Source organism: Gobius niger (genome assembly GCF_951799975.1).
Source record: "Gobius niger genome assembly, chromosome: 13".
NCBI lineage: Eukaryota > Metazoa > Chordata > Actinopteri > Gobiiformes > Gobiidae > Gobius > Gobius niger.
The window spans coordinates 29,944,218-30,088,090 of NC_136864.1; the positions used below are offsets into that span (position 1 = coordinate 29,944,218).

At 42.1% G+C, this 143,873-nt stretch overlaps 7 protein-coding genes across 7 annotated transcripts; 2 read left to right on the forward strand and 5 right to left on the reverse strand.

Moving 5' to 3' along the window:
- The first annotated feature begins 11,546 nt into the window (after positions 1-11,546).
- agla (amylo-alpha-1, 6-glucosidase, 4-alpha-glucanotransferase a) lies at positions 11,547-45,222 on the forward strand. Its single transcript, XM_079570073.1, has 35 exons — positions 11,547-11,652; positions 16,236-16,365; positions 19,431-19,641; positions 22,436-22,605; positions 22,675-22,878; positions 25,200-25,381; positions 25,854-25,965; positions 26,091-26,217; positions 26,605-26,707; positions 29,162-29,259; positions 30,190-30,329; positions 30,482-30,669; positions 32,663-32,786; positions 32,879-33,042; positions 34,074-34,175; positions 34,235-34,390; positions 34,475-34,625; positions 35,485-35,609; positions 35,699-35,811; positions 35,897-36,031; positions 36,105-36,235; positions 37,337-37,473; positions 37,551-37,684; positions 37,755-37,930; positions 39,081-39,183; positions 39,255-39,378; positions 40,505-40,606; positions 40,765-40,876; positions 40,951-41,086; positions 42,265-42,377; positions 42,566-42,777; positions 42,904-43,001; positions 43,070-43,157; positions 43,443-43,576; positions 44,191-45,222. Exons 2-35 carry the CDS (start codon positions 16,278-16,280, stop codon positions 44,306-44,308), a joined length of 4,611 nt encoding a protein of 1,536 aa, XP_079426199.1. The 5' UTR covers positions 11,547-11,652; positions 16,236-16,277; the 3' UTR covers positions 44,309-45,222.
- Positions 45,223-45,515: 293 nt separating this feature from the next.
- LOC306972131 (putative ferric-chelate reductase 1) lies at positions 45,516-50,865 on the reverse strand. The gene is made up of 6 exons (XM_079568616.1): positions 50,695-50,865; positions 49,561-49,638; positions 46,557-46,633; positions 46,149-46,246; positions 45,958-46,063; positions 45,516-45,632 (listed from the first exon to the last, which is right to left on the reverse strand). The coding sequence occupies exons 1-6, from the start codon at positions 50,792-50,794 to the stop codon at positions 45,576-45,578; spliced, it is 516 nt and encodes a 171-aa protein (XP_079424742.1). The 5' UTR covers positions 50,795-50,865; the 3' UTR covers positions 45,516-45,575.
- A 4,097-nt stretch (positions 50,866-54,962) lies between these two features.
- On the reverse strand, positions 54,963-82,047 carry LOC306973223 (ADAMTS-like protein 2). Its single transcript, XM_079570115.1, has 20 exons — positions 81,887-82,047; positions 79,046-79,132; positions 76,536-76,639; positions 71,213-71,288; positions 71,045-71,147; positions 69,356-69,501; positions 65,431-65,554; positions 64,881-64,961; positions 64,527-64,702; positions 62,490-62,817; positions 62,344-62,412; positions 60,650-60,794; positions 60,133-60,236; positions 59,918-60,044; positions 59,620-59,833; positions 59,361-59,516; positions 59,117-59,287; positions 58,709-58,885; positions 57,568-57,721; positions 54,963-55,521 (listed from the first exon to the last, which is right to left on the reverse strand). The coding sequence occupies exons 1-20, from the start codon at positions 81,968-81,970 to the stop codon at positions 55,373-55,375; spliced, it is 2,775 nt and encodes a 924-aa protein (XP_079426241.1). The 5' UTR covers positions 81,971-82,047; the 3' UTR covers positions 54,963-55,372.
- Positions 82,048-83,482: 1,435 nt separating this feature from the next.
- rnf2 (ring finger protein 2) lies at positions 83,483-93,875 on the forward strand. The gene is made up of 9 exons (XM_079569243.1): positions 83,483-83,548; positions 85,738-85,832; positions 88,269-88,429; positions 88,511-88,593; positions 88,665-88,797; positions 89,116-89,215; positions 90,333-90,505; positions 91,139-91,328; positions 92,800-93,875. The coding sequence occupies exons 2-9, from the start codon at positions 85,746-85,748 to the stop codon at positions 92,899-92,901; spliced, it is 1,029 nt and encodes a 342-aa protein (XP_079425369.1). The 5' UTR covers positions 83,483-83,548; positions 85,738-85,745; the 3' UTR covers positions 92,902-93,875.
- Positions 93,876-98,805: 4,930 nt separating this feature from the next.
- On the reverse strand, positions 98,806-104,049 carry LOC306973271 (actin-related protein 2/3 complex subunit 5-A-like). The gene is made up of 4 exons (XM_079570181.1): positions 103,796-104,049; positions 101,197-101,269; positions 100,697-100,873; positions 98,806-99,832 (listed from the first exon to the last, which is right to left on the reverse strand). The coding sequence occupies exons 1-4, from the start codon at positions 103,933-103,935 to the stop codon at positions 99,770-99,772; spliced, it is 453 nt and encodes a 150-aa protein (XP_079426307.1). The 5' UTR covers positions 103,936-104,049; the 3' UTR covers positions 98,806-99,769.
- A 2,111-nt stretch (positions 104,050-106,160) lies between these two features.
- On the reverse strand, positions 106,161-117,197 carry LOC306973339 (uncharacterized protein). The gene is made up of 7 exons (XM_079570244.1): positions 117,027-117,197; positions 113,929-114,073; positions 112,390-112,485; positions 111,215-111,359; positions 110,300-110,445; positions 108,330-108,469; positions 106,161-107,014 (listed from the first exon to the last, which is right to left on the reverse strand). The coding sequence occupies exons 1-7, from the start codon at positions 117,124-117,126 to the stop codon at positions 106,863-106,865; spliced, it is 924 nt and encodes a 307-aa protein (XP_079426370.1). The 5' UTR covers positions 117,127-117,197; the 3' UTR covers positions 106,161-106,862.
- A 3,166-nt stretch (positions 117,198-120,363) lies between these two features.
- On the reverse strand, positions 120,364-128,900 carry cUnh5orf22 (chromosome Un C5orf22 homolog). Its single transcript, XM_079570160.1, has 10 exons — positions 128,704-128,900; positions 126,546-126,691; positions 126,163-126,312; positions 125,829-125,962; positions 125,486-125,754; positions 125,351-125,413; positions 125,028-125,149; positions 124,891-124,957; positions 124,574-124,713; positions 120,364-120,838 (listed from the first exon to the last, which is right to left on the reverse strand). The coding sequence occupies exons 1-10, from the start codon at positions 128,770-128,772 to the stop codon at positions 120,697-120,699; spliced, it is 1,302 nt and encodes a 433-aa protein (XP_079426286.1). The 5' UTR covers positions 128,773-128,900; the 3' UTR covers positions 120,364-120,696.
- Between the last annotated feature and the right edge of the window lie 14,973 nt (positions 128,901-143,873).

Genomic DNA, 143,873 nt, shown 5'->3' on the forward strand with positions numbered 1-143,873 from the left:
CTGTGTCCGCAGGATATGCATGGTTTTATTAAAGGGGAGTCCACCAAAGCCTGTTTTCGATTCCAGTGTCTGTTTCCCACTTTTCCTTTCTGTTTGTGCGTGTAACTCAAAGGGGAGTAGAGCAGCAGCAATGTTTATAAAGGTTTATTTTACATATACTTAATTGTTGATTTCAGAGATGTTGTGGTGTCACAGTTTGGTTTGGGGATATATCGCTGATGTGGTGCAAACTAGAATAATGTGGACAAATGCATGCTCAAAAAGAAAAAAAAAATGTTAAACGTGTGGATTTATACAAAAGAAGTCACAACATCAAATCTAGAACCTTTGTCTGTATAAGTATTTTGAGGAGTGGTTATGTGGGTTCATAATGCAGGATAAAGGAGTGTATCACTGATGTAAATGATCACACTGATAACTCATTCATGTCACCCCAAATCTGTACTTTTACATATCTGTGAAGAACCAGAGTACTTCTTCCACCGCCGTGTGCTAGTACTGGAGTATATTGAGTATATTGAGCCACAAGAGGCAGATTTAATCAGTGGAGGGCGATAAGTGCGTCTCAGACGAAGGGCCAGAGTCCATCCAGAGTTTGAGAGCAAAGAGAGGGAGCAGGACTGGGGGGGAGGGAGAGAGAGGGAGAGAGAGAGAGAAGGGGTGAGCAAGAGGAGGAGAGAGAAGGGAAGATGAGACAGAGGGGGGGGAGAGAGAGAGGATCAGAAGGCAGGAAGAGAGGGGGTGAAAAAGAGGGTGAGAGAGAGAAGGGATGAGACAGAGGGGAGGGAGAGAGGGGATGATAAACAGGGGGAGAGAGAGAGGGGGGATGAGAAAGAGGGGTGAGAGAGAGGGGGATGATGAAGAGGGCAAGAGAGAGAGAGGGGATGAAAAAGAGGGGGAGAGAGAGGGGATGAGACAGAGGGGAGGGAGAGAGGGGATGATAAACAGGGGGAGAGAGAGGGGGGATGATGAAGAGGGGGAGAGAGAGAGAGGGGATGAAAAAGAGGGGGAGAGAGAGGGGGATGAGAAAGAGGGGAAGAGAGAGAGGGGGATGATGAAGAGGGCAAGAGAGAGAGAGGGGATGAAAAAGAGGGAGAGAGAGAGGGGGATGAGAAAGAGGGGTGAGAGAGAGGGGGTGATGAAGAGGGCAAGAGAGAGAGAGGGGATGAAAAAGAGGGGGAGAGAGGGGTGAAAAAGAGGGAGAGAGAGAGAGGGGATGAGAAAGAGGGGGATGATCAATCAATCAAAGTTTATTGATAAAGAACTTATAACAACACAAGGAAGACCAAAGTGCTTCACAGAAAGATTATTGATGTTACATCAGGAAACTTGCTCCATAAAGATTAGGTTCACAAATACCATAAATTAAACAATATATAAGCCTATTCATAGCCAATTATTAGTCATGTGTTAATTTGAGGAAATTATATCATGCACGTTTAATAACCCAACCTGAACAGAGCATATTTTGTCCAGTTTGGCTTTACTCAAATCTAAAAAGCGACAAACCCATGCCGGAAAAGCAACAATAACAAAATCAATGTGTGCTTCATGTACAGACCCCGCCCCTCAACTGCTTTTTTTCTGGATTTGTAATTACTGCTTAAAGGGACTATAAGGAGTTTAAAAATGTTAAAATTAAGTATTTTCCTCCACCTACATGTTCCAGCCATGTCCTAATGTGTAGAATGAGCTCAGACCTGTTCACCACAACTGCCTCTAAAATCCTGTACGGTCACTCAAAAATGTGTCACTTCGGCCCGAATTGCCGTCATGCACGAGCTTAATATAGAAGGTGCAGTTACATATATGGCCAGAGGTGGCAGTAGTGAGTATAAAATGGCGAACTTGCTTCCAGCCCCTTTAACCTCTTCAGCTCTACGGTTCCACCTGTGGGGCCAAAATAGATACACATTTGGTCCGGGCAGTTGGATGCACTTGGACACAAGGGGGCGCCCTTCCAACCTTCTCAGTGTGCATGTGAATTGACTTTCTTCAGAGTTAGACTTTAGGTCAGACACCGTAACATGACGCTGAATACAATGATGTAGTTTCTGATTATGTGGCTTTAAATCATCTGGGACAAAAGATTGTTTCATATGTATATTTCATATATTTCTATTTTCCTCCCAGACTGTTGCTCAAGCGGCTGAAACACATTTTTTTGTGTATTCGGAATGTTTGCAATCATTCTATTAACGATCCATTGTCATTTCTGTGTGGAATTATTTGATGTTAAATAACGGACACATTTTTTAAAGAATGCATGAAGTGACACTAAATTTAAAACAGTTAAACTTTGAAAATGGTGCCCTCTGGTGGCATAAAAGTTGTACGCACCCACATTAGGGAGCAAACGAAGAGATTAAGGAGAGCGAACAAAATAAAATATTGAATACAATAAAAAACAGGTGGTGCTACTCGGGGTCATCTCATAATCTGCAACTTTAGAAAGTAATAACGTAGTCTAACCTCTAACCCCCACTTTAACCTTCAGTTTGGCATTACCCAAATCTAAAAGCTTCTCCACTGGAGCTTACAGCCTTACAGCCAGGGCAACGGCTCATTTGAAAGCGAGTTTGAGTGATTTTTGTCACTCTTTTACTGCTCTTTCGTCACTTTTTCACCCCCTTTTTAATTGTGTTTTTGTCGCTTTATTGTGTTTATTGTGTTATTGCCTAATGGTTGCTCACTCCAAAATGCGTCAGCGCCATTTTATTGTATATGTATATATATATATACACATATTTGGTTTATTCCTTAATAGAAAGTCACCCAATCAAATGACACAATCTCAAATCCAAGGCTCTCGCAGCGTTTATGAGTTCACAAATCACCAAGAATCCATCTTGGGCTGCTCCTGCCGATCTGTTTGAATGCTGACCCACCAGTGGGTTGAGCCAAATGGGCCAATCATGTCGTGTTATTGCTGTGAGAAGAACAAAATGCACTTTTATTGATAAAAATAAACAGCATGGCAACAACAGGAAAAACTTGAGGTGCTACTATAGAATTCCAAACTAAACATTGAATGGATTTGAGGTTTGTGGTTTCAGGACATCGCTGTGATTGGTTAAAACGAAGTGCCCTTCCTCTCCGTGAATGATTCAAGTCGGAGCGATCCCAGATTGATATTCAGTGCAGATGTTATTGTCTCTGTAAAACGCCAGGTTGTCTCAGAGCTGAATCTTCAGTGAGAGAGGAGCAGCACAATGGCTCTAAAATACATATAATTAAAATATCATGAAACAGTGCATTTACTTACTTACTGTTATTCAGCATCATCTCTATATACTAGCTTATATAGAGATGATGACTAAGAATGTGACATCATCACATTCAGAACAGCTGTAAACATTCTCTGACACATTTTGTCGTATCTTAACGCATTTTTCAGCTTTTTTCACAAGTGCAAGTGCCTTCTTCAGATGCTGCACTCATACAGGAGCTCAGGCTTGCGCTCTGTTCAGCGGAGAGGGTAAATCTCTCTTTGCAAAAGCAGGTGCAGAGTGAGCATCAGGATAAAGCCTCGCCAAGAAAACCCTTCGTTTACAGGAGGTGCTGTTCGTAGAAAGCGAAGCCCTAAGGGAGAATAGAGCAGATGTCCAAGCTCTAAAAGCCCAAAACAAGGGCCTGAACGAGGAGAACAACAGGCTTCGAGCCTCTGTGTCAGAGCGAGATGCCAAAATTGTCCTCCTTCAACAGGAAAACAATAATCTGAAAGACAGTACGAAGCTGGTTATCGAATCCCTAAAGATGAACCACGGTCAGCTCAGAGTAGCAGACGCGAGTCTTCGTAAGAAGATTATAGACCTGGAACACCAGGTCGGACAGAAAACTGTCTGAAGTTAGAACAGTTGACGCTGCTTGACATGAACCACGCTGCCCTGACAGAAGAAGTCCACCAGATGAAGGGGGAAATGAAGACTCTTCAGGAGCATCTGTCCATGAAGGAGGCCAATGAAACCGCCGCAGAAGAAGCTCAGGAGACCATTTCTGCATTGAGGAAAGATATTAAAGTCCTTCATAATGAACTGGACTCACAGCAGAGCGCAAACCAGTCTTTGCAGCTGGCTCTTGACAAAAACATGGTTTCCTGCAAGAAGCTACAAGATCAGGTCCATCAGACGACACAAAAGCTGACGGAGGAGCAACAGCAGAACCTCATGCTCCAAGAGGAATTTACCGAACATTAGGACAGCCTGCAGGAGAGCATGAGAGACAAACCCGATGCTCTCCAAGAGTCTAATCGCATGTTTAAGAGGTTTCAAGAAGAGAAACACATATTGAAAGTTGTTTGACAGGACTGCAGAGGATCTAGAACAACTGCAGCTATATCTCCAGGACAAAGCCAACATAATCAGTGACTTTGAGGAGATAAAGAACTCCCTTGAGTCTCACAGAGGAAGTCATCAAATCTAAAGCACAAACATCAGTGACCACATTACACCTGGTAACACAACTCCAGGAGGCCAAGACGGAGCTGGAAAAATCAAAGAACCTCGAGCAGAAAGAGAAAACCGACCCGATCCTTAAGAGACTCGAAGAGAATTTAGCAATACAATGAAGGCGGACCATGACAAGGCAATGGAAGAGGCCGACAAGTGGAGGGAAGAAGCAAGTGCTCTCCAGGGAAAGGTTAAGGTGCTGTATGCGAATCTAGAACACAGTGCCGATGTCTTTGTGGATATGAAGTTGGACAATGACGCACCTCTGAAAGGAAAAATGATCCTTTTACACAAACTCATGGCGTATGAGAAGGCAGAGAAGGCATTACTCTCATTACCCAAATCTCATGACCATAGGGGAGGGTGAGAACATAGATCGATCGGTAAATCGAGAGCTTTGCCCCGACTCAGCTCCTTCTTCATCACGACAGTCCGATACAGCGACCGCATGCAAAAGCAAAAAAAATGCGCGTAGAAAACCCTCACACCCGATAGTCGTGCGTTTTTGTCACTTTCTTTAATGTGCTGTTGTTGCTTTTCCGGTCCGTTGTCTTTTCATGTGGGGGTTAGGAGGTTAAGACCACATGGAGACATACAGTAAGTGTGAACTAAATAATGCTAGTATAATAATAGTTGCTTGACATATTGTTTTCCCTATTAGGTCAAACTAACTTGTAATATTGTGTTGGTTTTAGACCCGGAGCCTCGTGTCCTGGACAGTAGCAGCCCTCTGAACCAACTGCCTGGTCCCAGTTCGAAGAAGAGGAAGGCTAGTGATACTGAACCAGGGTTGGAGAATCCGGCCAAACTCTCCACCAAAATCCAGAGAGGAGCCGAGCACCGAGGATCCTGCAGACATGAAGTACGATGAGCAGGAGGTGTTGGGAGAAGGTGGATACGGCTGTGGAGGGCGGATCTTCTGCCTGTAAGTCTTTGTTACATTTCTAAACTATTTACATTCCACAATTGTTTGTTCTGGAGTATTAAGTTGTCTGTGTTCTCATTTCCAGGTGGCTATCAAACATATCCACAGAGCTAACATGGAGTTCGTCCCTGTGGTAAGTATCTTGAACACTTAATCATATAATCATTGTAACATCTGACTGATATCTCATCTTTTCTCACAGAGTACCAGGACTTCTTGGAGGCGTATCTTAGAGTGAACCCAAGCGAGCACTGCCCCTGTGGGCCAACATGACCAGCATGTTCTTGGAGGTCGGGGAAATCCTCCACAAAAACTCAAAGAGGAGCAGGGCACAGAGAGACAGAGCGGAGGGAGTGGAGACAGAGGCTGCTGACTGCAAGAGGTGTATATTGGTTAAATGTCATATAAGTTTGTATATTTTTCTATTTTTCTTGTCTTTTCCAAACCGCCTTTTCCAACTCTGAGCACCTGGAGGAAACCTGGCTGACAGGCTTCAGTCTCCTCTGATCCTCTGAAACGGTGCAGTGCCTCCTGGGTTTGTCTCGGTTTCAGAGCGTGGTGTCCTGCACTGGTCAGCTCCACCTCCTCCTTCCTCCACCGAACCTCCGCAAAAACACGGCAAAGGTGTATCCACTAAAACAACGTGGAACACAGAACCCACAAATGCAGCTCGCAGAAAAGGGTAAAAATGCAGCCGCACCGAGAGAGAGGGAGGCCGTCGCTTATTCACACGTCAGCAGTAATATTTGTTCTTTTACTAAACACTTATTGTTTTGAACTTCTTTTTGTGTGGACCTCATTCAGTCTGAGCCCAGAGCTAGATCAGCCAATATGAGACCAGGGTTGCCAGGTCTGGGCAGCCCAACATATGGCACGGCTGGATTTTTCAATATTGTTTACTAGTTAATAGAGCCCATGTGCTCTTACTATGATGAGAAACCGCCCCCACCTCCCTCCCTTATTGAAAAGGCAGCTTACAGAGCCTTGGATTTGCCTTCGAAATAGTGATTTTGATCAAAAATAAGATAGAAATAGACATTTGACACATTGATTACAGCAAGGCAAAAAACCACGGACAGTTTTTGTTCACCCGCGGAATGGCTTTAAAAACCGCCCAATTACGCGGTTTAATTGCGGACCTGGCAACTCTGTATGAGACAATCATTAATGTAAATGAAATGTCATCAAATAATATTCTTATTGATTTATTTGCCAGCATTGCATGTTAATAAGCCGAATGCCCATCTCGGGTCGCCCGTTGCATTATGGGTAATGGAATTTTTTTCGGCTACAAAACAGTATTGATAGTTAGCATGAAGCAACGAAGAAAGCTCTGATTTGGACAGTTTTAACCACTGGAAAGTTGATGATATAAAGTGCTTTTGTCGTCACCATGGAGCTTGTTACAATATTAGCATAAAGTCTATTTTTACAACCTCGGCTGCAACGGAGATAGACAGAAACTCAAACTGAACGGCTGTTCATATGTACAGCTGCTGTCAAAGTGACGACCAGTCCTTGTTCACATAGTTGTGACCCTTGAAAGCGACTGTTGAACAATGTGCAGGGTCTGAAACTGTGGCCTCATGTCGCCGATATTTAGAACATTTAAATTGGAGTGAGAAATAAACACGTAGTTCTTTTTTTGTCAATAAGGAGGTGGACAGTAAACAAAATCTTTTTTTTATTATTATTGTGACCAGAGAGATCCACGTACACATACAGGCTAGGCCATCTGAATTGACTTTATTTGTATTTTTTACGAGTGATCTGACAGTGAACAACATGGCTAATCGATCACTAATGTGACAGACGGAAATGTACCACTATATTTAACATCAACACCGTTTTGAAACTTTTCCCTGCAATTTCAAGACAAAATTAAATGATTTAAAAAGTGGCGTTGTCTGTGTCAGGCTGATCCCAGGTCCTGTCGTCCCCCTGTCCGCTATGGTCCGCTATGGTCCACTATGGTCCACTATGGTCCACTATGGTCCGCTATGGTCCACTATGGTCCGCTATGGTCCACTATGGTCCGCTATGGTCCACTATGGTCTGCTCTGGTCCGCTATGGTCAGCTTTGGTCCACTATGGTCCACTATGGTCCACTATGGTCCGCTATGGTCCACTATGGTCCGCTATGGTCCACTATGGTCTGCTCTGGTCCGCTATGGTCAGCTTTGGTCCACTATGGTCCACTATGGTCCGCTATGGTCCACTATGGTCCACTATGGTCCGCTCCTGCTTACTTACAGTCTTTAAACAAATGCCCGTAAGCCTTATGGGTCACGGTTATGGCTCAATACACTTCAGTGTTCAGGCTTTGCTGCCTGAACTCACTCACACATTTCAATGGCCGAGTGGTTTGTTTGGTAGTCGGAATTAGGAGCCTGATTGACCCACACATGCGCAGTCGAGATGGACATTCAGTTTATTAAAGCACTATATCATTCAAAAAGGGGATAGATGGAGGTTCGCGCTGGATCTTTAGCATATAGGTACCAGGTGCTCTTCGGGAGATGCAGGCAGGAACAGACAAATGTAGGAAAAAAGTTTGTGAAAGCTCTGGATTTTGTGTTATTTATTCAAACGCCGACGTGTTTCGACCCCAGCTGTACCTGATTTTGTTTAATACCTGGTCAGGTCATGTGATGGTTGTCACGTGACAAAAAAAAATATTATACAAATACCTAATACCATCTGAAACTTTTTTTTTTCAACATAAATCTACAATTACTTGGACCACAACTTGCCACAAGTTCTATAGGCTACGCATTGCCATAAAAATACATAGGAGCAATCAAAGAGCAGAAGAAGAAAGAAAGAATAATATTTTTTACATTACAGAAACAATACCGTGGATATACTATACCAGAGGTGTGGGAATCCGTGTACCCTTCGATCATTAGTTATTCCGTTTCAAAATAAAATCAGAAAAACTAATTATGTGGTTGTTTTATTGTATTTCCATTTTCTAAATTAAATTGGAAAGGGAAAAAATTCGAAATAAAATATTGACCCATTTCTTTGCTATGCAGTGGAAACAAACACTGCTAAAACAACTTCCGTTATTTTGTTCACTACTGCTTCGGTTTGATTTGCTACTGGGAATGATGAGTAACTTTTTCTCTGCCTCTCTCTTCCTCGCGCAAGAGGGAAACCAAAACAAACTTAAGCATAAGAGGTCGAGCTTCAACGCGATCTCCTCTGTAACCGTTGTTTATTATGCCATTAGGACTTTTATTTCTCAAACTCGTTGCTGCTCATTTTGAGCTCCTCGTGGAGCTGCAGCAGCAGCAGCCGAGGTGACCGGGGCGGAGGAGGAGGAGGCAGTGGGCGGTGATGTCGCTTCGGAGGCGGCCAAGAGCGGAGCTGAGTGAACAGGTGGAAGATGTGAGTGTCGGGGCTCCTGTAGCCACCTCGTCACTCACGGACTCCACACGCCTTTTTCTCTCCCGGCCCGGGAGAGCTGGTGCTGGGAGCGTCTGAAACCCTTTCCCGTTGTGCATTCCCAAACTGTCCCTCTGCCACTCCTCTCTCCGTCCACCCCACTTCAGCAGTGACTTTAGTTTTGCAAAGTAATCATGCACAACTAAAGTGACGAAGAGGAATAAAAAAATATATAATAACGCGTGTGTCCTCTCCTCCTGGCGCCTGCAGCTGCATTTCCCCATGTTCGTGCTGCTTTCCGTCGGCTTCAGTGTCGCTGCCACAGGGCCAGGACCGCACGACTCGCAAAAAATATCAAACATGTTTGAAAACCTTGCGACCGTGCGATTTTCACTCGTACGTTCGGCGTGAGCAGCTATTCGTGGCTCGTAGCCCCCTGTACACTGCATGACAGAGACGCACAGTGTCTGCCCAGCTTTTTAAGGTTGTTTTCCAAGCAGAATCTCCTCACGGATATTTCTGAGCAACCATTCCCTCTGTGGTAATATAAAGCATCTCTGATCTCTGCATGTGTTGCCCAATTTTTAAAAAAGTATCTGCATAAAACTTTCCAAACAAGTGTAGGAGCGGCTCAGAGTTGAGGTCTCTCCTCACTTCTGGTGTCACAAACAATAATAAAACGAAATAATAGTAACGTCATAATTTTGGGGGGAATTTAAAACAACTGGAGCCAAAACAAACTCATTGACATTGACGTTTACAAGCTTTCTTTTTTTAATTCAAGTTTAGAAAGGGAAAAAAACAAAAAACAAATGGAAATGTTGCTTTTCTGATTTTTACGGAATAACTAATGATCGAAGGGTACACGGATTTGTGGGCTGTCACTGTTTTACACAGTGAGTTTACATTTGACATGGGGACAGCGCTTCGTGCTGTTTTCGTGCGCTCCGCACACCTAGGCACAGTGGCTTCGCGCAGGGCGTTTCAATTACAATAGGCCCTTGCGACAGCAGGCCGCTTGGGCCTAAAATAGCAGAACAAGAAAACTCAAGATTGTGTGGTGAAACCCCCGAAGATTTCTGGGATTCCTGGCACATTTGGACACTTCAGTGTGTCGGATTGATTGTATCATATATTTCAATTCTTTATTAAATTCCTTTATTTGTTTATTTGGTCAGGACAGTGCATGTTAAGTCAACCATCCATGTATCACTATCTCTGCTGAATTTGTCACCAAAAAGAGCTGAAAATCCCACCACTGTTGAATGTCCCGCAGTGTGCCTTTAAAGCCACACCGCGTAGAATTTTACCCAATAAATAAAATTGAAATACAAGCATTAATTTTATGACAGACATTTTCATCATTGAAAAATACCTCATGAATATACAAACAAACATCTATGAGGCTCACCCCTCCTAAAATATGGCTGTAAACTTTACTGGGAGTGGGTACGTCTCCAGCTCGCCTCCATGGAGATGTGACAAAAGGCAGAGGAATTTCGAGATTTAAACGAGTTTGTTTCTCATCCAAATCCATTCTTTGATTACACACTACAGTAATAGCATTTTCTGTGTTGAGCTGGTCATTAGGAGCATGTTTTGTTTTGCCGGCAACAGTATAGAGCTCCACAGTCCCGCCTCCTCTCCGGTCCAGTAGTAAAATTCCCCTTGCTTTGAGACTGTATTGATTTCGAATAAAGTCTTTAACTGAATCCAGCTCTGTAATTATAAAGCGACCTCAAAGTCAGATGCAGGTGAAAAAAGCACATATGAGATCGATCTAGTTTACGAAAAAATACAGTTTAACTGCGAGCCTTCGTCCTAGAACTACATTACCCAGGATGCTCGGAAGTCCCATGATCTACTACGAGGCTTTTGATTGGTGGAGCTTCACGTTCCCCCACGTATTTATTTATTGTAATGTAGAAAACATATCATATACAATTTATTAAAACATAATGCAGGCAGATAGTTGACGTTTTATCCATGTCTAACACTGATAGTAAGAAAAACGTCAGATGGCAATCACTTTTTTTCCCCAACGATCCAATTAAACGAACCACCGATCATTTTTATTCCAATTAGCATGATTCAGATTGTTTAATAGTGAAATAATATAGAACTTTTGTCTGCAAATGAAAAGAAACTCGCCGTGTTTGCTGAAAACCTTGTTGGCTTGACCAGCGGGCGTGACGTCGCAATGGTTCTTGGGATACAAAGTTTCTATAGTCAGGAAGTGAATTATGTACACAGCCTTGTACCTTTGCCTTTTATTCAACATTATGTCTTCTTTTTGGATTGAAATGAACCCTTTTATGGTCACGAATTGCTACATAGCTGATTAGCTTTTGCGGTGACGTTGAACTCTTAATATTAGAATTTTTGGAAAATCGACGGTCGTGTAGACAGGGAGAAGAGTTCGGGAATGTCCACAGTTACCATGGAGATCCGCCATCTTTGCAGCTGTTAGCATACATTTCCATAGGCTAACATTAGCTAAAAACAGTATAAAAAGTGGAGACAAAACCAGTGGAACGACTCCGTTAGCTGCTGAGTTACTGCTGGTAAATACATCTAACACACTGTGGTCTCCAAGTGTTTTAATGTGAACAATAACTCCAGTATTATAACTTTTAAAATCTCCATTAGTTTACAATGGCTGCTAATCCCATAATGCTTAGCGATATGACGTCACATTCCCGAACTCTATAGTCCAAAATGTTACGCAGTGTGCCTTTAAGTGAACAGTGAACACGATAGTCCAGCCCACCCGCGCGCCACTCCCCCTGCTGCTGCTGCACGCACTCACCGTGGAAAAACAGAGCCGTCAGCCTCTCCTCCTGTCAAACTGTTCTCCTGCGGCTGTGACTGAGCGAGCGCGACTGTCAGGTACCGCACCAAACTCACACACGTTTGGGCTTCCAGTGTGCACGCAGTTATCCAGCCTTTAGCGCGTTAGCGAGCATGCTAGCTTCTCTGTTTTGATGGAGTGTTAGCTAATCTGATGCGTTTGAGTCAGCTGCAGTGCATCTGTTTATGCCGCTAAAATACACACATGAAGCTAGCTACCAGGTGTAGACCGCAATAGCATGAGTTTGCAAATTAATGTTTTATATGTTCCGAGTTTAGCAAGTGACAAACCTTATTCTTCCTGCAACTTTTATCGTAACTCTGTTCTAATTTCCGAGTGATGTGCACTGCCCCGCGGTACCGCCCACTTGTATGCAACATTTTTGAACGCAGTATTTCTCACCTTTAATGTTATGCCTTTTACATCCTGCACATGCCGAAGTACGTGCTTAGTCATGTTATTAACCTCGTACATGCTTTTATTTAATGTCTTCAACGTTTTACTGAAATATAGCGAGTTTACTTTAACATGTGTAACATTTGACCGGGATCCGTGACGGGAGGCTGAACATGCCTGCGCTGTAATGGAGGTCTATATGTCCGCGCGCGCGCTACGTGCCGATGTGCAAACGGGCCGAACAGTGAGCAGGAGTTTTATAAATAGAGAGAGTGACATTAAAGGCAGAATTCCTGACCTTGTGCTTCTGCGCAGACTCAGTAGGGAGCGCAGAGGGGTTAGTGACACCGGGGATGCGTTCACCTTCTGCTTCCAAATATTGTTCGACCCAACTCTGCTATTCATTGACTTGGAGACCCATGTCAAAGTTTCATATAGGGGGAATTCAAATAGTGTGCCATTGATGGTGTGATGCTGTTCTCTGAGAGGGAGAGAGACATCTTCAGTGGTGCATCCATAGGGGAAGAGATGGTGTTATTATTTATTAGTATGAGTTTTTATCTTTGCATGTCATAATGCATTACTAAACACAAACTCCTCCATGGTTTCAGTCATTACAGTATCCATTAGGGCTGCATGATATTGAAGTGACTTGCGATATGCGATACTGCTGTGCAATATCGGGATAACGGTATTATTGCGATATTTCACTAAACACGATATGTTCCATTTTTCCAGCAAATTGTGTCAAAAGAAGATTTAAAAAACACCCCGTCAGGACCAAAACAAGGGTAAAATTTAACAAGGCTAGTAAATGTTACACTAAAACTGAACTTTTACACATGACTTGCAAAAAAAATGGGTCGATCTCAGTCAGATGAAGGCTATGGTGATGTTGCGATATATTGTGGCTTCTGGCGATACGGATATTGCATCAGCTAATATCGCGATACGATATTTTTTGCGATATAATGTGCAGCCCTAGTATATTTACTAAATTCTGTTTATTATTCTCAAATACTTCACAGTATGGTTTTTTCACAATTAATCGATTAGTCGCTTGGCTGTGAGTGATGTATGAACATTCTATTTTTTCATTTTCTTATCACATAACGCTATAGTGGCATCGCTTGAGGACATGTTGATGGAATAAACTTAAAGTAAATGTTTGCTGGAGGCTCTTAGCGCTAATTCTGCTTCTGATTGGATGACACACAGAGAGATATTTAATGCAATTTTTCAATGTACAACACACTACAGACCCTAACTTTAAATAAACTTTTAATAAAATGCACAATTTTAATTCATTTTTGCTCTATTTGAGTCTGTGTTGACTAGAATACGATTAATCGATTACTAAAATAGTTGTCGACTATATCATTCTATACTCTCTTTCCCTCTCTTACCCCCCCACCTTAACCGAGTGCATTTTCTCTAGTTCGGCTTTACCCTAATCTAAAAGCTTCTTGTCGTTAGGGTTTACAGCCTATACTGTAGACCAGTGTAGCGCCTCATTTGAAAGCTAAGCTCTTTCCTTGTTTTTCTTCAGTTTTTGTTGGTGTTTTCATCACATTTTTTGTTGTATTTTGTTGCGTTGTTTTTGCGTTTCCGTGGCTTTATTACAGTTACATTACACTAAAAGATAAAATGTGGCCAAAATGCTACAAAAAAAAGCAAAGAGAATGTGACAAATATGCAACAAAAATGTGACGAAAAAACGCAACAAAATAGTTTAAAACAAAACAAAAAGAAGCTTAGGTGAGTTTTGTAGGCCTTAGCTTTCAAATGAGGCGAGACACTGGCCTATAGGCCAGGGGTAGGCATACGTCAGTATTTTTAGCATTATTAGAGTTAAATGGGAGAAAGGTCATACATTATGTACAACACTGGCATGTGAAAGAAGTGCACTGGAAAAAGAATAATCGTTTTAAGGAAGAAATGACATAAGCCATTTGAATTAACAGATTAAATCTAAGGTTTGAGTAGATTTGGTCCGGTCTTAGACAAGATAAAACCTCTAGTAGTAGTTCATTTCTTTTTTATTCTTGTTCCACTGGCGCTAGCATTTGTATCTTGGATTAGTTCAAACAGACTCAAATTTAACATAGAAGAACTTTAATTGAAGCAATTTTAAGTCATTTATCTAATTTTTCCAGTGTTGTGCTTCACTTCGGGCTAATAATCAGTGGCTTCGGCCCTCGGTCTATTTACAATAAAGAAAATCAGCCCTACCCCTGCTATAGGCTGTAAGCTACAGTCGAGAGGCTTTCAGTTTTGCATTGAATATGAATTATATGATATAATCTACTACAGCCTTTAAATGCACTATGCCTAGTAATGGGTAGGTTATTGTAAACTCAACATGATGTGGGGGAAAACGCTGTGCATCTAATAATAAGAATCAGTTTTAATTAATATTTTAATTTTGTGGCTTTGTCTTTCATTGTTTGTAATAAATAAAAAGAAATCAGGTAGAGCCTTTAAATAAAAAAATACAGATGAGGACCACTCAAATTAAACACATTTTTTTGCCAGGACGTACAGTATTGAAGGTGAAGAGCATGAAGAGATGTTCAGCAAATTGTTGGAGGAGGGAATCTCACAACACAGTGCCCAGACTTACCATACAGGCCACCAGAGTGCGTGCGTGCGTGCGTGCGTGCGTGCGTGCGTGCGTGCGTGCGTGCGTGCGTGCGTGTGTGTATGTGTGTATGTGTGTATGTGTGTATGTATGTGTGTGCGTGCTTCATTGTACCGTTGTGGCGGTGTTGCCTCACTTCTCCTCTGTTGCCTCAGCGTGTTCTCGGTCACTCTGATATCGATTGGCACAGTCTGTGTAATGTTCATATCTGTTGAAATATGGACTCTTTACGTTTTGTACTGTTCTATGTGTCCTCTGGAGTCTATAACCTGATCAGCACATTAGTGATTAACGGTTATACCGAGGCACTGACTTCAGTTTCAATCAAATGGCTTTGACTATGGTCCCAATGTTTCAATTGATACAAATGCTTTATAATAAGGTGCACAGTGTTTTCCCCACAATGCACTACATGAGGACTTATCATTTTTGTTCCATTGTAACTAAATCAGGTGTAGAGCCTTTAAGGTTAGGCATAATACGGTGCAAGCTAGGGCTGGACAAAAAATGTATTTGATTTAAAAATGGAGTTGGTTTATTTTATATATATATATTTTTTTTTCCATCTTTTTTTATTATATATTTTTCTTTAAAAAAAAATTTAAATCATTTTTTTTTTAACTCTGCCCTCTGCTCAGAGGAAGAATGTCCTGCTGTACAAATGTGCCAAGAAGAACAGAGCCCACCTCAGGATTTTTGTTGTTTTATTGCTCAATCCAAATACAGTATAAATAATTTGGATGTTTAACAATCTTTGTTGCACACTGCAACAGTGACTTATAATGCACTTTCTTACCTTCATTAGGCCCTAAGTGCTTTACAGAAAGACACTGGAGGCAAGGCCCAAGGACACACGTGTGCACTGACAATACTTCATTCTTTGACTTGAGTCGTATTATTTTGAGTTAATCTGTGTGACGAACGCTTCATTTTGACATGTGAAAGGGTTTGTACCATGTCATGATTATTTTATTGTGTTATTTGTGTGTGTTTAAAAAGAAGAAAATTACATAATTTTTTTGTCAGGTTACGTTCATTACCAAAGTGTAAAAATTAGGGCTGTCAACATTAATCGCGATTAATTTAATTATCCTATTTCAACAAAACATATTTAAATTTTGTCCTTATATTCTACTTCCTGAACCTAAAAGTTTGCAGTTTCTGTCCCAAAGGTTTTAGCACAAAAGAAAATGTCTCTAAAAAGTGAGTTATCAATCAGCTGTTGGGCTTTTCACATAAATATGAAAGTGTGGATTTGGTCAGTGAAATGTGCAATCAGTAGTCACGTGCTTTATATGCAAGTGTTTTATGTGGGATAAGTATTAAAAATGAATATAATTATTTGAAAAAAATTTCACAAGTGCGATTAATCGCGATTAAAAAAATAAATCTATTGACAGACTTAGTAAAAACGTTTGCACTCAGTAATTTAGTGCTGAAGTAGTCTTGTCCCCAAGTACTTAATTGAGTAATTAATTGAAATAAATACGTTGAACTTGTGTTTAATGACATATTATCTTCTGATTCAGACTTTAGGTCCGTGTTCTCTGCCTGTGAGTGAGTGAATGTGTGTGGTCTGTGCAGGAGGCCAGGGAGCAGATCTTTTGCGGCGTGGATCTTCTGACTATGTTACCTCAGCATCTTAAGCAGATCCGAGTCCTCATGCTCAACGAAAAGGAAAACCTGGAGAGGACCCTGTTCAGACTGGAACAAGGTACGGCCCAAGGGCACTGCGTGTTCACATCAACAAAACAAAATCCATCTTCACACTCCGGTTAGGACATGCCTGCAGGCTGCCGCCAAACGTTCATGTGTCAGAACCAGTTATTTACATGTGATCTCTCTTTTCATTGTTATATAATCATTATAATCATTTCAAACACGGCTTGATCACTATCTTGCATCTTGTTGGTTAGAATATTGATTCGGGCCGTTGAGAAATTAATAATCGATACCCAGCCCTAGTAATGTAATGTTACTTCATGTTTTTATTATGAAAGTAACCCTGTAGAGTACTCCTGCGATACCAATAACAAACTTCTATACACAGCCTTTATTTGACGATTGCTGAAAGCTCTGTTGCACAAATCAAGCTAAACAACGTAAACAACAGCTTGATACCAGTTAACGCAGAGATAATGCACCGTTTCCTGCCTTTTTGCTTTTGATACTGGGGTTTTGATTATCTATTATATCAGTTATTCTTTACCACCATTTCATAAACTAAATTACTAACGCTAAGACCTTCCACTGGGGGCAATAAATCCACTTCTCTGTTTTTTATTTATACTGACAACTACAGCAACAGTCTGCAATAAGAGGCTCAGCATGTAGCGTCCTTAATGAAACCGCTGATAGTTTGCTGAAATGAAAAGAAAATGTGGTGTTGAAAAAGAAAAAACATGAACTAGACTACAGATTACCGGCAAAATGGGGTGAGTTTTTACGATATAAACGCATTCACCGAAAGCTCAAGATAAGTACATCAGCATAAATAGAGGCGTGCTAACCCTTTTTAAAGTGAATAAATGCGGATTGGCCTGTGATTGTGTGAGTTTCTTTGCAGGAAGGATGTTTCATACACGCTGCACTTCTGCTTCTGATCCTTGCACAGAGTGTACGACCAAATAAGGCTTTGGTGAACATGTCTTCAGTCTCAGTTGTGTACAGACTGTTGCTGACACAAATCCTTGGACCGTTCATAGTGTGGTCCTTCAGGTACTGTCTGGAATGGAGTTGCAATTACCAAATGACCAAGGCTGCAGATATTTGATCTTTGCACTTTACAGAGGACATTACGATTCCCAAAGTCTCTTATGTATAAGAGCTGTTAGGGGCAGTGCCATTATTGTATGTTAAAGCTCTATTTGGTGTCAAAGGATTCGTATTTATCCACCTGCACAATCTTGACTTTATTGCCCTGCGCTGGTTGCTTTGGCCATATCCTGTGTCCTCATCTGCCCTTTGAGACTAGTCAGCGTACTTCTATGGGGACTTCGTTGAAAACTAACTCCGAGGTCATGTTATCTTCGTGCCCTCGTGAACTACTCGGCTCACATCCTCATCACAAACGCTCTTTGCTCACCGGCGACTTGTGATTCTAATTTGTCATTAAATGTGTCCCACCATTTACGTCTACAGACCTAATGGTGGATTCATGTATTTTCTAATCTGCAGATATATTGTCATATAAAGTAAAAATATGGTGCTCAATTCATCAGGAGAAATGGTCTAATAATTATCGTGATGACATCGTTGATCGCCAACGTTTCGCCTCTCAAAGCCTTTTGGATGAGAGATGAAATGTTCTACACTCCAACTACAGAGTACACAAGATGACTCAAGAACCTTCACTGAAGATGGGAAACTCCTTGATGGCTCAGAGCTTGCACAGACATTGTTGATCGCAGTTACTTTGTCCAAGATAATGGTGAGACAACATGTCCCGTCCTTACTTTGCTAATACCATGTGAAAAAAATGTGTTACCGAGCAAAGCAGAAACAATTTTCGTTGTTGTGTAGCACTGTGTCCTTCATGACCAATTATTCTGTGATCGAGATATTGATCACTGCCTTCATCCCGGATCTCCAGGTGTTCCTTGTTCTCAGAAATTTGAGCTGAACTGTTTTTCATGGACGTACGTGATTATAAGACATGCAGAAAAGCGTTGAGAAAAGCTTGAACAAATGGAGTAGGTGTGTTCAGAGGATAACTGGAGGGGCCCTGATGGTCTGAAAGTGTGCAGTTTGACATTTGCAGCTCCGTGAACATGAGAAGGATTGTGTGGAGTGTGTGAGAGCGTGCTAAAGATAGTTCGCCTGCCCCCGGGGAAACAGTGACCGGGCATACGCAGGACTCCCATGTGGAGGAATGTCTTTGTCTAATCCACATCACATGAGGACACTATCTGTTACTACCTGCAAAGGTTACCCCCGCTCTAAATCCAAGCGGGCGGTAACCAACTTTCTGGATACACGCTGGGTGGCAGCAGGGTTGCCAGATATCAGAAACTAAACCTGCCCAAAAGTGTCAGCCAATTTCTGCAGACATATGCCGCCCCTCTCAGTGAGAGAGAAGGCCTTAATGCTTCGGGTTGAGGTTAAGTCAATAAAAGCAGTACGCAGATATTCACTGCTTAAAAAGGCGCCGAATTTCATGGTTCGAATCCAGTTCCGGCCGGTTCTTATTGTCGTTGTGACACTTTCCTTACCTGGGTTATAAGAAGGCAGCAAGTCTTTTATCGGTGACTGTTAAGAGAATTTTACAGCTCCTACACAGCCTACCAAGGACACCAGTCGTGCTGCCCATTGTTGGAATTCCTAATTAATATCTCCATCTCTGCCCGAGGTCATCTTAGGGTGCTATCTGCTCCTGACAGACACTCATCTGTTTCCCTTGGCATAGCACAGCCTTACAGAAACTTTCTGCTGTGCAGTAATCAAAGTGCCATTCCATCAGTGGCAGCCTTGTAGCAGTCAATGTTTTTAATATTGAAATAGTTTACCCGGAAGAAATTGCTGGTGAACCAAATGATCATCTGACATTAGGTTTAATGTTTAGAAAATGCAAAGTGAATGTACCTGTAATGGCTGTGGTAAAATCTGTGTTTTTGTGTTGGAACAACTCTAATAAATGAGATGCAAGAACAGCCGTGTATTGCTCAAAGAGAGAAGCGTAGAAAGTTCCTCAGAGCGCAGAATGATGACTTTTGTAGAGCCCCCTGTATCCCACATCTCCATTCAAGCCCAGTATAACACACCTGTTTGCCTTGTGTCCAGGGTTTGAGCTGCAGTTCCGCCTGGGTCCCAGTTTGCAAGGCCGGAGGGTGCTGCTCCACACCAACTACCCCCTGGATGGGCAGCCGTTCAGACGCCACGTGTTCCGGGTCTTGGCCTGGAACTACCCCTCAGGCCGGGAGGACGACTCCGACAAGTACTGCTCTCTGGAGCTCAAGACCGCAGGATCCTATCAGTACTACTTTGGATATGGGTGAGGACCCAACACGGCAATGCACACGGGATTAAAGTATAGTCAAGAATATTACATCATTCATTCAGGACATCTGATATGTGGCAGCAGTGGTTTCACTCAGGATAATTTCTCTCCTTCATTTTGACACAGGGTTGTCAAAAATCTGTCATCTGCTATTTTTATCCGTCATGATTTGATCACTCATTATAAGAAATTTATATACCCTATATAAATTATATGCAGCATATTGTTTATGTTCGGAAAAATGTGAGATTGCAGGATAAATGGAGCTAAAACTAAACATGAGAGTCATCATGAATTTTGCAACAGAAATGTGTTTACATTTTTGCATAGAAGTCTCAAAGGAGGACGACTTATTCAGAGCGTCATCAGCTTGTCAATATTAAGCCTCATATATTATACTAATACTAGGGGTGTAACGGTACGCTAAAATTGTATTCGGTTCGGTTCACGGTTTTGGAGGGCTCGGTTCGGTTAATTTTCGGTACAAATAAATAAGAACTAACACAATTTTTCTTTTGAAAAGCTGCCAATACACAATAGAATTCTTGCATAAAATAAATAAAAGCGACCCCCTGTGTGAGGACCACTAACCACTAAACCACTGTGAGACTGGTATTTAGGACGACTACTAGTCTATTTCCCTTTTTAAAATAGTAAATGGCAAATGGTCCCATTCTCTCACCTCTGGTCCCTGACCCACAGATTGGGAACCGCTGATTTAAAACTAACTGAAACCTGCTTCTGGCGGTTGTTTCTGTCTTACCACTGAGAATTAGTCTGTGAGTCGCCCAACCCGTTTTAAACTGTGCACATTCAGAGAACCAGAGTTACTGTAAGTAACTGTGCTCATGAGAACCATGTGGATTCAACTCAACAAAAAGGCCACGGAGAACGGCTTTACTCTCGTCTACTCGCCAAACTACTGTCCAGATACTCTAGACTCACCAGACACAATAAGAAGAGAGTTTAAATGAGAGTGAGGCCCAGTTGCAGCCCGGAGTCCGCGCAGAGAAAACATGAGAGCAGCGCCCGGGATACGGGTGACATGATGCAGCCGCGGAGGAGCCGCGCATGAGGCGAAGCGAGCACCGGGAGACAGACGGCCGAGTGGGACACGAGCGGACAAGCACTCGTGCTTTGGAAGAGACAGGGGGAAGGCGGTCGGTCTCTCCTGCTCATTCACTTCACCAGACTACTCCGTTTTGGTGTTATATGTGGCGAAGTAGGCGGAGAGTGAGTGCGCGCTGGAAGAGCCTGTCCCGTAACAACGCGTTGGTTAATCAGTGAAACAACACTACGCACCTTGCGTAGTTTGCGTATAGGAAGAACCGAGTGCTGGTATAACTTTTTGGCTGAAGTGCGGACGTGATGGGATATTGTAGCGAGGCTCAAGACTTTTAATCAAATACTTAAAGCCAGCGCCTTCAACAACTGCCGTTTCTCTCAGCTACTCATGCAGCTTCAATAGCGTCCGTGCGGAAACTCGCACTCGCACTTTGTTCCGCGGCACTTAATATGACGCTAATAATAAATTTACATTATTTAATGAAAATAATACACCGAAACGGTACGCAAGTGGACCGAACCGAACAGGCCGAACCGAAACGGTTCAATACATCCCCGTGAACCGTTACACCCCTAACTAATACAAATGTAAATAAAAACTTATTTTGTGCATTTTCTTAATTTCAACGTAATGTTTAAGAAACGGTGGCTGATCAGGACAATAAATTATTTATTCTCTGTCCAAACTAAAAATATTCTGTAAATAACGGAGAATTTTCAGTAACATGACCTATGTGTGGCAGTATTTTCTAAAGTCATGACAAAGTTCTTCATCTGTTTTGCCATAACCTACCGCCTCATGATTCAGTCTATTATAATACTATTTTTGATGTATTTTCTTTTGGTTCTGAGCATGTTGGACACCAGACTGGAAACATTTGTATGAATATTGTAATGTATAAAGAGGACACTGTTTTCTTTAATTGTGAAGAAATATCATCTTGGGTCTAACTCCCCACGGAGAACTCTTATTAGTTATGTAAGTGTCATCGAAGCATACCTTCTGCCATATTTGTCTCATAAAAGTAGTTCACCCCGTTCTAAGCCACAACATTTATACAGTTTTATTGGTAATACATGCATGAATCAAATAATCATGGAATGAAATAGTCCCTGGACGTCCCCTGTTCATAAACCAAGACAGACTCAAAAGCCTGAAAAGAAATCAAATACTGTAAGCCCCATATATTAATTTGAACCATTAAAAAAACATTATCCATTTTGCAGAAAGCCCCTGAAGTCTTCCATCTGTCTGTAATTTACTATTTTTTTTGTAAACGTTGTCATAGAAACTTAAGATTCTCCAAAATCTGCAACAAAAAGTCAGAAAAGTGACGAAAAGCAACAGAAAAGTGACAAAAAAGCGCTGAAAATGTGGCGAAAATGTGGCGAAAATGTGGCAAAAATGTGACAAAAACGCAGGGCTCGAAATTGCGACCTTTTTAGTCGCATGTGCTCCCAAATTTCTGCCTTTGTGATCTAAAAATAGAATTACTTAAAAAAAACTTGTCATTGTTTTCACATACGCTGCCTGTCAGCAACAGCAAAGTTTCTGTTCAATAATATTCCACGGCAAAAAAAATGATATTGGGGGTTGTTTCACTTTAGTAGTTTTCATTTAAAATAAGATTGTGTGTAAACTTCAGTGTAATCTTTACTATACGTTATTTTTAGCTTTCTGAAATATACAGAGTGTCATTCTTCCTGGCTCCCACTCTTTCAGAGGGATTGAACACTCTGGCGGGGGCTACATCGTGGTGGACCCCGTGCTGCGTGTGGGGGGAGATAACCATGTTCTCCCCCTGGACTGTGTGACCATCCAGACTTACCTGTCCAAGTGTTTGGGGCACCTGGACGACTGGCCCGACAGGCTCCGGGTGGCCAAGGAGTCAGGTACAGCACGAGACGGCACGTAACAAACGGAGTCCATATCTGTGTATGTAAACTGTGTGTACATTCTAGGCTACAACATGGTCCACTTCACTCCACTGCAGACCCTGGGAGAGTCTCGCTCCTGCTACTCTCTGGCTGACCAGCTCGCCTTTAACCCCGAGTTCAGTCCAGAGGGGCAGAGCTACAGCTGGGAGGAGGTGGGCGCGCTGGTGGAGAAGTTCAGGACTGACTGGAACATGCTCTGTATCACTGATGTGGTCTACAATCACACCGGTGAGTGTCATCCATGCTGCTGCTGGGAGCACTGTTCAACGCTGGGATTTTCACACACGTCCCACCGCTTTACCCTCATACTTTGGCCTTTAGCTGCTTGTTTAATCTCATCTCAAATTTAATTGGAGCTGGTCCGACAAGAAGCAAAAATGAAATTGGCGTACAAATTGGATTTAATTTGAGATGACACAATTGTGAATGACTTGTCGCTTGGGGAACAGTCATGCTCGTCTTCTAGCAGTGGGTGTTGGTACGTGTTCGACTTTACAGGACGACACCTTTGATTTGTTGTCTGAATTAATGCTGCAAGAGCAGTTTCAAAACTGTTGTTGCAACATATATGACTGAGCAGAAGCCCTGACAGTGCTTAAAGCGCAGAGCTCACTGACGACTTTGTCTTGACGCACAAAGTTGCCGTTGGTGACATTTTTCTTTGGCTGTTTAAATCTATAGGAAATGAAAATGATCATTACAATTTGCGAGCAGGCCCAGTACACGGCAAGATGTTTTCTGTCACCTGCAGACTTCCCTGGCTTTATTCATCCATCCATCATTTTCCTCTGCTTTGTCCGGGGCTGGGTCGCGTAGGCACCATCTCTAAGAGTGCACCCTGTCAAGGAAACTCATTTTTATATGATATAACTTACGGGCAAGCTTGTTCTTGTTATTGATTCCTGTTTTAGATTGCAGTCCCCTTTTACATATGAATAAAGTGGAGTTGTACTCTAATAAACAAGGAAGACACGCATGATTTTCTTCATGAAAATGTCACAGCAACTGTGATGGTCAAAATTTCCAACACTATGTGAAGTGATTTGGGTGCTATAAAAGTAAACATTCCATTTCCAAAAAAAGTGATTTTTAATAAACTCTTGAGTATTGCAATAATGATTAATAATAATTGATAGAGATGTTCATGATCAGTTCATCACCATCATAGGCAGATTAAAAAGAATGTTGCTGTGTTTTAGGAGCTAATAGAGTGTCATGCCTGGCTACTGCTAACATGTTTTCTGTCACCTACATCTAAATGCAGCTTGTGTCACTTGAGCAGAGCTCCTCGTCCAGTCTAATGTATACAGTGAGTCTCCTCCCATCTGTACCAGCTGTACTCTCCATGTGCCACCGCAAAGGTCACAGTAAAATGAACCTCAAAGGCCCATTAGGGTACACCAGGCTGACATAACATCTACATTTATGATTGATATCCTGTTTAGATGTGACGTCACTCAAGCTAAAACCTGCCGTAATGGCAGTAAATAGCAGTGCGGCCTTGTGATGACGTACTGGAGACAGACCCCGGTCTGAGGTCAAGTTTAGTCACAATCAAAGCAACATTTGAATGTGTACATAATTAGAAAATTGCACAAGCTGCAGTTTTTTAGGTAATATGATGATATGAAGGATGACTGTCTCTATGAAGCATATTACTTTATGTTTACTCACCCTGTACTTTCGACCCCATTATAAAATGTCTTTCTTCGTCTCTTCAGTGTGAGAGTGTGAAGCGCAGAGAGCCATATTCAGCCAAAAACAGTTGGGAATCACTGTCTGGATGTTCAGGCTGGAACAGCGTCCATCATACATTTGCAGTAACCTAAACATCAGACCTCGTCCTACCACACGTGATCCTCATGATTAGTTTCACAGTTCATATGTCATGTTGATGCTCCCGGACGAGTTTTTAAACACTGCACTGACTTGCTTTAACTCACAAATGGAAACTCATGGACTTGGTTTTGAATAAAAAAACCTACAAAAAACTACACATTCTCCAGTCGAGAAGCTTTTTGAGCTGGAAAAAAGAGGTTAAAAGTGTTGCTTTTTTCAGTTGCAAACTGAATTTTCCTAAACCTACATTCTGCTCTTTCTAACGAGAGGTTGGAAATGTTTAATTTGTTTGATCACACTGTGATTGGTTAAATTCACCTGTCTCCAACTCAGATCATTACAAACAGTGACCAATACTGGACAGGACCTGTGTGTGACACAGGGCAGCATTAAACAGTATAATTATGTAGTATTGCACACAGTTGGTGAATATACACGAGATGAAATGAGTTTAGTTTCAAAAGCCCCGTTTGTGTTGGCCACAACCTAAATCACACTCTTCAAACCCTGGTGTCAGACATTGCCGTGATGATTTCTTTGAGACTTTTAGAAATGGGTATTTCAGTAGAACTATCAAATCAAATGTTTTTGCTTCATGTGAGGGCTGGGCCATATCATATCGTGCACGGTGATTCACTTGGGATCAGTTGTGCAGCCCTACTCTAAATCCTTTCCTCTGCACAGTTTTGACAGTTGTGCTTTCATTGCAGCGGCCAACAGTGTGTGGATCAGGGAGCACCCGGAGTGTGGCTACAACCTGGTGAACTCTCCTCACCTGAGACCGGCCTGGGTGCTGGACCGAGCCCTGTGGCACCTGACCACCAGGATCATGGAGGGACGCTACGAGAAGAAAGGACTACCCGCAAACATCACGGAGGACAAGCACCTGCAGGTCAGAGATAGTTTGATCTATTAGTCAGATCAGTTTGATTTCACATGGATTTGACATGAATGAAGAAACTGCATGGAATATTGCCTTTTTGCCTGAGAGAGGAAGCTCTCTCAGCTCAAGCTAAAGCTTAGCAGCTAACATTTTCACCGTCACCGTTTATATTCAAGTAGTTTATTCATGAAAAATCCACAACACATGAATAAAACAGCTGTTTTCATTCATCCTGTTGTGTTTAATTCAAACAACTTTCCCAGTGCATTGTGGTCTATATTAACCCGTCTAATGAGTATTGCTGCTCACTACTTTTCAGAATGCACTGTGGGAAATGTTGAGTGCACACATTTTTTTCTTCCTGGACATTAGGACACCCGGACAAAATGGCGTGATCACGATACAGTGCACTATTGTTTTGCAAGATTGAATGAAGCAGCTGGATGACTGAGAGTTGGTTCTGTTGTGTATGTCTTTCCAGGCGGTCCGCACTGTGATGTGGGAGGACCTCTTCCCTCAGGTCAAACTGTGGGAGTTTTTCGAGGTGGACGTGGACGGGGCTGTGCTGCAGTTCAAGGCTGTTCTGCAAAACGGTACTACAGCGTTCTGTCCGGTGTCATTTATATCATCAATTAAAATCATTATTGTGATATTTGTCTACTGTGATGCCAATTTGAATCCATCGTCCATTTTATTTGTTCCTGTTCTGTGCGTGCAGGTTCAAAGGCAGACCACAGTGAAACGGAGGGCGTCAAAGGCCTAAAGATCATCCAGGACCCGAGTTACCGGCGCTATGGCAACACCGTGGACATGGACTCTGCCCTGAAGACATTCATACCTCACAGGTGTGGCCCACCATCTCATTCACCTGATAAATAGGTTCTCTAAAAATATCCTCCACTGAAGTATGTAGTGAGTTAAGCTCGCTCTCCCTAAGTACTTACAAAATAAACAATTAATAAATGGGACCGGAAACTTTGTACCTGCCAAATTTAGTAAGATAAGATTGGTACCATGTATCAAGGGTACTGTAAAATAAATGTCTCCAAACTTGCTTTACTTACTACAAATAACTCCAATCCATGCCTCTTTCGCAGTTTATGCAAGTTTATATATTATTAGTACAAAAAATAAAAACGTGCATAAAGTGAGAACGGTCCACAACTCTCTTCATTTGTAGTTTAATGTAAAGTTTGTAAAAGTACTTTCTAAACAGTTATTTCCTCCTTCAGCTCATCTGCAGAGCACATAGAGGAGTGCTGCGGCTGGTTCAGACAGAAGCTCACGCAGCTCAATGAAGAACAACGTAACTCTGTGCATCAGCACCAGGAGCGGGTGAGTGTTTTCTATACAGTTGGGGACGAAAACATTGAACATCTATTTTTTATTGGCAAAAATCTGCACAGACTTACTCACAAGTACCTTAGTTACTACTGATTAGAGTAGCTATATCATGCAGTACTTTTTTACTTCTATTGTATGAGTGCGTTTACATGCGCTTGAGTATTCCGGTTATTAGCCATAATCCTGTTATGGCAGTTAAGGAATAAGGAATCCCGGCTTCTCATATTGGGGCCACATCTGCGCAGGCGCACAAATGGAAATATAAAAAGCATGAATATGTGACGACTGTGGCTCATCGCGGGGCTTGTTCTTTTGAATGTCCACTTGGGCCAAATGTAACGTACATAATATATATCCACATTATGATACTTCTTTCCACCTGGAATATTCACTACTTTTAGTTCTTTCATGGTAAAAATAAAAAACTCAGTCTCCTCTTGACTCCAGAAATAGAAGCTCTTCGGACTCACTGCCGCCATGTTTCTGTAAAACCACATGCACAAGAAATGGGGAGTTGCGTAAACCTTGAAATAGCATATACATGCCGTTATATCCAGGTGACTGTTGGAGGATCCAGGTTTCTCATTATCAGGAAACTTAGTTTATATGATCAAAGACAGAACCGAAATATTAAAAACTCCCAATAATAACAGGGAACACACTCAATGAAGTATCTTTGCTGTAAGAGTAAAAAAGAATACATTTTAAAAGCTTCATATCGACCTAGAATAGATGTAGCTTGTGTTTCTTGCCTCTTTTTCTTGTAGGATATATTTAATACATTTTAATGAAATCTTAATGTATGTCACATACACTCAGGTACTCAGGACTCATAGTACTCAAGTAACATTTTCTCCAAGTACTTTTTTACTTTTGAGTATTTATTTGGGTCACTGCTTTTGACTTGTACAGTACTTGAGCAAAATGATTTCAAAGTAATGTTACTCATCCTTGAGGCTACTCTACCCACCTCTGCATTAGAAATATAATCATCTAACATGGATGTACGTTCTTAAGCCGTCATCTGTACTTGGTGGTTAAATATCCTATATCCTGAGTGTAGACCTTTTAGGAGCAAACACAAATTGATAATTAAATATCCCACTTTAAGATGATAACACAAGAGTAAATGGAAACATTCAAACACAGTTTCCCCTCGCTCTGTGACTAGTGTCCTCTGCAGGTGGAGTATTGACTAACACCGTCTTATCTGAGCATTGCCCCACAAATCACACAGAGCTTCCCCATGTTTGTTCACTTTTAAACATTATCAGTAAACTTCAGACTCTTGCCTTTCAGGTCTATAGAAATATTTCATCATTTTAACATGACATGATGACTCAAGGCGTGTATGAACAAATATAGACCTGAGGTAGAATGATCAAATGATATTGAAAGTGTGGGGAAATAATCATGGCAGATGTCATTAGATTGTGTAATGAAGCCTGTAAAATCTGAGAACGTGTTCATACAAGCCGAGCCACATAATGACCAACTGTGTGAACTCTACACCACTAAAGCAAACCAGACGACCGAACATCCTCAACACGGAAACAGATGACCACTGAAGTAGGGATGCTCGAGACCGATAATGGATTGGACTGATGAAGCATATTCAGTACAACTATTACAGCCAACATTTCACCCAGTAAATAGGATCAAATACAGGCATTCATTTTCAGATATTTGTACTGGGAGCAGCCGCCCTGCTCTCCAGCTCGTCTCCATGGAGATGTAGACTAAAGGCAGCCAAGTACGAGATTCAAATATCCTAATCTGTGTCGAAATATTATGCATTATGTCTTTAAGGTGAGACGCTGCAGGTGAATACTTTGATTTGTCACGCAGTGGTCAATGTTGAGATTTTTAGCTAGCCCTTAACATCTTAGTTTTCATGAATATAAAAAAGACCAAATTTACCCTGTACGAGGCTTATTTTATAACCTTTTCAAAGTAGCTTCTAACTTTATATTTCCTCTCTGGGAGAACCCAATGGGAAAAATCAGAAATGAGAAATCAGAAACAGAAATGAGCACATGTTACAAAATCTTCTGGCCGGTTTACTCAAAATGAAGTTTTTATTCTACTCATGCAACGACCAGCACTTTAGTAGCGTCCACAGACTCAACACTTTACAGTCTTGGACTTAATATGAATGAATATTTTTTTAGAGGGATTTTTTAAATAACTAATTCCTAGCCTGATGTATTGAGCTTTGAGCAGAAAAAGACAAGGTGGAATTAGATGTATTTTTTTTCTCCACTCCTCAGTAGATATTGGTTCCATCTGAGCTGCTGGTGCACAGTATGTGCAGCCAAACCTGACACCTCTGCCGCGCTCGCACCGCTCTTAATTTATAGACTGCGTGTTAAAATAGAACCTTCTGTATGATGTAAGCCATTAAACAGTCACCTCTTCTTACACCCACTGACCCGTCTCCCACAGGCCATCAACTGCATCATGGGAAGTATAGTGTACGAGCGTCTGGCTGAACATGGGCCCAAGCTGGGACTGGTCACCAGGAAGGACCCTCTGGTCACAAGGTAAATATTGTTTCAGCAGCTTGTTTTAATGACGGAAAAACTCCGGAAGGGGGCGGTATCGACCAAATCATTTTCTTTTTGCACTCTGTTTTCTCCCATTGTCAATTATCCGTGCGTCTAAAAAGCAACATGAACACACGAGCATCTGAAATGATGTAAAAAATAAACAAGCGGTTGTAATTATATAGTTATAGATTATTAGCCGCTTCAGCACAAATGCTTATCTTGCCAACAGCTGAATTCTCGCAGTATGTGTGAGTTTCAAGCACACGAGAATCCATCTTGAACCACTCCCTCCTTCACCGTTCGGAACCAACCCAAAAATGGTCTGGGCCAAAACTATTTAACAACACGGCGATGATAAAAACCACAAGGTGCTGCAACACAGAACACAAACACATAACGTTTGTCAAAACCAAACATTGAATGGATTCAATGAACGATTCAAGCCGGTGCACTCCCGGAGTGATGTCGGGGCAAATGTTGTTGCCACTGGAATATCAATCTGGCTCTTGTATATAACATACAAATGCTGGTTGTTTTCTTAAAAACAAACTTAGAACCCTTTGTATTTATTGTGCAAAGATAAGAGCACAGCACAGGATTGATAACAAGAAGGACCTTGAATATACCTAAATGTATAGTGGAAACATTGTGGAAAAGTGAGTAGTGGTTTCCTTTTTTGTTTTTTTGTATTCTAATAGGATAGCAAATAAAAAGAAATGCTATTAGAGCATCCAATAGGTCTTCTTTCTCCATCAGAAGCATGGAGTTGCTCTACAGCCCTCCCTGGGACAGATTATGACATGGGGAAATCCACTCTCAATGGAGCAGTGCTGGTTTATTCTGTATTGAAGGCCAGGGACGTTGTTTTGGCATCTCTCTGCATGAAAATGTCAGCGCCTGATTCAAAGTGGATTGTCCCGTTAGATATTTCACCTTCCCTTATGGAGACATGACTCTGGAGGAGGAGATGCTTTTCCTGGACCAGCCGGAGAAGACCAGTCACTTCCTGGCTCACAACGGCTGGGTGATGGGAGACGACCCTCTGCGCAACTTTGCAGAACCAGGTACTCGAGGGTTAAGCCTCGGATGTGTGGACAGTTTATCATAATCTATTGTACATTCAAGAAGCACAGGATTTTAAACGATTCCCTTAGGATGTGAATATTAGCCATTGAATAGCTCCAGCAGAGTCCAGGACAGTGTGGTGTGTCCGCAGGCTCAAACGTGTACCTGCGGCGCGAGCTCGTCTGCTGGGGGGACAGTGTGAAGCTGCGCTATGGTAACGGCCCCGAGGACTGCCCCTACCTCTGGGAACACATGAAGACTTACACCGAGATCACAGCCACGCACTTCCACGGAGTCCGACTGGACAACTGCCACTCCACCCCTCTGCACGTCGCTGAGGTACGGGACGTGACTTCTTAATGCCATAATCTAACACTAACAGCAATAACATTTAGGCTCTACCTGATATTTTTATTACAAACAATGAAAGAGGAAGCCGCTAATGTAAAATGTTGGTTGTGGCCTGAATTCATTCATATTTGTAGAGTCCCAGTTCTTCAGAGACGAGTTCATCGGCACATTTCACAACTGGCAGGGTCACTCTTTCACAGGAATGCTAGAAAACCACTAATTGATATTGGTGGTAGGGCTGCATGATTTTGGCAAAAAAAACAACTAAATGCTATTTTTCTGACACATATAGCGATTCGATTTGCGACTTTAATAATTTATAGCCTGTTTATTTTTCATGCAATTGATCATCGAGCTGCATATAAACTGCTGTTATACATCATGGTGCTCAGTTATTTTGTTTCAGCTTCATCAGCAACAAGTTTCAAATCTGCAAGTATTTTTTGGAGTTTCTCAGAAAAACATGCTTAATTGTGAATCATTCTTTAATAAATGTGGCGCTTTCTGCTTGTTTTATGACAATGCGGCTCATATTACTTTAAAAATCAGTTTACGCAGTGATTTTCAATCCAATCCAATCCACTTTATTTGTATAGCACATTCAACCAACAAAAATGTTTCCAAAGTGCTGCACATGAGATCCTAAAAACAGATACAATACTTTTTTTTAGCTCTACCACAAAAAACAAAAAAAATGAAAAAAAAAAATTAAAAAATTAAAAAAAGATTAAAAATAAAATAAAAAAAGAATATACTAAAACCTGCATAAAACAATAAATAGTTTTTGACCCCCAAAGGCTCCCAACAAAATCACAAGAAAACCATAGAAATGTAGAAACCCTTACATTAACTGACTAACCTGTAGCCAAACTTGGATTTGACCGTCACTCTGTGTTGCTCCTGTGCGGTCCAGTTCATGTTAGACGCGGGCCGAGCCGTCAGACCCAACCTGTACGTGATCGCCGAGCTGTTCACGGGCAGCGAGCTCATTGACAATGTCTTTGTGAACAGACTGGGGATAAGCAGCCTGGTCCGAGGTATTTGGTTTATGTTCTGCTCCTGCACTAAAGCCGGACTGCTGCTGGATTTGATGTCTTCCTCTGGTGCTCCGAGCATGGTGGAGACCTGTCCAACTAACGCTTTGATGCTCTTTTGTCTCACAGACCTTGCTATTTTACATTACCGATATTATCACAATATGATCGATAAAGTGAACATGATTACCCACAATCACATCGAAGAAACATTTCCATAGTCTAATGATGTTTTGGATTTGTTATTGTCACTGCACTGAAGCACACGGTGCATCACAGCTTAAATATATGATGTCTAGCTGGAGAATCATGACTGTTATGTTTCCTCGCTGAGCCACGGCTGCGGGGGAGACAAAGCCACTGCAGCCTCCCTCTGCTCCACAGCAGGAGCTGGACAGATTTGAATCAATACTGGACTAACATACAGAGAGAGCTAACCAAGGGCAAGACTAGTCAACAAGACGGTGCCGGTTGCATTTAAGGTAGCTGTAGTGTCCATTTCGTTTCATATTTTAAGTATAATTTATAATCCTCCACCTCAAATTGCAACCCATTTCGCCTCAATTTGGATGATATCATGCTGGTATTGCACCAAAAAAAGCTAGCAAACATTGGCTAGGGGGGCGGGGCTTTTGCGAAAGGTCAATTATAAATAGTGTGTTAAATTGCTCACAAAGAAACCATGTTCAGTCTTTATGATTGAATTACCAAAGTATGGACATTTTGGGGATCATTCAGTAATGATGCTGCATTATCACTCCAGACCCAAAATCCAAGGGTCCAAAGAGATTCAGTGAGGTGCCTTTTGAGTTTTGGTCAGCACTAAATGCACATAACATCATAATACGTGACTAAATCCATGCTTTGTTTTGGGCTGGTATGACGAGCTCCGTCTGTGCCTGACGCTCTCTGCTCTCCTCTACTGCCTGGCTTTGCTGTGACTGTAGTACATGCTGGACGTGGCCCGCTCTGTGTGCCCTAACCTGTATGTGGTGGCTGAACTCTTCACCGGCAGTGAGGAGCTGGATAACGTCTTTGTCACCAGGCTGGGCATTTCGTCCCTGATCAGAGGTAATGGCTGTGCTGATTTGGCCTGGTAAAGTAGTAGTCTTGTTTCCAATGGGGTGAAGAGGAGGACATACCTGTGCTTTGTTCTCTGGCAGAGGCCATGTCTGCCGGGGACAGCCACGAGGAGGGCAGGCTGGTGTACCGTTACGGAGGAGAGCCCGTGGGCGCGTTTGTGCAGCCCAGTCTGCGCCCGCTCATGCCCACCATCGCACACGCCATGTTCCTGGACGTCACGCACGACAACGAGTGCCCCATTCAGGTAACAAAGCAAATACACTCCCCGTGTAAGAAAGCCTTCTACTGGATAATTACTGTGCTCATCAGTGATATCTGCTTCAAGAAGGAGGTCTAACTGCCTGATTATACTGGAGGACCAGGTCATCATATTCCAAGATCACAATGCCAGTTCATCAGGCTCACATTGTAATAGAGTGGTTAAAGGACCTATATCATACTATTTCAGCCATTTGAAAGTGAAGTGTAGGCATTTATATGACATATATTATACATATCACTATGGAGTACTCATTTTTGTGAGAAATATGTATTTTCTGGAGGTATTTTTCCAACGCTTGGATTCAGTTAACTGCCCCTCTCTCTGAGTTGATGCCGCCCGTGCAACATTAGCAGTATAGAAATATAATTATCGCAGCAATAAGTGAAGTTACTTCACAATGCAGTTATAAGGAGTTGACATCTGCAACACAGCGTCATAAATGACTAACACACATCATCATTATCATTTAGCACTCGGTTTGATTTACTGCTCAGGCCTCCATTGGGTGTTTTTTTTTTTGTGGGAATTGCGCTGGTTATAAGAGTTAATCCTTGATTTTGGTCGAGGTTTGCCAAGCTGCCATCAGTGACGTGAAAAGCATATTCTGTCTGGTTAGTCGGAGAGAAATTCCAACTTCTGGCCAGTGGACTCTTCTTTAGCAATAAAGTCCTGCACCACCAAACGTGCCGGTGTCCAGAGTAGAAAGGTTAGAAAGGAGCCTCTTCTTTATTTGTTTTATTCATTCGTACAACAGAAATAATGAAAAAGCTGTATTACAAATTAAAATCAGGCTGTAAGGCACACATGCTCACATTCTGCATTACATTACAGACGTCAGGCACTTCCTGGATGGGGCTGGTTTTACAATCTTGCATAACATAATTGTAGCTCTGGATGGTGGTATTGACGACACAGACCCGAGCTGTAGTTAATCAGAGAATGGAATCATTCAAACCTAATGCCAGGCTTGCTCATTGCCTTTCAGCTATGACTTTTCCTTTTCTGTGTTGCAGTTGCGCTCCGCTCTGGACTCTCTGCCCAGCTCTGCCATCGTGTCCATGGCCTGCTGCGCCACCGGCTCCACCCGAGGCTACGACGAGCTCGTGCCACACCAGGTAAACACACAAACACAGAGTCAAGAACCAGATCAACTCTGACCTGTGTGTTTGTACAGATCTCTGTGGTGAAAGAGGAGCGTTACTACTCCAAGTGGAACCCATCGGCCCCTCCGTCCTCTGCAGGGGAGGTGGGCCCTCATTCTGGGATCATAGCAGGGAAACTGGCCCTCAACAAACTGCACCAGGAGCTGGCCGCCCAGGGCTTCATGCAGGTAACTGTCCTACCTGTTTCAAGCACACAGCTGACCGTATGACCATATGAACAGTCCTTTAAACGCGTGTGTTTGATGTCCCAGGTGTTCGTGGACCAGGTGGACGCCGACGTCGTGGCAATCACTCGTCACTGCCCCAGCACGCACCAGTCTGTGGTGGCCGTGTGCAGGACGGCCTTCCACGACCCCAAAACACACAGCTACGGGGACAATGTCCCGCCCATGTGCATCCCAGGTCAGTGCGGCTCCTCAGGATTGTCAACATTCATATTCTACACTAATAGAACATATATATTTGATCTTTATTTTGTCAATGATGTTTGCTGATTAAAGCCCAGTAAAAAGATATTTTATTTTTTAAATTCTGGTCTTTTCATACGAACTTCTCATAATTTTAAAAGAATCAAAAATAAACCAAGCAATTGAATTAAAGCTCATCTCAGGAACACACATACATTATTTAATAGGCAATATTGACCTAAATTAACATAAAAATGGACAATAAATGGTAAATGGTCACATTTCTATAGCTCCTTTCTACCTGCTTTAGGCCCAAAGCGCTTTACATCAAGGAACCAGTTACCCATTCACTCTCTCATTCACACACCAGTGTACGCAGACACTTTTGTGCCCAAGGACACAACAACCGTGTGCGCCTGCGGGATTCAAACCGCCGATCCTCCAATCACAAGGCGACCCGCTCTACTCTCTGCACCACTGCTGCCCCAAAACGAGCGGTTTATTTCTGGTCCAAAGCCCGTGGAATTAACTGAACATCACTATAGTCATCACCAAAACACCGTGTCAGGGCTGAAATGTCCCAAACCAACAAAAAACGATCTCACAAACAGACGCCATGAATGTAGAAAACACGGACTGCCCTGTTTCTACGTTAGATAGGTGCAAAATGAAATTTCCAGTGACAAAACAAACACATTGGTAGCGCAGGATTCCTCAGACACTCCAAGTCCTAACTACAGGAAAACCACCAGGCCATTTTGCAGAATATGTGACTGTCCCCTTCAAGTGTAAAGCACTCTCTGTATCGCTGTAGTTGACTTGATTTTCTCTCTGACTGCTGCTTTGTTGATCAGGAAAGATTGAGGAGGTGGTGCTGGAGGCTCGGACAGTGGAGAGGAAGGCTGAGAGCTACGCAAAAGACGACAAGTACATTAACGGGATGCCGGAGTACACTGTGGAGATCAAAGAGCACATATCGGTAAAGCCGGCCTCAGATGACCCTCCCGCTCCACATGAAGCGTAGCCTTTGCACAGACTGTAGCTGGGTTGTGTGTGGTGTGTTTGCAGCTGGAGCAGAGCACGGTGGTGAAGAAGGCTGCAGTCACCTCTAAAGACCGCTCGGAGTTTGTGCAGGAGATCACCTTTCAGAAGCTCACCCCCGGCAGCGTCATCGCGTTCAGGTGCAGCACACAAACACTGCTTTATGTCAAAGAAACGCTCTTTTATGGGAACATTAATATTATTGTTTTGTTTTTCTCTTTCCAGGGTGAGTCTGGACCCCAAGGCCCAGCAGGTGGTGGGGGTCCTGAGGTATTACCTGTCCCAGTTCAGTCCTAAATACCGCAGGGGCAGTGCGGCTGATGACGCCCCCCCGGAGGTGCTGCTGAAGCCACTGGCACAGTCAGTATAGAACATGAGGCTAACAGCTCCTCAGAGGGCTCCAGGGTGAGCAGTGTTCCTCCTGTGTGTCCAGGATCATGTCTAAGCTGAGCCTGGCCGACATGAACGTGCTGCTGTTCCGCTGTGACGCTGAGGAGCAGGAGGACGGAGGAGGCTGTTACAGCGTCCCGGGCTGGGAGAGCCTGAAGTACGCCGGGCTGCAAGGTGACGCTGCAGCCTTAACTGTGCCTTCTACATTACACACTACATACTACACATTACACACTACACACTACATTACACATTACACATTACACACTACATACTACATACTACATTACACACTGAGGCTGAGGCTGTTACAGCGTCCCGGGCTGGGAGAGCCTGAAGTACGCCGGGCTGCAAGGTGACGCTGCAGGCCTCTGCGTTTAACTGTGCCTTCTACATTACACATTACGTACTACACACTACACACTACACACCACACATTATTACACACTACATTACACACTACATTACACACTACACATTACACACTACACACTACACACTACACACTACACTATTACACTATTACACATTACACACTATACATCACACACTACACACTACACTATTACACATTACGCATTACACATTACACACTACATACTACACATTACACACTACATTACACACTACACATTACACACTACACACTACATCACACACTACACACTATTACACACTACACATTACACAGTACATTACACATTACACATTGCACATCACACACTACACACTACATTCAGGAAAGATCAAGGAGCATTAGAAGCCATTCAAAGAATTGGGCCAAAATGAAGGCCTTAAAAGTCCTTACAATTCGCTATTATAAGTTCATTGAAATTGTATGTATTGGTTTTTCTTTTATTTCAAGACGATATTCCCATTGTACATTCTTACTGAAGGAGTTCATTTATGAATTTATAAATGGAATTATGATCTAATAGATTCTTCCAAATCACCGCATTTTGCTTTGATTACTGCTTTGCACTTTGGACATTTTCTCACTCTTTACGATGTCGTCACAGACACACAGACTGTGGCAATTAGAAAGTATTTATAATGGAAAACATATTTGGAGTTATTTCACCTTTTTTCGTTCCTATATAATCCCACGTGTTCATTCAGTTTAATGTCTTCAAAGAGAGTCACACAATGGAAATAGAAACATAAGTCTTTCCAAACATTTGACTGGTTCTGTATGCACATATTTTTGGCGATTGTGGCATTAAATTTGCCATGCCTGTAGAAACCCTGATTTAACGGTGCCTTCTCCACGTGTAGGTTTGATATCAGTGATGGCCAACATCCGCCCCAACAATGACCTGGGCCATCCTGTGTGTGACAACCTGCGACAGGGAGACTGGCTCCTGGACTTTATCTGCAGCCGCCTGATCCGCCGAGAGGGGCCGCTGGCTCAGGTCCGCTCTGTTCTGAGAGGCACCGCACAGGAAAGCCTTCGGAATGTTAAATGCACATTTGTATTTGCTGGGTGCAGGTCGGCGAGTGGTTGGCGGCCATGTTCAAATACCTGAAGCACATCCCCCGGTACCTCATCCCCTGTTACTTTGACGCCATCTTGGTCTCCGCCTACACCACGGCCCTGGATGCCACCAACAAGCTCATGTCGAGGTGAGGACCTCCCTCTGGTCCCTTCTCTGCTCTCTGCAGTCTGAGTCTTACACTGTTGCTGTGGGCTCAGCTTTGTGCAGAACGGTTCCAGCTTTGTGCGTCACCTGGCCCTGGGCTCAGTGCAGATGTGCAGCGTGGCCAGGCTCCCGGCCCTGCCCGCTCTGTCAAACCAGCTGGAGGGAGTGCCCTACCGCGTCAGTCCTATCAGCGGGGAAAAGGAGCAGTGCTGCGTGTCCCTGGCTGCAGGTAAACTGCACCTCACAAAACCCACATCACCATACATCCGGGCTAGATCCTGACATCGGACTCTAAAACGTCTCACACAGTTGACCAGTTGGACAGAGAAAGACTGAGAGACTGGACACCAAAGAATGGAATGTTGCATGAACAAACTCCAGTTAAAGGGTGATGAAGATCCATATGAAATAGATGCCAGTTTGTGCAATCTTGTTCATCCATTTTGTCATCGTTATTTGATGCCATGCTCTCACATAAAATTGACATTAGTTGTTATATTTCAAGTTATCTACAATTGGACCGTCCCCCAGTTTTACTGTTTGATATAGACGATACCTGTACCTGTATCGGGTTAAGGTTAGGGCCAGGAATATATGAAATGAACATAAAAAAGATGATCTGACCAGTGACCATGGGTTCACACCAAAGGAGATCTAGATATGAAATCTATGTTGTGATGTGAGTATCGCTCCGACTTCTGCTTAGGCGACGTCTCAGGAAAACACCCTTTACACCAGGGGTGTCAAACTCATTTTGGATCGCGGGCCGAAATTCAGCTCCCATGGCGGGTCGCGGGCCACATATAATAGAAAAGTTTCCCAATAAATGAATAATGATAAGCTGTGATTTGGTCAAAGCCCCAACTTGACTTTACAAGCCTGTGTCACAAGTTCCTCAAAGTGCTACATAGTAGTCATTATTCATTCACTCCACACTCGGTGGTGGTAAGCTGTTATTGAAGCCACAGCCGTCCTGGGGCAGACTGTCCATCTACCACGTGGCGATGTAATGTGTTGTTCTTATCCTGAGCTCTTATTATGTCAGTGCCCTCTGCTGGACACCTGTGTAACTCTTTCCTTTTTTAAATCTAATGCCCCCTAGTGGCTAGAGTGAGCATTCTGGTTATTCTGGTTATTCTGGTTATTCACAGGAATGGGCATACTCTGGATGATTTAATCCGGCCCGCGGCCCGTATGTTTGACACCCCTTGCTTTACACTATTGAAGCCTGATGTGTGAGTTTCCCTACACTGAAGCGTACACTGGCCCGGCGTAGACTGGCCCGGCGTAGACTGGCCCGGTGTAGACTGGCCCGGCGTAAACTGGCCCGGCGTAGACTGGCCCGGCCTACAGTAGTGAAGTCTGTGCTTTGTGCTTAGGCCTGCCTCACTTCTCTGCGGGGATTTTCCGCTGCTGGGGCCGGGACACGTTCATCGCTCTCAGAGGCCTGCTGCTGCTCACTGGGAGGCACGCCGAGGCTCGGTACGTCCTACACTCGTGTGCACTCTGGTGCCACCCACACTCTGGTCTAAACCGTACTGCTGTTCCATCAGAAACATCATCCTGGCGTTCGCTGGGACCCTGCGCCACGGCCTGATCCCAAACCTGCTGGGGGAGGGCCGCAGCGCCCGCTTCAACTGCAGGGACGCCGTGTGGTGGTGGCTGCAGTGCATCCAGGTGACGCAGACTTATATTGTCTTGTTAGGAAGTGACCCTCAAATCTGCAGACAGCATTTATTATCGTGTTGACAAGCTTCTCAAAGTGCGACAGCTATTATCCAGGCACTGCTGTACTACCTTTGCACTGTTACATCTTTTCTCTTTTGTTTTGGGTAGCGCTTCTTTAGACAGTTAAATGTTGATGTTTTGTCTCTCATCTCAGACACATCAGCTCTTAAGGACATCAAACCACAGCCAGATGCTGACAGTGGGAAAATAAGGATTTGATCCCCCAAATGAGAAAATAGAACTGAATATTTTGTACAGAAGGAGAACCACACTTGGGCCCATCCATCCTCTCCTCAGTATGGGGGGGTGAAGCCTGGGGGTGGAAACATTAGGCTTTGGGGAAGCTTTTCTGCAGAGGGGGCAGAAAAGCCTCATTTGACCTCATGAGGATGATCCAGAGGAGGCATGGGAGAAGGTCATGGGGTAAAATATTTAATTCTATTTCTCCATTGTAGAAATGATAAATATCATACAATGTGATTTCCTGGATATATGTATATATTTATTTTCTGGTGCACCTTTTCATCATAGGTGCACTCCAACTAACTTTCTAAGTGGAAGATCTTGAAATCATGAGATGACAATTGAAAGACCAGACTCGGGTAAAAGAACATATAACATTTAATCTAAGCGCCCAGGACGGCTTATTTCTGCAAAGGGAGAGTCTGCAGTCCCGAGCAAAAGGAGTCATGAGTATATAACCTCATGCAAATACAATAAAAAGAGGCGTACATCACAAATGCAAATACATGGAGGACATTGTTGTCTTACAATAGGTCTCAAAACAACACACGTCATATGAGACCTCAGGCCATACAACAACAACATATCTATTAGTCTGAGGCCAAAGTGTCAATGCAAACATAGTTTTAACAACAAACAATACGCCATGAAGCGTATTCAACATGGATGACTCTTTGACACTTTGCTTGGGAGGAAAACATACTAGATAGTTGAACATTTGAAGTTATGAAAGGAAAAGAAGTGATTACAGGTGGATTAAATACTTATTTGCCCCACTGCTTCAACAAGCATGTTTCGGTCACTCCTGTAACACGTCTGTTGTGTTTTGTAGGACTATGTGAACCATGTCCCTCAGGGCCACGAGATCCTCCGCTGTCCTGTGGCCCGCATGTATCCCACCGATGACAGCGAACCCCTCCCACCAGGACAAGTGGTATGTTCCAACAGCTCACATATAGACTTCCTGTATATTGGTACGTCTCCAAACGTCCTAGAAAAACAGCTATCAGAACATTTCCCAATATTGCGTTTCCCTAGTTTGGCCACATTTATTGGCCTTCCATATGAGAAATGTTTTTCTTCTACTTGCAGGAACAGCCTCTGCATGATGTGATCCAGGAGGCTCTGCAGCGCCACCTGGAGGGCATCTCCTACAGAGAGAGAAACGCTGGGCCCAAGATCGACATGCACATGAAAGACGAGGGTGCGCACGGCGCACGGCTACCATTTCCACGTGTGAGCACTTGATCACGTCTTAATCCGGCCTTTTGTCCTCAGGCTTCAGTGTGGAGGCCAAAGTGAACCCCAAGACTGGCTTTGTTTTCGGAGGAAACCGTTTTAACTGCGGCACCTGGATGGACAAGATGGGAGAGAGTGAGAAGGCCAGGAACAAGGGCATGCCTGCTACTCCCAGGTATGATCTACTGCATGTAAGACCTGGAGCTCTCCAGTTTGACATTACCCAAATCTAAAAGCAAAAAAAGAGGCAAAGGAGCCACAAAAATGTGCCGCAGAAGCAACAATAACACAAAAAAAACAGTGACAAAAACACATGAGTAAAGAGTGATGAAGAAGCAACAAAGAAGTGACAAAACTAAACTATGGCTGAATTCCTGTACATTTACCAACAATTGGGAAAGTGGTGTTATTGATAAGAGCAGTTTCTATGGCTATGTTCACACTGCATGTCTTTCTAGTAATGTAACACAATGTGTTGTTCGGTAAATTGTAAAAGCAGTTGAAGAAGCGAGCGAAGGTTTGGGTGATGGCAGGAGTGGGAGAGCCAGCGACATCAACCAGATATTTAGTAAAACTCTAGATCGGACATGGTGCTCATGGCAGCCATCTTGCAAGGCTAACCCCTATGCCACCAACGCAAAACCAGGGGCAACATTTTCATTGATTCAACAGCAGAATGAGAAACACATTGAGTGCCGCGCTGTTTTTGGGACTTGGCTGTAGAGTGCCAACTATCCTGACCGTTTCTCATGATAATTGTAGCACCACAGAGTATTCTAGAGCTGTGGACACATAGTTTCTGGGAAAACCTGAGCTAAACAGAGGCTTGTTTTGATTGAAAGCATTGGGGATTTTTTTCTCGAAATTGCGTGTTTTATGAAGCATGCGCCATTTGAGCCTTTTAGATTTGGGTAAATCCAAACTGGAGAAAATGTGCCGGGTTTAGGTGGGGGTTAGTATGAACCAAACAGAAAAATAAATCGGATACATTAAATTTACACATTTGCTTCTATTTTACAGCAGTAGAGGATTTGGGGAATATGAAAAGTTTTTGTTGTTGTTGTATCATCGGTTAAACAGATCTGTGTCGCTGTAGTGTCTCTGAGTCCACACAAGTTTGATAAAACACTGGAGGACAGCAGCTCTTCTCCATTGTGAGATCAATATTGCTTATCTTATCTTATTTGATCACATTGCACTGTAACCCAGTGCACAAGATGGCCGCCAGAACTGCCATTCGTTCCAACGTATTATTATGGCCATGTCCTTTCTAGAGTTTTAGTAAAGATCTTTGGCATCAAATATTCCGCACCACTTGAACCTCATGCTTTCCTCTGGCCTGACTGTGTGCAGGGACGGGTCGGCAGTAGAGATCGTGGGTCTGAGTAAGTCCGCCGTCCGCTGGGTGGTGGAGCTGCACTCAAAAGGACTGTTCCCCTATGACGGAGCTAAAATCCACAACAATGGTATGTACACACCTGAGTTTATTAAGGATTACATGTAGTGGAGTTAACTACAGGGTCAGGAGGTCCTATCTATAAAAAACCCCAAAGAAAACATATGATTCAGCATATATTATGAATACGCAGCTCTAATGTAGTGAAATGTCAGATTTGTTGAAGCATGACCAGTCCGACGTTATTCTCACGCTCAGGTACGGAGTCGTTTGTGTCTTACTCCCAGTGGAACCAGCAGATCCAGGGGTCCTTCCAGACCCACTTCTGGGTGTCCAAAGACCCCCATGACCCCAATGAGAAGCACCCCGAGCTGGTGCACAAGAGGGGCATCTACAAGGACAGCCACGGAGCCTCCAGCCCGTGGTGTGACTACCAGCTGCGGCCCAACTTCACCATCGCCATGGTCGTGGTGAGCACACAAGCAAAAGCAGTAGTTCAGCCGATTATTTGGACTTTTATAGTGGTTCAATTCCCGCGGAAAGAACTACAGCCCCGTGTGTGTGTGTGTGTGTGTGTGTGTGTGTTTGTGTGTCAGGCCCCGGAGCTGTTCCCAGTGGATCAGGCCTGGAGCGCTCTGGAGATGGCGGAGAAGAAGCTGCTGGGACCCCTGGGCATGAAGACCCTTGACCCTGAGTACGTCCCGCAGGTGTGTTTCATGTTTCCATTACAAACAGACACTAACATGGCCGCTGCTCTTACAGTGACATGGTCTACTGCGGCGTCTATGACAACTCTCTGGACAACGACAACTACAACCTGGCCAAAGGCTTCAACTACCACCAGGGACCGGTGAGTGCACCCCCTGCTGACCATGAATAATGACAGTAAACGATGTAGGGATCCGTGTCATTCAGAAGCAGGGCTGGGCACCGTTATGGTATTGAAAAAAAGGATAAAAATGAGGTATATATGCAGTTTTGATGTTGGGTCCATGTACAGCATTATGGCCAATGTACTGTGTGATATACGACGTACAATCAATCGACAGCCAAGTATCGTTTAAGTATGGATATCAAAAACAATGTAACAGTATCCAGCTCTATTCAGGAGTAAAAAAGTCTTGTTTGTTTGCAGGAGTGGCTGTGGCCTGTGGGCTACTTCCTTCGGGCCAAACTCTACTTTGCCAAGAAAAAGGATGAAAGCACCTTCAGTAAGACCATGACCCTGGTGAAGAACGTGCTGTCACGGCACTACACCCACCTGGAGAAGTACGCTGTCTGCACACACTCACTGTAGATCAGAGGGTCTCGACGTCTCAGCGAACCCCACAGGGCACATTATTCTTATGGACAGACAAAATCTGTTCAAATTCACTCTTCCCCAAGCAATTTTGATTGATTACTATTTGATTAAGGCTGCTAGATGCATACAGATAGTAGATCCATGCACACACTGGGAGAGCGGACTAGGAGCTGGGGACTGGACAACTCCCATAATGCAGTTCTCTGCATACGTTTCTCTCAGAACAGAAGGCATGAGGTTCTTTAGGTCATGATGGGTGTTACAAAAACAGGTTTCTCTTACAATAGCAAAGACCACTTTTTAGCCTACACCCTCAGAATCGAGTATTCACCCAGACCATGGGTGGTCAATTTATCAATACTGGTACACAATCCTAGAGCGACCGCTAGCGGCTGACAGTGGGAAAATAACAAACATGTGAAATTATATATTCTGATATAATATATCAGAATATATCATTTAACATGTTATGAGTCACAAACCCAGCCAAACTATGAAAAAAAGTGTGACTTTTCTTCTGGAAAACACGGTACTCTCCCTCCAAATCCGAGGTATTGATGGCGTCTTGTTTGTCCCGTAGGTCTCCATGGAAAGGCCTCCCCGAGCTGACCAATGAGAACGGTCAGCACTGCCCATTCAGCTGTGAGACCCAGGCCTGGTCCCTGGCTACAGTCCTGGAGGTCCTCTACGACCTTTAGACCCTGCCCGAGTCCTTTTTTAGGAACTGTTAAGCCGGTCATTAACATAGTGACGACTAGAGCTGCACCGTTTGGGAAAATTACATTTTAGATACGACTGAAAAACAAACTGCTAGTATTACAAGAATCCCACGCCTTTCAGAACATGTTTGTAACTGTGCAGCCCTAGTGTTGACCTTTAAAGCTACTCACTGCTGTATCGAGGCCAGACTGTCCACTTTCAGTTGCTCAATTGTGGACTAAAAGGGAATTTTGAGTTAATTCCAAACATGTTTTTATTAGTTTTCGAGTTCATAGCTAGCTAAAGGTCTTTTTAATGTGAAATCAAATGATATTTTAAATGACCAAAAACCCAGTCATCATCAATATGGATTAACATTTGATCGAATCTATAAAAAGGAAAATATATCGCCATCAGTGATAAGTGTCCAGTGCCTATTCCCTCTGAGGAAACAAAATAATCATATACGTTACATGGTACTATAAGTATCAGCCCAACACTGGTCGATTCCAAAGTAAAATAGGCTGTTTCACTTATGAAGCATTAATGTCCCATAAGTCAAGTGTTATTGGACATGCCTGAGCTTCTACCCATAAACTGCTGTTTTCACGTATCTGAAAAATGGAATTGGACTAGAGCAGGGGTCTCCAAAGCTCCTGAGCCACTGTTTGGAGACCCCTGGACTAGAGAAAATGCACTTTATACAAATCAAGGAACTATACTGTATAAACTGTAGCAGATTAATCATGCATTAGTGTAAAACATCAGAATACTACTAAATACTCATTTTTGATCCTAATGTGATGTTTGGTGCCTAGAATGTCTTCCTCTCACGCCTTTAGCTCAGACTCGTGTCACTCGAGCACCTTCAGACCGAGATGAGGTAATGATGCATTTCAGTGCTGCTGTTGTTCATCTGAAAAAACACACAAGTGTCACGACTTCATTGTTTAGTGTGAACTGTTGTAATTGTACGTGTCGCAGGATTAAAGTACTAAAACTCACAGGTTTTTTCTTTCTCAAAGGGTACGTGCTTATTCATGTTCGTAAATTCAATCTCAACGACGTCATGCGACAGTCTGATTTCAGTGAATGTGGAAATAAAACGAGATCGAGTTACAGTTGTAAGTGAATCGTTCAGTCACAACTTTTAATGTTCTCCAAACAGAAAAAAAGTAATGAGTTAAAAGACTCATGATTTAAAGAAGTCCCGTGAAGGTGAGCCAGGGGACCTCTCTCCAGGGGACCATGGCCGTGGCGTCTTTGTCAGGAGTGAATGATGAGAGCGAGCGGACAGAAGAGAAGCCCCGCCCACCACGCCACCTGAGGACACGGCAAATATGGTCAGTGCTTTTAGCTCAGTCCAAGAATAAGTAAAATGTGGGGGGAAAATGGGGCAAAACCTAAACTTTTTTTCCCGATACCAGACTGGTATAGTTTAATGGTACCCAGCCCGACTGACCATTAGTATTTCATTTTTGTGCCAAATACACATTCGGCCAAAGTGAACGCACACAGATGGATGTTTCCGTTTGACAAAGTGGCAGCAGTGACAGCCCGACACAAAATTTGAGTGAATAAATAAGAGTCAAGGCCAAATATAAAGCGTAGGCAGAAGGAGCAGCAGGCCAGGGAAGTGTGTCCTCACAGCAGTCGTTGCTCTTGCAGTTGGAGTAGTGGAAGTGCTCTCCAGTTTCACAGAGTCGCTGGTCACGTTCAGCCAGAATGTTGTGTAGCTCTTTAACACTGTGGCCCTGGTCAGAAAAAGGCAATGGCATCATTGTCGCTCTTGTGGGGGTGATCAAAGAAAGTGGAAGCATTGTCTGGACGTGTTGTTACCTGAAGTGCACATCTCCGTGGTTGGAGTTGGCCGGTGCCTCCCAGGTCAGCTGAACGGTCTTCTTTTGGCCGTTGTTAGCCTGACTGACTGCTGAGCTCTGCGGGGCAGGAATATACATGAAATATTTCTAAATGTGCTATTGACCAATTCCACGGGTGTTGTGGTTGTCTATGCCCATTTGCGTCTCATTTTCCTCATGTAGCCTAGGCCTATCATCATTTTTTTTTCCGTAGGTCATATCACACCATTACACATAAAATAATTTATAGACATCAATGGTTTAATGTCCTTGAATTTGGGACGTTACTATCATCTGGTATAAAAAAAAGAATCAGGTCAATAAGACTTATCCGTATACTGAGAAATAGCTCTTTCAAAACGTGTGTATAATCTGAAGAGTTTCTTACCCCTCTGTTGTTGCACGTGAGCGCAGTGACGTTGAGACTGGCGTTGAGATCTGTGAACTTTCCCACAGGCCATAGATCTGATACAGGATGCAACATGATTAATATAAAATGTTTTTTCTAACAGTGTTTTTCAACCTTTTTGTTGATACATGGCAAGGTTTTTAATGTTTAAGTCTCTCCAGGTTGAAAGTCTATTCACTGAGTTTGGACTTCTTTCTCCAAAGCTCTGGGACCTCCATTGACCTTTTGCAAAACCCCGCCCCAAAACAGTCATTGTCCAATCATACCACATAGCAACCTATTATTTGTCTTTCTGTGGATCTCCTGACATAGAAATTAGTGGAACGCTGCGTGTTTTTCCCTTTTCTAAGCTGAAAAAAAAGCAGTGCAGACGCAGTGTCTGCTAACTAGTAAACCACGGTAAGACTTGTTTAGCGTCCGTCTTGTTGTTTGCTAAGAGTTTCATGAGCTGTCGTTGCTGGAAATTGTCACCATAAATTTGATTTCTTTCGCTGGAATATCTCGAGCAAGCAAATGTCCGGCGGTAAATATTATTTCCATCGGTCTAAATGTTAAAAAAGGTAAAATATTTCTATCAAAATAAGTTTTGATCTATGGCCATAGCCTCTTTCATAAAGCGCTGTTGGAGCGCCATCATCATGCTGGAAACTGAAGGCTTTTTCTATGTCACATTTGAACAGCGAATTACTGGTCCATTTACTTTGATACAAGTGCGATAAGAACTCAAGATGTCATAAACTCAATGAGATGATTCTTTTAACGCATGTGCTCAGTCTGACTGACCGGCTCCTCACTGGGGTGTGGCCGGGTTTAGAGGCGACAGAGCCGGGTGCAGCTCTAGTAAATTTCCCTGGGGACCAAAATATATCGGGAGTGTACTGCTGGGGTCCATCAACACAAGCGCCAGTAAAATGTATTTTGATTGGGAAAATACTATTAAAGAGGAGGTATTATGCTTTTTTCATTCACGTAGTACCAGTCTACAGCACACTACAATGATGATGCAACCTTATATTGGTCTGTAAATGCAGTAAATTTAAATAACTGCCTTGCAAAAAATTGCTCTTGCAAAATGGTGGCACTGAACGTCTTGATATAGGCCCCTGTCTCTTTAAGAAGCTAAGACACACCCCCTTCTGCACGCTGTCTCTGGCGTCATCACACCACTGTTGATCGATTTTCGGTGGCTTGTAATTTTACTGTTGTGGGCAGAACATGAATTTAAATAAAGTGCGTCGGGTGAGGCGGCTAAAGCTAGCTTAATGATAGCTACGGCTCCACAAGTGTTAGCATTCAATAAATAAGATAAGATAAGATAAGATGGTACTTTATTGATCTCACAGATGGAGAAATTGCATTCGATGAGAGAGCATCCGGCAGCAGCACCCATTCAGTGCGCACCACTCTTTTTTTATCTTTGGTGAAAGATCGTTGTGTCGCGGCCGCGATCTTCACTGTTTTGGTCACAGGAGGAGGTTCTTGGCCACACAGGTGTAGTTGGCCGTGTCGGACAGACGCGCCTCCTTGATGATCAGGTTGTGTCCACGGTGATGTAGAAGTTCCTGTCCTCGGCCGGGTCGATGATCTCGTTGTCCTTCAGCCACTCCACCCGCATGACCTTGGAGGATGGAGAAACTGTAGCTGCCCTCTGTCTCCTCTGATCATCTGAAACGGTGCACCGCCTCCTGGGCTTGTCCCCGTCTCAGAGCGTGGTGTCCTGCACTGGTCAGCTCCACCTCGTCCTTCCTCTTCCTCCTGCACAGCTCCCTCCACAGTCTATCACCATCTCCTCGCATCTCAATACGCGAGCTCTACGTAGTGGAGCTATTTTGACCCGTTTTCCAATGTGTAAAACAAGTGACAGTGTTTTCAGCTGCTAAAAAGTTCTTGCTCCTATTAAATAACACGGTGACCGGAAGTGGTTTACTCACTTATGGAATGCGGAAGTCGTTAGCGCATAACCCCTATTACTGTCGTTTTGTTGACGCTGGGCTGCCGCTGTCGCTTCTACACGCAAGGGTGGGAGCCCTTTTTTTTTGTGTGTGTGGAGACAGCTCTGCTGAGGAGCAGTGGGCTGCACGTAGGGCTGGTGACGAAAGGATCGGGGCGTCTCCGGGCGGTCGAGGCGTTCCCAGAAGGAATCAGGCGTTTTTACAGACTACTCGAAAATACGTGAATGTGCCAAGGCAACACTTCAGGCATGTTTTTAATGAGGGAATGACATCATAACATGATGTCAAGCTTGAAAAAGTCAATTTTGCATAATACCCCCCTTTAAGGAAACTTTCAATAAATGAATAATAATGACCGTGAAAGGACTATAACCTTGGCTTACACTTAACAAGCCTGTGTCACAAGTCTCTGCTACACTGTAGTCACAGCTGCCCTGGGGCAGACTGACCATTTACCACGTGGCTTTAATTTTTATCCTGATCTCGTTTACTGTTCGCTCCGTCCCTCTATAATATTTCAGTAGAGATTTAATCGCTAATTTTGATCCCAAAGTCACGTTACAGGCACAGAAGGGCATCCTACAGCCCAACCCTCGCTGTGCAGCTGATGGGACCGAGCTGGAGAAGACAGCCATAAGGTTGACCTTCTGTCTGAGTTATTGTGCAGATGAGTGGGGTAGGTCGAGGAGAACTCACCTGGTAGTACAAGAGCATGACTAATGGACAATGCTAATTTCACATAAAAACTGGTGCTTACAGCTTGATAACTGAAGTGTCCCCTTTGTTGCATGTTTTAAATATACTCCTCTACTGCACATTGCAACCCATTTTGTCTGGAACTGGAGCATATCGCACAAGTATTGCCCCATAAAGAGTCACTGGCATGCACTTCCCCCTTATGTCTTCACTTCATGATGGGGCTAGCCAACAGTCTCTGGGACTTTTGCAAAATGTCAAAAAGGGGTCACAGGAGTGGCAGTGAATAGATTTTGATTGGGCTCAGTGATGCACAAAGATACAGTGTAGTTTACCTGGGCGGCTGCTGCTCCGGGCCTGAAGAAGAAAGCCTACAAAATATCCTGCGCTGATGTTCTTGACCTTCAGGGTCACTGCAACACAATTCAGCAGCTTTTCATTGTAACATCCTGAACTCCTCCTGAAATCTATGGCTACACTCGGACATGGTGATAGGACGGAAAGAAGGTGGATTCTTTGTAAGGCTTTTTCTATCGAATAATCTATAGATTATTTCTTAGATTAATCGATTAATCTATAGATTATTTTTCATTTTACCGATTATTTTTTCCTTTAAAATGAAGAAAAAAACATTGACGTTTCCAAATGGCATGGCTTTTATTTATTTATTTACTACTAGTCTATTCCCCACTTTTTAGAATGGATAATGGCAAATGGGCCCATTCTCTCACTTCTGGCCCTGACCCACAGTTTGGGAACCGCTGATTTAAAACTAACTGAAACCTGCACCTGACCGTTATTTCTGTCTGACCACTGAGAATTAGCCTGTGAGTTGCCCAATTCGTTATAGACTGTGCACATTCAGAGAACCAGAGTTACTGTAAGTTACTGTGCTCGTGTGGATTCAACTCCTCTTTGAGACAAAAAGGCCACGGACACGGCTTTACTCTCGTCTATCCATCAAACTACTGTCCTGATTCTCCGCTAGACACAACAAGTAGAGAGTTTAAAGGAATAGGCCACTGTTTTTACATACTGAGGTATGTAATAATACCAGGAGTAGTTTGGCATCCGCACAGTAAAGTGAAGATTACTGCATGGATTTCAAACTACTCCTGGTATTATTACGCCTTACATTATAGTTCCCCCTTTTATCCGCTTAGAAAATCCACATTGTTTAATTTTGTGTAATTATACTTCGTAGTGTAACACTTCACGTAACCATATTTAAATAGGGAACACGTGGAAGAGCTTGGTAGCTTCTATCTTGACCTGTTTTGGAGCTATAGAGGAGAGAGGGAGAGGCTAAATGCTAACGCCGTCTGCGCTGTGTTTACGTGACTGAAGGCACGGGTGAAGATCAGACAGGTCCTAAAGAACTCGTCAAAGCTAAGGTAAGAACATATCTTAGTATGTAAAAACGGTGGCCTATTCCTTTAATTCTTTGGGATGACAGTGATGTTACTGACCTGTAATGCGTGCGCCCGGCCTGTAGGTGGCAGCAGAGGCAGACAGGGTGTAGGGCGGGCTGCTGTTGTTGGAGGTGAAGTCACTGTGCACTGGCAGCATGTTTCCACAGGACAAGGCCACGGAGCCATTGGGAAAACAGTCGGCACCAGCGAACCAGAGCGCGGAGAGGAGCGCGCACACACCCCAGACTGAGAGGCGCATCTGAAGTGAAAAACACAGTACGCAATGTATGGTTACAATAGAACAGAACAGTAACATAAACATGCTTTTCTTTGGGCTAAAGAACACAGCAATTGTCAGGGTGAAGAGTCGGGAGAGACATTCAGCAAACAGTTTTATCCTCTCAACTACCTGTGTCAAGAATATATATTACTTTAATTATTTCTCTCTCAAAAAATCTACAATATTTTTAATACGTATGAAACGCTCGCACTCATTCCAATCAAAATATTTCATCTCATGTTATACGACTAAAACACAGAATGCTGATTTATCTGCATTAGAAAGTGAAAACTTCTGAAAAGTATTTTTGCTTTTTTTGTGGCTGTTTTTGCGTTTTCAGGCTTGTTTTTGTCGTTTAGACACTTTTAAAAAAAACGTTTTTAGTTTTTTTTTTTAGTTTTTAGTTTTTAAATTTGGGTTATAGCAAACTGTAGAAAATGTGCTTGTTTCAGGTGGAGGTCAAGGCATTAATAGTTAAGGCAGATTTTCTCATGAATAAACAAAACCATCTGTTTTTTTTCAAAGAAAAAACAAAAGGTGTCATTTGACCCAGGATCGGGGTAAAGAGCTGCATTGGTCCATAAGAAGCAATGAATTGCAAACTACTGAAAATTGTACAATTCTATAGTTTTTGACTTGTTTATTGGTACTTCTGGGTTTGGTCGAGACGAGCAAATTCAAATTGAATATTACTTTTTGTATTTTTTTAGGGGCAATTTTATTTTATTTTTTTTCATAACATTTCTTATGTGCATTTAACCTTTAAATGTGGGAGTTCATGTCACCACAAGACCTGGTTCAACTGCCCCTTCTTCTAGGATAAAATGACCCACAAGAAAAATATTTTTTAAAGATGCAAACAAAAAGTCCCAAAATGTAAAGTAGTAAACATTTCTATTCATATTTATATATAAATATATATATATACTTTTTTTGTTTTTACAATAACCACTCTATATTATTTTTATCTAACAAGAAATGTCCTACTGCAAGAATCTCTTTATATGGAGTCCTGGTCCATATTTTTTTTATTGTTTCATTGTTTTAGTTTAAATCAAATCAAACTTTATGAAGCGCTTTTCATACAAAATGTAACCCAAAGTGCTTAAACTCCACAGCGGAATCAGGATCTGGTCACGCACAAACCGCGTGTTCAATTTGCTCACGGACACAATGTCCACCTTTTGCTTTGATAGTGCACTGGCCCGCCTGCCCCGGGTCAGCTGCTGCATACAGGGGCAGCTCTGCGCTCTGACCGCACAATTACCGCTCACACGCACAGAGCGAGCGCCCTGATCAGAAGGGCAGAGACAGGTACCACAGGTACCACGCATTCATCGCTCTGTTGGTTTGAGTTCTTCACAACATGGACCAAATGAGAGAGCGAGTCAGCCCCTCCCCTCAGCGTTACCAGAGACCTGTTCCCACCAAATGCATTGGCTATATTATGATCACATACTGTTAAAGCTTAAAGTTACAGTCGATCAAACATTAGTTGATAAAATGTAAATTCTTATTTATGCTAATGATATTCTCTATACATAATGCAACAACATTGATGCTGTGTACATCCTGATTGGATGTAACATTATTTAAAATAATATCTGTAGGTTTCACATGTGTCCTCACTTTTGACCTCAAGAGTCCTGCTTTTCAGTGTGATAGAACTGGTGACCCTCGCTGAGGACCAGCACAGCAAGGGCAGGCTCACAGACTTAAGAGAAATGTTTTGGCCTTTTTCAAAGCCAAAGTAAATTCTAGTCAGGAGATTTTAGGCAGTTCATGAAGGCATTTATAATTAGATTTGCAATTAATTTGTAAACATTTGGTAAAAATCGATTCCCGGCCCTAATAATATTTCATAATTTATTTGACACATAAAAAAATACAAACATAAGAATCCCTGCAACACCCCACGAACGTACTATTTTGTAAATATGTTTTGTGTCATCAGCGTGAATATGGCAATTAAAGTTTTAGCGTATTGTTTGCAAACTGCAATTGATTCATTCATTAAAAACAAAGTAGTTGATATGCTGTGTTGTTTTTATGGTTTAGTAGCAGTAATATGCAGTTATTAGCCGTGTCCACTAGCCTATATTTTTGTTGGTTTTCATGAGACCCCCCTTGAAATGACCAGGACCCCCCATTGCCCCCCCAATCAAAATTGTCTGGAGCCGCCGCTGCAGCCAAGCAGTTACAAGTCTTAGCAAAAACTGACATGAAGCTGGGTACACAAGGCTGAGTACAGATGGATCGAAAGAGGAAACACCAGTTTAGCAATTGTAATTTGAATTCCATTAGGTTGTACAGCCCTGTATGTTAAACATTAGCCTCAACTTACCAGTCATTAACTTACCCCCATTTCTTGATCTCCAGATTCCAAGTATGTGTCCCTTTAAAGATGGAGAGAATATAGCAATTAAAAAATGTTCACAACCAAAATGTGCTGAATTGAGAATGAACATGACCATGACGAACATGCTGTTTCTCACCTTGTTTGGGTTCAAATAGATCCAGTGAGTTGTTTGGCAGTAGCCTAAGCGAAATGATCCAATCGAGTTGCCAATTTGACTCTCCCGGCTCGCGGCGGTGCGAACAGTTCAAGAAGTAACAGAAAATGACTCATAACTGTGTTTGAACGACTGGGTTTCACTCAGGTGCTTGACGAGATTTCTCTGTTGTGTTTGTAAGAATAGAGATTTTTCTTTTCTTCCGTCTGGATTCACTAATCAGCGGTTGTTACGAGCTCTCACATTACGGTAAACAGGCCGCATGAGGGGAATGCTGCTTCTCACGTTCAGCTGTGTTTAAGAGATTAGTCAAAATGAATCACTGAAGGAAAACTTAAGGCTGTTGTAAATGGCCAAGAAATATAATCGGTTGTCCAATGGTTTTGCACAATTTTGAGTGTCAGAACATCAGTCAGGGAAATTGTAATTTGATATATACATGAACTAATGGGATTTACTGAAGTGATTAAACACGGCTTCATTAAAACCTCTTTTATTGAGGGTGAATCAGTACAAAACATGAGCAGCAACGTGACCGACAGTGGACACATGAAACAGTTCTTTGGTTCGTGCCAGTGCAAAGCTCTCCAGCTGCTTCTCTGTGTGAATGGTTCAGTCCACGCGACATTGTGTAAGCATGACCTAGGATTTGGGGGAGTTTTTCCTTTCCTCCACAGGGTCCGGACGTCTTGAACATACATTTGTTTTTTTGTTTTGAGGACTAGGTGGAACCGTGTCTGAGAATGATTACACAAACATTGTTATATGTTTTATGATCATGTTAACGCTGCATTATGGAACCTTTTATGCAATGGCTGCATGGGTTATTATTATGGCGCCTTTACTTCCCATCATCATCCAGGGACCAGGATCAATTGGTTTGTAGGTTTTCTAGTGAGAGGGTCCGTCAGCAGTGAAAACCTACCAGAAACCCTTAAAACAATCGATCCTTGAGCATCATAGAGGCCACTGTGATGGAGAATAAATGAGAAATAAAGTCTGCTGGGTCACTTTTTTTCCACATAAAAACTTGCATAATGCACCTTTAAATAGTATTATTTCTGTGAGCGAGAGAGGAGGGCGGCTTTGCGCCACAGTAGAAGCACAGAAGCTAAAATAATTGGAGAAGTTTTGGAGAAGTTGAAAGTTGAAAAAATAAATTTTTAAAGAAATGTACATTTCTTTGCTAAATTATACTATTTTAAACCAGTATTTAACCTACACTTATTGCTAAATGTTACTTATATTTAGCTGTAAAGCAATTCCTTAAGTTAATTTGTAAATGTATTATTATTATTGGAGGGCCCCTTTTGGAATCGATGAGGCCGCGATGTCCTGGACTGTGAATGGCTGGCTTACTAAATTGAAGCGCGGGTTTTACACAGTATTTAAGAGGCAGTCATGAGGGAATAACATTATAACATGATATGTTGCAAACATCTCTGTTAAAGATCAAGGGGCACAAAGACTTAGCTGGAGTGATTTAAATTCATGCATAAATCAATAAGAAACAAACAAAAAACGACCTTCGAGCAAACAGTTCTATTGTTCCTATTATGCAGAAATACAAAGACATCCTCATGGTTTTATTTATTTAAAAAAGGTGAAGCAGTCATTGGAGTATCTGTTTTCATAATTAATGTATTGGGAAATAATCTGCAGAGAATTGTTTATTATGTTTATTATTCTATTTTGACATGAGAGTGTTAAGGTAGGTGTGTGTTTCCCGAGATAAAAAGCTTTACAGCTCTGTTATAAGACACGACTGAACGGAAGCTGAAACCAGGTGTAAACATATGCTGTACGCCTTGGAATGCTCAGGTTTCTTCACATTGTTTGGACTGGCACTGGGTGATGTGGATAAAATTGGTTGGTAGCAGCAGGCTTTGTGTAGCATCAGTGTGGTTTGCAGACATGGTGTGAGTCCTGATGGCGTGTCCTCTCAGGGTCTGGGGGCCCGACACGACTGGCAGCAGGCCTTTCTGTAGTACCAGTGCGAGCACAGCTTTACTTTCAGTACCAAGGCACAGTTTGCAGTGGGTTTGTCCTGACATGAATCGTCTACAGGTCCTGGAACACCAGGGGGCGCCACTGGAGGAGAATAAAAGGGCTGATTAGTGCACTGGTTTGTGTTGGATTTGAACAGATATTTGATCACTTTGATCAATTGCTCTCTCAAAATGGCTGTAGTGAATGTCTTGAAATAGGCCTCTGTCTCTTTAAGAACCTCTGACCCTTTCCGACACGCCCCCTCCACACACTGTCTGTGGCATCAGTGGGGAGGGGGTTCTGCTGAGGAGCAGTGGTTGGTTACTCGGCTGGTGACGAAAGCTCGGAGGCGTCTCCAGGAGGTGGGGCCGTTCCTAGGAGGACTCAGGCAAACCTATCCCTAAAATGGCCGCCATCAGAGTTTTTACAGATTACTCAAAAATACGTGAATGTGCCAAGGCAACACTTCAGGCATGTTTTTAATCAGGGAATGACATAATAACATGATGTAAAGCTTGAAAAAGTCGATTTTGCATAATACCCCCCTTTAAATTGACGTACCCCGCTCATCTGCGCAATAACACCGATAGGTGATACACTTTATCTCTGCTTTTCTCTAGCTCTATCTGCGGTGTTTGTTACACACAGGGTTGTGAAAACATGGCTTTGAGTGCAAAATAAATGCGATTCATTCTCTCATCGCTGAAGTATTATGGAGGGACAAAGCGAAGCACGGGCTAAATTGATCAGAAGTCAGCCTAGAGCAATTCACCAGGCACCCAGCTCTGCCACGCTCAGGCGCAGTTACACGGAAATAGTTTCCAGAAAAACACAGCAGTCTCGTCAACAAAACTGCAGTGCACGCTTTTGTCCAGCAAACGGCGCTGTGTTCCTAACTCGCGTTTTATACGCACCTCGTGTTCACAGAGGAGAGCAGCCTCCCGCTAAGACAGTTGTATAGTCGTACCTGGTGGTTGTACTGTAGTACATGACAGTTGTATAGTAGTACATGGTGGTTGTACAGTCGTACATGGTGGTTGTACAGTCGTACCTGGTGGTTGTACAGTCGTACCTGGTGGTTGTACAGTCGTACATGGTGGTTGTACTGTAGTACATGATGGTTGTACTGTAGTACCTGGTGGTTGTACAGTCGTACCTGGTGGTTGTACAGTCGTACATGGTGGTTGTACAGTCGTACCTGGTGGTTGTACAGTCGTACATAGTGGTTGTACAGTCGTACATGGTGGTTGTACAGTCGTACATGGTGGTTGTACAGTCGTACATGGTGGTTGTACAGTCGTACCTGGTGGTGGTACAGTCGTACATGGTGGTTGTACAGTCGTACCTGGTGGTGGTACAGTCGTACATGGTGGTTGTACAGTCGTACCTGGTGGTGGTACAGTCGTACATGGTGGTTGTACTGTAGTACATGATGGTTGTACTGTAGTACCTGGTGGTTGTACAGTCGTACATGGTGGTGGTACTGTCGTACCTGGTGGTTGTACAGTCGTACCTGGTGGTTGTACAGTCGTACATGGTGGTTGTACAGTCGTACATGGTGGTTGTACAGTCGTACATAGTGGTTGTACAGTCGTACATGGTGGTTGTACAGTCGTACATGGTGGTGGTACTGTCGTACCTGGTGGTTGTACAGTCGTACATGGTGGTTGTACAGTCGTACATGGTGGTTGTACAGTCGTACATGGTGGTTGTACAGTCGTACATAGTGGTTGTACAGTCGTACATAGTGGTTGTACAGTCGTACATAGTGGTTGTACAGTCGTACATGGTGGTTGTACAGTCGTACATGGTGATTGTACAGTCGTACATGGTGGTTGTACAGTCGTACATAGTGGTTGTACAGTCGTACATGGTGGTTGTACAGTCGTACATAGTGGTTGTACAGTCGTACATGGTGGTTGTACAGTCGTACATAGTGGTTGTACAGTCGTACATGGTGGTTGTACAGTCGTACATGGTGGTGGTACTGTCGTACCTGGTGGTTGTACAGTCGTACATAGTGGTTGTACAGTCGTACATGGTGGTTGTACAGTCGTACATGGTGGTGGTACTGTCGTACCTGGTGGTTGTACAGTCGTACATGGTGGTTGTACAGTCGTACATGGTGGTTGTACAGTCTTGCAGTACCTGGTGGGGGAGTGGGGCAGCTCTGTAGCTCACAGCTCTGTCGGGCCTCAGGCTTCAGGGCAGAGACACAACTGCTGCCCCGGGTCACCAGCTCGTCCCCTTGGTAACACTTCACCTCCCGCACCTGCACCCCGCTGCCACACGTCTTACTGCACTGAGGACAAGCACACACATCTGTTCATTTAAGTCCATATTTCATTATTCATGTTTTCATGATGTCTCGGTTATGATTGTGTTGCCAGTCTTACTGCTTTTAGACTTTGTTTTGTACATTACATAACTAAAGAACAGAAGAAAGTCGTCAGCAAACAAGCATTTGATTGACACTTGTTATTGTTAATAACAAGTGTCAGGTCTGCTGCTGCATATTCACATAACTCAGTATAGGTACAGACGGCACCTCGTCATAGAAGGGGGCGTGGCTTCGCTGAGGAGGAAAATAGAATCTTTAGAGAAACCCAATTTTTCACTCCTTTTAGCCATTTTCTGGTGGAATATGAACTTATTTATCACACATAAATAAAGTCAAGAGTAAATCGGGCCCATATGGATATTTTCTCACAGCAGATTGTTCAGTAGTAGTGAAAAAACAGCAGTTGTAGCTAGCGCTAGCTAACGCTAGCATTAGCCCGATACTAACATGAAGCATCAAGTTAGCATTCTCCGTTATTTAACAAAAGGGGCAGATATTATAAGACTTGTTCTTCTCCTCTGCTCCGTTTCATTCATACTGTGTTGGCTTGGCGGTTTTATTGTGATTGTGTGAAATCACTTTTGAATGAAATAAATAAATAAAATGAAAAAAAGAAATAAAAAAATGTATGTATTTACGAGCTGTTGAACTACTTTGCTCCTCTCCACGTCTTTGTATCTTTATTTAGTAGAAAACTATATTCATAATTCAGCGTTTGTTTAAGTAGTTTTTGAATAAGTAGAGAAAGTTTAGATTTTTCTCTAAATTGTTTTCCCCCTTAACCGTTTTCAAACATGACCATATAGGGTCCATTCCAGAGATGCCGTCTGTATCATTACTATTTTTTTTTTTAAACAGGGGATTCAAAAACATAAACCCAGGCCTCCAAAGGAAATAAAACACAACAATGACTATAATAATGCAGTCGGGGTCTGAAGTGGTGGTTACCTGGGACCAGGCGGTGGTGAACCACTTGGAGCAGGGTCTTTGGAAACAGGGTGAGAGGATCTCTGGTCTGTGCTCCTGTTCACAGCTGCTGTTAGGCCACTCTTTAAATATTCCTCCCTCCAGACCAGCACACACCACCTGCCGCAGGCGCACGCCCCGCCCACACGACGCATTGCACTGGCAACACACACATTTATGAGGTCAGTGGTTCAACAGAACACCTCAGTCTACACTCAGCTATTGCTCTTTGCTGTTGTTCAGTTTGCAATGCATATTACACAAGCAGGATCCCTCCTGGACAGAAAGTGTCCACTGATTCATGCAGGACACGCAGCCAATGAATGAGTTCACACTCTACTTTAATGTGAGAGTTTAACCCTGCAGAACAGAAGGTAAGACTGTCTTCACCTGTTGCCATTCCTGTTGTACCCAGTGGGGGGCGCAGTCTCTGTCTCCACAGGGATAAACAGCCAGTGGTCTAATGGAGGGGTCACACTGTTCCTCTGCCACAGGCAGCCCAGCAGGAGAGCGGCACATGACCGCTCGCACCATGCGGCCCTCTCCACACGCTCCGGAGCACTGACATGTATATATGTAGAATATCAGTGAGTGAGCTCCAGATCTCACAGACTCAACAATGACAGAAACTCACGGGGCCCCAGTCCGACACAGTCCATCTCCGGTCACAGGGGCCGCCCTCACACGGCTGTCTGTCTGACGGCCTGGAGGTTTTATTACAAAGCTTTTCCTCCATGGAGCAGCGCACCTCTCGACTGCGCTCGCCCTGAGCTCCACAGCGGGCTGAGCACTGGAAGCAGTGACAGCACAGTCAGGAACTAATAATACACATTATAATACTCCATTAGGGTTGAGGGCTAAGTATGGAGTCAAATACATATTTTGGTTTTTACCTGGGACCACTCTGAGACCTCCCACTGCGGCCCACAGCTCAGTCCAGAGCACACTTTCCGATTGGCTGGTTTGTGCAGGTCATTTGACAGACAGAGAGAGTCGTAGACAGAGGAGTCCAAGCCTGGAGACAACATCTTCCAACAGCGCACCGTCCTGTACTGAAAGCCCTCCCCACAGGTCCGCGAGCACTCACTCCAGCCACTGGTCTCCCACCTGAACACACATTCAGGACACACGGAAGCTTTATTCAACCTGGAAGAACTTGGTTTCAACCTGAGGGTTCAAACCGTACAGTACCTGGGAGGGCACTCTTTCCCAGTGCAGAACTCGTGTGTGGGCTCTGGTCGAGTCACAGAGTCACAGTACGTGTCGTCCACTTCAGTGCCATCGTAACGCACACACAGGGCATAGCTGCTGCTGATCCCTGACCAACAACAAACCAGCGGTCATTTATTTCATGCTTCACACTGGGCTTGGAGACAAGGGGTGTCTTATGCAAGTCTATACTGTACCTGTGGTGCATGTTGAACTGCAGGGGGCGTATGCAGACACTTTCCAGCGATACATGTCTGAGATACTGGGGATGTCTTGGTCCAGGCCCACATCAAAGTCATTACTGCGATCACAAGAACAGCAGGTATAGACTAGAGACAGCCAGAACGCAACAATCACTCAACAATGCTGTGTTTTCACCCCAGTCTACAAATGCAGTGCTATTTCTTTTTAACCTTTTGGAAATTTATCAAAAAAAATTGCATTTAGCCTTTGACTCTCAATCATCTCGTAGGCTACTAGGTGGCGCTGGACATGACCACAGCTTGAGAGTCACTGGCCCAGAGAAAAGTGAAGCCCTAACATGGTGAAGCACTGAAGACAGTCGTCCGGCCCCTCACTTCCTCTGGACAAACAGCACTTAAGCCCTGGAAACATCTCCTTCAGCGACAGGAGGGGGGTGGTGCTCCTCCCCCGAGCAGCCTGGAGTCTGTATGTTTGTGGAAGGCAGTGGCTGGATGTGAGGATGTGTGGTACCTCTCTGTGCTGGGGGTCTGGACAGCAGACACTCCGGACTGTGGAGTCAGAGAGGAGGCGTCCGAGTGGCTCTGATTCAGCTGCAGTTGTTCCAACAGCAGAAGAGGGGAGTCATCTGGGAGGGCCAAGTGGATGCTCTTAGTGCCTACAAACACAAACACCAGTTTAAACAGGACTGCACCAATCATAACTTGCTCATTGAGATGCACTCTTACTGGTAAACGAATACAGCTCTACCACTGAACCTGGGATAGTCTGAGTTGTACACTGAGGACATAAAGACATTACAGAGATATGCCATGCCTCATTACAGTGTCCATCTGAGCTTTAACTAACTTGGGCCTGCTCTAGCAGTGACTTGGACTTGATAGGTGCACACTTTGGCCCTCGTTTATCCGAGCGTATGTGTGGAGTAGGGATTTATTCATCTGGACGTGGGTGTACAGTGCGCTCCAACCCCATGCCAGATCAGGAGATTTTAGGGTTGAAAAATTCCGGGAATTTTCCATGGGAATTAACAGTGAAATAACTCAACTGAAGGTTTGCTTCTTTACAGATACATTCAAAGAGCAGCATAAGAATATGATTTACCATTACTGGTCTGCTCAGCAAAAGATGCAGGTTAAGTGGGGGAACAGTGTGTCTGCTCCATTTCAGGTCAGCAATGGGGTTAGACGGGGGGGAAACCATCCCCAATTCTCTTCAACTTGTATCTGGATGAACTGTCAACAAGTCTTGTATACTGGATGTATAGCTGGTAACCTTGTGTTAAATCATTTGTTGTGTACTGACAATCTAGTTGTGTTCAGTCCGAGCACTGCTGGGCTGCAACAGTTACTTAACATTTGTTCAAGCTACGGCCTGGAGCATGACATCAAATATAATGCAGTAAAAAGTTTGGTTATGATCTGTAGAACCAAGGAAGATAAAAAGACACAATTTTCTGATTTTTATTCATCTAAAGTAATGCTTTATGATTTGATGGTGAAGGATTTAAAGGCCCTATACCTGATTTATTTTTTGATAGATTTGATAAATTCAAATATTAGTTTTGGTCCAAACTCATTCCTCACTTTATCAGCATATAAAGCAGAGTCCTAATGCAGAAATAGGACTCTGCATTTCACAAATGCAGAGTCCTACTTCAGGGTCATTGTCACAGAAATGCTAGAAAACTAACCTACCTAAATTGTTCCAAATACTTCAAAATGAGAGGCAGAGTGTTTTTCCCACAAATGTCAGAGTTTACAATATGGATAAAGGACAAAGCCAATTTTGTTCCATTAAGAGAAAAAAAAGTGCCTCCGCGACCTGGCCCTGGATAAAGCGGGAGAAAATGGATGGATGGATAAAATCATATTTACACAGATAGGTCATGTTTATGTTATACTATAAACTTCAGACAATTAAATTATATTTAAAGTATAATGCATAAATAAATATTAATAATGTAATAATAATAATAATGCATTGGTTTTATATAGCGCTTTTCTGGACACTCAAAGCCTTTACACTGTATTATCCATTCACTCCACACTAGGTGGGTATTAGTGGGTATTGTAGCCACAGCTGCCCTGGGGTAGACTGACAGAAGCGAGGCGACCAGTCTGTGCCATCGGCTCCTCCAACTCCTGGCATGTTTACATGACAAAATGTTGCATGATATAGGATCTTGAACAGGAGAGATGTCCTACCAGGAAAAGGGAGCAGAAGGACGTTGTCATCCTCAGTGGACGGGTCGTCTACGGAGTTGGATGAACTCCCTGTTTATAAAATATAATCAAATACTTTTTTGTTCTAGTCCAATAGCCTAAGACACTGTGCTTCCTGAAGAACTTACTGTAGTCGAGCAGTGTCGGTGGTGCCTCCTCCACATCATTATGACTGTAGACGTCCACAGGCCTGTACACCAACATGGCGGCCGGTGGTGGAGGGCTGGGCGTTCTAATCTCCCACAGCAGCTCTTCCTCCTCTTCCTGTGGCTTATCCTCCGATTGGTTGTCAGCCTCCAGCTTGAGGTCAAACTGGCGGCTGTGGTTTGCTCGTTCCTCGCTCAGCTGGTTCAGTGTGAGGTTACGAGGAGAGTGAGCGGTGAACTGGTCAAAGAACAGGAGTGGAACAGTATACTCGTAGGTGATGTGCGGCAGCTTCCCATTCAGGTTATAATACTGTGAAGAGAGAAGATAGGCATTATGGGTAACTTTAGAAAGTTATGCAGCATTAAATCTTGGATGGAGTCTTGAAATCGCACGTAGATTAATAAACGAATAATGGTTACTTAGGTAGAACAACCTCCCTCATGAAATGTCTCACAAACACCAGCACAGGACACTAGTCTCTGTTTGCTTAGAGTGCAAAGTAAAACCATTGGAACAAGCTAAATGTCCGCTGCCATATGAGTGGAAGCCCTGTTCGCCAATCAAAAAGATCAAGCATCACTTGTTTCAAAAAGAGGCTGCATAAGAATAGTTTGTCCGCTCTGCAGTTGCTACAAACCGGCATGGTAGTACAGCGGCGAGCGCTCGAGCTTCAGGGCTAGAAGTTCTCAGGTTCAATTCCCACCTGGACAGGGCCTTTCAGTGTGGAGTTTGAATGTTCTCCACGTGTATGTACATGTACAATAGGTGAATCCTACAGCTCCACATCTGGAGATGGGTCCCCAGGCTACGGGTTGTCCAGTGACATCGAGGGATGGGTCAAATGCAGAGAACAAATTTTGTTGTACAGTTCATGTATAATGACAAATAAATGCAACAAACAACTAAATTGTCTTTACGGACGTTTTTTAACCTAAATATGAGGCGGATTTTTATAAAACACAGTGTTTTGCAGCTGAACAGGGAGAGAGAGCACCACGTTTATGAAAGAAGATTAAAGCTTAGGATGTTTTCCTCCTAAAATGCCTCTTTGCCTCTCTCAGACTTGCATCTTGTTGCTGCATAAAACCGAAATGTAATCACTGAGTGCTGTGGTGTTTAGCAGAAGTTTTAGAAGTACGTAAATGTATATGCAGCTTAATGTTGCATATAAATTGCAACATTAGTCAATGTTGGCATGCATGTAAAATAAAATATATACAATACATAAAATATTAAAATCGCATCGCAATATTTGTCAGAAAAAAGTAAAACGCAATGAGGTTTTTCATCAGAGCTAAGAAAATCAGAGAGGTATCTTCTGTCGATGCTATTAGCCGGAGCAAAGAAAGCCATAACACGCAAATGGTTGTGTGAAGATGTTCCCTCCAAAACAGACTGGTTCCAGATCATCAGAGAAATCTGCGAAATGGAAAGACTCACTTTTTCAATTAGGTTGTCTTCAGACAAATGTAAACACTACAAATGGGACAGTTATATGAAACAGAACTCTGCCTTAAAGTATTGACGGGTATTACTCTTTTTTTTTTAAATAATTATTTAAATATCAAAAAGTGCAATAGTCTAATAGTATTGTATGTGTGCACCCTAGATGCTCTGTGCTTTTGTTTTGTGGTCTGCTGTTTCGTAACTTTTGTAAAAAAAAAAAAAAAACTAACAATTGTGGAAAAATAAAGCTAAAAAAAAAAAAGAAGAGGTTTTTCATCAAAATTGTGCAAAAATGCTGATGTATGGGAGAGAGGGGCACACCATTTGAAAGCAAAGCCGAAGACAGTCTAAATATGTAGGGTAAGTCCACAAATTCACCAAGACTCCACGCTGGGTATGCTTTGGTGATGGAACAACATAATAACATGGTTAAATGTCAGTTTTGCAGAATAAAGCTTCATTTGTGCAATGTATAAATGGTTGCCACTTTGTATTCCACAAAAATCCCACTTAACCCAAAGTGAGTTCAACACCGAATGCGTCACAGCCCAGTTTGTAAATGTAAAGTTTACCATGACGTTCAGGCCCTGCAGCGTGGGTCCCTGGGCGATGATGTACTCCAGACCATCCGCGTAGACGCTGCTGGGACGTCTGTATTTAAACACCGTTCCTGCCACGCGGAAATTCTGCGGGTGATCGAACAGGCTGTTTCCATTGAAGAAGAAATGCCCCGCTTCGTCGGACAGAGCTGCAACAAGAACACACGGAGTTTCATCTGGGCGACTGTATAACGTAAAAGGATATATACCTTCAAAGAAATCGCCTTATTTATCAAAGTATTAAGTCGAGGGACACGTTTGAAAATAGACTGAAAACTGAAATAGATCTTGATTCAGTGGATTGACCTTAAAGAAGCTGGCTCTCACCCAGGATGTTCTCCGTCTTGTGCCTTTCGATGATCTGAATGTCAGTGGCTCCATGTGGAATGTTGGTAACAAATGCATAACCTGATTGGATACAAATATTTTTTTACAATTTGCAATGAGATCAAAATGGTCATCTCAACACGTGTTCTTTTGAATCCAAGACATACAGTACAGCAAACCTATGAATAAAGTCAATCCAGATGCTGATGTGATAGGACAGACCATGTACTTCTTACAGTATAGTTTATGGCTTTTGTTTTTGGGGAGGGGGGTGGGAGGTGAAAAATGGGATTGTTCCGGCGGCAATTTTCCCCCAAACTGATCCGACACACTTGACCTGGGCTCGGTGGAGCTGCCGACAACAAGTACCAGTCGGATACCCCGAAGCAGGGGCCAAAACAGAAAAGAGAGGCTACAAGTCATCAAAGCGGTGACATCAACCATTTGACTCTGGATTGGAGCCATGACCAGTGTTTGAAATGAAAAGGGGAGTTTGTGAAAGTTCTCTATGTGCATGACCCTGCTGCATATGTGTGTGTGAGTGTGTTACCTAACTGTGTGAGTGCCTTTCTGTAGGATCCAAAGACGCGCCGACAGGACGTCCCGCCGCCTCCGCAAACCCCGCATCTGTCCACCGTCTTAGTGCTGTACAGCTCCCCGTCACAACCTATAGGCTGCACAAACGGACAAAGGTCAGTTTGAATCATAGTAGGCGTTTCTATTCTTACTTTAAGACTTGATTTTATTCCTTCCACTGCTCTCCTTTCCAACATTTGTGACCGTCATCTTTATGAAAAGCGCGCACAATATATGGGCAAATTATTATTATTGCAATATTAGGCTCGCCATATCCATGCTGCCAGAAAAAAACAATACATTGCAAAATCATTGAGGTCTACACATTTTTTGCTAACACAGTCTAAAATAAAAACACATGGTGACTTAGAAATATGCAAAAGTTTGGTTTTAATCAAGAAGTTTCCAAGCGTGCCCCCAACGTCGGACTGAATCATTACATTGCATATGTTCAAGATTAATGTTAGACATAGTGAATTGAAAATAGAAATGTAACGCACACCAGCATCAAACAACACTGCACACATTGCAAATGAGTAGAGCTGCAACAAATCTGGCAATAGGCATTGTACTGAAGTGACGTGAAATTTTAGTCTATTTTTTTAATTTTGTTTTTATTTATAAGCTCCGTGGCATCTGTATCATCATCACTAACCACTACACTGAAGGCTGTAGCGGTTAGTGAAGTATTTTCATTTAGGCGCACCACGACATAACTTAGGAGCACCACTTCAATCCAATCCACTTTATTTGTATAGCACATTTAACCAACAAAAATGTTTCCAAAGTGCTGCACATGAGATCCTAAAAACAGATACAATACTTATTAGCTTTACCACAAAAGAAACAGATTAAAATAAAAAAAAAGAGAATATACTAAAACCTGCATAGAACAATAAATAGTTCGTAAAAGACAAAATAAACATAAAATAGATAAAACAACAAAATAATTAAAAACAATACATAAAACAATAAAACAAACCAGATAAAATAAATAAAAGACACAGGGACCATACAACTCACTCGGTGTTAAATGCCTGAGAATAAAAATGGGTCTTAAGACGAGATTTAAAACACTCCACGGTGGGGGCCGTTCGGACGTGGAGGGGCAGAGCGTTCCACAGCTTTGGGCTCTGGTTTTACGTTTTGTCTTAGGAACTACAAGCTGCAGCTGGGCCTCAGACCTCAGAGTGCGTGTCGGAGTATAGACTCGAATGAGGTCTACAATATACTGAGGGGACAGTCCATTCAAAGCTTTAAAAACAAACAACAACATTTTAAATCAATTCTAAAACGTTGTTAGGTAGCCAGTGCAAAGAAGCTAAAATAGGGGTAATGTGTTCGCGTTTTTTTGGCTCCTGTTAAAAGTCGTGTTGCCGAGTTCTGGACTAACTGCAATCGGGAAAGTGTTTTGAGGCCAATGCCTGAATAAGAGAAATAAAAGCATGCACGACCTGTTCAAGCAAATTAAAAGATAAAAACGGCTTCACTTTCGATTTGTTTTTCACTTAAAAATGTTTTAAATTTTTCCTGCCACTGCCAGTATTTGTGCCCCGTCGTGAGAAGCAGGGACACAAGTCGGCAGCCCAAGTTTCGAGAAAAACGAAGAAACGGAAAAAAAATATATATATTTTTTTTTTAATTGGTGATTTTCACAGAATCGTTCAGTTGAAGTCACGAAGCATGTTTAAGCTAGCAGTAATGGTATATTGAAAAGGGTAAACTTTTAGGTTCACACTGGCTTGATTTGGGAGATTTCGTAGCGTGGAGTAGGGGCGTGATTTTGTCAGTATCTTTTTAGAAGTATCTTTTTATTATTCTGGACTTTGCGTTTGAGTTGATGTCTCACCTCTCACACTCAGCCCCAGGCGGACGCTCCGTCCTACCGGCCGCCTCCCTCTCAACCTCGGGCCTGACTGCATAGTGCCAGCCTGTTCTGTGCTCCTTCAGCCCTCTGTGCCATTTTTGGTTTGCTTCTTTTCTCTTGTGATGTGGTGCACGTTCATAAAGTGTTTTCTAATTCCCTTTACTTCCGGGGACTGGTGTGAACAGTGGAATAAGTGGTGGCTGTATACAATGAATGTGCGTCCGCTGGTCCGTGGAGACCGCGTGTGAACCCGCCCATCACTAGTGTGTATGTGTGTGTGTGTGTGTGTGTGAAAGTGATATACAGCAAATTTTGCAATCTGGCAAATGTGAGAGGAGTTTGGCTGTGTGTGTTTGAGAGAGGAATATCCACTGTCCAACCAACTTCATTTGTGCAAGACAAGAGAGATTTATTTACGGGGGTGTGGCTTATTTAAATGAGATGTAAATGAGCCCTATTGTCACCCCAGCTGCAGAGAGAGGTGACAACTGCTCATTCTTTGAAAGCTGTTTACTCTCTTCAACCTTCGTTGAAAACCTAAATTCAAGTGTCTACAAAATGGTCCAAATATTATCAGATTTCCATGTGTTACACATTGTTGGAAAGCTTGGAGACTACACTTTGATGATCTGTGAATAACTCAAAATGCCCCAAAACCGACATGTGTCCCCACTTTCCATGACCGGTCACATTTATTATTGAATAGGCAAGGCAACTTTATTTATACTGCGCATTTCGTACTCTTTCAATATCTTTTGCTTGATTAATTCATTTTCCATATTCATACATGTTACATAATAATTATTGTTTAAATGAGTCTCTTATGTCCGAACCAAATAAATAATAAGAAACTTTTGCTTTATCACACAGCTCGAAAAGGAGCACAGAATGTTTTAAGAGCTATTCAAAATGTGGCTTTTTAAAAGGTGCAGAACTCAAGGATGAAGCAGTGATTTGTATTTCACTCAAAATAAAATAATTGTTTTTTATACATTTTTATCCTCCAGTTGTTTTAATTAATTGAGAAATAAATGTTAGTAACCTACCTTTAAAAAGTTTGGCTATTTACTACGTTGCTATAATTTATTTAAATTTATGACTGACAAATGAATATATGTGATCGACTCTCTGCTCGGCACCAAAAGTAACTTTCACTTTCAATCACAGAGGCAGCCATGCAGCAGCATCGTGGATATTTACATGATATTTTAGCTCTGGAAATAAGATTTTACTTGGACCTGGACATGTGAAGATGAGAGATTACGGCGACGACTGCACTGTTTTTCTGCAACTTTGTGACGCTCGTCCAGCTCGTTTTTTGGCCAGCGCTGAACTGACATCCAGGCGGACTGATGTAACTATGGACATACTGGTTCTTCTGATTCAGCTGGACACACGGTTTTCTTCAAGTCTACCTGCAACACCGGTAAGTGTCTCCGCTCTCAAACATGCAGCAGCCGCCGCTGAGGCGCCGGTGTGGCCCGTGAGCTACTGCGGGTTTGTGGGTTATGAAACATGCCTTTATCTTCTCGCCATCCTGGTGTAACTTAGTTGTAGCTTGGTATCCCTACCAAAGTGACTTCAGTAGTAGTCATTTGTGTTAGAGCTGTGCAAATCCTGATCCATGTTTACAGTGATAAGAGTTTTCTGATGAGGGGTGGTGGTGAGGATCATGGGGCAGTCGCACCGGTGCGACCTAGGACAATAGTTGCACGAGTTAAATTTTTAGGCGCATGTGCACCAAAGTGGTCGCACTTTTGAGCCCTGCACTCCAGACCGGCAAAGTAATCTCGTCCAAAAACCCATGAAACCCACCTGCCTTCGTAATGGGTTCTCCTGCTGATGACCAGGTAAGGGATAGATCCAGAGCACCACACACTGTCAGAGGCGCAGACAAATGCTTGAGATCCAGTCTTGGTCATAATCCAACTCAAAAACTTTGCTTTCAAAAAAAGTCCATACAGAATGTTGTCCAGGGACAGCCTAAACATGAGCCGAGAATCAAATGTGTTGCTCTGTGTGTTTTAAGTACCTGACACGTGCCCTCTATGCAGACGCCATGATGCTTGGTGTCCCTACAGAAGGTGCCGTCCTGAGCTGGGACCAGGAGCTGCCTCTCTCTGCTGATGGTGGTGCACTGCAGGTCACACGGCTTGTTGGAGATGCTGATGTAATCCGCTGCACAAAAAGAAACTTTTTATTCTTAACTACTGATTACTGAAAGCCACCTGACCACTTGCTGATGCCATGAGGTGATGTTCCTTTGAGTTTTTAAAGTCCAGATCGCTTCACTGGGATAACTCAGGTCCAACTGTTTCACTCTTTGCCAAAGGATGAGTCCATGTGTTTTGTATGCTCACAATATATCATTACTTAATCTGTTTACTACATAGTTATAGTGAACAGCACCAAATAAAGTTTAAGACCACTTATAAAAATGGCAAAAATTTACATTTTCCATGGTTAAAAAAAAAAATGTGTAAAGCCATCCATCCATCCATCTTCTCACACTGTCATAACGCCCTGATGGCAAAGGCGTGTTCAGGCTTTTGAGCTGCATAAGCAGAGCGGAGTGGCTGCTGAGGTGGGACGCAGTAACACAGTCATTTTGAATTTCTGAAAAGATCCTGTGTCACCAGCGCTGAGCCAGGGGATCAAAATGGTTGTTGGTCAAGACACTGGACGATGCTCAACCCAAATTAAGGCCATTACTGGAGCCATTTTTGCATCAGCTGCAAAACAGACTATGTCAATTTATTTATTGTTTTCAATACATTTTTTTTTTTGTCTCACTCCCTTTTCTTATTGTTGCATATTGAAGTTCTGCTTCTGTTATTGTCTGGCAACACATGACAGCTCCTGTAGCTCCTACTCTTTATCTGGATTAGTGATGATCATGGTTAATTGATTAACTGGTTAACTTTTTGGTTAACTGCGAGTGTCAGATATAGTTTTATCCAGAGTGATTCAATCTGTCTATTCTTCCACATAATGTTATTTTGGCCTTTTCCCAAAATGTATGAAGTTGGCCCACACTTTCCTCTTCTAATCTTCTAAGCGCTGTGTCATCTACATGACACACAAAAAAATAGTCCTGGAACAACACAGAGTGAAAACAAAAATACAACAACAGCGGATGAGGCGACGTAATACATGTCCCACAAACAAATCAAGGGATGTTGGAGAAACAAGTATAGTGCTGGCTTTACAAACGGAGAGCATGGATCATTGTGGTTTGGTCGGGTTCTGTACAGTTCATATGAAGTAAGTGAGGTCAGGGGAAGTCTGTTTACTGTAGTAGATCTGCCCATAAAAACAAGTCTAACGTTTGCGTGCAAAAACATACAGCTAACAAAGAAAAGACCTGATGCTTTGTACTCACAGTTCATGTGCGATTGAGGACATAAAGTGATCACATGAGCATTTTATCACAAACAAAAGGAAAGTGATTGAAGGTGTTTCACACATGAACTTTGGAGCGGTACAGGGCACACACCGACATTAGCCTCGGACTGTTGTTTTGAACAAACAGCTACTGTAGCTCAGCATCAGAGCACTGCAGGAGTGAAATGTGGAGTGGTTTGAGCGTGAATCACAACCAAGCACCAGCTGCCTGGGTGATGGAACAATTTGCAAAGAGCTGGGATTAAACAGATAAATGATTAATAACCGCTAAGGGCTCCAGCTATTAAAGAAAAAATAGAAAATGTGCTTCCCTAACCTGGATACAGAGGAATCCACTGGTAGTATCTTCTGCCAAAAGCTTTGGAGTTGAACTGGGAACACTGGTGCTGTTTGAAGCTCACACTGGGGCTTGGACAGGCCTGCATTAAACAGATGTGGTAAGTGATATTACATAAAAGACAGACACATTAACACAAAGTCTCACCTGGTTTGGACACAGCTGGTATTGTTTAGGAGAACCAACACAGAAAGAGCTGTTGCCATTTTGACTGCTGGACAGCCTAAAACAGGGACAGAAGCATTGACTGATAATGACAGAACAGGGAAGTGGGAGAGAAGTCCTAAAGCACAGGGTCCATTAGGCTGAAGCACAGTTTACACAGAGCTCAGCGAGTGTTCTCGGGCCAAAGTGAGGCAAGTGCACAGCTGCTGCTACAGTAAACTGTTTACTCCTCATGCACTTAACTTACCTGCTAACATTTATGACTGTGACGCACTTCTGCACGCTGTAGCTAACAGCCAGTTCACTTTGGGGACCGCAGGATTTTGTATATAACGTGGTTGGTTTCTCTCATTTACTTTTTCTCTCTTATTCATATTGGCGCTCAGAACATGACCGTATTTCAGAATTAAAATTATTGACTCTATCTAGACACAGTATTGTAATGTGTGTTTATTGTTGTTGACTTTGATCGACAAATATCTTGGTTTATCTTCCGCTTAGATGGAGCAGCAAACTCTTGTAACTTTTATGCTACAAGGAATATTTGTAAATGCGTATTAACAGACCCAGGTTACAGCGTTTTTCTACTTTTTTTTAGTGGATAAATATTCACAGAGGTAAATATTCACAGGGTTACAATTCAATTCGCTGAAAACAGTTCTGCGACGCACCAGCTAAGATCTAAACTAAAACTAAAGAATAATGCACATATCAATCCACAACAAATGTGCTCGAGGAACTCGGTGCCACAGCTTTGTTTAATAATAGCAGAACACTGAAACACATGTCCAATGTCTGTCCCACCATTTCCCAACAGCAAACATGTGTCTGCGGAGAAGAAGAGACGTACTTTATGGCTGCAAACCCCCCCAAAGTCCAGAATGGACTTGATGCATGTGTCTTTCATTAACGTGTCAGCATCACCCCCCTGCACCGTTTAGAGCGTAAAGCAGCGACCAGGGGTGAGCCGCAGGTCACTGTGGAAGAGTGTCATGTCCAATTGGTGAAAGGTGATGAACGCGGGACAGGAACAGGAGAGAAAGGCCGCCTCACTCAAGAGGGGGGATAGAGTTAAGGGCTCTTGGACAAAAGGAGGGGAAAGGAAGCCCAAGAAGCACAACAGAGGAATTAAAAGGGTCCTTCCAGTACAACAAAGCAGACGAGTGATTTGATCCTCTTGTGCTTCCCAAATGTGCCCTACGATCCTACTGAAAACTTAAAACGTGAACAATTCATTTTGTAATGCAAGATAACAGGAGGTCATCCTTCTGGAAACAGACATCTAGTTGCATTTTTTGTGACAGAGCAGTTCAATCTGTGATGTTACAATTAAGATGACGGTGAACAGTTGAAACACATTCAGGAACATTCACTTTCGAGAGACTGAGGCCTTGTCCACATGTAGCAGGGAGTCTCATAAAATACGATATTTTCATTTGATTTGGCCTGTCATCCACACCAAACTACACATTTCTGTCCTAAAAACCAATGTTTCTAAAACCTCCAGCCAAAGTGAAGATTAAGGAATACTCCAGTTATGTGTTTAAGAGTGGACATAAATAGTCGGAGTTTGAGGCCGAACATCACTGTCGCCCACTAAATCTGCTCTGACGTCACACACGCGGCCTGTGTTTACATTTAGAAACTGCATGGAGCTCGTGCTTCACATCGAAAGGCGCAGGAGCTCTTTAAAGTAGGGCTGTCGCGATCCGATATATATATGAATTATATATTTAGGCTAAATATTACTCTATTTATTACTCTATCTGTCAATAAATATGCCAGGGTTTCCGTTTGAAAAGCAAATGGCCGGTAAAAATTATTTCCATCGGCCAAATTGGCCGACAGTAGAAAATTTGGAGAGAACATCGAAATATATATTAAAATACAACATTTGAAGTCAGTAACTAACATAAAGTGTTTTTGAGACAGCCCTAAATATTAAAAAAGGTTTAACATTTCTATCAAAAAAGTTTCTATTTACGGCCCTTAGCCCATTTTACAGCGCCATCATTGCGCTGGAAATGAAAGGCTTTTCTCTTCATGCTTCGTCAAATTTTCCTAGAAAACGGCGAACTACGGGTACATTTACTTTTATAAGTGCGTTAAAGGAATAGGCCACCGTTTTTACATACTGAGATATGTTCTTACCTTAGCTTTGACGAGTTCTTTAGGACCTGTCTGATCTTCCCCTGTGCCTTCAGTCACGTAAACACAGCGCAGAATAATACCAGGAGTAGTTCGAAATCCGGGCAGTAATCTTCACTTTACTGCGCAGTAATCTTCACTTTACTGTGTGGATGCGGAACTACTCCTGGTATTACTACGCCTTACTTTATAGTTCCCCCTTTTATCCACTTAGAAAATCCACATTGTTTAATTTTGTGTAATTATACTTTGTAGTGTAACACTTCACGTAACCATAATTAAATAGGGAAAACGTGGAAGAGCTTGGTAGCTTCTATCTTGACCTGTTTTGGAGCTATAGAGGAGAGGGGGAGAGGCTAAATGCTAACGCCGTCTGCGCTGTGTTTACGTGACTGAAGGCACGGGTGAAGACCAGACAGGTCCTAAAGAACTCGTCAAAGCTAAGGTAAGAACATATCTTAGTATGTAAAAATGGTGGCCTATTCCTTTAAGAACTAATATAATACTAATAATTAGGATATTCTTTAAACGCATGTGTGTTCAGTCAGATTGACATGCTGTCCTGCCGCGGCTCTTCCTGGGAGTGTGGCTGGGTTTAGAGGCGCTTCCCTCTACGGCGAGTTACTCTACACTGGGACCGTGTTGAATCGCTCAAGACTGACTTTTGATGACTTTAGTGCTGTCGATTTATTCCTCTGTAATATTTCAGCGGTGAGAGACTAAATCATTATTTTACACCTGAAGCCAAGTAAAAGCGTGGAAGGGCTCCTACAGTCCAACCCTCACTGTGCAACTGATGCAGTCAGATCTGGACAGCGTTGGGTCATAGATATCTTCTGTTTGAGTTAAAGTGCTCTCCATCGTCTCCACTCGCACAACTTTATGTTTAGAGTTGAGCCTTTTTCTCGCGTCGTTTTTTTTGAACCCACTAAAGCACTCGTGTAACGCTCGGTCTAAATGAAGACTGTTATTGATAATAAGCCACGTTAATTAAGTACATATTTTTGAATGGCCGGTAATTCTTGTGAATGACCGACATTTTACGACCCAGCCAGTCAAACAAAAAAGGCCTAGTGGAAAGTCTGAAATATGCAAGATGAGGAAGAGGAGGAAGTTACTTACCCTGATGAAGAGTCCCAAGACTCGAAACGCGTTGGTGGTGATGCTGTAAATAAATCCACTGTTTTGCTTAATCGAGAGTGCTTCATCTCCATCTCTTCCTCTTCTAAAAGTTACCGGCCCATGAGTCTGAAGAGCACCTGGTTAGTACGTTTACTTGCTACGTCACTAGCATTCACTCTGCTCCTGTGTCGTTCCAGTGAGCACTCTACCTCTTCTCCTTCAAAGAAGAGAAAAGGTGGCAAGAGGTTTTGGATTTAGCTTTGAATATTAAATTATAAGGTAATGTTTGGTAATATAAAGGCTAAAATGGGCATCTTACATTAAAACAAAAACTGTTTTATAACTGCAGCATTTGAAGCCTCTACACAAAAGAAAAGCAAAGCAATATATATAATATCTGCAGAAATAAGCAGCTCTATCTGCTTATTTTTGCGTTATTTTTAAGTCATTAACTAGTAGGAGCACATGGTTAATTATTCTGCTTAAACAAAAGTGCGCACCAGCGGAGCACTCTCATTTTCACTGTTGGGCTTGATTCTTTCTGGCTCCTCTGTAAAAGTTCATGGCAAATCTGCAAAGGCAACTGTAAACTTTTCTCTACTATTGTTTTGTTTCTAGCAGCAGGCCGGAGCCACTGCAGATTCAGGACCACAGATTAACGTCTGACTTTTTGGGGATCAAACCCGATCCAGTCATTAAATCTGATCCAATCCGATACTCTCAAAATGCCTGGATCGGCTACCAATACCGATACTGAATATCAGATCAGAACATCCCTAGTACTAAGTCGGCTTTGGGTCAGAGTGGACGCACTGCAGCGGCTGGAGAACTTTGAGACGAAATCGTCCTCCCGGAGGAACCGGCGAACAAATTTCACGGTCCTCGCTGCTGTCGTTGTCGGAGTTATTACGTTCTCACACAGAAGGGCCGTCTACTGTTGTATGATCACTGGTCAGCATGGTCACATGACACTGTCCAATCTGACAAGGGGGATAACGAAAAACAGCAAATGCTTTTGTTTTTTTAAGACAGGCCGCCTCAGAATTGTTGGGCAGGTCTGTAAATGTATGACGGTGGGACACAGACACTTGGGGAGAGATTTGGACAAGTAATGTACTTGACAACATAAGCGGTTAGGTGTGGATGGAGATTTTTTTTAATTTATAAATACCCTGCTATGTGTGGACAAGGCCTGAAATATGAACTGCTCCCACTTCAGATCAAGTTTGTAGAGGTAAGATCATATTTATCTCCGGAGGAAAGCCTTGAGGAAATGTAGATTTGGGATTCTCTCTGTGACTGAATAATGGAAGCCTGTTGTGAACATTGCCGCGGACAGAGGAGAGTGAAGGATTGGGGCTTAAACAGAGAGGCCACAGAGAAGGTAATCAGCGCTGACACAAACTTCCGTCCACTGACAGAGAGGGGTCATGGGTCACCTCTCGGAGTCTCAGATCCACATTACACTGCTCCTGTCCTCCTGCCTCTGGACAATTGGCCCTTTTACATGGAGAAAGGACAGGGGAATGTGCTTTGACACATATTTCGATGTGGTATTCACATTCATTTAATCTGCTTTACCATGGTCCCACAAACTTAACAAATGTTTACCTGTTTAACTAAACTGAATTTAGTAATTAATTTACTAAATGAATGTGAGGCTGACGTCATTTAATGTTGCATGGGCGGGCGGACTCTCGGGGAGAGGGGCGGAGTTAACTGAATCCAAGCATCTTGTCTTCCAGGTTGGAAAAACACTCCCAGAAAATATTTACATTTCTCACAAAAATGAGTACTCCATAGTAGTAGAGATACAATATTCTAATGGCTACAAGAGCATGATATAGGCCCCATAGATGATTGTTTAGAAACGTGAGTATAATTAACATTATTTTTTCTATAATCGAGCAGCCCTAGTATCGGTATTGTCTCCTCCCGCAAAATATCATCAGATGGAAAAGTGTGGAAGACGAGTGGAAATAGTGGAAATAGGCTCACAGAGGTGTTGTGGATGTGTCCAGTGTTGACGCGTTACCTCTGGATGAGGCAGTGTCTCTCCTGACTGCGGACCCCTCCTCCACAGCTCCAGGAGCAGGACGACCAGCTCGACCACTCGCCCCACCACTGGAAGACCTCCTCCTGTATGAACCAATACTCCATTACAGTGCTTCTCAAACTGGGTCTGTGGACCACTGCTGGAACTTGGCCTTCTTCAGATTCTGACTCTATTCTAATTAGTGACCATTTCATTGATGTTTTATAATGCAGTAAGTTTGTTTTTACTCTGGTTTACACACAGTTTCAACAGGTATTGGTCCAGTTTAAGTTTTAGTTACTTTGACCCAATGAAAGGTTTAATAACTTCTGTTCTTTTTTAATTTAAGTCTAACATTACTCTTAATCCATACTTTGTAACCTCTTAATCGTCACCTGAACCGAGCACATTTTCTCCAGTTTTGCGTAATGCAAATCGGACAAAAAAGCAACAAAAGAGCGACAAACACATGAATGAACGTGATGAAAACGCTACAAAAACGTGACAGAAAAAGCGATGATAAAGTAACAATTTTGTGACATTTTTAGTTGCATTGTTGGCACTTTTTTTCACATTGATGAAGCGTCATGTTTTGGTCTGTTTTTTGTCTCGTTTTTGTTCACTTTTCTATTTTGTTATTGATGCTTTTCCGACACGCATTTGTGTCGCACTTTTGTTGCTACTTGGAGCGGCAGGGTAGTAAACGGTAGCACAGTGGTTAGTGCTCGTGCTTCACAGTAGAAGGTCCAGGTCCGATTCCCACCTGGACGGGGTCTTTCCGTGTGGAGTTTGCATGTTCTCCCCGTGTCTACGTAAGTTTCCTCCCCTACCACTTAAAACATGTACATGTAATAGGCCTGGATGAATGAGAGTGTGTTTGAGAGTGCGAAGGCTACAATCAGGTGTAGCTTGCTCATAAACAGGCACTGTCTCGAACAAATAAACCAAACCTAAACTTTGTCACTTTTTGGTCACATTTTTGTTAAGTTTTCATCCTCGTCGCTATTTTGACACTTTTTTCAAGAAGCTGGAGAAAATGTGCTTGTTCAGGTGGGGGTTAAGAGATTAAACCAATCAGAAAGCAACCAGTGTATGTATGACAGTGATGGGGAGGGGGTGAAGTGGAGGAGAAGAGAATGAGGAGAAGGATGCAGGCCATCCTCAGTAACAGCAGTCGCCCCCTGCATGACACTGTGGCCGCTCAAATGGTTGGGTGTGTGGTGAAGATGTACCAAAGTTAAAAACACTTGGACTGCCACTGCACAGCGTGGCGTCAAGTGCTGTATTTTGTGACCTCTGGAGAGGAAGGCAGACATGTAGGATTAGTCAAACATGCATGAACAGAACAAAGCCCAGCTCCAGGTCTGTTTCTGTTGAGGAAACATTCATTTAACATGGTTCAAAGCTCAAAAGGGCAGTTAACCCTAATGAGCCCGTGAACGACATCAGGGGATAGATGATCTGTCAATAGTACTGCAGTGACCATTTTATTGCCACATACTACTCAAAGTTTCAACACAGTACTTTCCAATTCAAGCAGAAATCATGAAGAGCTTTTCGTTCGTCCTGCGATACAGATGATTACGTCCTGACACCCAATATTGCAGTACCATTAATTTGGCAAAAAAAACTATATGGCCCTAGAGGTGGGCGTTATATTGTCTACAATCAAAATGGGTGTTTGGAGTTTATCTCTAATGTCAAGGAATGGGGGGAAAAAATAGTAAAACATTGGTCAAATTGGGGAAAAGTTGGGGAAAAAATTGGGAAAATATAGGGGGGGGGTTAAAGCTTTGAGGATAAAGGGGGGAATATAGGGGAAATATAAGGGAATAATAGAAATAAAATTTGGGGAAAATTCGGGAAAAAAGAGGGAAATCTTGGGGGAAAAAATGGAAAAAACTAAACAAAACAAAGAAAAGAAAAGGAAGGAAAAAATGTGGAAAGTGTTTTTCTGCTCTGCTAAGGACAATTGTCTTGTGACAAAACAATGTTGTGACCAATTTGGCTTAACCCAAATCTAAAAGCTTCTCAACTGGAGCTTTCAGCCTTTTTCCTCGCATTGTTGCCACATTTTGTTTCCCCCCATTGCATTTTTGTCACATTTTTGCCACATTTTCATCGCTTTTTGTCACTTATATTTATCCGTTTTTTGTCATGCTTTTGTCACACATTTTTGTCACTTTTTCATCCTTGTTTTTGTCTCATTTTTGTTGCTGGTTTGACATTTTGTTCTTCAGATTTGGGTAAAGCCAAACTGGAGAAAATGTGCTCAGGTTCAGGTGGGGGTTAAAAGGTTAAGATGAATTCTGATTATTTATCAAGAAAGTCCCCATAAATACTGATATCCATTTTGGTCAATATTGCCCAGCCCAAAGCACCATTCCTAAATCCTTTCCCCAAATCTAGAATTCAAAATCAAAAGTTCATGTGACACCCAAAGCTTCTGACCTCAAAGTCACTCAAATGGAGACCGAATCCAGTGACTGTGTTGGGATGAACGGTCGTACCTTGCCGGCTGCTTTAACATCCTGCGCTGCTCGGCCGTGCGACTGCAGAGGCGTCCTGAGCTGCTCCAGCCTCCCGTCACTTCTGTCCTGGCAAACACACCACACCAACACATTTACATCATACACTGTGCCACTTCCACGCAGAGGAGGGATTCAGATCAAACAAAATACAACATTTATTTCACTTCTGTTGATTATTCATATGTCATCAGGAAGTTTTTGTTTGACTTGCTTCACGAAGGATAAAGAAATCAAATGTTTTACTCATGTGCGAGTACTGTTACTGCTACAGGTGCATTGACTTGCCTTGTGACGAAAAGGTGATTCTCTACTCCACTACTCTGGCCTTTTAGATTTTGGTAAAGCTGAACAGGAGAAAACGCACTTGTTGAAGGCGGGGGTTAAGAGGTTAAGAAGTAACAAGTATCGTGCACTAAAACTACCCTAAAGAAGCACAGTGGCCGCAAAAAGTTACTCAAAACTACTCAAATCTGAATGAATTGTTTCTGAAGTCTAGGATCCCAGGAGCATTAGCGTATTGTTGTGAGCGCAGGGTCTTCAACATGCCTCCACAGGCTTTGTTCTGTCACACTACCCTCTGGCTACCAACCCAAAGACAGAGCAGATCTGTGTTTGTCTCCCAGTGGAAAACACAAGGGAGGCTGGTGTAGCCTTTGAGGAATAATGATGGGTTCAGACAAGGAGAGTCCCAAAAGCGTTGACTGGGATGACACATCAGAATGCCACGACTGCTGTAAAACAGTCACCACACTCACAGGTAGGTGAGGAGGGCGACACAGTTGACTGCAATCTAATCCAAATCACAGTTGCAATCGTTGCAATTGCAAGCGGCATTAGCAGCCCACCATTGGCAGGGCGGGGCCTTTCTGTGCGGGGCTCGTATGCTTTCTCCACGTGCTCCGGTTTCCCCGATCACAAAGATATGTACGATGGGGCTTCTTCACATGCACGAGTCTCACATGTGTTCCACCAAGCAAACGAATAAATCGAAAATAAATCATGCCTCGCGTGAACCCTGTGGCCTCTAGGAACATGCTCCGAAATGCCTGTGATTCTCATGTTAGTGCCAGTTCATAATTCAGTCTCCTCTCAGGTGTTTCAGCTCCGGGACCAGTTCAACATGGTGCGTACTGCGTGGACTGTGAACTGAAGCTGGATTTTCTTTGCGCATGAATGAAACAGAACACAAATATTTAGTACAAGTTTTGCAGATAACCCAACAAATGTCTCGTGTTTGAGAAGTTTCTTCCTTGAGACCATTGAAAGTCAATCTGTATCTAAGTTTGTCCGCCTCTACATGAGGTTTATATGGTGAGCTGTGCATACCATAATGAGAGAATGGACAGTGTGAATGTTAGTGGCATGTAAAGCTCCAACGAGACAATGTGCCAAGTAGGGCAGCACGATTATGCCTACTAAATCTGCAATTCATGCTTTTAAATGAAGATTCTATTTCACGGTGTGCAATTTAATGACTTCAGGAGCACCAACACTTAGGGGAGACGGCGTTATCAACTGCCAAACCAAAACAAGAATCACATGCATTTCAGGACATGTTTGAAGAGGTCTGAACCACAGGGTTAGCAGGTTTAACGCAGGATAAATCCTTGTGGGGAGAGATTTTTGTGTTTTATAAAGACATATTACCTAAATAATTTGAGTCTTTGCTATTTTCTTATTGGGACCATTAAAACTGCATTTACAATTTCGACTACAGTAACTTGCACAGCACTAAATTATAGCAGTATTGGTTTGAATGTTGACTGGGTCCATTCAGCCCCAAACTCAAACACATTTCCCGCTTTTAAACAATGACAAGTGTTGGAAATTGAACTTTTGCAAGATCACGGTGAGCAAAGGATAAGCAATTAAATATAGAGACATTATAAAATATGATAACACGATATAGTGTTCGAGAGCTGGGGCGGGACTTATAAAGCCATATTTTATAAACAAAACATGAATCGTAGGATGTTTATATGACGCAAACGTGTATCCACTGATTAGGACAATGTTTGAAAAGGGAATGTCGGAAAGGGCATGGCAAAATGACATTCAACTTTCGTTTAACCATATTGGCTTCGGTCTAAGTTGGGCTAAATGTTTATATAACATATACTACTGTTATTTCGAGATGAGGAGGATTACTTTTGACAGAAGCATTGGCTATTCCATAGGCCAAGTATGTACAGTAAGAACTAGGAAGAAAGATCAACGTCAACTAAAATGTGATAGGCCTTCAGATAGTTAGATAGTTGAGTAGTAGCATTTTAACGCAGGGCAATTTCAATTACAATGTAGGAGTCTTTTATCATCTAATACTGATAAATAACTAGGTCTAATGAACATTTTGCAGTTGATAAGAAGAAACCCTTAAGTTACCCTTTCATTCTTGTGTTTTTCTCTCTAATGATATACAGTACTTACCTCCTGGGGGTGACACACCATGACACTGGGTCTTTGCATGTGTTTTGTCCTGTCAACACTGCACTTAACCTTGTTGCTTCTTACCTTTGTTGACTCCCCTGCTTTCTCCATGCACAAAGTTGGAAGTACCAGTCTGCTGCTTTTACAAAAGGCTACACAAGCAACAGTGCATTTATTTATTACAGCAACATTTCATAACGTCACCATTAAACTAAGGCTTGTCTTATCTTCACAAACTTTTAAAACAGGCTATATTATTATGTGGGTTATTTACTAAAGGCTCAAACAGCGACATTACAATTGACATTAAAGAGGGAGGAAGTTTTTGAGTGAGGTTTCTGAGACTAAAACCGCTAGCTTTAGCGCGTGTCTTTGAATAAGCGGAGCCCTTACCTTAGCGAACCAGCTGTGAGCCAGGCGAAGTTGGAGCAGAAAAACGCAGTAAACGGGGAGCGCTAAGCCTCCGTGGCCGAACATGGTTCATTCATGTCAGGGACCGCCAGCAGCTGCCGTGCCCGCCTCAGAGCTCCGAGTCTCCGAGTCTCCGAGTCCCGGGGCCATAGGGGGCTCTGTCTCCGGCTCCCTCCGCCTCTCCTCGTGCGCTCTGAAGAAGCCACGCCCACCGCCTCAGAGTCCCGCGCTGGCACGGCGTGCACGCGCTCTTTTGCTAAGGTTATGAGTGCGATATCATAACATAGCAAGGTCTTAGCTTTCAAATGAGGTGTTGCACTGGCCTATAGGCTGTGAGCTGCAGTCCAGAAGATTTTAGATTTGGGTAAAGCCGAACTGGAGAAAATACACTTGGTTAAGGCGGGTGGTAAGAGGTTACACAGTGCACAGTGACTTTTCAGGGGATTTCTTTATTTTTTTATTTTTTTTACAGTGATAGCCTCTGCTGTTAATGTTCTTTAACTAAAAACAATACAATAGCCTTCAGAATATTGTTTTGTATACAATACCGTACGAAACAATATTCTGATCGAATCGTGAATCTACTTTTTCAGAAGAAAATTGACGACCAAGCATGTCCCTCGATCTATCTGTGGGACACCGACACACAGATGGTCCCTGGCTGACATTCACAGGTCTGCGAGGTTGTCACAGAGGAATGGACGGTCCATGGCGACGCTCTGAAGCTCTGGATAAGTCCATGGCCAAGAGGTTTAAGACAGAGCTAGAAAATACAGGTGGCAACACAAAATATTGACACCTTTGAGCCCAAGTAATTGGATTTTAACTGAGGGGTGTGCTCACTTTTGTTCACTCTGATATGTCAGGCCTGTGAAAGGCAATAGTCGCCTTGCATATTCAAAGTTTGCTCAACAGTTTCCCCATACATTCTTTCTTATTGCCTTAATGACAGGAGCAATGTCTCGTATCTCCCTCTTTTATTTTGGACGCAACGGAATAAAGTTAACATACATCACATGGCAACGCGGATTTTTACTTTCCCTTCAGTATGGATTGAGCCTGGAGGCCTATATAGATTTTTATAAATTAGTTTAGGTAAACATTTGCATATGTTTTTTCCTATTGGCGTAATATAGAATTATTATATAAGTCTTTTTTGTTGTTGTCGATGAGCGCTCTGTCTCACCTAATGGCCACATTTTGCATGTACAAAGGTGTTTTGATGCAGGACTAAAGCACAGTGATATCAGGCTGTGGTTGTTGGTCCTGTCAAAATCCCAGATAAATAGATAGATAGATAGATAGATAGATAGATAGATAGATAGATAGATAGATAGATAGATAGATAGATAGATAGATAGATAGATAGATAGATAGATAGATAGATAGATAGATAGATAGATAGATAGATAGATAGAATAATAAAAAATATAATAAAAAACAGACAATAAAAACCTCTAAACTTTCCGGAAAAATAATAATTAAGTCTTAACTTGAACGCTTTTGGCCATCGTGCCTACAAACTTGGGGTCCCCTCTGGGCGCCTCAATTTCCCACAATGCACCGTTCCCAGTGAAGCCGCCATATTGCCTTGGTCCAAACGCGCCGCTGCTGCTGGATCTGTTCGTATCCACAACTGAAAATGTAAGTACAGAAATGTCTCATTTGACTGAACTAAGAGGCCGCTAAGGTTGACGACGTTATTGTAATGCTGTTGCCAGATTGTTTACCAGTTCAGTTCGGCCTATTCAAATGTAGCAAATAGCTCGAGAATACATAGTAATACAGCTGTAAGGTTAGTGCGGCGGCTCGGTCTGTTGTTGTTTTCCCCTCTGTGTCACAACGACAAATTGCACCTTACGATTCCGACTAAATATTTGCCATTGTGTACGTTTTTACCACAAATCCACCCGCCTTATGTCACCCCCTTATTATATGCCACTTGTCTATTCATCCACGTTCTTATTTGACGCTTGAAATCTCTTGTATTATGCCGTTTTCTTCTGTCTCACCTGTACGTTTTGGGGGAGCTGCTAGCATTGTAAGCTAACTGGAAGTTAGCATTAGCCTAGCCGAATGAAATGTGCAAGAATCTCCCTACTAATAATCCTTTACTGAGAACCGTGTCTGCTGAATTTCCCTTTCATTTCATTTCATTTAAATACATCGAAAAGGCAGTTTTCATTTCATCCATCGACACAATGGACCAAATCTAAGTGTTAGCGCAGTAGAAATGCAATGATAAGACTAATTAAATAAACATCAAACCATAATGTCTACATGAATATATGATAATGTAAGATGGAACATGATGCTTATTTTTAATATTTTTATTTTTAGAAGTTGATTTTTATTTTTTTTAGGTAATTCCAATGCTACACATGCAGGCGTGAGATCATTTTAAAATCAGATTTTATTCCCCTAAGGAGGACATGCATAAATGTAGCAGATAATGAAACAAATCAGGTCTGTTAATGGCTGTAATAATAATGTTTAATCTTATTAAACATAAGATGCAAACTCATAGTGATTTTTACAATGAAGATTAAGTTCTTTGTCTTATTAAAGTCTGTAAGAAGATAAACGAGGATTTTTCACCTTGGTAGGCCTAACAATGATGTATATTACTAAAGCAGAAAAAAGCTTGCTGAAACCATGCTATGACTGTAGAGGTAGAAAGCAGGAGGCCCGAGGCACACTGTGTGGATAAATACGGGGGGAAAAAACGTTTTCATCAGGGCAGCAATGATGCTTGTTTTGTTGTTTGTAATTTTATGATTGATGTGGAGGACGACCCACATGGCTTTGAGAAAGACATGTGCTGAAAACGTCCATATCACAATAATTGCTCATGCTTCAATAAAGTATTCTTGTTCTTGAGACTTCACAGCACTTTGCTGGTATTAAAAAAAAAGAAAATCCGTCCATTTTCTTCCGCTTTATCCGGGGCCGGGTTGTGGAGGCAGCAGTCTGAGCAGAGACTTCCCGATCCAAGCAGACCACCTCCAGCTGTTCTGGGAGACCCCGAGGCGACACCAGGCCAGCTCAGAGACATAATCCTTCCAGCGTGTCCTGGGTCTACCATGAGGCCTCCTCCCAAAAGGACATGCCTGGAACACCTCCCAAGGGAGGCGACCAGGAGGCATCCTGAACAGATGCCAGAGTCACCTCAGCTGGCTCCTCTCTATGGAAAGGAGCAGTGACTCTACCCCAAGCTTCTCCCGGGTGACTGGGCTCCTCACCCGGTCTCTAAGAGTTTGCTTAGCCACTCTGCGAAGGAAGCTCATTTGAGCCGCTTGTATCCGTGATCTTGTCCTTTCGCTCATCACTCAAATCTCATGAGTCATGACCATAGGTGAGGGTAGGAACGCAGATTGAGAGCTTTGCCCCCGACTCCGCTCCCTCCCAAAATACTGTCACTCGCAAATCCTCGCCAGCTCTAATCACTGTAAATACTGATCAGAATGTGCACAGCTCTAACACAAAGGAGAATTTAATCACAAGAGCATTTTAAGATTGTGAGAGTTATGAAAAAAGGCCGACTCGCTCATGTTACCTGCTGCTGCTCTGTTCACCTCCATCAGCACGGCCTCTGACTGTCCACACTTTACATTTGGATTTCAGTGGAGTTTTCAACATGTCTGTGAAAAATGCTGGATATTCAATATAGTATTGGCAATGAATCCTGTCTGTAGGGATCTTATCAGTTTCTTAAGTGGTGCTCCTAAATGACATCACATGTGATGAAATATTCATTCATGCTTTTGTAAAGTCTATAGACATTGTGGAGTAAACCATCATGGCTAACTGAGTGTAATGCTTGTGTGTTGCAGAGTCCGAGATGACCCAGACGGTACAGACCAACGGGGTGCAGCCCCTCAGTAAAACCTGGGAGCTGAGCCTCTACGAGCTGCAGAGAACTCCACAGGTAAACCACTGCAGATAATGGCCTTAACTCCACTATCAGCTTTCATGTGCCAGGGTTTCCGCGGGGCATCAAAAAGCATTAGGTCCGTCCTGCGCGGTTTGTGTGAGCGTGTCTGATCAGCTGTTAATAATATAATACAAATATTTTTTATACCTAGCTTTTGAGAGAATGCCATTTCTAAGTGCTCACCTTGTGCGGAAAGGAGAACCGCTGTTTACAAGCCTCGATATCCTTTGCCCAGGCACAAGAGTCTAAAACTCTTCTTCTGGAGCAGATCTGAATGGAGCTCAAAGCAAACCCTTATTATGCCGCTGTGATGATTGTTTCTGCTCATGCTTTGGTCCGACATAAAAACACTAGCACTGTGTGATGATGTCATCAGGCCGCGCGGCTCTGTGTGCTTGGACAGGTGTGAGGGCCGGCCAGCAGGGGGCAGGTATCTCTCAATAGAGGATTAGTTTAGAAACGTGAGCATATTTAATCTTTTTTTTTTTATTGTCCAAGGAAAATGATTGCATAGTTTTTTTTTATTTGAAAAATAGAACTTTTGTTTTTCATATAATCATTTGAACAATTGTGATTTCAATAATTATTAAAATAATAGTGATTATTATTTTTTCTATAATCGAGCAGCCAAATTTGACTGTAGAAGTTCATCGAAATGACGAAATGATGATCGAAAATGTGTTTTGATCAGAAGATTTTTGTTTTGTCTCTTTCCTCCGTTTGATGAAATGTTTGCAAATATAGAAAAATATAGTATTTGAGCATTAAAAAGCATTACTTTCTTCTGCCATGTACGTATGTGTGTAGGGATATCTCGATGGCTCAATAAATAAAAGATAAAAGTGCATTTTTTGGCCCCATATGTATCGTCTGTACAGTTATTAGCATTTATTCCCTATTTTGTCTTTGTTACATTGCAGGTTACATTATATTTCATGTTTATTGCTGTTTGTGGGTTTTATAGGATATAATTATATCCTATATTATCCAATGTATATCATGATATTTTCCTCCCTCAGTATATCGAACTTCAAAATTGTTCCATCATGGACAACACCTCCCACCCACTGCACGGGACTGTAGAAGAGCTGAGCAGCTCTCTCAGTGGCAGACTGAGACACCCTCAGTGCAGGACGGAGCGCTACCGCAAAGCCTTTATCCCCACTGCTGTCAGACTGTACAATAAGACTGTGAAGTAACGCCGACTGTAACAAGTGAATTTCTCCTTTGTGAGATTAATAAAGGTTTATCTTATCTTATCTTATCGTGACGGGCCTAACCTCACTGATCCATCTTAGTTTTCTATAAAATTTTACTTTTAACCTCTAACCCCCACCTGAACCGAGCACATTTTCTTCCGTTTGGCAAATGGCCACAAAAACAATAACACAGTCAGTGTGGCACCGTGCAGCAGCGTTTAGCACTCGCGCTTTACAGCTAGAAGGTCCCGGGTTTGATTCCCACCTGGACGGGGGCCTTTCTGTGTGGAGCTTGCATCAGGGTTTGGTTTATTGGGTTATTTGGTCGAGACAGTGAATGTTAATAAACATGCATGGGTCTCATGCATGTAAACAAGCCACACCGGTTTGTAGCCTTGGGCTAATTTCCAACACACTCGCATTCATCCGGGCCTATTGTACATGTTTTTAGTGGTAGGGGAAACCGGAGTGCCCGAGGAAACCTACGCAGACACGGGGAGAACATGCAAACTCCACACACAAAGGCCCTGTAGTGTATTTACCTCTGTTATTCAACTTAAAACTTGAAACTAATATATGATAGACTCATTACATGCAAAGTGACATATGTCAAGCCGTCATTTGTTAACATTTTGTTTATTATGGCTCACAACTTGTAAAAAACCCAAATTCAAAATCTAGAATATTTTATTCTGATATCATTGTACATGGTAGCTAGACACAACACAAAACCATGTAAAAAATTTGAGGAAAACGCAGCAACAACGTGACAGATAAAGAGTTACGATCAGTTTTGTAGGTCTCTTTGGTCCTCATGGTGGGGAGATGACATTGCTGTGATACCGCCCCCTTTTGGCCAGGGGCGACTCCAAAAGACACTTGGTAAACAGGATTCCTATGTAGCATTGGGCCTCATTTAAACCTGGATTTTTCTAAAAATCGCTATGACCCATGTGACAACGCTGGGCTTGGTGTCATATTTTTGACCATGCCGGTTTTTGTATATTAGAAATAAAAAGTTGAAGCCTAAGTCTTAGATTGACTCGGCTTGACTCGGCACAAACTGTTACACTGGCCTATAGGCATCGAGAAGCTTTTAGATTTGGGTAACGCTGAACTGGAGAAAATGCACTCTGTCAAAACGGGGGGTAAGAGGTTAATATTAAAGATTGATGCACCGGGCTCAGGATTGATGGAGATTTCCTAATCAAATCCGTTCCATGTGTTTCAGGAGGCTATCACAGACGGGCTGGAGATCGCCGTGTCTCCGCGCTCCCTCCACAGTGAACTCATGTGTCCCATCTGTCTGGACATGCTCAAGAACACAATGACCACCAAAGAATGTCTGCACCGCTTCTGCGCCGACTGCATCATCACTGCGCTCAGATCTGGGTCCGTCACCTCCTGCCTAATCGAAACGAACACACGAACTGCAGTGTTTTTAACAAAAGTGTCCGCTATTTGTCTTGGCAGAAACAAAGAGTGTCCAACCTGTCGTAAGAAACTGGTGTCGAAGCGGTCCCTCCGCCCAGACCCGAACTTCGACGCCCTGATCAGTAAGTGCGGACTGTGGGGTCATGTGATCGGCATAACGCTCGAGACACTGATTTTTCCTGCTTGTTTTAAGGTAAAATCTACCCGAGCCGCGACGAGTACGAGGCGCACCAGGAAAGAGTCTTGGCCCGCATCAGCAAACACAACAACCAGCAGGCCCTGTCCCACAGCATAGAGGAGGGGCTCAAGATACAGGCCATGACCAGGTACGCACACAGATCTTTTTACATTACATTCGGAGTGTTCTCAGCCTGTACACTCTATCTGCAACGGACTTGTCCCACATGTCCCAGTTCGGTACAATAGGGCCTTCTGCACTTCCTTATTGCTCTCATTCAACGCGTGCTCCAGCTTTCATATAATTGTATTCATTATACATGATCCTCCTACACTCAAATCCCGATGGCCCCGCTCTTGTGTTTACAGAGCACAGAGGGCTCCGCACGTGTACACGATACTGTGCCTTAACCTGCTAAACGTGCACTTACTCCTGAGTAATGGCCTGTCTGCTCCTGTTGTTTCAGACTGCAGCGTGGAAAGAGACACACAGTGGAGAACGGCAGCGGAGCAGAAGACAACGGAGACTCTTCTCACTGTAGCAACGCGTCTGTCCACAGTAACCAGGTCAACAGCACACAGGGCCTCGGGTTGCGCTCCAAGTTGTGAAAGGCTGAAGATCTAAATAAAGTGTCAGCAAAGGGGGAAAAAACGGTTTAGGGTCCAGTTTTTATTCATTTTGGGGCCAAACTGATGAAACAAACTTTCATCAGTTTGTTTCTGATTTTTCTTTCAAAAGTAGTTTGGTAGGGTATGTATGATTTTTGTATATATTTCATGAGCATTACCCATGTATCAAGTAAACCAGGGTTCCCACAGGGTCTTGAAAAGTCTTTGAAAGGAAAAAAATGTATTTAGTAAATATAAGACCTTTAAAAAGTCTTAAATTAGCTCAAAATGTGTTATATTTGAAGCGTGTGTTTTTAAGACCTGCTACTCTAACACGTTATTTATGTATTTAATAATGCAAGAATTTTCTGTCAAGAGTTTATAACGAGGCGAGGGTCAGAGCCTGGTGCAGTGCTTGGAAACGGCTGTTTACAGAGCAGCTAACAGTGTTAGCCACGTTAGCATCATCGTGCCACTTTTTGCTCCATCGGATCCTTTCTAATTTTTTGAGGCAGCTGCCTCATAGTCAGAAGATCTGAAGGAAGCACATTGCAAAGCATATCAGGTCAGTGCAAAACAGCAAGGGCCTTCATCGGGTTGGCTACATCCTTAGCATTAGGCGGCATGGCTAACTAACAGAAGGTATTACGATGTATGGTTCGCGTGTCTGTGTCAACGTTTTGCACAAGGCAATCTAAGGCTTTGAACGGGGGACAGGGGCATAGAAATTTTGTAATTCTAGGTCTTAAAAAGGTTTTCAAGCGGCATCAAACAGAGGGGAAAAAGCAAATTCTCCCAGTCCTCCAACTACAAGCTGCTCCTCCTCACTGAAATGGCGCTAAAATCTGCAAAGGGAGAGAAAATAATTAATAATATTAAGCTACTTAGGTTAAATTTCAGACCCGGAGGTCAATTATACACAATCTATTAAATTTGTAAAACATTTAAACTTAAGGAGTGTAGTTGTAGTGCCCATTATGTAAGCGTATTTGAACTTCTGAAAACAGGTTTTTGTTCCGGGCTCTATCCCTCACTATGGGGCAATGTTCAGTAAACTCTTGTTTGTTTCCATCAGGAGGCGGGCCCCAGTATCAAACGCACCAAGACGAGCGACGACAGCGGTCTGGACATGGACAACGCAGCGGAGAACGGGACAGCGGACCCGGCAATGGACGGAGGGGCCAGTGAGATTGAGTTGGTGTTCAGGCCCCACCCCACCCTCATGGAGAAGGACGACGCACACAACAGGTACACGAGGCTTGGCATGGAATCACCTGGAAGAAAAACGTTCTTGTGCTGTGAAAGCTAAAAAGGGAGCTAGTTTAAAGCTGCATTAAGCTATTCTTTTTTTAGTAGTGAACCCTGCTCTGCACCAATGGCTTTCCCCACTCACTCCCCTCCACACGCTGCCCTGATGGTGCATTTAAATGGAAATGGAAATTTATTCCATTCATTTATCAGATGAATAAATTAGATATGTGGCAATGTAAATAATTTACATACTTTGAGTCTGTGTTTTGTGGCATTTGGAATATGTTCACATTTAGAACTACATTTACAGTGCAGAGGCTTTCCCACAACCCTTGAACGCCTCATACTCTTCCCAGTGCATGCTCTGTAAACGGAACCATGATCTGACGGTTCCATGTAGATAAAAGATTATTTCACTAACAGGCTTTTCAGGGGAATTTAAACGGCTTAAAAAGCATTTTAGAATATTTTTTAAAGTTACTTGCATATGCCTACAAGTGAAATGTTTTCCGTTTAACATCCTCACTGCAGACCACAAATATGCTGATGTTTTATTAGTTATTTCTACTAAAGCCGGCCTTAGTGTATGAAGTAATAATCATTTGAACTACGCACTGATTTCTTTTGCAGTGTGGAGTTTGTGCCTCGCTACATCAAGACGTCGGGGAACGCCACAGTGGACCACCTCTCCAAGTACCTGGCCGTGCGACTGGCCCTGGAGGAGCTGAGGAGGAACTCAGACGCCAGTCCAGTCAACGTGGAGGCCGCTTCGGAGAAACAGTACACCATCTACATCCCCACGGCCGGAAACCAGTTCACCGTGAGTATCTGAGGGGCCGAACTCTGGGAGAGAGACGCACACAAGTCCACATTTCAATGATCTCTGCTCCTCCTCAAAGTTCTCAAAGCACTGAGAGTGGTTTAATATATGCTTAGTGAAAGCATTTCCAAAGTTAGGGTTTACTGGTTTTAGTAGAGGGGTAGGGCCACATGTGCACACTTTAAGAATGTTTTTAGAAATGATATTATTAACAGTTTAGAATAGAAATTTCTATATATAACATTTAATTTATTCTTTGTAACTAAAGCATTTTGATGATGTAGGAAACAATGCTCTGTTTTAGAAAGTCTGAGCATGAAATCTTGAGATCGAATGATATGTCGGCCAGCCGATATATATCTAGTTGATTTTTGGGGATTTTACAATATTGACTATTGACCGATCTCGCGGCGAAAAAAGTCGATGTCTCTGGGAGCAAACGTGATATGACTTGGAAAGAGCGAAGTCAGGGCTGTAAAACATGTTCTCCCACAACTTCCTAGGCCTCAGGGGAACAAAGAAGCATCATGATGAAAATTGGTTAGCTACAAGTTTGTTAAATATAAGCTTCACTAAACCACAGTCAGTATGTTCATGCTGCATGTCATTTTGAAGCACTAAACTGGAGAATAATCGCTGAGTTAGCGATGTAAAGTTAGCAAATCTATTTTTGATCGCGGCACAGTATGCTAATGCTAACGGAGGCGTGCTAATGCTAAGGGCAGCATGCTAATGCTAGTAGCTAGCTAATCAAAGCTGGGACAAAAATTAGGACCGAATCACCTAAAGTCATAAAATGAAATCGGGCTCTGCTGGAGTGAAAATATTGGTAAAAAATATCGGCATCAGCCTAAAGCTGCGTACAGGCCAAAAGCTTTTCAGGTGTCAAAAATGCGCCTGGAACCCGTGTTCACACTTGTGTGTCTAACTTAGTCACCGAGCGTGAAGATGCTCTGGCCACACGTCAGCATGTGTTCATAGCGCCACAACAGGCATCCTCGAGGCCCAAACACATTCCCAGCGCAGATTCAGCCACTGAAATAAGTTTTCTTGTCACCGTTTTTAATCGTGGGTGTTCAGGTAAAGAAAGACTGGTGTGTGTCTTTGTAAAAGTCCCAGAGCTGCAGTAGCTCTGGTTCACAGTGAAGCTAATCCTCCGTGACTTGTTTACATCCGCGGGCCGGCATAACATCTGCCCCGGTGGCTCAGCTACAACGTACGTCACTGTTGGAGAAAGCTCCTGATTGGTCGACGCTTGTGAATTTCTCCAAAAAGTTCAACATTTCTCAACTCATAGACAGCCGCGCTGGACGCCCTGGAAGTGCGTCAAAAGCTTACCATGCGCAAAAAGCTTCGTCCTCCATGTATTTTCAATGTAAACCTGACCTGCGTTTGGTGTGGACGCACCTTTGGAAAAACCCATATTGGTCGACCTCTAGTCTCAATCCTCTCTCAATTCTCTCTTTTTCAGGTCCTCAACGGCTCCTTCTCCCTGGAGCTGGTCAGCGAAAAGTACTGGAAGGTCAACAAGCCCATGGAGCTCTACTTCGCCCCCACGAAAGAACACAAGTAGACCTCCCCCCCTTTCCCCCCACTCCCTTCCCTCGACTCGGGAGGCTTCACTAACGCACACACTATGACCGATACTCTCCCACCGGTATGAGGCGGACTCTGAACGACACCACGGGGACATACACACATGGAAAACTGTCCGGAGGAAAGCAGCAGCGACGGCAGGGAAGGGGCCCGACGGCAACCCCTTCCAAGGACTCCTGTAAAAAGAAAAAAAAACTGTTTTATATTCTGTATCTCGTGTCTCTTGGATCTTTCTGTCTGTAGGAGGTAGCAGATCAATGCGGCGGGCGGACAGCAGAGGGCCTCATTCACCAAGGGCCCGGCAGGATTCACTCTTCTGGGATTTTTAGTAAGAGGGAAAAATGTGCAATTGTGCGACAAACGCTGTTGTCGTCCAGGTGTTTTTTCTATCGTAGCAAAACAGACACATTTGTAACTTTTCTTTTAGCGCTGCTTTCATATCCACCGAGACTTCCGAAGCATGGTCTCAGAAGCAAAACCAGTAGTATCATAACGACCACAAAAGTATTCTTTAACGGTACCAAACCCCCCCGCCAATGTATGGCATTTGTTTTAGGTTTGTGGTCAAGTAATGAGAATAATACTTTTCATTTGTATTTGATTTTGCAATGGAAATCCGTGGATATGCATGTTACTGGGGCCTTATTTACTGTGTGTAGGCTTTTTTATAGTAATCTCTTGGTGAATGAGGTCCAATGTTGATGATTTGTTTAAAAAAAAAAAAAAAAAGAAGAAAAAAAAATTGTCTTTCTTTGTATCACTCCCTGGCCTCTTTAGACTGTGCAGCATTGGGGTACAGGTCTTTTTTTTTTCTTTTTTTTTTTAAAGTAATAAGTCGTAATTTTGGTTTTGGTTGAAGCTGTAAGACATTTTTGCAGTGATTAGATACGACATCCGGCAAAGTTGTACTCCGAATGTTTAAAAATGCTCCCATAAACCATTTTTATGTAATGAGTATGGCCTGGTTCTTGGAAGTTTTTAATATGATTTTGAATGTTGTGGCGTGTGGCGATGGAGTCATAGATTGCATAGGCGGGAAATCACATTCTGAAGAGCCATGGCTTTTTCCTTTTTTACGGACATCATTTTAAGGACTTTAGGACGATAGGCTGATGTTGATACCTCCGATATTTTTGGCCAATTTAAAAAAAAATCCCTTGTCTACAATCCTGTGATGCTTCTAAACCAGGTATTGGTAGAGCTGCAATGTTTATCGAATCGCAATGGAGGTTTTGACTACTGCAGTAACTGAACCTCAAGAGACTGAGGTTCATTTTTTTTTTCCTTCTGTCTCTGGAATTTGAGTGATAGATGTTCACCGATTAGAATTGTGGAGCCTCTGATCTCAACAGATAAAGGTCTGAGTTTCCATCCATTTTCTTCCACTTGTCCGTTTCCGGGTCGTGGGGGCAGCTCCCTGAATATCAAATTGGACAGATTGGTCGTTGGTTTTTCTGTTGGGCCTATCCACATGAAACAAAATCTGGCACAAAGTTCACTGTCTACTGTCAGCACATATGAAGGAAAGTTAATAATCGTTCTTATGTCATGTGGATATGGTCTTACAATAGATAACATTTTAGGCTCTTTAGAATGTGATGGGTGAAAATGACCTATTTTTTTTGTTGTACACTGCTGGATGAATGAGAGTGAACGGGCGCGTGGTTCCTTGCTGTAACGCGCTTTGGGCCTAAAGAAGGTAAAAAGGCGCCATCTAAGGTGAGACCATTTGCCATATTTTCACTCATCTGGGCTTGTGTGTGTGTGAGAGAGAAAGATTTAAACTTCCAACCTTTAGATTACACAAAAATCTTCAAACCAAAATGAATAGTGTAATCTTAAAATAACCCATGACAGTGTGTGCTTTTGTGGTTCAGTGGTTCCATTGCAGGGCATTATGTGTGTACCGACTGTCGGGGTGAAGAAGAGGGTTCTGAGTCCATCTATGTTCCTTCCCTCACCTACAGTCACTCACTGGGTCATGACTGAAAGGACAAGATACAAGAGGCCGAAATGAGTTCCCTTCACAGAGTGGCTGGCGCACCTCAAAGGTTAAGTTATATTTTATTAATCCCCGTAGGGAAATTCGCTCTCATTGCCTCTGGGGCGACCTGTAGGAGCAGTGAGCAGTGTGGGCCGGCACCTAGTGACCTCCAGATGTGAAGCCAATGGTCAGAAACACCTGGCTGGAGGATTAACTCCACATAAAGGCCACATCCAGGGGGGAATCAAACCAGCTGTGAAGCACCAGTGCTATCTGCAGTGCCACTGTGCCGCTCTGGGAGGAGCTTGGAGGAGAGCCTCTGCTCCTTCACATAGAGAGACATCACTGAGGTGCCTCCTGGTCTTCTCTCTCGGGAGGTTGTCCCGGACGTGTCCCATTGGGAGGAGGCCCAGGTCCAATAATAGAAACCTGCCTTGTTTGAAAATGAGTCTTCATGTATTTCTGAGCCACTGCAGCCGTTTCTGCTCGTCAGCTTCAATTAACAGTTTAGGGGAGGCCGGATAGAAGGTTCATGCACAACTGCAGCCTCTGGAGGGTCCTACACCTTGATGTTTGGGAGACTCCAGAGGCACCAGCAGCTTCAAATACCTGTCTGCTGCTTTGTAGCATCTGTTCTATTCATCTGATGTGTTTGTCTGGCAGAAACCATCCTTATTGTGCCTTTATCTGCACAAACCCGTGTGTGTCTGAATCATCCACAAATCTCCTATCAGTACGATGATTACGCTTAATATTTCATGAAATATCAAAGGTTTTCATATCTAGACCAAGGCATTCAACTATTTCATGCTTTTCATCAGCAGAGAGATCCTTTTTTTTCCCCATATTGCTTGAAAATAATGGTCTGCTTAATAAAGTGGAACGTCCTTCTTCAGTAGTTTTTCCCTTAAAGGGGGGGTTATGTCATTCCCTCATTAAAAACATGCCTGAAGTGTTGCCTTGGCACATTCACGTATTTTTGAGTAATCTGTAAAAACTCTGATGGCGGCCATCTTAGGGATAGGTTTGCCTGAGTCCTCCTAGGAACGCCCCCACCTCCTGGAGACGCCTCCGAGCTTTCGTCACCAGCCGAGTAACCAACCAATGCTCCTCAGCAGAACCCCCTCTCCACTGATGCCACAGACAGCGTGTGGAGGGGGCGTGTCGGAAAGAGTCAGAGGTTCTTAAAGAGACAGAGGCCTATTTCAAGACATTCACTACAGCCATTTTGAGAGAGACATTTTATACAAGGCAGTTATTTTAATTTACTGCATTTACAGACCTACAGAAGGTTTCGTCATCATTGTAATGTGCTATAGACTGGTGCTATGTGATTGAAAAAAGCATAATATCCCCTCTTTAACTGGACTTAACCTGAAACTAATCATCCCAGGCGTCTGAGATTAATGTCCGTGATTCAAAGAGCCAATACACAATATAACACAATATCATCCATGAGTTTCATTGACAAACTTGCATCACACTATATCTGCAAACTGAAGCTTATTTTTAAATTTTACTTGGGGTTGAAAATCGTAAAAAAGAATAATAATTTGGATAACTTTTAAAGTTCTACTTCTCAAGATTATTTTCCACCCAAAATTAGCTCATTCCGATAAACGGTCCAGGAGGAGATAGATTTTGTACGAAGTGAAAAATAAGGGTGGATTCCCGCCTTGCGGGCTGTCATCCATTACAATAGGCCCTTGTGACGGCAGGTCGCTCGGGCCTAAATATTCCGACACGAAAACAGTGTTCCCGCTTGCTACCATAAACTATATATTTTTGGAAAGTACTGTGCTCGTGCATTCCTACCTCATGATAGACGTCCTGGGTCAGTGCCCGTCAGTGACCCGGGGCTCTCAGTCGCCCATTGACTTTTATGGACTCTGGTCAAGCCACACTGTTGGATGGTTTGAAAATTATCTGACAAACAGGACACAATGTGTAAAGGTCCAAAATAAAAAAAATCAAGTCCTTTAATAGTATCTTCCGGTGTACCCCAGGGTTCGATCCTTGGGCCACTTCTTTTAATTATTTACATAAATGATTTAGACAATGCAGTCTCAAAAATGCAAATTTGCACTTCTGTGCAGATGATACGGTTTTATATAAATCAGCACCTTCAGCAGATCTTGCAATAACACAACTGCAAATTGTTTTTAATCAATTACAGGATGCTTTTTATCATTTAAAATTAGTTTTAAATTCAGACAAGACAAAATACATGGTGTTCTCACACAGAAAATCGAACTAGTAACTGAATATAAATATCTTGGAATTTTCATTGATGATTGTTTATCTTTTAAGCCCCATATTAAAAAACTGATACACCGATTAAAATTAAAACTCGGGTTGCTTATCTTTTGAAGCCCGAAAGAAACTTGTGATGCTACTTTTATGCCTGTTTTGGACTATTGTGACGTAATATATATGAATGCCTCCACTGATTCTTTGCATGCTTTGGACACTGTGTATCATGGAGCTTTGCGCTTTATTACAAACATGAGGTCGTTGACTCATCACTGCGTCCTTTACGCCCGGGTGGGCTGGTCATCTTTGTCGTTTTGTAGATTGAAACATTGGTATCTTTTGATTTATAAATGTATTGCTGGACTTGTCCCTCCGTATCTGCAGCAGCTCACTGAGCTGAGGAGCAACAGCAGCAACAGCAGCTCCAGCCTGCGCTCTCAATCAAATCAAAACAACTTTATTCATCCCAATGGGCAATTCTGTTCACTGCTCTCTGGTCATAAAAAACAATAAAAGGAGACACATACAACCATATTAATTATTATTACCTCAGGACCTTCTCCTGCTCTCTGTGCCCAGGGTGCAAACAGAACTGCAAAAAGGCCTTTAGATGTGCTGCTCCGCACTCTTGGAATGAACTACAGAAGGAGTTTCAGTTAAAATAACTTTTATCACTCTATACTTTTAAATCACTATTGAAAAATCTAGAAACGAAGTCTTTTACATGTAGCTGTTTTATCTGAGTGCATTATCTTGATGTAATTATGCAATGTTTATTGTGATTATGTGTGGAAAAATGTAACTTATATGTAAACTTGTTCCCCTGCATCTTGGCCAGGACACTCAAAATGGAAAAAGAGATTTTTAATCTCAATGAGTTTTATCCTGGATAAATAAGGGACAAAAAAGGGGGAGTGCGTTCCGAAGGGGTGAAGAGCCCCTTCGCCAGCCCTGATGGCGCTCGAGCCTAACAAGCAATTTCTTTGCTGTTGGAAGTTATGTTCTCTTTATCAATCAACAGAAGCATCGAGTTACACTTCCCAAATTTCTTCATCAGATTTTTTTTTTAATGAAAATATTTAAATAACCGAGTTCATGACTCAACCTTCCTAAAAACTGATTGGTCTAGATCAGCTTTATCCAGCAGAGGGCGCACTATCACAGTGAATCTACAGCTTTCCCCTATTCCCCAGGTCCAGAGTTTATACATGCAGGCAGAATTCAGATTTAATGTTTTTAAATGCCATTTTAATGCCAAAATAATATACCTTAACGCCACTGATGCTGTAGCATATATTTCTTAAGATTTGCCAATAGAGAGGGAAAAAAGTGGTAAATTTCAGCCATTTAAAAGTGTTGAGCATTATCATCTTTTTCCAAGAAATTTTGATTTAATACCAGTTTCAATCCAATCGAATGCCTTCAAAAAACATTTAAGGCCTTGATTTTGGCTAATCTTTTTGAATGCTTTTCAATCCCTCAGATAAAGCTGAAGAAAATGGATGGTCATTATGTGCACCTCTTACCGAGAGGCTTTGAGTCCAGCCTGTGTGACTCGTCCAGTGGGCTGCTCTAATGCTGTGATTATACTTTCAGAATCATAACACACTGATTCAGACCCACAATAAACCAGCCCAGCCCGCGTTGCGTTCACATTTTTAAGTTTAACCTTTTATTTTCCTTTATAAAAACAATGACTCAAAGCTTGAAGACGACCTTCACTTAGGTCGTACAAAATGTGAAATTAAAAAAGAAAATGTTGAAAATAAATGAAAGTCTGAATAAGAAACACCAACAGATATTTAGCAAGAAGGCAGCCCCCAGTCCGTAAGAAAAGGAATCAAAGAAAAAACACCAGAGGAGGAATGTGCTGCTGTGGAGAACCAAAAATAAACGTGTAGGCCCCTTTACACAGATATTTACGGTAAGATGAGTCATACATGTATTATACAACTACGCTCTAGATGTTAAACATTTTAAAGAGTTTTTAAAGAGATGGCTGACCGTAAACTTTACACTATTTTAATCCAGTCAACATTAAGCATTTAAACATTCAGAAAACTAGTCTTACTGGGAAGCAAAAGTACATTTCTCATTTATTTTACAACAAAAAACAACTGCATTTGGCCTTTAAAAATATATGCTACTGGTGAATGGCCTTAAAGCTGCTGTGCTCGATTTCTCACAGTCTTAATCAGTCAAGAATGAACTTTTACAACGGGGGCATAAAGGAGGGAGAAAGTTGTGTACAGGAGCTTTATTATTATTTTTTTTATGATAAAATGAATGAGAAATGTTCCTTTTCTAAACCATGTTTTGAGACCCTTTGGTTCCCTACAAGCGCATTATTACGATTCTGTTTCACTAAAGACTCGTCGATCCCGTGTTTCTGTGGAAATAGGCCCCGGGTTGTGAAATGTGATGCAGGTAGTGAGGCGCCAGCACCGTCCTGCCGAAGACGTGAGGAGAGGGGGGGGCAGGAGACAGGACGCCCCATTCGGAGATACAAAAAACAATAAACGACAGGATGGTGTCCACAGAGGGACACTCAGAGAGAGAGAGAGAGACATGTCCCTTTGGTCAGACACTGTTCCAGCCGAGGCTCCGTTCACACCGTCTTCCTGGCGGTCAGCACTCGGACGATGGAGCCCACTCCGGCCACGGCCAGCACCTGAAACCAGCACAGCAGACAGGATTAGAGCTCTTTAATGATTTAGTCTGGATTCAAAACATGCGTATGTGCATAAAGATGAGTGAGAACTACATTTTTATGTAAATTCAAGCCAAATATTGAATATTTTAATAAAGTTGTAAAAAAAATACAAATACAATTTAGAACAGAAACAAGCCGCTTACAAAATATTTAACAAAGGGTTATGAAAATATTCATAGGAATCAAAATCTGCAGATTTCCATTGCCTTAATTTGGAAAAAAAAGGACTGGGACATCGTTGGACATACAGAATACATCCTCCCTTTCTATTTCAATCAATGGATTATTTCAAACATTAAGTTCACTTTGCCCTTTAGGGTTTATATTTCTGTTATGAAACATTAGTGTCATAGGACGAGTTAAATCTAGGCTACTTAGGACTCACTACACTATTCACAATTTAATTATGAATAACTGCAGCATGTACTATTAATGGATTATTAGCTAATAACCTTCTGCAGTTGTTTAGTTACTAAAATGTCCTGGTGTAGGGTCTTCTTATTCATGGAACCTGCTAACCCTGTAGCTTAGAGCTCACAAACGTGTTCTGACCTTCTATTACAAATAATTAGACACGGTCTTAACCCCCACCCTAACCAAGTGCATTTTCTTTCTGATCTTTTTATCAGCTTTACCCAAATCTAAAAGGTTACCGCCCATAGATCAGTGGAACGTTCTTTGGTTGCATTTTCCATCCTCATTTTCGTCTTATTGGTGTCACTATTTTGACACTTTTTTCAAGAAGCTTTTAGATTTGAGCCAAACTGGAGACAATGTGCTCGGTTCAGGTGGGGGTTAGTTTGTGTGCTGCTGATTATTTACCTTCTCGTGCCATGTGAGCAGCACGGCGCTGCTGTTGTCTGTGGGCTTCTCGAAGCCTTTGTAGATGTACTTCATCAGCAGGTCCACATCAGTCTTATCCAGAGACGCCACGGCCTTCTCTATGTCACTGCTCTTAAAGCTGCTCAGCACTTTGACCACCAGCATCGACGCGCGCTCCTGAACGACAACAACCACAACAGATAAGGAGAGTAAGTCACAAATCATCCCGGCATTAGAAAGTGCTCTGAAAACAACTAAATAATCAGTTTCCTTTGGAAATGATCACATAGAAAAGCTGCTAATCCTGCAGTTTAGAGCTCTGCAAACACGCTCTGAAATGCATCTTATTCTTCTAGCAGTTTATATGTTCTACGGGAATTTTGAAAATGTGCACAGAACAGAGGCTTGAGGAGCAAAAACTGTCACTAATGTCATTACAATTGGCAAAGACATGCAGTTAGGTTAAACAGAAGCCCAGGAGAGCCGCCCAGCCGACCCACCTTAACGTTCTGGTTCTTGGTGTTGATTGGTGGGTTCTTGAGCACAGCCTGAAGAGCTCCATTGAAGTTACTCTTAAAAACCACTGTCAAGGAGCACAATTTGAAACATCCACCACAACAAACACCTCCAGTGCTGAGTTTACCTAGTATTATAATGACGATGGACTTTATGTACGTCTTGCTGCAAACGTCATGTACATCATGTACCGTAAAACAGCGAGATGAAACTGCTGAACAACACTGAAGGGCAGTCCGTATAAAAGGTATATGGTCATTAAACGGCATAGCGCAGGCAGGATCAATACTTCAGCATCCTGCCTGCATCTGAACTTATATTTGCGGATGATTGTTTTAGGTTTTGCCTGATGAATAAACAGAAAGACTCCACGCACCATGCCTGTCAATGATCTGAAAAAGTCCACTAAAGTCAGAAATAACATTCCTGGCAGAGGGAGGGAAGTGTGAACTAAAGAAGGTGAAATGTTTTCCTTCTCCTAAGGGGGGCGTAACAGAAAATATTTGAGAAGCAGTGCTGTAGGGCATTGCAACGCCAAGAATTTCAATTGAATCCTGATTACTTTTATCTAAAGAAAAACTGGATATAGGCTGCTACTGTATTACTACTTTAGTTTATTAGTCTCCCAAAAATCCAAAGAAATGAGCACGCCAACATGTGTCACTCCCTGGAAAGCCAAATATATATGTTTTACAGAATCAAATCAAAACCTCTAGTTTGGGAAAATAAAAATCCTCACAAAGAACGCATAAAACGTGAAGCAAATATGAGAATCCAATCGAGTTATTAACCTCTTAACTCCCACCTGAACGGATCCCATTTTCTCCAGTTTGGCTTTACCCTAATCAAAAAGCTTCTTGGGACAAAAGCACCAAAATAGCCACAAAAAACGCAACAAAAATGCGACGAAAATTCAACAAAGACGTGACAAAAATTCTACAAAGATGTGACAAAAATGTGACAAAAACTCAACCAAAGAGTGACAAAAATTCAACAAAAAAGTGACAAAAATTCTACAAAGATGTGACAAAAATGTGACAAAAAAGTGACAAAAAATCATCAAAAAAGTGACAAAAATTCAACAAAGATGTGACAAAAACTCAACCAAAGAGTGACAAAAACTCAACCAAAGAGTGACAAAAATTCAACAAAAATGTGACAAAAAATCATCAAAAAAGTGACAAAAATTCAACAAAGACGTGACAAAAATGTGACAAAAACTCAACCAAAGAGTGACAAAAACTCAACCAAAGAGTGACAAAAATTCAACAAAAAGTGACAAATATTCAACAAAAACGTGACAAAAATTCAACAAAGTAGTGACAAAAATTCAACAAAAATGTGACTAAACTCAACCAAAGAGTGACAAAAATTCAACAAAAAAGTGACAAAAATTCAACCAAAAAGTGACAAATATTCAACAAAAACGTGACAAAAATTCAACAAAAATGTGACAAAAACTCAACCAAAGAGTGACAAAAACTCAACCAAAGAGTGACAAAAATTCAACAAAAAGTGACAAATATTCAACAAAAACGTGACAAAAATTCAACAAAGAAGTGACAAAAATTCAACAAAAATGTGACTAAACTCAACCAAAGAGTGACAAAAATTCAACAAAAAAGTGACAAAAATTCAACCAAAAAGTGACAAATATTCAACAAAAACGTGACAAAAATTCAACAAAAAAGTGACAAAAATTCAACAAAAAAGTGACAAAAATTCCAACAAAAGTGACAAAAATTCAACAAAAAAGTGACAAAAACTCAACCAAAGAGTGACAAAAATGTGACAAAAATGTGACAAAAATGGAAAAAAGAAAGAAAGAAAAAACATACAAAAGGTGACAACACAGCAACAACGCGAGGAAAAAAATCCGTTTTGTGGGTCTTAGCTTTCAAATGAGGTGTTACACAGGCCTATATAATAGCCAAAGAGGACAGAATGCATCTGGTTTAGGCGGGTGGTAGGAGGTTAAAGAGGTTCAGGCTGAAATGCCCTGTAGCAGCTGTCAAACTGAAGTGGGCTGCTCCACTCGCCCTGTTCAAGACCAAACATGTCTACAGTGATGGTCTTTCCCACCTCAAAGTTAGGGCTCGGCCATTATGTACAATACAAACAATTTCTACATTTCTCGGGCAGATAATGCTGACAAACTGTTCACTGTGGTCCGGGTTATGTACATTCCTCGGATGTTTGTATTACAGGGGAAGACTTGTCCACCTTCAGGGTAAAGAAATCTAACCCCCAACCGCACCCTCTTCAGCAGCAAACCCGGAAATCACTTTGACAGCACCACAGCTGTGAATCAAAGCCAGGATAACAAGCGACAACGGCCATAAACCACAAGCATTGTCCAAAATACCTCCCCTTTATTCCGCCGTTTTCTGCATACACCGTGTTTACCGATCAGCATGCACCGCCACACCGGGAACTAATGAGCCTGCCGTAGAATTGACGCTACACGCACGACGCTAATTTTGATAAGATTTCTCGGTGACTACACACTATACACCCTCCACGTGTATTTTTACGGTTCGACGTGAAGTTCGATCGCGGTTTCGAGCTCGTTTCAAAGGATATTGTCTTAGCAAAGCGTCCACTTCTGCTTCGTCGGGTCCGCCCTGGTTCTCCGCGCAGTCATCCTCGTCCACAAACTTGTTCTCGTCGTACTCGTCCACGTCCACCTTCCTGAAGCGGTCCGACAGCGTGGATTTAGACATGTTGGCGTGCGAGGTTTGAGGAAAGTGGAGAGCGTGAAATGCGGTGGACAGCGGAGGGGGTTTCTCGCTGTCCAGAGATAGGGAACAGATCAGGCAGCAGCGGTTCCGGGTCTCCGTGCGCCGCTTCCGGGTTGGCTAACGTCAACTTCCGCCGCGCCGCGTTTCTTCCATTTTTGGTGTTTTGCTCGCTGGGATATGCGGGTGGAGGGTGAAACTGCGACCCCTGGCGGACTGGAGGAGAATATCAGGTCTTGCCTGAACTGAATTGGGTTAATTAAAGGTGCATTATGCAACTTTTTATGTGGGGGGGAAAAAGTAGATATTTGTGCGTATTAAGCTCCACAGTCCCACCCACTCCCGGTCACCTGTTGGGGTCCGACACAAAAAATCCCATGTATTTTTTAGCATTGACTTTTCGAAAAAGAAAAAGAGTTTAATGGCACGACGACGGCTAGTCAGCTCTATTTGACATTGTAGTGACCCAGCGGCGGCATCGCCCATATATGAAAATGTAATTTAATTTTAGTAGAGATTTAATTAATTCTCTTAAATTTTAGTCTAGTTTTAGTCGACAAAACTGCATGAAAATTTAGTCGACTAAATTTAAGACAGATTTAGTGATCATAATCATCATTATGAAGGTTTTCTGTTTATGGAGCTCCTCCCACATGAACAAAGCTCAGACTTCCTTGGTCTGAGAATTCCTTTAGCATAGAAGTTAAATATAATTCAAGGCTCTTGCAAACTGTCATTGGAAGTTTGGATTGATGTTAGTCATGTCTTTAGTCACGTCTTTAGTCACGTATTTAGTCATATTTTAGTCGGGGAAATTAACACTGCCCCTCCACTACTTCAAACATGACCACGCTGTATGTGGTCATACCGCCTTTGGGATGCCCAATCCCGTCAGACCTTGGAAGCTAAGCAGGGAAGGGCCTGGTCGGTACTTGGATGTGAGACCGTTTAGTAACACCAGGAAGCCTAGCGAATGTAGTGAGTGAGTGGTTGGTGGTGGTCGGAGGGGCCGATGGCGCAGACTGGTTGCCTCGCTTCCGTCAGTCTACCCCAGGGCAGCTGTGGCTACAATAGTAGCTTACCACCACCGGGTATGGAGTGAATGAATAGTGCAATGTAAAGCGTCTTTGTGTGTCCAGAAAAGCGCTATATAAAACCGATGCATTATTATTATTATTATATGGGTGATTCCATAGATGCCGTTTGTATCTATCTGAACTGTTTTGAAGCATTGTAGCTGTGATTTGGATGCGTGCGTCACTTTTTTTCTTGCTTTTTCATCGTGTTTTTGTCACTTTTTTGTTGTGTTTTGTTGTGTGCAATACCTAATTTGAAAGCTAAGACCTTGTCGTTTCTGAAAATATGTTTAAGATCTCCATCCCCTTTTTTTTAACTGTGCAATTGCCGTAGACTCCTTTCCATTTTAGGTGTGAGCGTTTGTTTCCTGTATCTAATAAAAACATTGCTCTGCATGGTTTACAAATGACTACTTTAATTTCACAAGCAAAAAGTGAAGCCACAGAACAACAATGGTCAAAGAACACAATGCAAAAATAACTGTGTACCACTGAAGAGACCCATACTTTCATTTAATATTCTTCACATTCTTATTCCTGAGTCGCCGATTTCTTTGCCTTTTCACTCGGAAACATGAAGTGGTCGCTCTGTGTTAATAGGTAATGCATAAGGCCATAAAGCAAAACAATAAATGATAAAAATCCTTCAATATGATATATGGATTCAAGCATTTTATGTTAAAAAAAAAAAGGTATTTTCTGTAAACAAAGGCAGCTGAGTGCGTGTATCGAAGGCAGTGGTTCAGCTACAAGGTGAAAGTCTGAGCTATAGTGTACTAATGCAAACGAACATATAGATCTTTAGAGTATATATGTAACACTGAATATAACCGTGTGTAGCTGAAGATGTAGAGCCAAGTTTTGGAATGTCTGACAGAATTCCATTGCGTACTTTGAGTCTATGTATAGACCTCAGAGTGAGCTTTCAGACCGAATACTTCACCAGACTGTTCTTTAAGGAAGGGCGTTTTTATTTTATTTGATCTCAGAGCTAATGGCTAATGCTAAATTAAAAACAAACTAAAAATTGAAACACCTTTCCCAAAACCATCAAAACGGTCACCAGACATTCCCCGGCTCTCCTCTCATAGAAACTAACAGCACCAGACCTGCTTCTGTCCGTTCAAAGCCGATACACGAGCTAAGTAGAGACAAAGCCACTGCAGCCTCTCTCCACAGCAGGAGCAGGGCCACACCCCAGACTGGACAGATTTGAATATTTCAAGACTGGACTAACACACGGAGAGAACTAACCCAGGGGTGCAGGTCCACACGATGGTGCAGGATGCATTTAAGGTAGCTTCGGGGATATTTTACGATATTCAAAAGCACACTGGTTGCCTCGATCTGGAGGAAATCACGCGGGCATTGCGCCAAAATGAGCTTGCAAACATTGGCTAAGGGGGCGGGGCTTTTGTGAAAGGTCAATTATTCAGCAAATGTTTTTATTCTTATTCTACATTAGCCAATGGCTCCAAGACAAAAACACCGACCGTTATGAACAGGGAAGTATCCTCCCGTGAAGTCTACATCCAGCACACACATTTGTCTGTGGGTAATTTGCTCTTTCTCTAGTGTTGAGTAAATGCAAAGCTATATTAAAAACAACAGTTTAAAGGAAAACGTGGTGTGACTAAGTTTGAATCATGCTCCTAATTTTGTCCTAATTCAGTCTTGTTTTGGTCCCAGATTAGTTCAGAGTTTTGACGTTTTAATTCCCAATAACCCACTCCTTTTCGTCCCCGTTGTGACAAAAAACGTCGTCTTCCACCCGACTCCCTGTGCCAAAGGTGCATGCGAACATCACCAACGTACATTCAATTTCCTAAGTCCGGGTTAGCGCATCATTCTGAAGTTGGTGGCGCCGTCCAGGGGAGACACCATGATCCGCGCCGAGCCCGGGGACAGCAGGGGGCGCCACTTGTTCCTCCAGATCACGTTACACACTCGGAACAAGCACAGGACACACGCCACCACCAGCAGGGCCACTATGGGGCACAGGAAACGCACCACAGTTAACACAAGGGATGTCAAGTTAGGAAAAGTCATCATGATCATTCCTTTTCAAATCTGAACACATTTAATTAAACAGCGGCTTGTGACACGTCTTTCTTTATCCTTGAGGCGGTTCTCTCTCCCACTCCACGCACCGACTAGTGTCTGAGCAGTCTCAAGAAAGACTGAGTGGACTTCAGATAAAAATCGATATCGAAGCAGATATTCACAGGCATCGATACTTCCTGTGTTTCCTCCTCCTCCGCTCCCAGAGGCAGCAGGAAGGAAGGAAACTAGCTGCACCCAAAGCTTAAACTAGAGTGAAAAGTACTTACTTAAACCCTGAAAACAGTTCTAAACCTAGATCCATTCATTGTGGAAATGTAGGATGTGATACTGGTGCTGGAGCTGGTTGAAAGAAACAGCGTTTTTATAGAAACTGTAAAATTTGCGCTTTAGCTTGGTGTAGCTTAGCAGAACAGCCTCCATTGGTTTACATGTATCAGTTAGCATTGGCTATTAGAATGTTTTTTTTTTCTCCTAAAAATTCAAAACAAAATGAAATTTTACCGACATCAACTGTACAGTTACATGTTTCCTTTTATAAAGGCCAGTTTTTTAATAAACGCACTGTTCTGTATAAATGTGACAGCAGCGACTGTCACTGTTCCTTTAGGAAGAAACAGACAGTGTTTAACCTGATGGTCATGGGCCAAATCCAGTCTGTAAGTAGTTTCTATTGGAGGTTAAATCGCCAAGTACAGTACAAGCATTTGACTATGAATATTGTAGCAGAAAATGCAAAACAGTTAGAGAGAACAAAGGATTTCTCAAGAACATGATAAAACCAAATAAACTAATGAATTGTTGTGTGTTCTGTAATGTAGAGAACACAGGGCAGAGGGAAAGAGACAAGAGTTTCCTACAGCAAATATAGTGTATATTTTAAATTGCCATGGTATCGACATCGGTATCAAGAATGAAGTTTTTTTCAGTATCAAAACCTAATACAGCAGTCTCCTTTCTCTTTTAATCCGTTCGCTCTGACGCTCCACCTTCATCTAAACTTTGCTCGCTGATGAAAAATGTGATGAAACAACGCTCATAAACATAGCAAATAGTCAGCGTGTTGTGTGTCATTATCTACTCGCCCTTTTCAGAAATATATCTGGAAAAACTAGTGGAAAAAAATGAGACCTGGAATAATTTCAGTTTAACTGACCGCCCTAGATAATTCTAATCCCGTGCATATAGGGCTTTAGAAACACTGTTACCAACAGATTTCTAACCCCATGTCGCGTGACTGACCCATGAAGATGCCGTTGGGCGTGGGGTCCGCGGCGTTGTAGTGTTTGACGATGTTTCCCACCAGAGCCACGATCACCACAGGATACACCGTGATGATGTAGCGCACCCAGCGGTCCAGCACCCAGTTCTCCAGGATGAACCTAAGAAGACACGGCCACACGTTACAGCAGCAGCAGTTCAGTTACTCCACCTGGTTTTGGATCTGTAATCTCAAATCAAATGGTAATCAAATGATATTACAAGAGTTTAATATTCAAAGGATCAAACTGGGACTCGCTCATGGCCCTTTGATACAGTATGGTTGCACGGCAGCAGTTATGGAAAATCAACCACTTCTACGTCTCATCCCGTGCCCACAGACCAAAGAAGACTAAATAAAATGGTTACCTGTGTTCTTAGTGAAAAGGACAGTTTGACCTTTCGAGCATCTTGTAATTTCTCTCATTTTGTCTAATTGCTATGTACTACAAGTGAAGCTCCAAATAAAATAAACAAACCAAAGGCTTACATATACAGAGACGCACTGACGCCGCCATAACTGTCTGTGAGAGTGTGTACACCACCAATGAAATACTGACCTTTCGCAAAACCCCGCCCCAAAACAGTCATTGTCCAATCATAGCTCATAACAACTGTTGCTACCAGACATTACCCGGGTATCCTCCATAGAAACGGTGCCTGACCCGTTTCTCACCATTCAAAGCCGATAAACGAGCTAAAAAACACTTCCACCTAACTAGAGCCAAGTCATAGTTATAATTAAGTCATGGGCTAATTTCCATCGGCTGTCCCACACTCACACTCTCCTGGCCTATTGTACATGTTTGTAGTGGTAGGCGAAACTGGAGTACCCGGAGGAAACCTACGAAGACACAGGGAGAACATGCAAACTCTACACAGTAAGTCCCCACCTGGGGTTCGAACCCAGGACCTTCTAGCTGTGAAGCACGAGCCCTAACCGCTGCTCCAAGTTTGCTTTGTAAGTGCTACAGGAAGTGTTTAGTGGATATTTCAACTGCGGGTTGATTTGTTATTGTCACTACATTTCTATGCTGGAGAATCCTATGTCTCCTCGCTGAGCCACAGCCTTTGGGGGAGACAAAGCCACTGTAGCCTCTCTCTGCTCCACAGCAGGAGCAGGAGCAAGAGCAGACCCCAGACTGGACAGATTTGAACCAATACTGGACTTACGGAGAGAGCTTACCCGGGGGCAGGGGCGGATCTAGAAACAAAATCACAGGGTGGCAAGCAGGGTCAGGGATCATTTCTGGGCATTTCTAGCGGGGATATGAAAGTTTTGCTTGATCACAAGGCAATTTTTCCGTTTAGATGAAAACTGAGCCCCCCAAAATTATACACAAATAGTAGCATTACTCATAACATAAGTCAGGGGTTTTATAACTCAGGTAAAATTTAAACTTTTGTAAAAAACAAAAACAAATAAATAATAATAATGATAAAAATCATCAACTTGGGAGCCACAGGATGCACCTGGCTCCTTATTTAGCCATAAAATTGTTAGAATTGTTTGTCCTGTGGCGCTTGTCAAAAAAGTACTAACTGAGAGTGAGCACCCAAGTAGCTTCGAGAGCAGATGACCACTCTAGATCCGCCCCGGGCCGGGGGTGCAAGAGCATGACTAGGTCACACGACGGTGTTGGTTGCATGGCAAGGCAGGTCCAAGGATTTTTCCTGATTTCCTAAATAACACTGGTGCTTTAGCCTCAACAGCTGCAGTGTCCCCTGTGTTGGATATTTTAAATATATTCCTCCACAGCACAGTACAAATCAATCTGAATAAAACTGCACTGTCATTGCACCTTCAATGCACTTCTCCTCGTTATGATACATGATGTAGCCTATTAGCATAAATTGGGGCGGGGCTTTTGCGAAAGGTCAAAGGTGTATCGCCCGCTTGAACACTCCGGGCTTTGAGAATCAGTGCCGTGATGCTCCGGTGTGTGCTTTACCAGGTGACGATCTCTCCAAAGAGGATGCAGAGCGAGGCCGTGGCCGCCGTGCTGTGAGACACTCCCCACAGTTGGAGCACCACCGTGAAGTTGACGAGGGACGCGATGGAGGTCCACGTGGTGTACACGGCCAAACCATTCTGAACCTGCACGGAAAGAAACAAAAACTTCAGCTCTCTACACACACACATTAGACGCAGATGCAGCCATTGCAATAGGGAAAAAAAAACTATCTGCAGACTTTCCCCGTACAATATGCTAAAAAAAGTTTAGGTTCTGTGGGTATCGAAGAATTAAAAGAATGGAAAGCAAGTACCAACAATAGTATTATATTTGATGCTGTTGGATCTAGGAACAGGTGGTTGTTTCAGCTCAAATAAATGATACAAATTGAAAAGAAATGCTCTTTTATGGAATAAAGTAACATTATTATTTAGTTTTTTGGTTCTAGATGACAAATATTTCAGTACAGGTATCAATATCATAAAGTTTATGATACTGATACCTATATTGAAATATAATACTGGCACTTCAACAATGTAAACCAAGTATCGTTAAAGTGCCAGTGTCGTACTCTCTATAGGGGCGAGTTGAAGTACATTTCAACAATGCAAAGCGCCTAGTTAGTTTTTTCAGAGATGTCAGCGTTTAGAATATACTGAAAGAATTCATTTTTTTTAGTAATAGATAAATACATCAGATTTGGGACCTTGAGCAAAGCATAATACAGAACCAGCACCAGATTGTGCTGATCATGTCAGTGAGTCAAAGCAGAGAAAGTAGCCATTTCCACTGTTGCAAAGCTTCCATCCGAGCGTTCCATGCAAACAGTGGCCAAGAATAAGTTCAGAATAAGTTGTAAAATACAAAGCCTGATAGCATTCTGTTGTAAAAACGTATTGAAGCGAGACGTACCATCCAGCGCAGGACGCCGAGGTCTCGGGGGTAGTAGGCCTTCAGCCACATGCCGTAGTAGTCCGTGGCCCAGCAGCAGAAGAACAGAGTACTGTAGTTGGTCACAGCGATGAGGATCAGCACCACCATGGCAGCCACCATCGCCCTGACACACACAACAGCAGCTTTAAACTGGCCGGGTTTTACTTCAAACTGTTGGAATTGGAGAAATCCAAATAATATATATCGTTAAAGAAAAAAACTACAATATATCGGAAAGTTAGTTCCCTTTTTGAGCAAATGCCTGCAGATTCTTCTTATTCACAGTATTTCTTGCTAAAAACATTTCACAGTAAAAAGAAACCATTTGCAGAGGCTTGCTTTCTAATACATGAGGAGTCTTCATTTTTTAAAAGAACGTGTGTGATATTAGCCATACAATAGCGATGGACTGGGGCGCCCCATAGCTCTCGGTGCGGGCTAACGCCGCTCATTCATGCTAGCAATTTGGCGGGGTTTTGGAGCCAGGGCCAGGGCATGAATAAAAAATGAATATCTCAATATTTTGGGGACTTTCTCAATAAATAGGATGAAAGGAAATTTTTGCAAACCCAATTTTTCCCCCAATTTTTTCCCACTATTGTTTTTATATTTTTTTGTTTTACCATTTTTCCCGTTTCAATGGAAAGCCTATAAGAGATATGAGAGACATTCCGGAGCCTTCCCTGACTTCCTTACGGTTTCCGAAAGAATGAGGCTTTAATTACTCCATGGATAAACAGTTTATGGATCATTGTTATTTTAGAGCAAAGGATCATGATCTCTGTATTTCCTTCTGCTTTTGTCCTTCCTTTTTTTTCTATTTTTATAGTTCCAGTAAAAGTGAACAGCTTCTGTCATGCTTTTTAATGCCACAAACACACACAAAAAAATCCGATGCATTTATAATTTCTTAAAGATTACTATCCGAAATTGTAGAAAAAAATGGAGATATTTAAAAGCCATATTCTTTGCAATGACACTATTCTCACAGAAATACAGTATAAATGGTTGCTGGACTCAAATGTAATGTATTTAAATACGTTAACGTTAAAGCCTTAATCTTAGCACAATTCATTGCCACACGTGAGTCAGATTATTTCCCCAGTATATGTATTCATGATGAACGTTTCGGCCTGGAGTGAAGTGTGACTTACTCTCTGTCCCACAGCACCAGCCAGATCATGTTGAGCAGCAGGTTGATGAACCAGCAGAAATAGAAGGAGTACGGCAGGAGGCACTGGGCCCACGACCTATTCACAGACATATCAGACATGAGTTTCAAACCACGTCAGGCCATCAAAATATAGCCAGGGCTGCACAGGAAAGACTGACATTTACCTTGTGTAGAAACAAATCCTTTAACCTCTTAACCCCCGCCTGAACCGAGCGCATTTTCTCCAGTTTGCGGTGCTGAAAGCGCCAGTCGGGAAGCTTTTAACTTGAAATAAAACTGGAGAAAATGCACTCGGTTAAGGCGAAGGTTAAAGGGATATTTCAGGATTTTTGACATAGATACAGACGGCATCTCGTCATAGAAGGGGGCGTGGCTTCGCCGAGGGGGAAAATAGAATCTTTAGAGACACATAATTGTCCACTCTTTTTAGCCATTTTCTGGTGGAATATGAACACATTTATCATATACAAATAAAGTCAAGTGTAAATCGGGCCTATATAGATATTTTCTCACAGCAGATCGTTCAGTAGAAGTGAAAAAACGGCAGTTGTAGCTAGCGCGAGCTAACCGTTAGCATTAGCCAGATGCTAACATGTAGCATTATGTTAGCATTCTCCGTTATTTATGTATTTATGGGCTGTTGAACCACTTTGCTCCTCCCCATGTCTTTGTATCTTTATTTAGTAGAAACATATATTCATAATTCAGCATTTGTTAAAGTCGTTTTTGAATAATTAGAGAAAGTTTAGATTTTTCTCCAACTTGTTTTCCCCCTTAACTGTTTTTAACCATGACCATATATGGGCAATTCCAGAGATGCTGTCTGTATCTATAGGGCCTCATTTCCTAGTTATCCAGAGTGTTGTTCATTTATGGAGATTTTTTTGTTTTTAAATTCATGCAGTCCTTATATTTGAAGAGTTTAGCGGTGCTAGGCTAGTGCTAGGCTAGTACATGTCTATGGTAACTAGTAGCCTGCATTAAAAACAGTCGGACCCGAGCACAATGCACTTATAACACCAAACAAACGATATAAATGTCTGTGTTGATAGAATCATTTTTGAAATATAAACATTTTGTGTATCGACTCTAAGCCTATGTCGCTAATATAGAAAGGGAAAGGGTCCTGTACCTCAGATTTAAGTGTTTAAATGGGTTACTAGTTGGATAGAATCGTGTACACGGTTCAGCATGCGTAGTCACAATCTAACAAAACGGTCTACGAAAAATACGGCTTCCTGGTTGTAAACTGCTCGGTTACCGGATCTACTGTAGTTTGTCTACCTGCGGCCGGCATTACTACACGGGGAATTCACAAAGGAGCTTTCTACAAATCAGATATGGCAACGTTTGCATGAAATCAAAATAAAAAAAAATCTCCAGAAATCAACAACACTCTGAATAACTAGGAAATGAGGCCTTATGTCAAAAATTCTGAAATATCCCTTTAAGAGGTTAATCCACACAACGACTGTAAGTACTGTATATGGTGCAGCCCTGCAGTGAGTGACTTCCTGACCCTCTGAAGACGTAAGCCGTGTTGTAGATGACGTTAAGTGTGAGCCAGGTGTAGATGACTCCCCAGATGGAGAAGGTCCAGCCGGCCGGGGTGATGTCCGTCTCATATCGGCCCGACACGTTCCCCGTCGAGTGGTGGAAGATGACTGGGGGGAGAAAAAAAACGGTAAATGCCAGGTTTTCATGCTGTCCTTCTTGTCATTACGCAGTATGAGAAGAGCTGGTGGAAGAGTCTGGGGAGAGGGAAGTCAGGGCATCTCTGCAACCCAGATCCGGAAGAAGCCGAAGAAGATTGATGAAAATATGGAGAGAAAGGCGATAAATACGTGGTAGGGCTGGAACCAAACTGAACCGGCTGTTTTGCAATATATCATGATACTTTTTGCCACGATGCCAAAGATAGATACTTTATCAAAGTAGCGGTACTTTCAATACTTTCATGAAATATTTTACGTCAAGGATGAACTAATCAAAATAGTCCTAGTTAATGTATTAAGCTGAAATATTTTGGTTGAACTTAGCTACAGTATTTGCGATAGGCCTCTGTTTATGTGCAGACATGTGTGTAAAGTTATACAAGCACTTTGTTACATTTTGTTATAGACACTTTTGGACACATGACTGTTTTCGATCGACCCATTTTCAGTTAAAATATATCATATTTACTTACTGTATTGCAATACATATTGAATCGGCCCCTAAGTCTCATGATACATAACGAATCATGACAAAAGTGTATCGTCCCAGCCCTATAAAATAGTCATCATCAACAGTTGTCAGTGGATTATGACGATATTATATACAAGATAAGTTAAAGTGACAGTCTGTAAGATTGCGAGCAGGATTGGACCTGACGGGCCGGTTCACAGGTTCACATTGGTACCGAATCTTAATTTCGTTACGTCAAATTGCAGGCCAAGGCGGGCAGTTATCAACTATAAACATAGAAACTTACAGACTATCGCTTTAAGAGGCTGGTTTCGCTTCAGTTGAGAGCAACCCATTAACGACGTGGTAATTATAGTATCTACAGGGATAATAAGAAATACCAGTAACGCCTTTGCTGTCAGGTTTCCAGATTATAACCATGAAAACTACCCATCTGGAATGTCGCAGACAATTCCAAAATGGCCATGTTACTAGACTTTTAGACACCACATTATTGCCTAAGTCTAATTGTGCAACAGTATTTAGATTATTTCTCTTCACGTACATAGATTCTTTCTTCTCTGCCCCAAACATCTTGTTGTCTGTGGCTTTAAACCTCTGTGAGTCACTCAGATGTGGGCGTAGTTTGTAATTGGCCGGGCTTCCCCTCTCTCTCTCTCATGTGCTTATTACTCCCTGCAGACCCCAGGGCTTTATGGAAAAAAGCTGTGTATAAAGTTGGCAGACGCATAGCCATTGTCCTGCCTACAGTACTGCATCAGTACTACACGTACACGGAAACAAGAAAAACACATTTTTACTGTTTTACTTTAACTTAAAATCACCCTGAAAGCCTACGATTTTTCAAAGGCCCCTGCCATTGATGACTCTTTCTGACCTTAACTGCTCTTTTAGATCGGTGATTATGTAGTTCTCATTTTCTGCAACAAGTTTGGTCAAAGGTCTCTCCTCTCAAAGCTACACAGTGTAATGTTTAGCTTAATACATAACATGAATTTATTGCATGGTGGAGGTTTTTACAGCAGCACAATTCCATCCAAAACATGGGCCTTTACCGTGAGCATCTTGCTTCCCCTCAAACCCACTGGACATATAACTTTGCGGTTAGCGGGGCATCACCAGCTTGTCTCTAAGGAAATGTTGCTGCTTTGCTTTGACTACAAGTAGCTAAAAAACGTGTGTAAGCGCATTAGGGCCTCGTCCAAATGTTGCATTTAGTAGCAGGTTATCTGAAAATATTGCATTGTCCGTGTCTAGCTGCTCCTGTGACATGCTCGGATCATTTAACCTCCTCCTTAACTGAGTGCATTTTCTTCAGCTTTACCCAAATCTAAAATTTACAGCATTTACAAATTGGCAAGGCCTACAAAACATCTAAATAATACTGTATATATAACTTTAAATCTATCTTTTTACTCGTGTTGCTCTTGTGTTGTCGTCACTTTTTTTTGACGTTTTACATTTCATCAGATATTGACACTTTTTTTGTTTTTTAAATAGCCGTGGAACAACTTGTTTAATGTGAACAATAACTCCAGTATTTTAACTTTTAAAATCTCCATTAGTTTACAATTGCTGCTAATCCCATAATGCTTAGCGATACGACATCACATTCCCGAATTCCGTTTTTTCCATCCTCCTTTTCGTCTCGTTTTTGTCACTATTTTGACACTTTTTTCAAGAAGTTTTTAGATTTGGTTAAAGCCGAACTTGAGAAAATGCACTCTGTTAAGGTGGGGGATAAGAGGTTGACCTGAAATGTGCCGCAATGTGGCTTTTATACTAAAGTTATAACATTAGGCAAGTAGCTTAAAAGGTGTAGCTTTTGGCGCCCCTCGGCTGCCACGCGAGCCTCGTATGACCCTGGTGTTTGTTTCCATGGTAACGGCATAGCTAGGCGCTGTTTTGCCATAATTAGCGTGTTTTTGTGATCAGAAAAAAAGCCAAGGGTAAGAAAATGACGACCAAAAATGGATGAAGTAAAAACATTTCCCCCTAAAAAGATCATTTACAAGGATATACAAAAAAAAGAAAGAAAAAAGCAACAAGCACATCTGGGGCTACACAAGTCTAACGATTCCATGGTAACAACAGCGGGGTGTTAACAACTGCTGTAAACTGGTTACGTTGGGTTGTTTATTCGTCCCTTTGTTGTTGTTTTTGTTTTGTTTTATGTAATAGCCACAGCCCGCGTATGACACATGTGGTTACAAAACGACTCATCGGCACTGGGAGTCTCCCGATAACCAGTCAAACTTTTTAGCTTACCACGCCTCAAATATAAAGATTTTTTTCCATCAACATTCAAAACTAACCCAACTTTCAGCACCAGAAAGATAAAGCAAACAAATAAAACAAAAAACGAGACCGCTTCTCCGAACGCGAAACGAAATTCCAAACGTAGTAAGTTCGAGATCGACGAGGGCTTACATTTGCCAGCTCCAGCCAAAGCGTTGATCAGCAAAACAAAGGCATAAACCACGGCGCAAAGTATGATGACGAAGATCCGAGACCAGCTTTTCTCCTTCATCGTGGTCAGTCGGCAGTGGTTTCTTTCCCAGCAGAATGCGACGGAGCGGACTACGAGGAGAGACGACACCCGAACAAACACGCAACACGACAGCGAGAGCCAGGGCACGTTTGAGCGACGCGTTCACGTGTCTTTTAGGAAACGCCCACTTTTGCAGACACACATGATACACAAGTGTTTGGTGTTTACAGAACGCATGCCTCTTTTTCCTTTTCTGCTGTCTAAGTTATAGTCAGGGCTTGTCAACTTTTGCTCTCTGTGTTATAACAGTTATTCATCTCTCACCCCCTCGCCTTGACCGAGCACATTTTCTCCATTTCAGCTTTACCCAAATGTAAAAGGTTCTGGACTGGAGTTTACAGCCAGAGTGTAATGCCTCATTTGAAAGCTACAAGACCGACAAAACTGACCGTGACTTTTTTGTTTTTTTGTCACCGCGTTTTGTCACATTTTTGTTGTGCGTTTTTTTTCTTTGCTTCTTCATTTCCGTCCTCTTTGTGTTTTGGTCTTTTCGCTCTTTTCTGCCTTTTTTGTGGCTCTTTCTTGCTTTTTCATCACTTTTGAAATGTCTCTTTTGTCGCTTATTTATTTTTTGGGTCACTTTTTTTTAGTTGTATTTTCTACGTTTTCGTGGCTGTTTTGCACAATTTATTCAAGGAGCTTTTAGATTTGGGTAAAGCCGAACTGCAGAAAAAGTGCTCGGTTCAGGTGGGAGTTAAGAGGTTAATATTACATTCAAAGGCCACAGGCTGAAGAACTATGGGGGAAAATCACTCCACTTGAATCATGCCAGTTGGCTGAGGCAGAAAGTGGCAATTTTACACTTTTCACACCCCTGTAATTTTTTTTAATTTTGACGGTACAAACCTGTATTTTGGGGATTCCAGCAGGCATTACTACTCACAGCAGATATAGAGATATCAATACTTTTAATTACTCAATTATGTTCAATTGAAAACAGTAGTTTGTGAAAGAACACTCTTCATCACTGCACAAGTAATCCTATACTTTTTTCTTCGCTTTTCTATCCAACCCTCACATTATGAAGATTTCAATGTCCATTCTTCTTTCAAGGTCTAGATTCTAAAAGATAATCGCTAAAAGTAAGGCATCAATAAGAAATAATATAGCCACAACTGAGACACTGAAAAAGAACCATCAAGTGAATTTGATACAAACATATATTTAACAACATACTCAATAATAGACACCACTTTCATCTGTTTTTCTTAGGACGATTCTCGGCTTGGTCTTGTGATGGTTAATCTACGACAAAAAGGCATAACTACACCTGGTAACACTCGTACACACGCACACACCCGCACAAATACTTTAGGTGCAGATGAACAGGCAAGCGTCTAAAATAAAAACAGAGTAGAGTCATGTAGATGTCTAAAATAGAAGGATGTAACACGTGTTGCCTTCTTTCTGAACTATTGTAGTTCTGAGGTTTGTGTATGGGAGTGGCCGCAGACACAAATCGTCTCCTTTGTGCAATGGACTCCTCACTTCAAGGGAGTGACAGGACAACATTTAGGCAAATGACACTTAAAGGAACAGGCCGCCATTGTAACATACTGAGATATGTTCTTGCCTGAGCTTAGACAATTGATGCGTACCTGTCTGGCCTTTGTACGTGCCCTCAGTCACACAAAACGACCAAAGATGTTGTTAGCATTTGGCCTCTCCCAACGGGGGTGAAGTTGGAAGCGACCACGCTCTTCCACGGGCACAAAGACCAGACAGGTACGGATCAACTCGTCTAAGCTCAGGCATGAACATATCTCAGTGTGGGAAAACGGTGGCCTGTTACAGTTCGACTATAAGGGCAAGAAATAAGTGTTTGAAGATAGTTCAGCAAATAATCATTCTCAACTCAACCAACCCAGTCCAGTTGCCAATCTACTACAATGAACTGAATCTTCATTTAAAACATAAATCACAAATCAAATTATAATTGCAATACTAAAATGCCCGTTGCTACTAGTTTTGTTTGTTTAATTCCATGCTGCTGTACCTGGAAAAGTGGTTACTGATATGTGTCACACCACAGCTGTCTTGGATTGTATCTAATTTAATCTTTACTTCAACGGGAGAAACGCATGTTAAGACACCCTCACATCGTATGACTCAATCAGAAATCATAAACAGAAGAAAACAACTTTTTTTTTTAGGTTAGGAGTTTGATTTTTGATTTATGTTTTTGCTCGTTCTTGTTCCCTCTGCTGAGAAGTGCGGCAGATTGGAGCCAGCTGAGGAATGAGAACGCTGCACATAAAATGCAGTTGCGCATCTGGTGTTACCACATATTTTGGAGCAGACACTTCAACAAGGCCACATTTTCTGCAGCAGAACACAAGGAACGCTTATTAGGTTGGGAGTTCTCAGCCATTTTATCCCAGTTAGTCTATTACAACAATTAATTGTAAAGTAATATTCAAAAAATAGCAACTGTTAAGCACAATGAAATGGAAATAGCTTTTAAAAGTGAAGCACAAACTCACAGGTTCGAAATAGCAAAACAAACATAGTTTTAGCCCAAAGTAAGTTTTTTTTTTTTTTAAACATTGCAATAGGTATCAGTAAAACCATATTTTGATTTGAACATGTTTTCCTCAGATCTGGGCACACATAAGTCATGCTTATGAAATAATCAAACTAAATCCTACAAGTTCTGCCTTGTTGACATGATGATGCTAACTGCCCAGGGTAACGTCTGTTTCCTGTCTGTCTTAGCTGAAATAAATACATATTTAAACAGTGCGTGGCGAGAAATAAAAACATACCACAGCCTATAGTTGTAATGAAATTCTTGTATTTGTGTAACAATAAGTCATCATTACATATATAGTACCACCTCTCAGGGAGCAGTGGCACAGTAATGTTGACAACTATTTTACATTAGGGTATTTGTTCCGGGTTTACAATCGCTAAAAATATGGGGCACACAGCGGCCTCTTTTTCCCACAAATGTGTGCAAACACAATGTATTAAATATAGCAAAATGAACGTCACTCAGCTACAAATAAATATGAAAAGTTGGGTACAACGCCTTTAAATGATGGGTTCTGAATAGGCCCAAATTAGCAAATGTTGTACGTGATGATGACCTGACAAGTTATTTTTATGGCCGAAACGTTTTTTAACTGACCAACATCACGCACATGTCTTTGAATATTGTCACCACTTTTGGACACCTTTCAGAGAAAAGACATTAAACTTTGAGACTGTTTTTGTTGTATGTGAGATATTAGCCAAAAACCAAGACAAAAAAATGTGCATTTTGCCAGTTACCATAGTTACCACTATGGAATTAGAACGTTGTGATGTCACGTGAACGCAACCTATGGAGGCTTTTACAATATTGGCAATAATGGCAAATATGTTTACAAGAATCCTACAAACTGCATTTATAAGTACACAATACTGACTGATAGATTTATGCTGCACTATGATGGTTTGTTCCAGTGGTGGATATTTCAGCCAACACGTGCAGTCCGATTCTGGAGAGAGTTCACAGTATTTGGATCCACCCCATCCGTCCGTGGGCCAGACCTTCTCCAGCTGAGATCAGGAGGTCTGAGCCTGTTCACTCAGACTCTCATAGTCCTTGTGGATATCCAGGGGTCCATAGAGTTCCTCCAAAACCCTTAGAACTTCACCCTGGACCCAATCCACCTGCTCCAAGGGGCAGTACTCATCCAGACTGGACCTGAACACAATGGCACAGATGGTAGTCAGTTAGGTTTACATGTCCAAACTTCGCACATTCATGTCAGCAATGGTCCCGGTACAAAGACTGAGGCGATAGTTCCTTTGTGGTTGCCACGCCTAAACTGAGGAACAGCCAGCCCCTCAATCGGAATGTTCTCACGGATCTGCCCTTTTTAAGTCCAGATTAAAGACTCATCTTTTCAAACTGGCTTTTAACACACACTGAATTACATCTTGGATGCAATCATTTTGTGTTTTTACATTTCTGTGAAGCATTTCCTCCTGATGATGATACTCTGGGCCGATGCGTACAGTAAGTTATTATTATAAGTAATATGTTTACTTTAGAATATGTAAAAAAGTTATATGTCCAAAGTTTATAAACCAAATGTGTTAAGGGGGGATTATGCACCTTTTGAGGTGGGAAAAAAGTTGATATTTGTGCTTATTCAGCATGGTGTCTTTTCCATCACAGTGGTTTTCAACAACACTGCAGCATCATTTGTTTTGTACATTTTGCTCCATCAGCAGTGAAAACCTTCTAAATTAATCCTGGAGCGTCCTAGAGAAAAGTTTTCCTGGAAAACAAAGGAAGTGCAGGATAAAAATGCCTTCAAAGTACACAAGTATTGAAAGCTTTGTATTGTATTTCACTATGGCTTGGCAGCAAGTACAATTCTTTTCTCTTACTGCCATGTTCCGCGAGTGCTTTCTCTCATATATTTCCCTCCCTTTCTCTTTTTGTTTTTTATAATGTAATTTTAATAATATTAAAATTACATAATTTTAATATTATGTAATTTACATATTATGTAAATTGGTATATGCAATACCTTTATTCGGATATGTCTGTTTACCTATCATTTATTTATTTATTTATTTATTTATTTAAGTAGGGACAGTACATATTAATGAACATATAAAATATGTAAATATGTCAGATTTTAGCCATAGGCTAATTTCCATCTGTTGTCCCTAGACAGGCTGATGTGAAACTTCACATTGAACATTTAACAATGACACACAACAAAGTCACAAGACAGTACAGGAACAGAACGACTGCAGGACAAGGAACAATGGGACCACAAGATACACATTCAAATATACTGTACAAAGAAGTGGGCAGTCACTCATGTGCTTGTGACGGCTCACGTGACATGGGTCACCATTTAAGATAAGATAAGATAAGATGGTACTTTATTGATCTCACAGATGGAGAAATTGCATTCGATGAGAGAGCATCCGGCAGCAGCACCCATTCAGTGCGCACCACTCTTTTTTTTTTCTTTGGTGAAAGATCGTTGTGTCGCGGCCGCCATCTTCACTGTTTTGGTCACAGGAGGAGCACTGGTTGATGGGAAATCCGTAGACGATGACCACGGCGGTGGAGCTCTTGCGCTTGGCCACGATGTTCTTGGCCACACAGGTGTAGTTGGCCGTGTCGGACAGACGCGCCTGCTTGATGATCAGGTTGTGTCCACGGTGATGTAGAAGTTCCTGTCCTCGGCCGGGTCCATGATCTCGTTGTCCTTCAGCCACTCCACCCGCATGACCTTGGAGGATGGAGAAACTGTAGCTGCCCTCTGTCTCCTCTGATCATCTGAAACGGTGCACCGCCTCCTGGGCTTGTCCCTGTCTCAGAGCGTGGTGTCCTGCACTGGTCAGCTCCACCTCGTCCTTCCTCTTCCTCCTGCACAGCTCCCTCCACAGTCTATCACCATCTCCTCGTTGGTCCCTTTTGTTGTTTCCTGTAGCTCCTCTTGTGACGCCTCCCCCGTGCTGCAGGTGTGGGGGCTCTTGGTGCCTCTTCACTGTTCAGTGTCTCAGAAGAAGATGTTTGTAGATCTCAAAAGACCACCTGGTTACACTTTCATATTTTAATCTGTGCCCTGACGAAGACCACACAAGTGCAAGACATAAAACTTTCCCTAAATAAACAAACAACGGGCCGTTTTGGCGGACATTCCTGCAGTCAGAACGAATATTGCACCTGCGACTCCTGTGGCATTGTGCTGTGTGTAAAAGTGAATATTTCAGACTGTCCTTTTATGGGTATATGCACAGTGACCCCACGTGGACAGTAAACCAGACGCTGTCCTTCCGGTCCGCTATCTCTTCCCATTAAAAATTAGCAGGTCCCACAGAAATGAAGCGATAGCTCAAGATTTGGTAAAGAACAGCGAGTAAAAGTTTGGATGTGACTGGAGCAGGTTAGAAAATATTACGTGAGACGTAACGACTTCACTGGAGGAAACCTCCGTGTTCATAACGGTGGATGTTTTTGTCTTGAGGCAAACGCGGCTAACAAAATAAAAATTAAAACTAGCGCAAAGTTTTGAGCAAGCCTGCGCAAAAAAGAATCGTCCTGTTAATAGTTTAAATAATATTTACTTGTCTACATGTTATATTATCATTTTTTAACACTAGCCTTTAGCTCTAAGATAAAAGCTCCTACATTCACGACCGCTGGCGTTTCCTTTGGGGCAGGATTCACAGTGAACATGATGTTGCTGTGACTGTCCATCAGTAACTCGTTGTCCTTAACCAGATCCTGAGCTCTCTTTTTATTTGTGTGGGACTTGCTAGTAGTGAAAGTAAACGATCGCCGACAGGAAGTACAGAGTCTGGCTTACTGTCCAGGAAGCCGTCACGTGGGGAAACTGTGCATATAGCCTATTATAGACAGCTTAAAGAGGGGGTATTGTGTTTTTTTCAATCACATAGCACCAGTCTATAGCACACTACAATGATGACGAAACCTTCTGTTGGTCTGTAAATGCAGTGAATTAGAAAAACTACCTTGTATAAAACTGCTCTCTCAAAATGGCTGTAGCAAATGTCTTGAAATAGGCCTCTGTCTCTTTAAGAACCTCTGACTCTTTCCGACACGCCCCCTCCACACGCTGTCTGTGGCATCAGTGGGGAGGGGGTTCTGCTGAGGAGCAGTGGTTGGTTACTCGGCTGGTGACGAAAGCTCGGAGGCGTCTCCAGGAGGTGGGGGCGTTCCTAGGAGGACTCAGGCAAACTTATCCCTAAAATGGCCGCCATCAGAGTTTTTTACAGATTACTCAAAAATACGTGAATGTGCCAAGGCAACACGTCCGGCATGTTTTTAATGAGGGAATGCCATAATAACATGATGTAAAGCTTGAAAAAGTCGATCTTGCATAACACCCCCCCTTTAAGGCACACCTGTGCAATAGTCATGCGTCTAATCAGCATCTTGATATGCCAGACCCAGGCCGCTCACAAAAACAAAGTTCGATATATTGAGGCAGGAAAGTATCGCGATAAACGAGAAGAAGTGTTCAATAACAGACTTAAACAGACATGTGAACAATATTTGAGCGAAATGGGTCTATTGCGTTTATAGAAAATGTTTCATGTCTTTGAGTTCAGCGCATGAAGAATGAGAGCAAAAACAAAAGAGTTATGTTTACATTTTTGTTGAGCAGTGTTGGGGAGAATACATCGAAATTGTATTTAGTTACTGAATACTGAATACTTGCCTTAAAATGTTTGTCTAATCAGAGTACTGTATTCTGAATACTATGAATACTTTTAGAATACTTTCACATTGATAAGTCATAATATTTATGTATAAATATGGCGTATAATTACAAAAATGAAGAGCTTGATTATTGGAACAAATGTTATAAACTCACTTATCATTAATTATGATCTTTTTGAAATGAAATGTGGACTGTACTTAAGTAATTCTCACTGGGATTACCTGGACATAGTGACGAGTGTGGGTTTGGGCAAACGCTTCAGAACGAGCTGCACTGCATGGACCAGGCGCTGGATCTCCTCCTCACTGCTGATGTGGTGAGGCAGCTCCACGGTGTCGCAGGTCAGACCGGCCTGGTGCACCTAGACAACACCAAAGCTTCAAGCACTCACATCTCGCCACATTGCTTCCACAACACTTCTCTATCGACAGGCAAACGCACAAAGCCTCACATCCACTAGGGGGCCCACAGAGGCTAAACATTTGCAATTATACAGATACATTCAAATTAATATGCGAACAATGGAGAATATGCCCACCATTTCATAGTCAGGATTAGACTTTCTCGATTTCAAACTTGAAATGAGGGCCGCTAAAGGGGCCATCCTGCAGGGGAACAAAAGCATGACATTTACTGTAGCCGAATCAAATATGGCGCTGTGTAAATGAGTCTAACCCAGAGTGCTCAGCCCAGCGAGCGACCGTCTCCTCTCCGTCGTCCTCCAGCAGGTCTGCGAAGGCCGCCTCCAGGTCCTCCAGCTGACGCACCCGCTGCTCCACGCACTCCTCCAGCGCCTCCTACAGGACAAAACACCGACAGGTCTGTTGACTGACTGGTCTATAGGCTATACGCTAGGCGAGGGTGAAGAGCTTAAGAGCAAACTGCATGAGAAATGAGTATAGCCTGCTGTTTAGACCATTGTGACAACACAAATGTGTTAAGAGCCACTCATTTACACCATCTACTTGCTTTAAGCTGGTACATTGTACCAAACGTACCCGATCAGCCCTGGGGGGTGGACCTCTGAAACTGTAGAGCTCCTGAAGGATGGTGTACTCCTCCTAGACGGTGGCAAATTTCAAAAATGAAATAAAAAACAGCACAATTTAAAGGTCAGGCTTTTGGACACAGACCTGTGTATAGAGCTCTTTGAAGGGGTTTTTGCAGGAAAAGAAGTCCAGGTCTATGTCCAGGATGTATGGCTGTGTGTCACTGAGTAAAGCCGACACATTTCTCACGATGTACTCCGTGGAGCCTGGCTTCTCTCCTTGGCCCTGTGTACTTAGAGTGGGGCAGTCTCTGAGGCCCTCTGGTGGCACAGGTGGGTCACTGCAGCCACTGACCCCAGGTCCACTGCTGCCCTCGGCTCGGGCTCTCTTCACTTCAGGCACGTTGGACTTTTCTGAAACAGACAATATGACGGTGACCGAAAGCACCATCAATGCTGACAGGAAACAATACAAACAGTGTCCAGACCTGGGAGTGGCTGCAGCCCTGGCGCTGTGGGTTCCACTCTGACCACGCTGAGCCTCAGGGGTTTACTGTTCTCCAGCTGCTCCTCCGAAACGTACAGCCCATCGCTCAGGAAGTAGTTCTCCACACTCGTCACCCTGTTGAAAGGTAATTGCCGCAGGGTTAGGGTTAGGGCCGCTCTTTGGGGGTCATTTATCAAGACAGGTGCTAAAGAACGGAGTGCAATCTGGAAAATAGCATGAAATAGCGTGAAAACGGCCTCAGTTGTTTAAAAAAGGAACTACAACTATCACTGCGAGGGACAAAATGTTCATGTAACATACAGACAGAGCCATACCTGATGGTGGTCGTGGACTTGTCCCGTCCCACCAGGAGCCGGTGTGGCCCCTCAGTGATCTGCTGGGCCCAGTACGGGTGTAACCAGGCCACAGAGGAGACGTGTCCAGCGTACACCATGGGCATGATCCAGTTCTCGATGCTTAGCTCACTGAAAACAGCACAGTGTGGATTCATTTTACTCTCCTGAGAATAGTTTCCATTTAACCATCCGACATCCTTGTTTGTAGGATGTACTTTCTGGCGGACGACTCCCCACTGATCTCACAATCTATGATGTTATTACAGTGTGAATGCCAGAAATCCCCAGTGAAAAGTAAAAAAAGAGTCAGTGATGCTCGCAATCATAGAAAAATTGTCAGCCAGCTCTTTATGTTGCTTTACCTGAGGAGTTTCTCCTTGTCAAACACGGTGTCGGCGGCCATGTTGACCGGGATGAGCAGGTCTGGATGGGAGTCCAGGTGAACCAGGGGAAGGCCGGCCAGGGGCAGGTGTCTGGAGGCGATGGAGCGGTAGATATGAGGCACCACCTACAGCACAGAGGCAGAATAATGAAATATCAGCAACATCATCATCATCCTTATTGTCCCTCTTTAACCTCCCCCCAAGTGCCTTCTCTCTCTGATCTTCATATCAGCTTTACCCAAATCTAAAAGGTTACCACCTATAGGCCAGTGTAACGCCTCATTTAAAGACCTGTTTGACATCTTTTTTTTGTTGCGTTTTCGTCACATTCTTGCCACATTTTCACAGCTTTTTGTAACCTTTTTTGTATTTTTCCTGTCGCCCTTTTGTTGCATTTTCATCCTCGTTCTCATCTCTTTTTTGTAAGGGTTGGGGTTTAGACACTTGACACATAAGCAAACAGCTTTTAGCTTTGGGTAAAGTCAAACAGGATGTTCTCCCTTGATTCAGGCAGGGGTTAAGGGGTTATAAACATTCAAGACTGCACTCTTTTGTATTTTGATGTTTTTATTTTTCTGAAAAATGCTTGGTTTTCACCGATCCCCTTGGTTTTAGTTATATCGTATCGTATCTATATCGAGATATCTGGCATAAATATCGAGATATGACATTTTGTCCTTACTGTTCAGCCCTAGTCTAGTCCGCAGGTTACAGACATTTATAACTCGATATTGATACGATAACGATATATCTTTCAGCCCTACACTAGACATAAAGCAGTTCCCAAAAAACGCCTGAACACAAACAGAAGCATTAAAGGCTCAATACCTGTTTTTTTTTATTGCAAACAATAAAAGGAGAAGCCACTAAATTAAAATGTTAGTTGTGCCCAAACTCATTTGTAGCTTTCCAAATATATTTGTAGCATCCACAACTTACAGGGTCATTTTTCACAAAAAATTTGGAAATGTTCATAAAATGTATACAAATGTTTTACAATTTGATGCACGCTGTTTTCCCCGTAAACGTTTGTGTTGACAATATACTAAAGGAGGACAAAATACATTTAATTCCATTTATAGACGTAAAATCAGGTATAGCTCCTTTAAGTTTAACCCAAAATTCTGACATTTCAGAATGGGATGGTGTGTCGCGAGGTGTCAGATGAGAGAAAATAGAACTTTCCAACAGCAAACCCCTGAAGTGGATTTTGGATTTATTTGACAGCACAGGCAGCTTTACCCAAATCTAAAAACTTCTTGAGACCGGTGTAAAGCTACAAAACTGATCTCAACAGATCATTTTCCTCACGTTGTTGCCGTGTTGCTGTCACTTTTATGACTGTTTTTTAAATTATTTTTTTGCTGTGTTTGTCACATTTTCTTCACATTTTTGTCGCTTTTTGTATCACTTTTTTCATTGCGTTTTTTGTTGCGTTTCGTCATGGTTTTTTTGCAGCATTTTCATCCTCATTTCATCCGTAATTTGATGCTTGTTTTCCAGAAACCTTTAGATTTGGGTAAAGCTGAACTGGAGACAATGTGATCGATTCAGATGGGGGTTAAGAGTTTAAAAGAACTACATTTTTTTTTTAGTAATGGAACAAAATTTGTGCACCTTTAGTATATTGTAAACTCAGACATTTGAGGAAAAAAAATCAAACAAAAAGCAAAACAATCTAATAATAAAGCCTTTGTATCAACTGTTTGAACTTGCAGGCTAGTTTTATAACATTTTTGCAAAAGTGATCCCGCAAGTGGTACAATGCAAATTGTTTCTTTGAAAAATTGGATTGCTACAAATATGTTAGGAAAGTTCGGACCACAGAACTATTAATAAAATCTCCAATGTTTCTGGTGCTGTTGCATATGAACTCAAATATTTTATACAAGTAAGATAGCATGATACTGTTGCTATAAAAGTTTTATGGCTAAGCACTTCAGTTACTGATAGATAATTATAGCTTACTGAGCAAGCCTAAAAATACATGTCCTTGTATTGCAGCACATGTGTTAGCTACTAAGGACGTTTTACATGTTTTATAAGTATAGAATTAATGCTAGACTAAAACCAAGCATTAATGTGAAGTGGGATTGCTGAAGAATAATCTGAAAAAACAGTTTTAAACCAAACTCACATCGTGGTGGTCCTCCACAATCCACACCGGCAGGTCCTTGTAGGTCCTTTTCTGCGGCGCAGAGCTCATATCCGCTGATGAACAAAATCTGTACAAGTATAAGGTTAATTCATTACATTTCTAGTCTCAAAATGCTTCAAATTGGAAGAGAAATGGGTTGCCGAGCTAAATATGCTAACGCTAACATGCTACCATGGCGACCAAGCACCGGCGACCGCTCTGATTGGTCCATAGGGCCCGGGTGGAGCTTACTTTTAGGCATAAGACAATCAGAGAAAAGGAAAACGGCACATGGTTACTCGTGGGACCAATCAGAGCAGCGGTAGCAAAGGAACTCCACGTTGTTTTTGTGTTCGTGCTGAAACAAAAGATCTGTGAAGGTTATTTTGTTCCCCATTTTGTTCCCGCTTATTTTTTCATTTTTTTTCCCCATGTATTTTTTCTTCATTTCTTTCCTATTTTTCCGCTATTTATTTTTTTCCGTTTTTTTCTTATATTTTTTTCCACATTTTTTCTTCATTCTTCCTTTATGATCATTATTTATTTTTATAACATAAAAAACAAAACAAATGCCATGATTTCAAAAACGTGTTTCAGATGGCCTTCATCCAATTACGTTCTTATGTATTTTACGTTACAGTCTATAAAAAGGGGAAAAAAAGAAAGAAAAAAAAGACTTGTGAAGGTTTTTTTTTTATTTTTATTTGGTTTCATTTGAAATATACATAGAAATATAGCGGAAAAAAGAGCCAAACTGTGACAAAATAAATTAAACATATTGACAGAAAAACACATTGGTTTGATGTGGAGGCTATCTGACGACCTCTGGTGGCTGTGAACTGATGCTACAGCTACTCCACTCCTTATTGCCTACACAGGTTTTCTCAGTTGTTTGAACACATTTTTAGAAACCTGGTCCTAGTTTCTCTTTTGATTCAAACAGTGATCTCAACATTTTACTTTTATATTAAATATTGTATTGCCCTATCTATCTATCTATCTATCTATCTATCTATCTATCTATCTATCTATCTATCTATCTATCTATCTATCTATCTATCTATCTATCTATCTATCTATCTATCTATCTGTCTGTCTGTCTGTCTGTCTGTCTGTCTGTCTGTCTGTCTGTCTGTCTGTCTGTCTGTCTGTCTGTCTGTCTGTCTGTCTGTCTGTCTGTCTGTCTGTCTGTCTGTCTGTCTGTCTGTCTTCTATCTTCTAACTTGCATAATGCAAGTTCCTGATGATTACTGGAGGATACATGCTTCCAGTTAATATTAAGATCAGGTGACAAATTTGCAGCTGTAGAACAACAATACGACGCCGGCCATCTGCCAGGAAATGTGACTTGTTTTGGCTCATACCTGGAATGAGTAGAATCTGCCTCGCTGCACTCAGGGTTTAACTTGACATTGATGCAGTTGGACGTTTTTTTTTCCGTTTGTTTGAACGTGTGGCGATATTTGCATGGTTGATTTGGATCCCTATTCAGGCGAACACATTGCCCCATCCCTCAAGCTTTCGGGGCAAAAAAAAGATCTATAGCAAAGATTTGAAATAGCACTTCATAATGGACTTTTCCCAATGGTCACGCCAGTCCAAAAGTGTTCCTTTATTTCTTGTTTTTTTGAACAATGTGTAACAAAGTGCACAAAGTGAAACAAAGGTGTACAAAGTGAAACAAAGGCGTACAATGTGAAACAAAGGTGTACAAAGTGAAACAAAGATGTACAAAGTGAAACAAAGGTGTACAAAGTGAAACAAAGATGTACAATGTGAAACAAAGGTGTACAAAGTGAAACAAAGATGTACAAAGTGAAACAAAGGTGTACGTGTAGCCATAGGACGCTCCATATGCGTAATCATGGAGAAACCCTATTCCATCAGAAACCCTGAAGGCCGCCATGATGGAAAGTAAAGGTTCCATGCTGGGAGCCGCTGGGTCACTGAAAGGTCAAATACGCACTAATATAAACTGTTGTTTGTGCATAAAAAGTTTTCATAATACGCCTTTAACTGGTGGCGGCAATGGTTACACATACGCACGTCCCAACAAACCTTTTGGAGTGAGTCTGAACACTATCTCCCTTTTCCCATCATTGATATCCACTTTTTTCATTTGTAAGAAGGTTTAGCACATTCCTTTTTATTCATCACTATTACAGTTTTTCTCCATTGGTTTGGCTCATTTCTTGAAACAGAAATGACATTCTCAAAACAACATGGACAAATCTCCAAACCTCTTGGAGATTTGTCCATGAACAGAATTGAATTTCTTATTAATTTCATCAAATTTCAAATGTCTAAGTCCATGTCTCAAAGTCTCAGTATATATTTGCAAATGATTAAGCACATGTAGCCTACAATCAGCACAATTTCCAAGTGAATAGATCTTGTTGATCGAAACTGATTGTCGATTCTCAGTCTAATGGTTGTTTGCTGTAAAACGTGTCAGCGTCATTTCATTGTGTAAGTCGTCACATTTCACAATAGTCCGTTCAACTGTCAAAATTAGCCAAGAACACAATACCATGAACGCCATATATGAATCCCTTGGAACATTCGATACATTTATTACAGCAATTAACAGTCAGGTGAAAGTAGAACTGGACTAACAAAGGAGGAGGCTCTGTGATGTGGACGAGAATCTTTGGCCAGACAGACAGCAGTGTGTGGATGACCAGGAGGGCGAGGGCGTTGGCCTGGAGAGGGAGAGTGAGGACAGCGACCAGTGAAGAATTCAAATAAAATAAAATGTATTTATATTGCACATTAAAAAAACTACTGTTGTAGACCAAAGTGCTTTGCAAAAGGTCTACGGTACATAAAAAGACAATAGCTTGTGAGTTGTGAAACTTTACAGCACTGTAGGCTGCATATGATTTTCATTGTTTTTTGTTTGTGTGTTATGTTACAGTATGTCATGCTAAATGTTCTTTGTACTCTGATGTATGGAAGTGACTTTATTTGTGTGAATGATGATGGTTACAGTTTCCTTGGCTGTATGAGTGCAGAGTGTGATATCAAACCTTGGAGGCGACTCTTACCCTCATATCCTCTTTCTTTGTTGTTGTTCTTTTTCCAGTTTTATACACAATTGTATTATGTAAGCTACTTTTTCAATGAAGGTATTCAAATCGTCTTCTGCGCTGGTGGTTGAAGTCTCGACCACCAGTACAGAAGACGATTTGAATACCTTCATTGAAGATGGACAACTCCTGTACGACTGAGAGCTTACACAGACATTATGTTAGCTAAACAAAAAAAAGTGACAGTAACCATTTTCAATGAAGGACTGGGCTCAGACTGAAAGGTGGACATGAGGGACATTTCATTGGTCCTCTGCCATAGAGACAAAACATCTAAACATTTAGACTTGCAGTGCTCACACAGGCCAAAGGGACTAAGCATTTTGGGGGCACTGACTGTTTAAATGAGAAGGAAATGTAGTTTTGAAGCATGAGTGAACTGTTTTGGGAGAGGTCTGAGCTTTTGCAGGTGAACCATGGTGTTGTGCTGAACTGTAAGACTGTTTTGGAAAATGAGCTTAGAGATTAAGAATGTAATTTAATGAGCCAAACCAATGTAAAAAAAAATTGTTAGACAGAATTCCAAAATACCAGAGAGTGTTGCCTCAGGTTTGGGAGGTGTGCTGTTTGAATGTGAAAACTTGTCAGGGCCGTTGCCGTCCACACCTTTATTTTGGAAGAAATACCAGAGCCTACTGTAACTGTCAAATGAGCCCATATCAATCTAGTAATGAGAAAGTAATGTGGGGATCATTCTGTGTTATTGTTGCTTTCCCAGCATGTTTATGGTCAAATTTTGGATGCATTTCTGATGTTTTTTTGTCATGTTTTTAATAATAATGATAATAATAATAATACATTTTATTTGTATGGCGCCTTTTTAAGCACTCAAGGTCGCCTCACATCAAGGAAACATATTAAAAGTAGAATGCATGAACACTAGAGAACAAAATGTTGCTTTTTCATGGTTTTATTTTGTTGATATATTGGTAACACTTTACATTACGGGCTGGTAAGTCTGTGGTACTTACAGTGGTAATTACTAGTAATGACAGTGGTACTTATTGTGGTACTAAAAGTGGTAATTACTAGTAATTGGGGTTAGGGAGAAAGGGGAGTTACCACTGTATCTCTCATTACTAAGAGATACAGTGGTAATGCTCTTAGTAATGAAGTACTTCTATTTACTTTGGTATTTTAAGTGATAGTTTCTAGTAGTTACAATGATATATCTATGGTACTTACTGGTAGTTCAAGGATACTACAGCAGCAATTCTTAGGTAGTAAATGAGGTACTTCTACAAACAACATAAAACAGCATTAGGGAAAACAAGAAGTACAACCTTCATTACTAAGAGTTACCACTGTTTCTAGAAGTACATACCTTGCAATTCTCACTATAGTATCCTTTAAGTACCACGATAAGTACCTAGAAGTGCCACTGTAAGTACCACCATAAGCAACACTGTAAGTACCACAATAATTACCGAGAAGTACCACTATTACTACTAGTATTTACCACTGTAAGTACCACCATAAGTATCTAGAATTACCACTGTAAGCACCAAGGACTTACTGGCCCGTAATGTAAAGTGTTACCGATATGTTTGTTCCAGCAACTTTTCTCCAGAGGGATTTTGGATCTTGTTTAGTTTTAAAATAATATATATTTTTAGTGGAAAAATCTGTTAAAAATAAAAAGAATAAACTGAAAGCCAAGACTGTTTGAAGTCTGTAGGTGATGCTAATGTGGAGATACACAATGTGAGAAAATGGCCTCAAAATGACAGTTTTCCAGATAAAACCATCAAGAAACATTGAATCAGTGCAATGATTAAGCCCTAGCCCCCCACCGTAACCAAGAACATTTCCTTCAGTTCGGCTGTACCCAAATCTCAAAACTTCTTGACCTGGGAATTTACGGCCAGGTGAATGTTTATATGTTAAGAGAACAAATCGGCCCAAAACCTGAAAATGGTGCTGCTGTTTTGTTGTTCATTGTCTTCAGACATCTCCAGAAATCAGCATTGGGAGTTGGTGGAAGCGGCGATTTGGTTGGAGGAAAATGTGTCTCCAGCCTCTTCAATGCGCCAAGTCTGGAGGGGCAAGATGTGCTCCTACTGAGCCCTATAAGTCTGAAGTGACATTTCTTACAAATATTTATGTTGTCAACAGGGGAGTCAGGACAGCGGACCATAGTGGACCATAGTGGACCATAGCGGACCATAGCGGACCATAGAGGACCATAGTGGACCATAGTGAATCATAGTGGACCATAGTGAACCATCGTGGACCATAGTGAACCATAGTAAACCATAGCGGACCATAGTGGACCATAGTGAACCATCGTGGACCATAGTGAACCATAGTGGACCATAGTGGACCATAGTGGACCATAGTGAACCATAGTGAACCATAGTGAACCATAGTGGACCATAGCGGACCATAGTGGACCATAGTGGACCATAGTGGACCATAGTGGACCATAGTGGACCATAGTGGACAGGGGGACGACAGGACCTGGGATCAGCCCGACACAGACACCGTCACTTTTTAAATCAATTAAATTTATTTTGGAATCACAGGGAAAAGTTTCAAAATGGTGTTGACGTTAAGGGTACATTTCCGTCTGTCAAAATAGTGATCAATTCGCCATGTTATCAGACAACTCATTAAAAAAACACAAAGAAAGTACATTTAGATGGCATAGGTTACGAAGTAGCCCCGTGTGCGTGAGTGAGGGTCAGGGCGTTTTGGCTCTGGGAAAAAAACATGGCGCTCCTTGTGCAGCGTCACCGTGGCGATGTGGTCATCCGGTCTCCTGCCCCTCAGTAAACCTATACGAATACAGAGATGGACAGAACCAACACAAAACAAGTTAGAAAATCTCAGGGTAATCATGGACATGGTCATATTAAGTCCATTACTACCTTCTAAACAAACAGAGTGTCTAAACCGGACTTGGAGAGACTAATTAATGTGCTTGTCTCCAGTCGGTCAGACTACAGTAACGGCCCCTCACTGGCCTTTCCAAATGAGCTTTCAGACAACTGCAGTACATCCAGAACGCTGCTGCTAGAGTCAGGACCAGAACCAGGAAATACGACCATATTAGTCCAGCGCTCCGGTCTGTGCACTGGCTTCCTGTCGCTCAAAGAATACACTGCGTTCCAAATTATTATGCAAATTTGATTTTTGTGTCAAAAAGGTAAAAAAAAACCAATAATAATGAAACTCATGGATGGTATCGTGTCTTGGGGCTCTATGAATCACTGACATTAATCTCAGAGACCTGGGATGATTAGTTCTCAGGTTAAGCCCAGTTAAGGGAAAAACTACTGAAAAAGGGTGTTCCACTTTATTAAGCAGATCATCATTTTCAAGCAATATGGGAAAGAAAAAGGGTCTTTCTGCTGATGAAAAGCGTGAAATAGTTGAATGCCTTGGTCTAGGTATGAAAACCTTCGATATTTCATGAAAGATTAAGCATAATCATCATACTGATAAGAGATTTGTGGATGATTCAGAGCACACACGGTTTGTGCAGATAAAGGCACAATATGGACGGTTTCTGCCAGACAAACACATCAGATTAGGAGAACAGATGCTATAAAGCAGCATACAGGTATTTGAAGCTGCTGGTGCCTCTGGAGTCTCCCGAACATCAAGGTGTAGGACCCTCCAGAGGCTGCAGTTGTGCATAAACCTTCTATCCGGGCCTACCCTAAACTGTTAATTGAATGTTCATGAACAGAAACGGCTACAGTGGCTCAGAAATACATGAGGACTCATTTTCAAACAGTCTTGTTCACTGATGAGGCCGTGTAGCCCTGGATGGTCAAATCAATGGAGTAGTAGATAGTTGGTGAATGGCCACAATGTCCCAACAAGGCTGTGACGTCAGTAAGGAGGTAGCGGAGTCATGTTTTGGGCCAGAATCATGGTGAGGGAGCTGGTCGGCCCCTTTAGGCCCTTATCACACAAGGGCTCCTATGGTAAAATATAACTTGACCTGTTCATATTTTTTTGATTGAAATAGCTTTTGATTTCAGTAAATATCACCTCCTAATGCTACAAATTCAACAAATGACCATTTTAAGTTAATTACTAGCTTTAAAATGTATTGAAACGATGAGTTGCAAAAATAATTTGGAACAGTGGATTTTGAGATTTTTACTGTATTTATTTTTGAAAAAAATACTGTTATCACTAGGAAATTTTTTCCACCACATTTAAATGATCCTCTACCAGTTAAAGTGATAGTCTGGATGTCTAAATGTTTTACATTTTTTAAGAATTGCACAAAATTTACCTCCTGGCCTTAAACTTTGATATATAGTGAGTACAAATATATATTATTATATATTTTTTAAGTCCCTCCTTCCCTGATCTCAGCAACTACTCAAGAGCCCGTTCGCCGATCGCGTAGACCAATAAAATGCGAGCAAGACGATGATTGACACTTCATGCGCGCTGCAGGCTCGCGCCCGAGAACTGAGCACGCGCAGAGAGAGTTTCTCGTACCTGGATCCGCCATTACGCCCGAGCGCCGCTCTGGACAACAACAGCCAGAAGCTACGACTGCCTGCTCCTTCTCTTTAGACATGTAAACAGTTGAAAAGTCCATCTTCTAAACTAGCAGAAAAACGAGGGCAAGACAGATGTGGAATTTATATCGGAGAGTTGTACAACAGATGGACGGAGCTACGTGAGCCCAGCTGCAGCACGGAGGAAGAGAGATGGCAAAGTTTCTACAGGTAAATGCATGACATTTTGAAGTTTTCATGACGATAATTAGTTGAATTTAGTCTCTCATGGTTAGGGTTTTTGCATATGCTAAGTGCTAATACGCTAGCTAACTATGACCTGTTTGCATGGCGTTATAAAGCTATAAGGTTAGCCTACTGTAAACACTGACACTGATCACCGCGATGTTTTCACTTTACATGCACGTGAATTGACCATGTATATTTCTGTGCAAACTGGCGTTACATCAAATGTAGCATTGAGATTTTGAGACGTGCAGACACGCAGTGTTTATAATAGATCCATGAGTATATGTAATGTCAAAATCTAAATATAGTGCTTGAGTCTGAACTTTATTGTACGATAAATAAATGAGGGCCAGTGGGCTACGTGCGTTATTGAAGAAAATGTGATTCAAAATATAGCTTACTCTGTAAGAATTGTATTAGACTTGCACAATGTCGTTGTTACATTCTGTGTAAATATACATAACTTTATGTTTCCAGTTACCAAACCGGATCAGGAGTTCCAATATCTACTCCCAAAATATAAAAAAACAACCACTATCCTGCTCATATTGCTGTGTCAGCACTATCAAGTGTCCACGGGGACTTCTCTGAGAGGTAAGAATTTTGGGGGGTAAATTAGATTATCACACAACACGACAGTGAAGGTAAAGGGCAGAAAAAAATGTGCATTGAAATTCGAAGCCCCACATCCCAAAAAATCTACACAGAAACAAAGTATAGACGTGTGAACTGTAGTGGATTGAGGATAATAGTCTAATCTAATGGTGTGCATTACTTACTAAAAATAGGTAAGCCTTGCTGATGCTAGCCATGGAAAAACAGACACCCAAACACCACAAATAATTCATAAACTGCCACTATCCTGTATTTGTAGAGATAATGATTTTGAAGAGAGAGTGAACATCTTGGAGCAAGAGGAAGCTTCTACTTCAAGAACCGGAGAGTAAGTAAAACATGTTTGGTATCTTTATAGTTGTCACACTGGTCATTGACACTGAAATGAAAATAATATTTTTGTTTTTTGTTTAGTTTACCATCACTTGGTATTCCTGAGGAGGAGAACAGCCACACTGTGAGGATTTGAGCTTGTGTTTACAAAAACAAGTTTAAACCAATCCAGTCCTGTTCCACATAAATACATGCAGATATAGACACGCAACAGAACATGTAAACCTTTGTACATAATACTCATTTTTCACACTGTGTTCAGGGGCCTCTCTGAGCAGGACAACAGACCTGAATGACCTTCAGCACATACATGAGCAGGAGGCAGAGGTCCACATTACAGAAGTGAGTACTGATGCCCACTCACACATTTCTGCTCTTTTCAGTGTCATCGTTTTTTTGTTATGAAACTTATAATTGGACACATCTAAAGCAGTTATAATTTTTATTTTAAATTTATAATCCTGACACAGGAAATGGCATATACAAAGACAGTGGAGCACAGATGATGTGGCTGGGACTAAGAACTTTGGCAAAAAGTTCCATGCAGTAAGTAAAATTGTGAGCTTTGTAAAAGATGCTTATTGTGCATTATACTGTACATGTATTTGATTTTTGTCTCTTTTCTGTGTAGGCTGGTCAGCAAAAGGGATGTTTCACAGTACTACAGTGAACTAAGACATCTGTGATCATGTCTGGTTCTGATGCATGAACGTAACGCACTGGAAAGTGAACGGGTGAACAGTGAAAGGTTCAACGGCGTGAGGTCATTCTGAAAGAACGTTGGTTCAAAGAAGTACTAAAGTATGTGAAGTTTAGGTATTGTATTTACAATTTCTTTTTAAATGTAAATTATAGAAGCTTCAAAGTATGCATTATTTTTGTAGATCAACAGCACGCCTGGAGACATCTTATGTACGCCCGCAAAAGATACAGATGACTCGCCCATTATGGATACAAGAATGCAACTCTCAGCCTTCACCGTGTACACAGATCTGCAAAGAGGAATACTGATGGATGTATAATTGCATACAGTATGTACACATTTTGTAAACTATGTATCTTCATTGCTTTTCTACGATTTACTTTTTTAGCATTATTTTGTCTCTATTTCAGATACCGGAAAGTATTCAATAAAAAGTCCAGGTGCTGCAGGATGTATACAGTGAAGGTTGAGATGGACAGTTCATATATTCCAGAGCTCCAGACAATGATAGTTGCTGCACGTCGCGCAAAAGTGAGATCCTCAGACAACTGGGTTTGCTGTAAAATGTCTCTGACCCAACAACCCAGGAGTTACTCCAACACCAGCACATAAGGAGATGGTATGGACTCATTTACTCTTCTCACAATATTGACTATAGAAATTGCATACATCTATGTATCCATAACATTATCCTTGTTTTTTACAGGTCAACAATTGCCACAGAAATAACATCATGATGTTTTTTTTTATATATAAATAAATAAATAGTTGTTGAAAAATATTTGACCATTGTTTGATTCTATGTGTAACCAAATGTTTCCCTGACAAGTTATGAGATGGTATTTCTGTGCATGTTTTTTTTTTAGGTAATGTGTTGCTGTGTGTGCTTTGAAATTACAAACTGTATTATATTGCATTCTTTATTCTCATGAAAACAAAGCAAAGTGACTTCAACTGAAATGTTAATTACACTCGACATGTGGCATAAATCCAATGTAGGGCCCACTAGGATCAGTGTGTCTGATTTAGTCTCTACTTGTGACACTTTAGAAATGCAGTTCACTGGAGGCTGCAGGCAGCATGTTTTTCAATATCAGTGGGCATTTCTGCATTGGGGTGTGTCCAGGAGGTGCAGAGTGAGAGATGATGTCAAACAGAACAACAGGGTCTTTGTCCACCGTCCTGACCTCCAGAGTCATATTCTGTATGCGCATACCAAAAGAAAGAGTAGTTTTGTTTTACAAACACATTTTATTACAATTGCTGTAAATGGTTACACAGACTTCTGAAGGGACTTACACGTTCGAAGTGTAGCCTCTGATAATGACCAGGGGCTAAATCCTCTTCACTAAGGTCTAAAGCTGGGTCTCCAACATGCTTCCACGACCCTGGCCACAGATGCTTTTGGAGATGGTCTGCTTGATGCTGCAGGTGGGGTTTATTCATCATCGGAGGATCCTCCCATTACAGAGCTTTGCAGAAGATGAAAGATAACATAATTAGAAAAAACAAAAGCAATATGGACTAAATCTGAAGTGGTCTAAAACACACCAAAAAGACGACAGGACAATAAATCGTACGCTAGCTGTTAGCATATCAAAGAAGTAAACACAATGTCGCGTGCTATAAACCATGCCAAACGATGTCAAAACTACATGTTTACTAGTTATACCAGTTTATTTGACATTTCAGTACAAAGTTAGCTGCATAAACGTGTTATCGCCGTCAAAAACACAACGATTTTCTAACATAAAATGCATTGTTACCTTGGAAAACTCCATTGTTGACAATGTCACCGTAATGTCTCTCCTCGTCACTTCTTGGCCCATTGAACCTCGCGCGTGCACGGGAAAACAGGCGTGGCTTCCCCGACAAATCAGGAGGGGAGGGGGCGGGAGCTGGAGCCGTTTTTTTCAAAAAAGAGAGCTCTCTCTCTTTATTCCTGACAAACTCCAGACTATCACTTTAAAGACTTGAAAATTATGCTGACTCTCATTTGAGTTGACAATTTAGAAAATCTTTGAAAAATGTCATTTGCATAATAATTTGGAACGCAGTGTAGACTTGAAAATAGCTCAGCTTGTGCACAAGTCTCTTCACGGTCAGAATCAGAATTGTTTACATTGTCATTGTTTGAGAACAGGTTCACAAACTAGGATTTTTTCTCGGTAAAACCTATAACACAGAATTTATATAAATATAAAAACTTTAAAACTGTCTATAAGGGCATGTATAAAGAAGATTAAAATAAAAAAATTAAAAGTGAAATATGATAAAAACAACAACAATTTGACATAGGTGTATTAAGTAATAGCAGCGGATCTAAGTATGGGGTGAATAGTCCGTGTCCAGGACTCTGGGTCCTGGAGGTGAACAGGTCCTGGAGAGATGGGAGCTCACAGCCAGTCACCTTCTCAGCAGCAGCACAATGCGCTGCAGTCGATGTTTGTCCTGGTCTGTAGCGCCGCGGTGATGGATGATGGCCGTGTAGGCACCAAAGTATATAGCTGACATGAGAAAAAAAAGAAAAAGCTTTATATGTATGTGAAAATAGAAGAAGGCGAGTGCATCAATGGTCGGGGAAAGAGTGAGAAGGTAGACCGGTGCTCTTCGAAGACTGGGCTGAGCTTTATAAGAATACATTTGCTGAGACTGGCTTGTAGAGTAGCTGGTGCTAAGTAGCGAACGCAGTCAAAAAAAAGCAAAATAAAGTCTGAGGCACTCGAGTCATGTAGCAAAAATAAAAGTCCTTTATTGAGTATGGACCAGCCTACGCGTTTCGACTGCACAGGTCTTTGTCAGGGCACTTTATTTTGCTTTTTTTTGACTGCGTTCGCTACTTAGCACCAGCTACTCTACAAGCCAGTCTCAGCAAATTTATTCTTTATATATATGTATTGTATAAATACAACTCTTCCTCACCCTACACGGGCGGTCTCTCTTTTTTCCTCCAAGCTCGGGTCCTCTACCGTTGGCCTGGGAGCTTGAGGGTTCCGCGCAGTATCTTTGTTGTTCCTAGAACAGCACTTTCTGGACTGAGATGTCTGATGTATTTCCTGGGAACTGCTGTAGCCACTCCTCCAGTATGGGGATCACTGCCCCGAGGGGCACCACTGATGCCTTCACTATCCAGGCCTTCTCCAGCTCTTCTCTGAGCCTCTGGTATTTCTCTATTTCCTGATGCTGCAATCACTTGGTATTTCCAAGTGATATATACAGTCATTCTAAAGGGCAGAATGTCGTCATAGGCCTGGTTGACAAAAAAAAAGAGCACCACACCACATCATATGGAGGTGGTCTGCTGATACCATTGGCTCCAGCAGAATAATGGAGTGTCCATCTCAGTCTCTGACCTCAGTGTCATTGAACCACAGTGGGCAGAGCTCAAACGTGCAGTTCATGCAAAACAGTCCAGGAATTTACAGGAATTGGACGCTTTTTGCCAAGAAGAGTGGGCCACTTTACCATCAGAAAAAGTAAAGCACCCCATCCACAACTACCACAGAAGACTCCAAGCTGTCACTGATGTTAAAGGGGGAAATACACAGTATTAAGAAATGGGGTGTGTAAACTATTGGTCAGGGTAATTTTAGTACTTCCTTTTTTCATTATGATTTAAAAATAGTAAACTCAGTTGTTTGACCTTAAATGGATTCACACAACCACTAACTATGAGTGAAAAAATACTTTGATCTTCATATTCATTGAAAAATATATAAAAAATTCTGCCAGGGTATGTAAACCTTTGAGCACGTGCCTCTCTAAAGTATTAATACACCTTGAACTTTTGCACAATTTGTCATGTTTACAACCATAAACATAAAGATTTTATTTTTTATTTTTTACTGAACGTTTACACACAAGTAACAGACAACTGTGAAGTGAAAGCAAAATGATACATGACTCTGTTATTTTTCAAAAAATAGAAAAGGGAAAAGTGGGGGAAAAGTATTCATTCATACAGCATGAATGAATACTTTGTGGAACCCCCTTTTGCTGCAATAACAGCAGCAAGTCTTTTGGGTTTGACTCTACAAGATTTGCACATGTAGAGACTGACATTTTAGCCCATTCCTCTTTACAAAACAACTCAAGCTCTGTCACATTAGAAGGAGAGCGTTTGTGAACAGCAGTTTTCAAATCTTTCCACAGATTTTCAATAGGATTTAGGTCAGGACTTTGACTGGGCCATTCTAACACATTCATATGTTTTTTAAACCATTCCATTGTAGATTTATCTTTGTGTTTAGGGTCATTGTCCTGCTGAAGGTGAATCTCCGCCCCAGCCACAGTTCTCTTGCTGACTCCAGCAGGTTTTCCTCCAATATTTGCGGCTGTATGAGTGGTCAGCAGGGTGCCTTTACTTTCCATCACAGTGGTCTCTATGATGCTCCCGGATCAATTGCTTGGGAGGTTTTCTCTGCTCACGGAGAACCAGAAAACCTACAAAACAACTGATCGTGGAGCGTTGTAGAGGTCACCGTGATGGAAAGTAAAGGCGCCCTGCTGACCACTCATACAGCCGCAAACATCAACTTTTTTCTGCACATAAAAAGTTGCATAATGCACCTTTAAATGATGATCAAAACAACCTGATAACATTGATTTGAAGACTCATTTAATACCTACATTTGCACAATAAAATGTATTTCATTTGGCATTTGTTTGGCAAATTTGGGGGAAAGCTCCGCTGAACTGATAGAAGCTCTCCTTGTTAGATGTGCCGCTGCCTTTGAACAAAGGAAAACATATCAAACATGATTTATAGTGCCTCTCGAAAGTATTCATATACCTTGAACTTTTGCACATTTTGTCATGTTTACAACCCTAAACATAAAGATTTTATTTTTTTTACTGAACGTTCACACACAAGTAACAGACAACTGTGAAGTCAAAGCAAAATGATACATGATTCTGTTGAGTTTCAAAAAATAGAAACGTGAAAAGTGGGGCGTGCATTAGTATTCATACAGCATCTGAGTGCATTAAATTGACTTTATAACATTCCTAATGACTCCAGAATGTTCACACCTTGGCCTAACCATTAAATAGAGGCCACCTGTGTGTAATCTACTCTCAGTCACTAAACAACATCATGAAGGCCAAGGAGCACCAGAGAGGTCAGGGATAAAGCTGTGGAGAAGTTTAAAGCAGTGTTAAGTTATACAAAGATTTCCCAAGATTTAAACATCTCACGGGGCACTGTTCAATCCATCATTCAGAAATGGAAAGAGTATAGCACCACTGTGAACTTACCAAGACACGGTCATCCACCTAAAATATTAGACCGAACAAGGAGAGCACTGGTAAGAAATGCACCCAAGTGCCCCAAGATAACTCTGGAGGAGCTGTGAAGTCCTACACAAATCTGGCCTTCATGGGCGAGTGGCAAGAAGAAAGTCATTATTGAAAGGAGACCATAAGAAATCCCGTTTGAAGTTTGCTAGAAGTCATATGGAGGACACAGCTCCATGTGGAAGAAGGAGCTTTGGTCAGATGAGACAAAAATTGAACTTTTTGGCCCAAATGCAAAACGTTGTGTATGGAGCAAACCTAACACTGCTCATCGTCCTGAGTGCACCATCCCCAGTGTCAAATATGGGGGGGGGGGGGGGGGGGGGGGGGGGGCATCATGCTGTGGGGCTGCTTTTCCTCAGCGGGGACTGGGGAGATTGTAAGAATAGTTGGGAACATGGATGGAGCCAAATACAGGGA

Coding starts and splice junctions, on each gene's coding strand:
- LOC306973223 (XM_079570115.1), bottom strand. CDS start 81,970: ATGTTCGGCCACGGAGGCTTAGCGCTCCCCGTTTACTGCGTTTTTCTG. Junction 60,795..62,343: donor CCTTCTGCTCCCTTTTCCTG/GTAGGACATCTC, acceptor TTGTGTTTGTAG/GCACTAAGAGCATCCACTTG. Junction 55,522..57,567: donor CTGCCCCACTCCCCCACCAG/GTACTGCAAGAC, acceptor ATTCTCCTCCAG/TGGCGCCCCCTGGTGTTCCA.
- LOC306973339 (XM_079570244.1), bottom strand. CDS start 117,126: ATGAAGGAGAAAAGCTGGTCTCGGATCTTCGTCATCATACTTTGCGCC. Junction 114,074..117,026: donor TTTGGCTGGAGCTGGCAAAT/GTAAGCCCTCGT, acceptor TTCTCCCCCCAG/TCATCTTCCACCACTCGACG. Junction 108,470..110,299: donor TTTGGAGAGATCGTCACCTG/GTAAAGCACACA, acceptor GTGTCTTCTTAG/GTTCATCCTGGAGAACTGGG.
- agla (XM_079570073.1), top strand. CDS start 16,278: ATGTTACCTCAGCATCTTAAGCAGATCCGAGTCCTCATGCTCAACGAA. Junction 19,642..22,435: donor CAGTACTACTTTGGATATGG/GTGAGGACCCAA, acceptor CCACTCTTTCAG/AGGGATTGAACACTCTGGCG. Junction 37,474..37,550: donor GAGAGGGGCCGCTGGCTCAG/GTCCGCTCTGTT, acceptor TGCTGGGTGCAG/GTCGGCGAGTGGTTGGCGGC.
- LOC306972131 (XM_079568616.1), bottom strand. CDS start 50,794: ATGCTGCCAGTGCACAGTGACTTCACCTCCAACAACAGCAGCCCGCCC. Junction 49,639..50,694: donor GCCGGGCGCACGCATTACAG/GTCAGTAACATC, acceptor ATTGTGTTGCAG/TGACCCTGAAGGTCAAGAAC. Junction 46,247..46,556: donor TCACGTGCAACAACAGAGGG/GTAAGAAACTCT, acceptor CCTGCCCCGCAG/AGCTCAGCAGTCAGTCAGGC.
- LOC306973271 (XM_079570181.1), bottom strand. CDS start 103,935: ATGTCTAAATCCACGCTGTCGGACCGCTTCAGGAAGGTGGACGTGGAC. Junction 100,874..101,196: donor CCAAGAACCAGAACGTTAAG/GTGGGTCGGCTG, acceptor GTTGTCGTTCAG/GAGCGCGCGTCGATGCTGGT. Junction 99,833..100,696: donor TGCTCACATGGCACGAGAAG/GTAAATAATCAG, acceptor TGCTGGTTTCAG/GTGCTGGCCGTGGCCGGAGT.
- rnf2 (XM_079569243.1), top strand. CDS start 85,746: ATGACCCAGACGGTACAGACCAACGGGGTGCAGCCCCTCAGTAAAACC. Junction 88,430..88,510: donor ATCACTGCGCTCAGATCTGG/GTCCGTCACCTC, acceptor TTGTCTTGGCAG/AAACAAAGAGTGTCCAACCT. Junction 91,329..92,799: donor CGGCCGGAAACCAGTTCACC/GTGAGTATCTGA, acceptor TCTCTTTTTCAG/GTCCTCAACGGCTCCTTCTC.
- cUnh5orf22 (XM_079570160.1), bottom strand. CDS start 128,772: ATGAGCTCTGCGCCGCAGAAAAGGACCTACAAGGACCTGCCGGTGTGG. Junction 126,313..126,545: donor GACAAGGAGAAACTCCTCAG/GTAAAGCAACAT, acceptor TGCTGTTTTCAG/TGAGCTAAGCATCGAGAACT. Junction 124,958..125,027: donor CGCTGGGCTGAGCACTCTGG/GTTAGACTCATT, acceptor GTTCCCCTGCAG/GATGGCCCCTTTAGCGGCCC.